The 144,179-nt window shown below is 42.7% G+C and overlaps 1 protein-coding gene across 1 annotated transcript; it reads right to left on the bottom strand.

Annotated features, from left to right (window-relative positions):
* Nucleotides 1–38,109: 38,109 nt before the first annotated feature.
* PP5.2 (protein phosphatase 5.2) lies at nucleotides 38,110–125,030 on the bottom strand. Its single transcript, XM_086485357.1, has 13 exons — nucleotides 124,897–125,030; nucleotides 123,997–124,122; nucleotides 42,044–42,213; nucleotides 41,790–41,861; nucleotides 41,558–41,699; nucleotides 41,337–41,445; nucleotides 41,078–41,195; nucleotides 40,844–40,991; nucleotides 40,383–40,631; nucleotides 40,193–40,318; nucleotides 39,028–39,128; nucleotides 38,836–38,910; nucleotides 38,110–38,745 (listed from the first exon to the last, which is right to left on the bottom strand). The coding sequence occupies exons 2-13, from the start codon at nucleotides 124,067–124,069 to the stop codon at nucleotides 38,686–38,688; spliced, it is 1,443 nt and encodes a 480-aa protein (XP_086341483.1). The 5' UTR covers nucleotides 124,070–124,122; nucleotides 124,897–125,030; the 3' UTR covers nucleotides 38,110–38,685.
* Between the last annotated feature and the right edge of the window lie 19,149 nt (nucleotides 125,031–144,179).

Here is a 144,179-nt window from a genome sequence, read left to right as displayed (position 1 = left end):
GACTACCTCCTTTTGGAACCCTATTGAGATATAAACCTCTTCTCTTGGTCCCTTGCTGAGGTAAATCTAAAAGGACTTATTGCACATTGCTCTTTGGTAAACCGTCTCCTTATGGACCCCTATTGAGATGCAAACATTTCTCCTTTTGGTCCCCTGTTGAGATAGGTCTAGAAGCACATGTCTGTATTCTAACCCTTGTTCTTGTTTATTCTCCCACATTAAATGATCAGTTTAATATGAGAAAATCATTTGGGTTGGTGAGATATTAGATTTTATGACAACACTTATGGATGCCTTTTTGGGTATATTTGTAGTGGTTTTCTTAGACAACATCCTTGTCTACAATCATTCTAAGACAAAACATTTAGATAATCTTTGTGTCAGGATTTCAATCTACTTAGGAAGCATGGTTTATATGCCAAGAAAGAGAATGTGCTTCTATGCAAATTGAGGTACAATATCTTGGTCTTATTATCTCTGCTTAGGCAAAGTGGAAGCAATTTGAGAAGGGCCTTCTCCCAAAAAACTAAGAAGAACTTCAATTTTTTTTTAAAGCATGGCAACCTATTATCGCATATTCATCTAGAGCTATGCTAAGATAGTTGTGCCTATGAAGGACTAGCTAAAGGGTCAAGGTCATCAATTTACTTGGCAAGCAGAATAGTAGAGTAGTTTTGGAAAGCTTAAGACAACTTTAGCTACTACTCCTATTTTGCACATTGTTGATTGTTTTGGAGATAAATGATATCAATAAGGCTATTGGTGCCATCCTCCTTCAAAATGGTAGCCCTTCATCGATTGTGGAAATACTTATATGGTGCAGAGTTTAAAATAATATTTAACCATGAGAGTATCAAGTGGTTTACCAATCAAAAGGGCTTAAAGGATGGCAAGGCTAGATGACAGAGATCTGCGGCAAGAAAATGAATTTTCTTTACGGTATCATAAGGGTTGGTGCAACATGGGTAGCCGATGCTTTGTGCCTCCTACTAGAGATCAATGCTCTTTCTTTTACAAAAATTATGGGTCATTTTTTGAACTCTCTTTGAGGAAAATGTGAGCACGATCCCTTATACAGTATGGTACAGAGTCATGTAAAATGAGGGATCCTTCTCACTCTCATGGGAGTGTGTCAGTTACCTCTACACCCAATTCTTCTTAATCATAGGTTGAACTACAGTGATGGAAGAAATTTTCTATCTATCTATTCCATAAAGGGAGAGTATATGTACCCAAGGACTCAGACACTAGGTGCCAAATTGTTTTTGAGTGTCACGATAGTCCAACTATTGGTCATCCTAGTATTAAGAGGTCTTCTGCATTAGTACGATGGCAATTTTACTAGTTAGGTTTACACAAAGACATACACGAGTACGTGATAAATTGCCAAACATGTCATCACAAAAGCTGAGAATCTCAAGGTAGGTCGGCTTCTACAACCATTAGAGATCCCAAATGGGAAGTGGGAAAGCATCTCTATGGATTTTATTGTCGATCTACTTATGACAGTTCAAGGTCACGACTCTACTTGGATAGTAGTAGACCGTTTGACCAAGATGTGCCGATTTATTCCCACAAAGACCATAGTTAAGGCTCTAGAATTAGCACGGCTATTAGTGGAAAAAGTGTATAAGTTGTATGGTCTTCTATCTAATACCATCAGTGATCGAGATGAAAAATTTGATGGTCATTTTGGAGAGCAGTGTTATGTATGCTCGTCACTACTCTTAATTTTACAAATAATCATCCCAGATGGATGGGAAAACTGAATGTGCCAATCATGTACTCGAATATATGCTACAAGCTTACGTTAGTAAAAAATAGACAGATTGGGAATCCCATCTACCAATTTTGTAATTTGCTTATGATAGTGCAAAACATGTTTCCATTGGGTTTAGTCTCTTTATGCTCATGCCAGGTTATCAAACTTTTGTCTTCAATGGATGTTGATTTAGCTTGTGAACCTATACATTTGGCTAAGGATATTTTGAAGGAAAATTTTGATATGTTGGAGCTGGCTAAGAGCAATATTAAACAAGCTCATGATCGCCATAAGAAGTTGGTAAATGAGAAACGATGCTAGGTCTCCTTTGTTGAGGGAGGATGGATCTTCCTCAAGGTTCTCTATCATGGTGAATGTGCTTATAAACTAGCTTTACTAGCACATTCTAGAGTTCACCTTGTTTTTCATGTCAACCTTCTACAAAAATGATTAGGGCAAGTTGAAAAATACCATTGATGCAGTCATTATAGTTGACATGATTGAGTCACCTACTCAACCTCCTGAACCAAAAGGAATTCTGGATCAACATCAGTTGCAAATACGTAGTCATGTTTGTCAAAAAGTCCTCATCAAGTGGAAAGATAGACATGAGGAGGGTGCCACTTGGGAAAACATCAATCTGCTTCAAAAGAAGTTTCCTACTTTTGTTTTCTAGGTCTTTGAGGATGAAAACTCTTCTCCAAGGGGAGAGTAATGTTAGGACAAGCCCAGGGGGGCATGGCCCTAAGGATGAGCTAGTTTAGGGGCTCCTTAAAGATGGGTGGCACGGCCTAAACCTATATAAGGAGATGGTTGGGAGGAGAAACATAGGCTCATATTCCTCTTTTCCTTTCAACACAAGTGGAATGACTTCACTTGTAGCAATAAGTTGCTCATTGATATCTTTGATTTCAACAAGAAAATGTGAATTTTATCTTCCTCATGCATGATCTTTGATGCTAGCTGTTTGCACAAAAATGATATTTTTGCCTTATTGTGACTTGCATACAATCTAGCTAGAATTTCTCAAGCCTGTTTTTCCATTTTGGCTCAACAAATGTGAGGAGTAATGGTGCGCTTGATAGCATCTCTGCTATCCTAATGAAGCTCTAGGTAAAATAGCACTAACAATAGGAGCAAAATTGCTAGAACTTGCAACATCCTCCACATAACTTAGGTGTACATCAAAACCTTTTAACAATCTTCTATACAACCTTGGAAACAAGTACATGCTATACCATGTAGGCCCCATGGATAGTTGTCTCCATCCAGTTTGTCATCAATAGACAACATATTGAAAACGTCATTGCTCACACAACCATGCTGAAAGATTGAGACTAATGCATGAACCATAGTACACTATCCACAAGACATGTTATACAAAAATTTAGAGTGGAAGAACTTCTATACAAAAGGAAAAAATTGCTTGCACAATACCTGCGGTGGTGGAAATGAAAGTCAAGATGAGCCCAAATTGACCCGGTGAACTCGCCGAAGCTCACCAAAATCAAAGAAATGAGCAAGGGGGTGCTAGCGACGCTAGCAACTCTGCCCGGGAGGATGAAAATACTATAGGAAGTTTGTCCATAATGTTTCATATAAAGCCCATTAGTTGAAGCTCTTGTTAAAGAAAAACACATGACCGATTTGCATAAAAAATCATTCATTACACTCAAAAATGCTTTGACCAATGCACTAGTCCTAAAACTACATGACTTCAATAAGCCATTATTTGCAGTTGTTAGTGATGCAAGTGATAAAGGTATCAATGCAATTCTTCTTTTGCAAGATAACCATCTACTTACATTTGAAGGCCAAAAATTTAAACTTTTTGAATCTAAATATAATACATACAATAAAGAATTTATTGAAATTGTACATGCATTATAAATTTTGAAACTTTATTTGATGGGCGAAGATTTATGACTTTATATTAATCATCTCAATTATTGAAGGTACATCTTTTGTTTCTATGCTTGATACTGATGCACATGATGAAGACTTTAAAACCACATGGTTGCATATGACAGAAAATGCCACGCATTCATTTTATAAAATACACACTTCAAGATCATTTTGTTTGTTTCATTCGTAAACTATATGTTACTAAAACTTTTCGTTCATTGATTATTGAAGAGTTGCATAAAGTGCCCTTCCTTGGTCATAGAGGTTTTGCAACTACATTTCACATTCATAAAAGTTTGCACATTGATATAAAGTAGTATATCACATCTTGCTTGGTATGTTAAAAGGTTAAGTTTGCCAGAGGTACGAAATTGGGCTTTGACATCTACTTCCCATTCTTAAAGAACCTTGGGAACACATTTCAATGGATTTTGTTACGGATTTTTCATTTGCCATTCACAAGCACGATATATATAAACTATTATTGATAATTTTTCTAAGCAAATATATTTCATTCCTTGCAAGAAAGCTCTCATGGCACATCAAGGTACACTTTTCTTTCTCAAATTTGTGTGTCCACATCTTGGTTTGCCAAAGGTAATGACTTCAGATATAGATTCAAAGTTTATAATGCTTTTTGGACCACTTTATATGAGAATCTTATGCTTTTTAGACCATTTCGTTTGAAAATCTGGGCACTACACTGGATTTTACTTCTTCATTTCATTTTGGAATCAAATGGACTAATAGAAGTAACTACCTGCACTATTATTGACTTATTTAAAGCATATGTGCATTCTCAATCAAAGAAATGGGATGAGTACTTGCATGTTTTGCAATCAAATAATAATATTTTAGAGTGATGTTTGGTTATTCACTTCCTATACTTGTGTCTCATTTTCCTAACACTATACCTGCTACTCATAATTTTTCCATTGACACACATGGGATGTATGCTAGTGTACAATCTTCCGTTATGCATTCAAAGGAACAATACACTAAGCATGCCAATAAACATAGAAAAGCACATGTTTTAAAGAACGAAGATTATACCATGTTGCATATTGAAAAGCATCAAATCAAGAGTGTGGACATTGATACTTTTGTGAAACCTCCTCTTTGTTTTTCAAAATTTTCTTTTGTCATTAGTGATGCCTCTTTGAGATTAGATCTACACAGATTGTTGATCATGAGACTACCACTACATATACATGCACAATCTATAATAGCTATCTTTTGATATGAAAAGGTCACCTTAATTGCTTTTCATGATTTCTTTGATCTTTTCATTGCCTTTCATTATCCACGGACCAATTGATGTCTCTATTGAGCAATTAAGAAAATTTTTATCCCTGGCGAGAGGGAGGTTATGATATTTTTGACCTTCTAGATTTTCTTGTTGCATGTGTATGGGATAATTGGGCTTCATGGTGGCTAGTTACTATGCTATTGTCTTATTAATTTGGTGATTAACTAATTGTGAGATTTATGTTTATGTAGATTGTAATTTTAGAAGCTGAGAAGGCGATTGCAGAGTTGGGAATCTTAGTTCAATTACTAGCATTCATCAATATTCTATATTTAGTTCAAGAATGCTAAAACTTGCTCATTTTTGTGTTAGGATGGAAACCAACCCTTATGGATTCATGCAAAATGGTATGTAGAAACTATTGGAAATGCAACCATATGGTTGCAAGAATGCACATGAAGATGGAGAAGATGAAGGAGAAGCCCAAGAGGACACAAGATAGGAAGTAGTATTCCTAAGTATAATGCACATGAAGATCGAGAAGATGAAGGAGAAGTTCAAGAGGATACAACACAGGAAGTAGTACTCCTAAGTGTGCTAATGCAAAGATAAGGCTTGCCCTAAAATGTTGGGAGTATATGTGAGTGGAAGGGAAAAAAAGCATATTTACATACATCACTAACATAATATGGTAACAAATCTCCCCTAGGAATGATGCAGTGAACATATGTTGGCACTCATGTATAGGGAAGTGTGTGATTGATCCACCAATTGTGCTCTTTCTTTTTGAAGGCAATTTGGCATGTAGATTGTTTTTCTTGGGAGGAGATTTCTCCTCCTCCTTTTTAGTTGTTTGTAGAGGCGAAGAGCACTTCCAGTCCTCCATTGTAATAAGTCTACTTGGGCAGAGGGTTTGGGTCTTTGGTTGACATTTGTTGCCTCTACGGTGGTGGAGGTGGCCCTATGGAAAGTACTGAGGCCAGAACAAGTGACGACTAATCATGTAGCTCATAACCCCCCATAGTTTGGTGCTAGATGTTCTGTTGATCAATCCTCTTCAATAGTGTGTAGTAGTTGATAAATCCATAGGTATTGTATTATATCAAACAATTTAGCATTTCCACAACCACTCTTTTTTATGTTGTAAACATTCTTCAAAGCTTGTCTGAACAAACTTCTAGCACACCAATCCTTTCCCTTGTCCTTTATCACTATTGTACCAATTGCCTTCTTTGTGGACAATCACGTCAAATTTTTCTTGACTACCACATGTCCATTATCTTCACAAGATAACCATAACTGACAAACCCATTTTCTTCACAGTGTTGAGGCATGTCTTCAAGTAGGGCTTATTGTTGGTCACATCTAGCAAGACCTAATTGTTTCATGCCTCCTTGGGAGAATTGGAATCCTGTATACGACCAATCATAGAGTTCTCCACATTAGCAAGCAACCAATACACGACCTTCTATGCTCCTTAGTTCCAATCTTTGAATGCTTTTAGGTTTCTTCTTGGGAAACACTAGTGCATCTTCATGTTCACCTTCAGCATACTCCCAATAACCTTTACCCATTAGGAAATTGGTCATTTGAGACTTTCATGGAAGTTGTTCTTGTCCAGCTTATTGCTAACAATACCATTGATTTCATCATTGTTAGACATGTTTACCAAAAAAAAAAAAACTACACAATACTTGCAAGGACCCAAAATAGCTTGTATCTATCATCACCTATGAGTGCCATATGCATACATACACCCAATACATCATTCAAGCTATTATACAATGGCTGTGAAAACTGCATCACTAAGTGAGCTTTGTGCTATACCAAAATGGGAGATTTGAAAAAACCCAAACATTTTTGTTCTTGCATGCAAGCGTACTCTACATCTAGAAAGGAGGCCAAAACACACTCGAGACTAAAATCTTAAGCTACATAATCTCCCACATAAATTGCCAAAATTGGAGATTGTTGGAACCAAAAAATTTGGGGATGGCTATAACACCAACGCACGAGGGGGATGGAGAAACCCTTACCCTCAGCCGCTTCATCCACTGCTCTCTTTTTGCTCACTACTCCTTAGGCACAACCAGGCTTTGATACCATGTAAAGAGATAGATAAGGAGAGAGCTTGAGCTCTTGCAAGCACACATGCACACACACGCGCGCCCGCACGCGCGCGCGCGCACACACACACACACACAAGGGAGCACACAATGGAGATGGAGACACACAACTCCTTCTTCTTCTTTTGAACTGCACAAAATGATGATAATCTTTACAAAACATAAGTGGGAAATACAACATAATAAGACCTGTATACAATAATCAATGTGAAACTTCTAGTGAGTGGGCTGGCAAGATAATTGGCTATCACCCTCGATTGAGGCTGAAGTATGAATCAAAGATTTTGAAAGCTTTGGAACTTCAAATGACTCAAGAGGATACAATTTTGACTTAAAGTTAGAGATTTTGGGTTACTCTAATCCGAGTAGCTTCTTTCACAGAGGCTCAATTAAAAAAAATAATTGGATTGATATTGTTGTGGCTTACCTGATGTTCCTATTTATGAACCATGCTTCTGACCAATCCATTGCTTACAAGATAAATTTTCAAGATAGATTTACTAACATCTAAGTTAGTAGAACTGGACACATTTAAAGGAAAGTAGAAAGCCAAAAAAATTGTTAAGTAGAAGGAGTCTGCTATGCCTCAAATGTTTGGCTGTCGAGCAGAAGCAATAATGGTTCGAGCAAGGAAAGTGTTACAGTTGTGGTGAGGTTGGTCACATTTTGGGCAGTGTCCAAAGGAGGAGGAATTTCAAGAATACAAATCCAAGGCTTTGAAGGTGGTGAAAGAGTGGCTAGCAAAGAAAGGAAAGAGACTAAAGCAAGACGTGTAGCGGATTTCATGAGGTCACTCTAGGGCCAAGAAGATGAGATTATTGAGCTGTGGGGCAAAATACAAGGATCAAGGGGCCTTAATTTTCTTCAACAATGAAGCCAAGGCCAATTTCATTTTACCATGTTGATGAACTCCAACTATAGTACCACCTTTGGTGATGATCCTCGTGTTTGCTACTCATGCCAATGGTAAATGTAGGTGAAAAGTCATCTAGACATACCATGTATAGAGCTTGATATCTCAATAGCTTGCTCTCAGTGAAACAAGTGTTTGGAGGTAAATATGTGGACTGTTGCATTAGATCTACTCGTTCTGCCAATGGCACTTGGAAAATCCTTTTTGCCGTGTTGACATAGGAAGAGACTGATATCACCTTGTTAGCATTGGCATTTTGCTATCCATTTGTGGGTCAAGGACTACTTCTTGAATAATCTCTCATAGAGCCATCATTGCAAATTCCACATTCTCGTATTACTTTTGGATGCCAATTGTAAATGCCATGGTCACAAGAAGGGCACCAAGTCCAACTACACAAAGAGTTAAAAAGCTAAAGATGGTACACTCATCCTCGAAGGAAGAAGACTTTGATCAAATCACACACAAGGAAGCCTCTACTAAAGAAGATGAAGAGACGGAGGCGTTTTCAAAACTGAAGAGAAAAATATAGAATAGGTGCAACTTTTGGACCTATAAAGAGAAGGGTTGAGGGAATAGAGATAGTAGCCCATAAGAAATCCCACCTTGACCAAGAACGCAATGTTGAAGCCAAGGTAACTAAAGAGCTAAGACAATAAGAAGCAAATGAGGCACAGAGAAGAGTTCATGAGAAAACTAGTCGCAAGAAAAAGAAGTGTTCAGGCTACTAGAAGAAGAAATGAAGCCAACAACAGAAGAAAGAGCTAGATTGCAAGCCGGGTTGACCTAAATCCTTTTTTAGCTTCCTATCAAGTTTGATCACAATTGGGCATCGTATGCTAAGCGAAATGCGAGAGATTGACTAGCGGTTGTAAATTAGTTTTTGACGATTTGGTGATAATTTGAGTTTGAGTATTTGATTGTAGTCCACTTGACATTGTTTTTCAAGGTTTGACAAAAAAAAAAAATCATCCCCGATCGACGATGTTCTTCCTATTCTATTGAAATATATACAATGTTCCCACTATTTTTGTGGAAACGAGTCGCATGAGCAGAAGAACAGCCTCCAATGAGAGACGACAAGATCTACGGCAAAGACTACACGGTAGCAAGGCACTTTGATGGAGAGAGTAGGAGCTACTTGTGGGTGTACAAAGGTGAAGTAGAACCAAGGCAGGGTGGCATTGCGACAGTGTGCAAGGCTCTAGTCCACGCATAGTAGTCACTAGCAGAGGATTGTTAAGGGGGGCAATATAATATGGGTGCGGCACATGCTGCACTATATGGGTTGTGTTGGGTATGCAAGCCCGGATTCAATAGTGGCTAAGCCCGTGAGAACAAGTCTCAAGGTATGCATCGATAGACCATTAGTTAGAGTAAAGTTTGCATGGCCTTTTTGGCTTAATATAGACATTGTAATAATCAACCAACATAGCGTGCAATTTTATCCAAGCTGTGTCGACTACTCTCTCTCTCTCTCTCTCTCTCTCTCTCTCTCTCTCTCTCTCTCTCTCTCTCTCTCTCTCTCTCTCATTTACCTCGTTGCTACACCTGCACGCCATGGATCCTCATCTGGAGCGCCCGCCATAGCTGGCTACCTCAACACTTGGTATCAGAGCCTGCTCGTCGACTCGAAGAAGCCCTGTGGGAACCGTGGCTTGCAGAAGAGTTGCGGCCTTCATCGACCTGCACAGTTTCGACTCTAACCACTAGAAAAGAACTTCGCCCTGGCTTGCTGGTAAGAAATCGATTTTTCAGCGCCTCCTTGTTCGGCCTTCTCAGTCTGCTGCGAGCAAAATTATCGTCATCGCCATCTCTGCACAGAGCGCGTTTTTTTAAATTCCCTTTTGTGTTCACACACTTGTTTAAAGTGGCTCTGGCAGATCGATCAAATGACCCTTTTGTTGTTTGGTCGAATCCTGGTATGTCTCACACTGATGGTTGTTTGAGGGAAGTACACACACACACACACACACATACCTATGCTATAGTCAAAGAGGGGGGCTTCTACTCATGGTTTTAGGTGAATGAACTCTGCCATGGTTTGTCTGTCTCGAGTCCATTGTTAGTGGTTTGGGCTTGAGGGGAGGGTTGTTGGGTATGCAAGCCCGGATTCAATAGTGTCTAAGCCCATGAGAACAAGTCTCAAGGCATGCAGCTATAGACCATCAGTTAGAGTAAAGTTTGCATGGCCTTTTTGGCTTAATATATACATTGTAATAATCAACCAGCATAGCGTGCAATTTTGTCCAAGCTGTGTCGACTACTCTCTCTCTCTCTCTCTCTCTCTCTCTCTCTCTCTCTCTCTCTCTCTCTCTCTCTCTCTCTCTCTCTCTATCGTTTAACTCGTTGCTACACCTGCACGCCATGGATCCTCATCGGGAGCACCCACCATACTTGGCTACCTCAACATGTTGAACTAGCCACAATGAGGATGATTTGAAAGTAGGTAGCAAATATTCAGCTAGAGTAGGATGGGGGCAGATTTGTTGAGGGGCAAATGAAAATCAAGCAACACCCTCGAGCTTGAGTGAGAGGAAGGTAGTGTGTTGAGTGGAAGGAGGGAAGTGGGTCTCCTATGGTAGCAAGAGACAAATATAGACAAGGGAAGAGAGATTTTATCTAACCTTCCTTTAGCTTTCAATATTTGAGCCTAGAGAGGAAGAGAGAAAAATGAGAGTGGATGCAAGAGACAATCTAGACAAGGGAGACTAGAGATGGGGAGAAAAATAAATACAATATTTAAAAAAGAAGGAAAGATAAAACCAATCAAAATAAGGAAAGAAAAAAGGGGGTTGTTAGGTTCAAAAGGAATGGTTACCAGTAGATAAAACCATTCTAATTCTATTGGTTATTTAGATTTACCAATCCTGTCCCATTTGTATCAATAGCTCCATCTTCACTCTACCTATACAAGTAATGCATCTATGCATCTTGTGTAAGCTTAGTGTTAGTATTTCTCAATTGTACCCATTTTTATAGTTATTTTGGATTCCAAATAAATCTTGTCTCTCTTCTTTAAAATCTAACACATGACAACTCAGGAGATGTCTTAATTCACGTATTGACAATCACCAATCAAGTTGGCCATTTTGTATGTGTTAGAACGGTCCCTTTCTTTACACTATAAGGTATTATGTGGTGTTTTCTTTGAAGAGATAACAACTGTGGACTCAAATTCCATGACCATAAGATAACACAACACTCCAAGGTCAAATTTTAGAGTGACCGTGCCATCAACTCCCCCACTATGAAAGGGAAGAGTGATGTGGAGTACCTACTAGGTCTAGAGAAAAGAATTCTGTTGTGTAAGATTTTTGAGTGCGCAACATGAAGGAGGTAAGCGCTAAAATGATGATGTTACCTTTGAGGTTCCACCTACTTTTGGGAAATGCAAAGGAAAATGGAGTTTAAATAAGATTCATCACTTTTGGACAAAGGCCATAACAACTAACATTGCATTTTAGAAGTCTTAGTGTTTGAATAAAATGTACCCAAAGCTCCAAAATTCTGGCTCTATATACTACACACATTTCTTTGGTAGTATGCTTAAAGACCCACAAGTCAGACAAGCATATACTAGGTGATGCCCATAGATCCAAGTATGATGTGTAATATCAACAAGAAGAATGTTAGCAATTTGATATGGTAAGTTAAGCATAACATCAATAACAATTTTTATGATTCAATAGTGACTTTAGTAGAGGCCTAAAAAACTTTGCACTTTGTTAGGAAACATGACGTAGCTAAATAGATATTTGCGTAGCTTACTTTTAGTGAAAGGCAATGATTGATGGTGAAAGGTATTTTTGAGGTTTTTTCATGGAGTGGATTCACAAAAAAAAAAAAGAAGTTTGCATGAAATGTTTTTTTATAGAATACATGGTAAGAAAGATCACGGTAATGGTGAGTAAATGTACATAGCATACTTAGGTAGAAAACACACACATAGACATACATATTTAAATAAATATAAAAAATAATTATAATAAAAATCCCTATATTTAGGCCCTATATACAATGAAATACTTATACACAAAAGGACCATAGTATATTTTGGCTTTTAATTTTATTTATTTATTTGGCTTAACTATCCCAGTGACTAGCTAAGTGAGGGTTTTTAAGGAGGTATAGGAAAAGTTGCCTAACTCACACACGCCTATGTACAATGAAATGGTAGGGATAGCCACAGTGTTTGGGTGATTTTGGTAGGGTGAGGTAGCTCACTATGAAAAATATAGAGAGCCGAAAGACGGCTATCATTAGCCCCCCCTAGATAATGGTACATTCATGTACCATTTATCCGATCGCACAACATATAGATCTTGTAACATCTGTCTTTGTTTATTTTCATCTTTCCTGAAGGAAATTTGTTATGTGACTAAAGAACCTTGTGTGCTATGAAGGATTCTTTTCAAAACCAATAGCATGATGTAATGAAGTGGCTGAGTAAAGCCGCTTCATTAGACAAGTTTCCATAAGCCACCCCCAAGATCAAAGATCTTGAAGTATATTTCCCAGAGAGAGAGATATGGTATGGAATCACTCATTAAATTTGGTTGAAGAAACTTGTAGATCTTATTGCTATCCATCATCGGTTCCACCACTATGAATGTGATATAAAAAATAGGTTGCTCTTCCTCTTGTGTAAAGCTGATTTATTTGCTCTACGATCTTCAAGAGCTTGTATGAGCAAATCTCTGAACTGTAGCTCATAAAATTCATTCAACCTGGGTAGGCTGATCAAGTCAAAAATTCTATGACCTTCATCCATGCTTCCAGCTGCTATTGGAAGATATTGCAAAATAGTAGGTAATAGACGAAGGTTCCTATTGCTTCCAACACACTGGAAGAGAATAGATTTTGGTACATATTTATGAAATATCCACATGTAGCAATCAACAAGTTTCCCATCTACGATGAAGACCATAAGCATCACGTTTGGTGCTCAAAGAGTAGGAGAAATTCTTGCATCACCAAATCCTGTCATCCTATCTCTTGTTGACTATCATGCATCCTTTGACGTGCATGTTTTTGTCTTGTTTTAGTGCAGCTTAGAAAAATAGTTTTAAGTGCATAGTTTGCTTTCAAGACCATAAAAATTGAGCTGAATATGGTACGGATTGACATAACATAATAAAGAAAAAATATTTTTATACCGATGACTATACCAAAGCGGAGGTTTCTCAATCTCTAGCTATCCACACGCTTCAAGCACTTTTGCTTTCATATAGCCACTCGTAGCAAACTTTTTAAAGTTTGTAATTTATTAAGAATATTAAAGCTTTGTAAAATTCAACCCTCGAGGGTCGTGAGAATCCCTTTGAGCCTCGCCATCAAGTTTTGACTTTTGACATAGCAATTCTTAGCTAATTTTTCTCTCTCTTGCTCCAATTTTGATAAAAATCAAAGCAATCATCTGTAAAAGCGGCTTGCACTCATATGTCACAATACAAACGCCAATTTATGCCTATTTTTGTTGTATCAGCTCATGTAATCATTCTCTACATCATTTTGTTATCAATCATCACCATATTTGTGCTTGTGTTGTGTTTGTCATTTGCGAGTGTTTGTCTATACTCCAGCCACTCCAGTGCTACTTGGCAGTAGACATCTAGCACACTATATTTTCGCTAGGTCCTCTCTATCTTTCTCATTGGGCTTTGGGGGTTTCTGTTGCATTTTCTATACTATCTTTGTTGGGTATCTGGGGGGGTCTTTGGGTCTTTTTCCTCTTTGCCTTGCTCATCTGAATCTTTACCAGACATCTACACTTGGCCAATGGTTCAGCATTTGCCATAGAGGGTGTAGGAGATGTTTGTATGTCTTTGCCTAGTGGTGCATTATACACACATGGGATGTGCACTACGTTCCTCAGTTAGTGAGATAGAATTTGATCTCAGTGAGACAGTTAGCAAACTTTGGTTTGTCAGATACCGCTTAGAGAGCAGTATTTCCATATGCATTGCTGTTCACTAGTGATTCCCGGAGGAGCCCACAACGGCCTGGTATGTCCTATCCATGTGTCTGAGGTTTGAGATGGCGCCGTCTTGGTTTTGTTGTTGGCATGCTTTGAGCGAGAGATGAGACGTGTCTCTTTTGTAGGTGAGCTCCACCATGCTCACGAGGCAGAGCATTTAGTTGTGCACAACGTGCCAGTAGACTCTATAGAGACAGAGGTAGAGCGGTAGTGCTCTAGTGAGACACAATAGGTGTTGTCAAAGTTTGTGCAGGAAGAGGTAGAGCAGGTTTGCTCTCTAGAGACACAGACAGAGATGGAAGACATGGAGTTCTTTGATATGCTCATATTAGAGGCTGATGAGTTGGTGCTAGGACGCACACTTTTGCCTATGGGTGCCAGGGCCGTAGGTTTCCCAGTGTCGGTGTTGACAAATCCATACGCGATGGGTAGTCCTGATGATGTAGTGATTGTAGATAGCATAGGGGAGGCAAGTACATTCAGGTTGGCATAGATTTTGTCAATGTTTGGGCATCTCATGTTCGACTTGTTAGTATCGAGGCCCGATCTAGCAGCCGAAGTGCGAGCATTTGCAGCAGAGGTGGTTAGACGTGCGATGGTGGCTGACACTAGCATGATGCATAATGGAGTTTTGCAGACCATACAGAGTAGTCTACGGGATTTACATGTAGGCTTTAGCGTGGATACGCATGCTTGCCTACCACTAGAGCTGATAAAACTGCATGTAGATCGACTAAGTGATCCAATGGGCATAGGTTGAGAGAGTCTCTCACCTAGTTTCTTGTACATACTAGTAGTTTAGCTAGTAGGCCTCACTTATTAGTGCATCGCCTTTAAGTGGGAGTTTGTTGGGGTAAAGGCATTGTGCCTTTGCCCGTGTCTAGATGTCCGGTGCTCGGTCTCCCACCCACGTGTGTACACTTTTTTTTCTTTGTATACATAATGAATAAGGAGCACCTCACTCACTACAGTTCCAGAGATTGCTCCATCCACACATACTCTCGTGCTTCTTCCCTTCCCCGCACCGCACCGCACATGCACACATCCGCACACACGCGCACTCATAGATGATGGACACTAAGACTTTTCATGAGTTGATGTCATCTCCTATAGATTGCACGCTAACTCTACCCAGGTTATTGCAGATAAGACCTCATCTTTGGGAAGAAGTGAGAAAAAATTTGGAGAAATTAGAGCTAATGGTTCCCCAACAAATCATTTCTTCAACAATACCACACAACCAAACACCAAAACAATCTAAAGCAAAATCTGTACCAGTAAATAATGTGGGAGACTACTACAAGGGAGAAGAAGGAAACACGACCTTACCTGTGGAGTACAAAGGAGTAAAGACGGTTGTGATATTAGATAGTGGGGAAATAATTGCCATTGCAACCAAGCGGATGTGGAAAAATGGGGAAAGCCTGCTCTGAGGAAAACTCAAATGAAACTGCAATTAGCGGATGGTTACATGGAGAGACCAATAGGAATGTTAGAACAAATCATTGTATCCTCGTGTGAGCACACCTTTGCCATAGTGAATATTGACAAGAGCAGCAACTTTGATATCATATTGGGTAGACCATTCATGCGTTAGCTCAAAATGGTACAAGAATGGGGCTATGACTATATCTACTTTTGAGACACAAAGAGGTCACTACAAAAATGAGTGTCAAAGATCATAGTTATAGAGGTGTAGAGCAAACCCCGAGGAAAGAATTAAAGTGGATGTACTTGCTTGGTTGCAAAGCAAAACGCATATTTGGATGTGCGAAGCTTCGGAGTGTGGAAATATGAGAAAAGAGGATTGCATTCTTGAACGATCGGTAAGGGATAAGGAGTATGTAGCAGAGCCTTTCCCAGAAGAGATGTTCAACCGTTTGGATGGTAGTAAATACTAGCCACCCTTGATGTGTGTTTGAATGAGGTGACACCAACCAAATTCTGTGATGAGGAAGGATTTGATATAATTCCCTTCCAAATTATGAACATTATCTTGAATTCGGAATCAAGTTCAGAAGAACCCAACATGGAGGGAGTTACAGATTGCAAACACATAGTGGACGAGATCTCCATAAGAGACCTAAGCAAGAACAATGAGGAAGTAGTCCAACACTCCTAGGACAGACCTTTAGAGAACTGCGTGGAGGACGAGTGCTCTAGAAGCTCTGATAAGGACATTGAACTCAGGGATCAACAAGCTATCTTTCATGATTTTCCCAACCAAAAACCACAAAGACAATGGAGATATCAGGAAATACGAACAAACAAACAAAATTGAAGAAGAGAAAAGGCCATACCTCTCTTAAAAAACAAAACGCAATATTTAATGCTGGTAGGGGCAGTTGATTGCCTTGAAGACAAAATCTTGAGAAGGTTCATGAAACTTGTCTCAATAGAAAGAGGAAATCCAACAAAAGGAGCAAACCAAAATTACACTCGAGAACACTTCTAAAAAATCAACAAAAATGTCAAAAATTGAGCGCAAACAAAGATATAAAGAATTGAAACGAACTTTGAAAGAAGTTTGGACAATAGAAAGAGGAAATCCCAAAAAAAGGAGCAAACCAAAATAACACCAGAGAAAACTTCTAAAAAATCAACAAAATTGTCACAGCTGAGCGCAAACAAAGATACAAAGAATTGAAACGAACTTTGAAAGAAGTTTGGACAACAAAGTTGGAGAGTGAGGGAGAATCCAACAGTGATAGGTTTGATGCACCTCCCCACTACAAAAGATACATTATCCAAGACAGAAAAAATTGTACTTCATAAGCCAATATGAGACCTCAAAGGATGTGGTACCTCATACGATGGGCTGGAAAAAGCCAAGTGTATAGACCTAGAGGAACCAGGAGAGGAACCCAAGCCGGCATACATTGCCACTGACCTTACAGAAGAAGAAGAGCAGCTATTGATAGTAACACTCCGACAATATAGAGATGTATTTGCATGGTCATACAAGGATATAGGAACCAGGAGAGGAACCCAAGCCGACATACATTGCCATTGACCTTACAGAAGAAGAAGAGCAGCTATTGATAGCAACACTCCGACATTATAGAGATGTATTTGCATGGTCATACAAGGATCTTAAGGAAATAGATCCAAAAATTTGTTAACAAATGATACCCCTTAAGAGTGACACCAAACCTCACAGACACCGTTCCTATACATACAATGAGACATTTACCAAAAACATAAGGAAGAGATAGACAAACTCAAGGATGCAGAGTTTATCTATGAGATTGAACACACAGAATGGGTGTATCCGATTGTGGTAGTGCCCAAGAAAAATGGAAAATTACGACTATGTGTGAATCTCAAACATGTAAATGTTGCTACCATCAGAGAAAACTATCCCCTATCGATAACAAATCATGTGATTGATAGAGTTGCAGAAAAAAAAGCTTATAGTTTCTTGGATGGATTCTTAGGCTACAACTAGTTAACCATAAAACCAGAAGATCAACATAAGATGTCCTTTGCAACAAAATGGGTCATATTTGCATATAGGGTGATGCCTTTGGTTTGACCAATGCACTTGCCACCTTTCAGAAACTAATGAGTCATGCATTCAAAGAGTATCTCAGAATTTTTTTGGAAATATGCATGGAATATTTGTGCACGCATTCTCAATTAAGAATAGAGCACATAAAACACTCAAAGAAAATCTTTGAGAAGTGCAGATCTTACCGTATTTGCTTAAATCCTGAGACTTATGTGTCTTCATGGTAAGGTAAGGTAAAATCTTGGGACACATCGTATCTTGAGAAATGCGTCTTCATGGTAGGGCAATGTAAAATCTTGGGATACATCGTATCCAAAAATGGGATTTCCACTGATCTAGATAAAATACACGTGATTGCCGCACTCCCAAGACCAAACAAAGTAAAGGAGGTACAAGCCTTTATGGGTCATTGCGGATATTATAGGCGTTTCATATACATGTATGTTGTTATAGCTAAGCCTCTTTATGCGCTTATCACTAAGTTTGAGTGGACAAAAGAATGTGAGAAAGCATCTCAAAAATTGAGAAAGGATTAATCTCTGCTCTAATTTTGCAAGCCCCTGATTGGAACAAAATCTTCCATGTCCATGTGGATGCCTTAGCCTATGCCATAGGATGCATATTAGCTCAGCCTGAAGAGAAAAATATGGACTTTTCCATATGTTACTCTAGTAGGCAACTAAATAGTGCAGAGAAAAACTATATCGCTACAAAAAGAGAAGGCCTTGGAATGATCTATGCTGTCAAAAATTTTAAATATTATCTTCTCGCAAACAACTTTGTTTTTTTCGTCGACCACCAAGCACTATTGTACCTGGTAAACAAACCTTGTAGTACGGGAAGGATTGTTTGATGGTTTATCATATTGCTTGAGTTTGATTTCATCGTGGTGGTCAAGAAAGTGCAATGCACCAAAGAGCGGATCATCTGTTGAGATTGCTCCGTAGAGAGGCACCCGTAGGTGTTGATGGTGACCTCCCAAATTCTTATGTGTGCAATGTTGAAATGGTTCCAAGGTAGAGTGAAGAAGTCATTCCTCTACTCTTCATAGGATCATTACAAGTAGAAAGACAACCGTTGATCATTAATCAGACCAGAACTCTTCAGCTTTTAGCTGGTTGGCTAAAAGGGTATGACAATATAATGAGACTATGTGTAGAGCTGAATGAGCATGAGCAATACCTGAGACAAGCCCATATACAAAACACAAGGTTTCATCATGGGAAAGTACAAACATTCCAAAGACAAATGAGACTTGGTGTCTACTGGCTAAATATGGGAGAAAGCGTCCATTATTACATAAAATCATGTGAAGCTTGTATGAGACAAACCCTAGTAGAACACACCACATTCTTTAGAGTCATTGGAGCACCCTAATGGAGTACTTACATTATCAAGTACTTGAAAACCAAGACCTTTCCAGAGGGATTAAGTAAGGCAGGAATGAGAACCATCGAGGTGAAAGAGAAACACTATGTGCTGATCTCAGATCAACTGTACCAGAGGGGAAAATACAACCAATTGAGATTATGTGCTACTGAGGGTGAATATTTCTCCATCCTAAAACAAGCACATGCAAGCCAGCTAGGTGGATGGCCTGACAAAATAGCAAAGTTGATATTTCTTGCAGGAATATGGTGGCCAGCCTCGTTCACAGATGCGGAGACATTCGTAAAATGTTGTGATGAGTGCCAACATACTAAGGCACCTATGCAGAGGGATGAGATGCCATTAGGACCAATAATGGGAGCTAGAGCTTTTGCCAAGTGGGGCATAGATTTTGTAGGCCCCATAATATCTCCTACATACCTCACACATGCTCAATACATTATGGTAGCAATGGACTACTTGACCAAATGGGTGGAAGCTAAAGTAGCACAAAAAAATTATGCATGGAAGACAGCACAGTTCTTATTTGAAAACATTTTACCAGATATGGCCTACCAATTGAGATTGTGAGTGATCAAAGGAACCCACTTTGTGAACACTGTCATCGAAAGTTTTCTAGATGAATTCATGGTGGTTCATTGTAAATCTCCCCCTATCATCCTCAAGCTAACAGACAAGCAAAGAGTACTAGTAAAATCTTGTGCATTGTGCTAACCAAAACAGTGAGTGACTCAAGAATTGATAGGGACCTAAAGCTACACTCAGTGTTATGGGCATACATGGTAGGATTTAAAACTTCCATTGGAACCACTCCATTTAATCTTGTGTTTGGAATAAATGTTATTCTCTCCATGGAATTCTTGATTCCCACACTTTGAGTCGCAAAAATTAGGTTGGATGGGACAGAACTCCCTGAAAGACTAGACATATTAGAAAAACTAGATGAAACACGATTGAAGGCTGTAGCAGGGATATATGCACAAAAATGACAAATGAAGGCTATCCATGACCAAGATATAATAAGCAAGGAGTTTAAAAAGGGTATTATGTATTGGTTTATACCCTAAAGCAACACTCCAAAAAACTCAAAAAGCGAGGGATGGGCCTTTTGTGATCCAAGATATATTACAAAGTGGTGCCATCAAACTTGCAACATTGGCAGGTGAGGAGATGCCTAACTGGATATGTGGATGGAGGTTAAAAAAGTACAATTTCACATTGACACAAGAGAAGTTAGAAACAATTCATACAACAAATGAGAGGAAAAACCAAGCCAATGCTATTCAAGTGCAAGCCAAGGAGGAAGCCAAGTTGAGGATATTGAAGCGGAAGGAACAAGCCAACCATAGGAGAACTTGGCCGGACTTCAAAGGTCCCCATCCTCCTCCAATCACATCAATTAAAACGGGACCTACATGGCTTGGTGGCATGGATGTACAAATCTTCAACTTCTTGATGGTTCCTCCAAACGAGCACTAGTGGACATTGGAGCACAAGCCAATGCCATCAAATACTCGACATTCTTCAGAATGGCAATGGAACCTCTAACACCAAACCAAATTGAGCTCAAGGTAGCCAATCATGGGACAATGCTCATCAGCTTGGGTCAAGCCAATTTATCGATCAATGTTGATGGCCAAGAACTTCACTCATCAATTTCATGTAATGGCAGATACCGATCTTAATGAAGTAGTGATTCTTGGAGTACCTTGGATGCACACACACAAAAGCAACACCAAATTGGCAAGAAGATACCTTACAACTCAAATGAAATGACACATCCTTCATCACTCCATTAGCGCAAACATATCACTTATGGGAAATTCAATCTCTTTTGAAAAACCTAAATCGACACCATCACATTCAACCAAGGCAATTAGAAAGGTTTGGGTTAAGAAGTCCATGATGCAGTCAAATCCAAATAATATATGGATTCCCAAAAGCAGTTTTACCTAAATTCAACCCCCACTAATTCGACCTACTTCTTCAAACACCAAGTTTGCTCATCCTAAAGAACATAGAGCTTCTCATGTCCAATCTGTCAATTCTCATTGGATACCAAAGCCAATCCAACCCAGCCACAAGCACCCCACAACAACCACTTGGCGATGGAGACCAAAACAACGTCAACAACAAAATAAATCACAGTCTCCATATTTCTCATCAAAGAAACTTCAATGGATCCCAAAAAAAACCACACCAACTAAAGAGGATATCATGTCATGTTTACCAGCCTCCACCATCAAAGAGTGCGCGCGTCTTCTTCAAATCCTTTTCGACCCTCATGGCTTCAGAGCAACCTCGCCAACACAAGCCACTGAACAAACAGTTCAGAACCCACATCTTGCACATCATTTTGTTAACCAATGCATCTCTTCAATTCGCATAATAGGGCCACATTACATGGCTTTGCATAGACACATAGTTCGCACCCATGCACCTCGCCACACCTTTGTCCGGTACAACTCAAAATGGGAAGGGGGGAGTAACACGGACTAGCAGCGGTGTTAGCAGCCAATAGCAATACATTAAGGTACAAGATGATCATAATTTTGTATATAATGTTTTCTTGTTAATTGTTTACCTTTTCACAAGCTTTTTAGGAGTTTTTATCTCTTAGCAGGCATATTATTGAGCCGTATTGACGCAATTCATGATAAATAAGATGCTAGACTGAGAGTATGTATATATGAGTGAGGATTATAATTTTTGGAAAAAAAAAGCCAAAAAATACTAATTTTCAATAATCTTCTTTTAATTTTATGCTAAAAAACTAAAAAAGCTGAAGAAATTAATAAGTTGAGCTAGGAAAGCTGAAAATTGAGTTTTGAAATCAATGGTCGAATCTACAAAGCAAAGGCTTCATACATGTAAAATATGTAAAGGTTTGGCACATGTTGAATTTTGGGCCAACCTATGACGGATCAAAACTGCAGAGAATAGAAGCCATTTGGCGATCGAATGTCCAAATGATGAACCATTTGAAACGTAGGTGGTATGACAGTAAATATATGAGCAATCAAGGTAAGTATACATAGGGCATTACAGGTAGGTCGGGGACATATAGTCAGAATGGGGAAAATTACGTTCATTTAAATTCTGTGTGTGTGTGTGTGTGTGTGTGTGAGAGAGAGAGAGAGAGAGAGAGAGAGAGAGAGAGAGAGAGAGAGAGAGAGAGAGAGAGAGAGAGAGAGAGAGAGAGAGAGAGAGAGAGAGCTTGGGACACATAGAGTTCTCTATCGTGTTTCTACCTACTGCGACCGCCACAATAGCTCTTACTGCACCAAATTTGTTAGGTATGATCTCTAACCCACCAAGAACACTTGTGTACCTGCTACATTACACCATAAACATCAAAACAACAGAATAGATCAAACCAATGGTGGGAAATTTGCAAAATGTTTGAGCACATTGGGGATGGCTACACATGTCAAAATGTAAAACCTTTTCATTAGTGGGCTCCTAATACATGACAGAATTAGGGCAGACAATCAGAGTTGCAACAGGGGGTGGAACATAGATCGTGATCCATGTTCCCAAAATCCCAATTAAAAAAAAAAAAGGGCAGTAGACTCCCTATAAACCCAGGAACATACTGTGCTAGCTGGATCTACAATCTATGCTCCAACATGGATCGTGATCCATGTACCCTAAGGACAGATTCAGGGGGAAACTATGTCTATGGTTAGAGGTAGAAACAAGGAACATGGCATGCAAATTGGGCACAAAATGGATCACCAAATCACTAGAAACCAAGAGATCTAGCAGTTTCAGTCTGCAAATTGTCATTTTGGATCTAACCAATGTTAAAGTGATCCTAACTCCAAAATTCTATGTCCAATGTCTTAGGATATATACCAAAAACTAACCAACCAAGTCCGGTAGCATTTGACCTCAGAACATGGATTGCGATCCATGTACCTCCAAGGGGAATTTTGACAGATTTCCACAGTTGACAATCAATAGCCCTATACAGGGAAAATACAAGACAAAGGGTGTCAAAATAGTACACAAATGTTTAATTTTGAAGCTAAAAGCAGACCTATTGAGGAATCAAAAGGTCAAAGCAAAAACATTCAAAGTTTGTGAAACCTAGCTAAGAAATGCTTTCAAAGTCACTGAATTTGACTAGTTAGATCTCCCAGCTCAAATGGAATAAAAAAGTATTGAAAATTGATAGGCAGTTGGATAGCAAGGTGATTCTCAGACACAAATCACCAGGAGCCATGGACATATCAGATGGTAACCAAGGGCATTGATCAAAAAGGGGTTCAAGGAACATATATGGTCAAAGTTGGGGAAACATGGCCATAAACTAGAAAATGAAGTAAACTCAAGAAAAACATGTCTAAACTCAGAAAAACTTCACTAGTGTGCTAGGATAGACTATAGGAATATGTGTTCCAAATGGCATCCCAGAACCTTGCCAAACATGGATCACGATCCATGGACCCTTTTCACCCAGCCAAGAAAGAACATCACCATCTGGTCCTAGACACCATACAAAGTCTAGCCTGAAGTATCAAGTCATTTGGATCTCAAAATCCCAACCAAGGAGCTCAAATTCTCTAATTCTAACAACCTTAACCTGTGATCCAAATCTCAAAGTTTTTGAACCAAAACCTCACCTTGATGTACTCTACCAAGTGGTATCATCAATTCATTAAAACGTGCTCCAACATGGATTGCAATCCATGTACCCCAGAGCAAGATTTCATTTGAGATTTCTTGCCCTAGTGATTGTAGTTGTCCCAGATGCACTGGTGAAGTTTGGTCAAATTTGGAGTAGTTTTGAAAAAGTTATGCTCATTTCTCATTTTTTGATCAAGTTGCATTTTTCCTTTTCTCGACGACCTTTTGATCATCTCCTAACTCTAAAACAGCTTAAAATTGATCACAAAATGCCTCCCAGGAAAGCCCAGAAAGAGTGGGGGGTGGCACCTTATGAGATCGCCGACATCTCATCAAATGAGAAGGCTCATATCACTGATCATGAAAAAATACCATCAAATATCTTCATCGGAAGGTTTCAAGCGACTGATGGAATGAAAGTCAAGATCACCATATTCCCCAAGGAATTATGGACAATACACCAAAAACTTGAAGTACTAGAAGGAACTAGACGCTTACAATTGGATAGCTTTTTACGGTTACCACCATGGGGAAAAGATTTCCAAAGAGCCCATGAACTAATCAATTCCATCCAATACAATGGGGAGGCTACACTAACAGACAAAGATCGGGCTACAATGCAAGTGAAGATCATCCCAAAAATCATCAATCAAGCTCTTCCTTTGTAGCAAGGGACCCACAATATTTTGCGCAAAACCAAGGCAATAGATAATGATAGAGACTTCCTCAAGCAAAGGGTCCACAAGCTGACTTACCAAGATCTAATCTACTCCGAGACAAAGTTTCCTTTGCGGTTGATATCCCAACACTTCAAAGTGCCAAGCCACCCAGATACACTGAACCGATGTTGCATATGGCAATAGTGATGGCCATGCGGCTGACAAAAAGGAGGGTGGTCAGATGTGATTTTGGAACCTACATTTTGGAAAACTTAGTGGAAGCAAATCTAAAGGGGTGGACCAGTGCTTACCAGAATAGCATATCAAGCACTTGGAATGATTAAAGATCTCCCTCCAGAAAAATCTCAGCTCGATCTGCAACACAAAGCGAAGCATACGGTCAGGTCGGTGGGAAGTTCTTCTACGACACCAACAAAGAGAACTACAAGGGGAAAGGCAACCAAAGCGAAGCCCTCCGACATCGAGGAAATAGAATCTAATATCCAGTCTAGTGGTGAAATAATAGGAAAGGATGACATTCCTTCTTAATATCGATCCTCGGAGGAAGAAGTGGATATAATAGTTCTATTAGAGCGCAAAACCAGGCTCTCATCAGAGCAGATCCCCATATCGTAAGCAAGACGGACTATGGAGGAAGCGCAAAAGGCTCGAGAGGAGAAAAAAGCAAAGAAAGCAACAGAGGTGAGGCAAACACAATCCAGGGACTCAAAAGAACTAGATGCTAGATTGGAGAAACTTAAAGAGGAACGAAGAAAGAAAGCGCAGGCCGAAGCGATATGGCAGAGGCCACTAGAAACCAAACTCGTGAAACACTAAAGAGAAAGTCAGAACAAAGAGCTGAAGAGAAAGTGAAATGCCAGAGAACAACTAATCTAGAGTCTCTGTCGGACTCTCCTCCAAGCCCTCTTGCTCAACCAGAGATCGCTACTCAAGAAAAAGCACCGAAAGTGGCTGACCAAGCTAAAATAGAGAAATTAGAAGGACAAACAAGAACTCTTGGGGCATTATCACAAGAGAAAGGTAGGAAACAGGAACTTCCAAAACCGAAATCTCCACCTTCTCAAACTAAAAATCTTCCAGAGAAAACTCAAAAGCAAGAGAAAAAGGAAGCTGCAACAATTGGTGCTGAACAACAAAAGGAGCAGCAGGCACCAAGGCATGGGCCAGGTGAAAGCTCTTAAAAAAGAGGTGATTTAGAGGCAGAGGCTTTGGAGATTATTGTAGAATTCAACATTGATGAACACTTGGAGAGGCTGGGACTTCAGTACGAGAGCCAAACACCGATAATTTAGCTAAGGATCCAAGTTTTCAAATTGCCAAAGCAAAGTATTATGAGGCTAAAAAGGAAATTAGTAGACTCTTGCTGCAAGTAGAGAAGATGCATGAGGACAAAGCCAAGTTGACAAACGATCTGGCTAAGGCGAAAAATGATGCAGAACTTTACTATGAAGCCTTGGGAAAGAAATTACAGCAAATTCAAAAATCCAGGTAAAGTATTAAGCTCTAGAGAACGAACGAGATATACAAAGCTTAGTGGCTCATATGATGTAGTGAAAAGCACTCTCTCCACCCTCTTGGAAAATTAGGATATGACTCCTTCTACATCCTCACAACCCTCTACATCAACAATAGAGGAGATTTTAAAACTAAAAGCGGAGCTAGAGCAAGAGAAGCTACATAGACAAGCGATCATGGCTAGAATGTTGACAATGACCAATCAAAAAGATCAGCAAATTGGAGAATTGCAGGAGCAACTAGAGAAGACATGTGATGAAATGGAGGCACTGAAGAAGGCCCATGTTAAAGAATTACAAGCCAAAGAGGCTCAAACAGCTGCTAGAGGTGTAGAAGTTCGGGCCCAACCAAGTGGCCATACATTACCTAAACAAATTGAAGCGTCGAAGCCCCTGAAATGATCGAATTTCCAAGCACCTCCACGATGGCAGATTTCCCAAAAATGGAGGAGGTGGAAGGATCAGTGGATGCCAAGGAAGAGTTGCGAAGTTGGATAGCGGATATGCCTGAAGGCACACACAAATAATACATGTAGTATGAGCTGAAGGTTCTTGAGTCTGCAGCACTGCTAATGATCAAACCTGATGAGCGGCTCAAGAATTTTGGCCATGAGATGCTCGCCATGCTGCTACTCAAGTAGGAAGCAATGCCATGGAAAAGAAATTATTGTGAGCTCTGGAGCTCAACGCACAAGGTAACTATGAAGGTGTGTCTATCATAGCGGAGCAAGAAACACTTATCTTGGAAAGTGAGCCTCTATGGAGACAAAAATGGTTTTTGAAGCACCCTACAGATGAAACCTTTACAGAAATACTCCACATCACATCAAGATCGACCAACGTATTGCCCAATACCACAAAGACAATCCTGGGATACATTTGCAACATGGCAAAAGCGAACGCAGTCAGTACTGAACTATCCAGAATTGGTAGAGCCAGCTCATGGACATCCTACAACATAATATTATATGAAGTATAAGCTCAAGGCCACCATTGACCTTCTTAAAGATGTTCCAAATTTTACGTGTCAAATGACTTGCAAGATCACCAAGATGATAGCTACATGCATCGAAGCTTTTGACGACGTGGAAAAGGTTGATCATCCATGGAAGGTATTTCTCGAAGGCACAAGGGGCATAAGCTAGAATCTGAAGACAAAAGTGCCAACAAATAATATCATTGGCATGTATGCGCGTGCATAATGTTCTTGCCCTCACACTACATGAAAACTTGTAAAGAGGCTTTTGTCACAAGATTTTTTGAGACGGATTCCACCATCTTCACCCTCTCACAAAAGACCTCCAGGCAAGGAATGTTGCATACCAAAGCACTATGCTCAACAATTCATTCCGAGAACTATCTACCAAAGCAGACATTGTGGCGCGGTTGGCCAAATTCAACAAAGTCCTCCAAACCATGGAGAAACGACAATCTGACTATTGAGGAGTCACCCATGGCTTGCACGAGGACGTACAACGAATAGGAAGGGGGGAATGTTTGGAGGATGCAGTCATACGGTACCCAAAGATTCGGCTACAAGTCACATTTCATTGTGTTCTATCTTTTTTCCAAAGAAACCTTGTAATTAGAGAGTAATGATTCTTGAAGTGTACTCACAAAGCCTATTATTCTCTATCTTTCGCTCAAAAAACCTACAAGCCTTGTAAGGTGGCCAATTGAAGGAGTACGAGCGAAAGTGCGACACGAGAGAGAGTGCGAGAAGAAGAGCACGACGATATGGTGAACTCGCTCTACTGTAATGTGTAGAGCATAGTGAGTTCTTATTAGGTTTTTACAAAAGAATATGTGTACATACCTGGCGGCCCGCCCACTTACCTGGGCGACCACATTGGGCTTTATACCCCAACAACCTCCCACTTAAAGTCCAATGTGGTACTTTAAGTGTGAGAGAAGCTACTATACAAGCTAATATACAAGAGATGTAGAGAAGTGATGTACTACCCTACACCTAACTGCTTTCGAAAATGCGCAAAGCTCTCTGAGGGAAGTCCTTTTGTAAGTAGATCAGCAGGATTTTCTGTGGTGTGAACTTTGACAAGGTGAAGTTGCTTATCCTCGAGCATTTCCCTGATGAAATGATACTTCACATCCACATGCTTTGTCTTTGAGTGATAAACTGGATTGTGAGCCAATTGTATAGCACTTTGACTATCACAATATAACACAAGCATCTCTTCTTTGATTCCCAAATCTGTTACTAGTCGATTAAGCCAAATTGATTCTTTGCATGCCTCTGATGCTGCAACATATTCAACCTCTATAGTAGATTGAGTAACACAATCTTGTAATCTAGAACGCCATGATACTGCTCCACCAGCCAATGTGAAGACATACCCTGACGTAGACCTTCGGTTGTCTAAGTCACCTGCATAATCTGAGTCTGTAAAACCCTTTACACTTAGCTCTTGACTCCCATAGCATATACGCATACTCTTTGTAGCTTTCAGGTATCTCAATATTCCTTTCACTGCCTCCCAATGTTTCTTGCTTGGGTTTGACATGTATCGACTTACTACTCCCACTGCAAATGCAATGTCTGGGCGAGTAGCAATCATTGCATACATCAAACTACCCACTGCAGACGCATATGGAATCTTATCCATTTCAGCCTTTTCTTCCTCAGACACAGGACAATCTTGTTTGCTAAGTTTCACATATGGTGGCAATGGAACACTCGGTGCCTTTCCCTTCTCCATATTGAAACGTCGCAAAACCTTGTCAATATACTCTGTTTGAGATAACCAAATCAACTTCTTTGATCTGTCTCTCTCAATGCGCATACCAAGTATATGACTTGCCTCACCCATGTCTTTCATGTCAAACGATTTTGCCATCTTTGACTTCAAAGCTGAAATTTCTTCCAAGTGCTTGCCAGCAATCAACATGTCATCCACATACAAAATAAGGATCAACCAACTACCATCCTTAGCCTTCTTTGTATATAGATAGTGATCGAACTCACTACGTTTGTAGCCTTGAGAAAGCATAAACTTGTGGAATTTATGGTACCATGCCCTCGGTGATTGTTTTAAGCCATAAAGACTCTTTAACAACTGGCATACCCAATCTTACTTGCCTTTCTCAACAAACCCTTCTGGCTGTTGCATGTAAATTTCCACATCTAAATCACCATGCAAGAACGCTGTCTTGACATCCATTTGGTGTAACACCAAATCTAATATGGCAACCAATGCAAGAAAGCATCTCAATGTAGTCATTTTGACCACCGGAGAGAAGACTTCATCAAAGTCAATGCCTTGTTCTTACTTAAAGCCCTTGGCAACAAGCCTTGCTTTGTACTTTGGCTAACTATCATGAGCGGTGATCTTATACCTGTAAACCCATTTACAAGGTAGAGCCTTTTTGCCCCGTGGTAATTTAACTAGCTTCCATGTCTGGTTTTTATGTAGAGCTGTCATCTCTGACTGCATGGCCAATTGCCAATTCCCGGAGTCCTTCATTTGCACTGCTTCCTTGTAGCATGAAGGCTCATTGCAATCAGTCAACATGACATAGTTCATAGATGGAACAAACCTATCAGGAGGTCGCGTGACACGTCCAGATCTACGCACAATAGGTGGCTCAGGCTCAGCCACAACCTGTGGTTCCAATCTATCCTGTCCTTGCTCCTCTTGAGCCCTGACATTTTGTCTTGCACGTGCAGGTCCATCTTCTTGGAAGACAACTCTTCTAATCTCCTCAACTTTCTCTGGTTTAGAATGATATTTGGCTTCATTAAAGTGAACATCATTGCTGCGGATAACCTTTTTGGATTCGGGATCCCAAAGTCTGTACCCCATCTCACCAGAATTACCATGGCCTAGAAAGATGCACTTTCTACTCTTTGGCTCAAGTTTGTTCCTAAATTCCTTTGCAACGTGAGTATATGCCTCACAGCCAAGGACTCTGAGATGCTTGTATGAGGGCACCTTGCCTGACCATACCATCTCTGGCACTGAATCCTTCTGCATAACCTTGCTAGGAGATCTATTTACAAGATGAACAACTGTTGATACAGCTTCAGCCCAAAACCCATTTGGTAGCTGTGCATTAGACAACATACTTCTGACCTTCTCTTGTATGGTCCTATTCATCCTCTCAGCAACACCATTTTGAGGAGGATTGTAAGGAGCAGTAAGTTCACGTTTTATACCTTTTGACTCACAAAAGTCCTGAAAGGCCTTTGAAACATACTCTCCACCATTGTCAGTGCGTAAGCATTTAAGCTTCTTGCCACTCTGACTCTCCACAAGTGTCACAAACGTTTTGAAAACACTAAACGCTTCATCCTAGTGCTTGAGAAAGTAAACCCATACTTTCCTCGAGTAATCATCTGTAAATGTCATAAAGTAAGAAGCTTCCCCTAGAGATAGGTTAGGCATAGGTCCACACAAATCACTATGAACAAGTGCTGACTGTGTATCTCTTCTACTGCTTCTATGCTTATGTGGATGCTGTGTTTGCTTACCACACAGACAATGTTCACAGAATTCAAAATCATTAAATGAAAAGCCAGGCAAATAACCAGAATGAGACAAGATTTCCATTCCCTTCTTGGACATATGTCCTAACCGGCTATGCCACAAAGAAACGTTCGGCTGCTCGGTTACATTGATTACATTTTTAGAGACATTTGATACATAAATCATGTAAAGTCCTCCAGACTTTACTCCATGTGCTACTGTCATAGAACCCTTGGATATTTTCCACATATTCTGTCCAAAAGTGGTGACGTAGCCAGAATCATCAAGTAAACCTGTGCTGATCAAGCTCTTTGTAATTGCGGGAACATGTCTCACATTTTTAAGCGTGAAAGAAGAGCCATTCTGAAACTTCAATTGAACATCTCCAACACCTAAGATCTCACATGTCTGCCCATTGCCTAGACGAACATGATCTTTAGTGGTCACATAAGAGGTAAACCACTCCTTGTTTGGAGACACATGAAGTGATGCCCCTGAGTCTATAATCCAGTCACTCAGTGCATTTCCATCAGATGCTGTAAGAAGAGCCGAGTCCATTGTATTCTTCAAGAAGTAGATGTCTCCTGACACTAGACTGTCATCCTCTGCAACAGTGTTTGTCACATTTATTTCTTGAATCTTCACTGAGGACGTGTTCTTCTCACCATGGTCTTCAGCTTTCCCTTTGCCTTTTTCTGCTTTCCATTCTCTGCAGTCTCTTTTCATGTGACCCTTCTTGCCACAACGGTAGCATTCTATGTCACTCTTGCATTTAGCACTGCGGGACTTGCTACGAGACTGATTCCTTTTTCCACCTTTGTACTTTTCTTTGGTCCTTCCCCTGACAACTAAGGCTGTTCCTTTGCCTTTGTCCATTGTCTTTCTATTGGTTTCTTCAGTAAGCAGACTTCCTTCTACACCTGCTATGTTCAAACCATCTGGAGGTGCAGAATTACTCAAAGCTGTGCGGAAAGTGTCCCAACTTTCTGGCAATGTGATCAACAGGAACATAGCTCTAATAGGTTCATCAAACTTGACACCTTGAGCTGACAACTGACTATAGATTGTGTTGAATTCATTCAGATGATTGGACATAGGTGCCCCTTCTTTCATCTTCAAGTCAACAAGCTTCTTAAGCCAGTATACATGTGAAGCTGCACTCTGCTTCTCATAAAGATCACTCAGCTTTATCCATGCTTGATAAGCCGACATCTCGTCTGCTACATTGAAGTAAACGCTTTCTGCCAAAGTCAGCATAATGGTAGAAAGTGCCAATTCATCCATTTCGCTCCATTCATCTTCGTCCATATCTTCTGGTTTTATCCCCTTGAGCTTTATAGGTTTTATCTGCTTCTTTTGTACCAACACGTGCCAAATCTGCTTCTTCCACAATGGGAAATTGGTTCCATCCAGCTTCTTGATATTGTAAAGAGCAGTGTCCTGTGATCCAGCCATAGCTACGCTTCACAGTAGTTTACTTTCCTGGGAAAAATTCGGCAGAGTTTCCCCTGTAAAATGACCTCTGAACCAATATCAACCTGCCAAATGAACCAAGAAAGCTTCAGATTCTGCAAAAATTTTGGCAGTCTCCTTTGTAAAATGGCTCTGGTGTACTAAAAACAGACCAAAAAACAGCTCAAAAAAAAACCATTGTCTCTCTAACACTGTAAGCTGTGGGTAAACCTGTCCTGCACCTGTACTGTCTCTGACTGTCCTGTCACTGTCCTGTAAGCATAGACTGCGACAATGCCTCAACGACAGTAAAGCAAAGATGCAATCCCAACTGTCTAACTCATAGTCAATACATCCTAGCTGCCTATCTAAGGGTGCTCGAGGGATCGCTCCAAGACCTGTATCACCGAAAGGATCTCAACATTCGAGAATCCCCTAGCTCAATAAAACCTCACTCGACCCTCAACAAAGGCTGCATTAAATCTGATAGTACATAGACTTCCCACAAAGTCATACATCCACAAATTTCCCACTATATGCTGTAACCGCTGCGGCGGTTGTTTGCTACGTGACTCACAGCCAGCAAACCCTCAACAGACATACATCATCTCTGACAATACATCCCATGTGGAAGTACCTGCAATGTCAGGATGAAATCTGGAATATCAAGCAGCAAACACAAGCTACCTGATGAACTAGTGGATGTCGCCTACAGTCTGTGTGTAGATATGCCCGTGTCGTATGTGACACGCCTCCAAGAACTGTGAGCCGTCCTTCGATGTGTAGACAGCCACAAATCAACACTCTGGGAGTGTCGATATCCTCAGCACCTGCAGTCGTAGGCCGAAAATCCCAAATTTGCAGAGTCGGATCTGCACCCGTCGAGACCACGTAGTCGAAAATGGCCTGCGTAGACCTTTGTCGAAGCCAAACGGTGGCCGAGATGACCTCAGAATGAAATTTGGACAACACCTAGCCCTTCAAGCTCTCCCACGAGATTTTGGGGCCGTGTCTTTACTTGTCGAATTTCACTCCAATCTGAGCTGGTGACTCTAGCCTCTTGCAGTGCTGCCGGGAGCCTCGATCTGAGCTCTGATACCAGTTGAAGGAGTACGAGCGGAAGTGCGACGCGAGAGAGAGTGCAAGAAGAAGAGCATGATGATATGGTGAACTCGCTCTACTGTAATGTGTAAAGCATAGTGAGTTCTTATTAGGTTTTTACAAAAGAATATGTGTACATACCTGGCGGCCCGCCCACTTACCTGGGCGACCACATTGGGCTTTATACCCCAACACCAATTGTCGTGGGAAAGGGTCCCAAGCCTTTGGGTCAAAACCCTTAGTTTTTAGAGTAGCATTATCATTATCTGTAAGGAGTTTTTGGACATCGACAATGAGCTGTAACTTGGCTACAACTTATAATAAATCTTTCTCTTTGTATGGTAATTAGAAATCGATATCGATTAGTGCATTGTGTTCCTTGTCTCTTGCTCTTAAATTTAAATGTAATCATTCTCCATTTTGTTGTGGTTCGCGACAACTTGTTTGTGAGCTAAAATGCATAGAAATAAGTCCTAAAATGGTTATTTTTTAATGTTTTGACCATGGAAGAGTGTTTTTACGCCATAGACCAACCTTTGTGGAATAGTTGTGCTGCACATTATGGATTGTGATTTTGGTACCTCCTCAGATGACTACACGACTTGGTAGGACTGTGCCCTTAGGTGTTGGAATACTCCTCGCGAAGTTTCATTGCATTCTGACTCTGTTTGAATGACAAAAAGGTATAACGACCTAGAGCGGTGAGATTGGACATAGGTAAATTTTCGGACTAGAGAGTGATAGATTTTCTATAGTAGTCGATTGAGTAGTTCCGTAGGTTCACTTCTAAAGACTGACAACCTCAAAGAGTCTCCATGCCCCATCCCGAATCGCTTCCTTGAGTATTGACATTATATTAGCATCAGATAGCTATGTTGTAGACGTCCGTTGTGACGACCCGCTAACAACAAGTCCACTTAGAAATCAACTACTTGCCATTGAACACTAGCCATTGACCATCGGCCACCAGCCCCAACAGGCCATTAATCGATCATTTTTTTATCACTTTTCGACCGCCGACCGGCCATAATATTTCGGCGAGTGATTTTTCTCATGCACGACGGCTTCTCCTCATAACCGGGGCCTTACAAATGTGCGTTTTTAAGAGAGAGAAAATACAAGGGGTAACTCAGGTTGCATACTAAACAGTTGAGAGGAGCTCATTGATGTGGCTAGAAGGGATTCGTTGAGAAAAAGTGAAGCCTTCTTCTCGAGCCACACAAAAGCGGGCAACTTCCCTCCCCCGAACATCGACATGTCCGTGCACTTTTGCAGCATCAAACGTGGCCGAGCATTGATCTCATGACCTTTCATTAAGGTCTTCCAAGATCTAACCATAAGACCAAGTTCGATTGGATGATAGTCTATTTATAGCTGTGAAAAATTTGAATTCATAGGCCTATAGGCGTTGGTGAGGGCTTCCCATTGTTGCAAGCATTGTGCAAATTGACACTCTAACCTCTGTAGGAAACACTTTGCATTGGTGGCTTGATGTGACATGTTCTCTGTGATTGGCATGCCTCCTATTGACCATGCATCTGGTGATTGATTATTTGCAAGCCTCAAGTAACATAAGAGGTTCATACATGTCCGATCTGGTGAGTGGTAGTGGCCTAGGTAGCCCATACGGCGTGGAAATGCATGTAGTAGCTTGTAGTCACCATCTCTCTCTCTCTCTCTCTCTCTCTCTCTCTCTCTCTCTCTCTCTCTCACACACACACACACACACACACACACACACACACACACACTGAAAATGAAATATGAGCTTAGAATAGGCCTCTTTCTCCTATATCTATCCCACTTTCCTGGCTATTGACTTATGTTCTCAATTCTATTGGCTTCATTATCCCATTCACATTACATGCAGTTCAAACAGTTTGTAATTATGACGATCGATGGCTACACACCACTATTTGACCATTCATGCCAGACTTGAATAAGCTCAAACTCTTAACATCCTCTGAATTTTCCCATATTGGACATTCTCAAAGTACTTGTTTTGTGGACTCGGCATTCTCATAAAGAATTATGATAGAGTTCTTGCATCGTTCTTTTGTGTTGCGTTGGCTTCTACCCACTTAGTAGAATAATCCATCGCCACTATATTACATTCTGCTTATGTTTTATGTCCAGGTGGAGCTACAACCCCTACAAAGTCAATTCCTCACTTGGCAAAAGCTCTTGCTTCCATCATTGGTTTCAAAGGAATTTTGTCTCTTTTAATAGGTAAATCGGTACGCTTGGCATTCATCACATTAACTGACGTAAGCCTTCGCATCCACCAATAGGGTAGGCCACCAAACACAACAACCACTATTGCTTTGGCCATTTTTTTAAGCACAGAAATGACCTTTGGCTTGACCTGTCTGTGCTTGCTCGAGGATTGGTGTATACTCACTTTTTGTTGCACATACCCTTAGATGTCCACCTCCTCTTCCACTTAAATAAGAGAAAATGAGTGTAGTTTTGTACTAATAATACTAGGAAATAATATGGACTTTGTAAGGTTTTATAAACACTTTAAGTGAATTTCTTTTTGTTTTGACAATATTGTACATGAGAAGACATGATAGAGTAGAGGCCAATCTACAAATGATATCTAAGGAACAAACCTTGGTGAAATTCCTACTATGCACTTGTGACATAAAAACTAAACCATGTTGTTGAGATAATGTGTTGCTTGACCACATATCAAAGTCCCATTTTCACCATATCTCTCCTCGAACCCTTTGATTTATGTCATTGGGGGGTCCGCTTGGGCGGGGAGGGGGTTTGTTGACGTCCCCTTTTTTTTTGCTTCATCTCCAAGTCCCCTAGATGCTAATGCGACAGACTTTGGACACCAAGGATCCCAATTTCAAGGACTCTCCAAGGGTTTCTCACATACTTATTTGATGTGTGATCAGAGCTCATATAAGCTACATCATTAATAACATGATATCCTCCCATCAAAGCATAACCTTTGATAGGTCTAACCCCTATAATACTTTTTAATTCTAATTCTAATATACTCTATATTAAACCACGTGAAAAACACTCGTTTATGGGCATAGCTCTTGTCCACACTTAATAAGCTTATTGTATCTAGCCAAGAACTACATCCCTACTAGACTTTTTGTTCTTATGAATCATAAGCACCATTTTCTGAGTGAGTGGTTCTATAGCCACCGAAACAAGATCCTTATTCCAAAATTCAATGGATATGTTTGTATATTTGTATCAACATTTAAACATCACTCCTTCAAGAAGGTTTTCTTGCTTGGTACAACAACGGAGGTGACAAAGGTGGACAAGCTTGGCTTGTTGTGGGAATGGGAGGTGGGAGAGGGAGAGAAGCTTGTTTGGTACAACAATGGAAGTGAGAGAAGGTTAGTAGAAAGAGAATGTTGGAAGAGGGTGAGTGTGATCATTGCAGCAATGGAAGACTTGAAAAGAAGGCGTTGCTAGAGAGAGAAACACTTTTCAACTATGGAACAAGGTAGTAAATGATCCTAGGTTGAAAAAAAAGGCATTTTTTGGACACATTTTTTACTTTTTGAGTCGTCACAAGATTATTTTACCAAATATGAATTTGGGGGAGAGAGGGGTTATGGACTGAATAGAATCTTAAACATTTTAAGGTATTTTTAAATCCAAGCCAAAGAAGGAGAGACAAGAGGTCAAAGTGACCCCCTCCTCCCCAAGCTCCCCGCGACGCCTGCTCACTAGATAAGAGGCAATTCAAAGGCGTGAAACTACGTCATTCCTTTTTTTGAAAGTAGTGTCTCCACTATCCTCTTCCACCTTAATCCCAAAGGGCACCTAAAGGATTCATATTTTTCCTGATCAATAGTGAAAACACATCCAAGCTAAACTTATGTCCAAAGGGTGGAAAGTAATGACCACAACGCACATCAAAGGCAACACATTGACGCTACTCAAACTCCATGAGTGCGTTACGCTTCCAATCACCAGAATTGGGAGCCCAACACACTTGACTGTGTGTTGTTGAGGTTCGTAATCCATTAATGTCACCACATTAGGAAGACAATGGAGTCTAGGAAAGCCTCTTTATTTGGAAGTTTAAGAGAGTCAAAACCTTTTGTACTCAGAAAGCAATCAAAGAACAACTTTTAAATTCAAGCAGATAAAACAGCTAGTTTATTTGAATTCAAAGTTTCCCCCCAAAATGGAGTTTAAAATCTAATAAGTAAAACCATATTATGTAGCCTATCTATGGAAAGAGCACAACACATAGATTGTAGATCTATGATCTCTGCTCAAATCGAAGATCATCTGTGGGAGTTGTGGACAACCAAAAATCGTAAAACTGTCCACCTTTTTGGAGGAAAAGTGCATCTTTTGACCACTCTTACACAACCACCATTCTTACACACATGGCGTATACCTATTCGTCATATTGTTAATCACCTCCATAAGCTCATGACAAATAAAAGTCCCTCCTACACCCCATCCTCTTCCTAATGATGGACAAAAAGCTTTGAGGTTTTTGAACCGACATGAAATGAGGGTTTCCATGTTCATAGTTTGACTACCACCATCGACAACACCAATCCTATAAGCTTTCTAGCATAGACTCATGTAGACAAATCCACCACATTCTTTGTTTGCATGCAAGCTGGACCGCAACACACTTTACAAAAACACTGCTTGTTTCTTTTACCATAATTCACATGAACTTGACCAACAATTTACAAAACTTCAAATGATCACTTGTAGCTATAGCACCGACGAAATCATCTTAGGCTTACCAAGTAAAAAATTATTCAAGTTTTAGGGGAATTTGAATCTTGTTTAGTTTAGGGTGTTGTAGAACGAAGTAAAAAGAGCATAACTTTCTTGAAATATTTTTGTGGCTTATAGATTACCAAACTCTGGATGACCTCTACAGAGAACAATTAACTCCTCAAACTGTTGGACACAATGGTTCTGTGCATATTGAAGACATCAAATTGTTGACCTTATTAAGAGGACATTTGCACACAACCATGCTGATAGACCCACTTTGTCAATAAATAAGCTTGGCAAATACAGTCGGCTGACATATCTCGCTCTTTTTGGTGAGCATATAAACCAAACATCAGAGGTCACGTAAAGCACAAAAGAAATAAATGCCTTCCAAATCATCATGTGATGAGCCCTTACAATCACATCGACGAGCTCGTTCAACCAAATAAGATGCCCTGAAACCAAGACCTATGGATCCCACGAGACAGTACAGGCCCATAAAAGCATAAAAGATTACGGCTTCATTTGTTCACAACTGAAGACCCACAGCTGCATTTATATTGATTTTTCAGGTACACCAATTATGACAGATTGAGTTTAAAACACATACAATAGTCTCACATGCTCTCAACCCACCATCCCTTGACACTATCATTTGCAAGCTGTACCTCTCCCACCAATTTAACCAAAATGGTTTTAACCTGAACCACAAATGTTGTATATTACATGTCAAAAAAAATACATGAAGGTTTTCAGATGAGCCAATCCGAGGAGCCCGCTCAAGATCGCTCATCAACCAAACCAACACATTATCCAGATTTCTAAAAAATACAAAGCGATCCCACCAGGAGGGAGACTTTTGACAATTACTCTTGACAAACCCATTGTATCAGCTGAAAACAGAGCCTTTATTTTGAGAACCTGAGAACTGATCAGAAGATACAATTGCCAAGGCAATGAAGAATGTGTCAGCTGCTAGACATCACCTCGGTCTCCAATTAGTGCCAAGAGTAAAGATTAGAACACCTTCCGCTGCCTGTATCATCCTCTCACCTGGAATGCTTCTTAGTAAAACCAGAGGGTGGTAAGTATGCCAGCCCCTTCTTAGAAAACTGATGCACTCGAAATTGGCTGCAATAGCCTGAAATGGCACATAAATATCTGTTCTGAAACATGTGATCCCATTCTTGTCGGGGAAATCGTTTCCATTGCCGCAGGCAGTTGGCACAGAGGAACAAATTGATGATGAGATTCATCTAGCCAAGCAGACTGAGTAGATTATTTGCATAAGCCATTGCTTTGACATTAGGATGAGGCTGTTACAAGGCAACAGGAAAACAAATGAAAACTACTTTACTACATCCAACAACTAAACCAAGACAAATCATCAGCAATATGGCTCATACAACTGCATCAAAGGCTTTGATATCCGGCTTGAAATCAGGGGCCTTGAATTTGATGAACGCCCCTTTATTGCCCATCTGCAGTTAAGTCATTTGTGTCAAGCTACTCAAAACTAAAGCCCATCATTTAAAACAGGCCAGCTCATCAAGCTTGTGAGTATGGCACTCAAAAGTGCAAACAAAATCAATGAGTACCTGATCACAATAATTTGGTGCTGAGAATACTGTTATCAGCTTTCCATCATGCTCTATCTGATAGCCCTCCTCCTTAACTTCATGTGATCTCACAATAAGCTCTAAAAAGCACAGCAGCAGGATACAAACATGAGCTTCCTCGATAACAAAAACCTCTATATTTGTAGACGTGTGGCACACTCTCCCTTACAGGCAGTTATCCACTGCAGAAAAGCTCTGACGTTCAGCAGAGATCAGTGATGTGTGAATGTGTGTGTTATAAGCCTTTTCATCCATCAAATTTCTCTTGAAGAGCAGCTTCTATAATGCCAAGAGAAGTATGAAGTAAACGACATAGAAATGGAACTTCTCATGCAAAGGCAAAGAAGTTTGAACCAATCTGTTATACATTATAAGTAGATAAATTCTAGAGATGCACGGTAGACTCTGCCATAGTTGATTGGACACCCGCACCACAAAAGACCAAAACAAATTCCAAAATGTCAGCTTGTTGCAACTTGGACAAAAGCTGACATCTAGATCAATTCAGGAAAGCACAGATTACCTTTTAAAGGAAAGTGCAATTTACAGGTTCATGGTAGTCATCCACAAGAAAATGTAGCTATCAAATCCTCGTGTACGCACACATAATGCGCGACGCACACGCGCAAGCATAATTAATAAAAAGGATCTGTGTTCCACGTCTCTCCCACAAATCTGGATATGCAGGGCACTGGGCAGACTCAACCATGATGAAGCATGGACCAAATAACATGAATAGATAAAAAACACAAGGAAAGTAATAAGGCATATGTACTATGTACAACAAAAGATAGAACCAATTTACTTAGCACCAACCGGTCGCACTAGAGCGAAGGCTTCAAAATGTGAAAAATGCCATGTCCACTTATACGAAATGAACATTTACCTAGATGAATCCAAAATAGTGTAGTATGTAGAATCTCCATCAAGAAAGAGCAGTTATAGTGTCATCAAGTGATAATCTGGCTGCAGTGTTGTTATGACAGCCATAGAGTTTCTTCAACTTTCTTAAAGCAACTGAGTTGTTTTTAGAAGTTGGCCTATAAGCATGACATGTCAGTTGTATCCAAAGCCAGTGAATGGCACACAGAGCAGTTGGCATATGTGTGTGCATATAATGTAACAAAAAAGGAGTGAGGTTTACCAAGATTATTTTCTTCCAGAAAACGCTTAGTAACATCTGAGCCAAAAGCCACAGCAACTCCCCTTTTGCTCGGAGACCTCCCCAAACCATTGAATGGATCGCTCCATAGCAGCTCACACATCAATCCTGAAATGTGTACAGTAAGCACCAATAGCCAGAAGAAAATTGCTACCAATTACATACACGATACCTTCATCAGGTGGCTCAACAAAACGGTCTATGCCACGAATATCAGAAAGCTTGACACCATCTGTACTAAAAAGACCTCCATGCACTACAAACACTTTCCCATTAAGCACATGTGCCAGCGGTAAACAGCAGAAGACCTCAGCAAACAGCTCCACCATTCGCTCATTAAACTTCGCCTTCACTTCTCCTTCAAATCCATAAATTTTGTTCATGCTTTTGCTTTCATGGTTACCCCTCGCCAAATAGATACCTGAAATCATTTCAAAAATTACTTGATATAGCTAGTAAGACAAGAAACAAAGGGTCTGCCCACCACAGCTTGACAGACCCTTCTGTAAGCTTTGTAGAGACTTAAAGCTGCTTGATGACATTTCAGTTCAAATAAACTAGTTCCATTGTCATACACCCAGACAGGCGCAACTTACCTGGCTGATGCTACACTACTTTTGCACATGAAAATACCTTGTGGGTAAAGGCACTTGAAGGCAAATAGGGTGAAGATGACTTCTACAGAGAATGAGCCTCGGTCAACAAAATCTCCGTTGAAAAGATAAGGGTTCTCATCTGATGGAAGCCCGTTCAGTTCAAAAATATTAAGCAGGTCATAGTACTGCTTGGTTGCAGAAAGAAATCAATTGTCAGTATAGCAACGGCACAACCAAAAGAAAGCAACTGCAAGAACCCTTTGCTACTAACCTGGCCATGAACATCACCACAAACAGTAAACTGCCCATTATCAGGAACACTTATATCTACTAGCGATGGAAGGGCCATTAATGATTTGCGGACTTGAAGAAGAATCTGAAAAGCATACCTGAAAGATCAACCACACTAATCATCAGAATAAGAACAGTGTTTTGCTGGCTCAAAAACAACAGTAAGGAAAAATTTTGATGACACAAAAACAACGGCAATAAAAAGTTTCGTGGTTTCCAACAAACACTACATGACATACCGCTTGTGAACTTTTTTCTGCTGTTTGAAATCTTCCATCATTGTCTTTATGAATGGCAAAGTGACTAAATCCCCTTCTATTCTGGCTCCATCATAAGATGGTTCCACCTCTGCAGGGAAAACCAGAGGAAAATCAACAGTAAAAAAAAATCTAGTTGTCCACAAAGCATGTTAATAGGCTAGCCAAAACCAGGATTACAGGCGGTTCAATACTTCACTTACGGATAGTCTGATAATCCACAGTTTCTGCCACTATGATCTTGTCACTAGCAATGGCTTCCTCAAATCGTATCTTTTGCACTGCTTTCTCACACTCACGAAGCTTTTTCATGGCATCTGGATCTTTTGGTACAATCTTAGCTACCTGCCACAACACAATCGATCAGGAACATTCTGATACCAAAACCCATGCATATTATATGTCTCCCAGGACAAGCCCACTCTACAGCTATACCTGCTTAAAGTCCTTCAAAGCTTCTTTAAATTTTCCCATGGCTAAAAAGGCTGCTCCCCGCCGGTAGTATCCCTACACCCAAATCACGTGAAAACACTAAACATATTAAACTTACTAAATCAACTGTCCTACATCAGTCTCATCAAATACATGCTGAGATTGCAAACCTTTCGAAATTCAAAATGGGAAACTTGGCCTAAGCAAAACAGAGGGCTTGCAAACTTTCCTGCTTTACTGGAAAAAACAAAGCTTACCTTCACATATCTTTGATCAATCTCTATTGCTTTGGTGGCATCTGCAATTGCACTGCCATATTCTTCAAGCTTAGTGTGGGCAAACGCACGGTTTGCCCAGTATACAACATTGTTGCTATTTAAACTAATAGCTTGTGTGTAGAGGTCCACTGCTCTTGAATATTTGTGAGCTGTAAAGAAAAGAGAGATCGTCAATACCTGAAAAGCAATCAAAAAGAGAATCTGATATAAACGTTGACTGATGAGTGCTTGAATTGCAAATATCAATGCAAATAATTCCTAGCAGCAGCCACAACAACAAAACAAATTAGAGTGTTGTAGGTCATCTCTTACGTTTTCCACCTAGATCTAGGGGGAGAGGGCTTGCTTGCCAGCCTTTTGAGGTTTCTGTCATATGTGTTGACCTTGGCCAATGCCACATTTGTGTCAAGCCTGGCCCATTTAAGATGGGTGTCTTTGTTTATGGTAGTGAACTTATTGCATAATACTTCTCCTCTGAAGCTCAAAACTCTCCACCACCCTCGCACCATACACAATGCCTCAAATTTCCGTCACCACATCTAGGCATCCAAGTCTGCGTCAGAGGAGAGACATTGCCACCTGTTCTAAACCATTGGTCACCCAAACAGGAGAAGAATCCCAAACCAAAACCATGGGGGCCAGAAACATGTCCTTTCCTGCCTTAAGGATTTTTCATTGCATACACGAGAGAACACATGCTAATGTCCAAGGATTCCCAATCCTTACCAGTACTTGACAACCCAAGAAATAGGTATCAAGATGAATCTCAAAGTAGTACAAAGATCGTTCTGCAGAAGCATCTCCTGGATATTACTACTTGAGAGGCCTGAAGATCGTGAGATTCACCTTATTCTAGGATAAAATGGCACCTTAAAGACACTAAAAATCTCAGCAGGATGAAAATTTCAGCAAAGTGAACAAACTCTTGGGCAAAGGCTATATTAAAATTTAAACTCACTTCTTCACCATACTGTTTGTCACATGCGCAACGTGGACATGCTTCTGCCATAGTCTAGCATGAGTCTTAGCTTAGGACTCAGCCTGGCAGGCCGGTCACAATTGCATACCCTCTCTTGCACAGTCAGCTAGCATGAGCATTTTCCAAACCATAGAACCCTTTTTGCCAAAGTACACATTTTTCACTTATTTATTAATAAGTGACTTTTGTTGGAAAAGTAGGTAGGGCAAATTGCTAAGAAACTATAAAAGAAACCCATTGGGCACTCAGTACACGCAGAGGAGGCAACAAAAGGTGGTGCACCAAGTGTTGAACCCGGCATATTCTGTCTCAGCAGTACCCCAACAATGCAAGCGTTTTTGGAGCAAATTTCAGCCAACAGCGTTTTTGCAACAATACCATTTCTTTAGCCTCGTCGCATCCCCGATTCCATTCCCGGCAACAGATCCTCGCTGGAAAGCCATCCATCGCGACAGGTTTCAGTTTTCAGCCTTAGCGTTTTCCAGCCTTGACGCCGTGGTCAACACCATCGTTGCGGTCGACATCGTCATCGCAGGTCTCGGACTTGACGATGACCCATCGTCATCATCGTCATAGTCCCATCGTCCTCGTCATCATCGCCACGACACAGTACCACATTTTCAGCCCTTACATCAATGCCAGTTCTCAGCCTTACACATCAGCCAGCGTTTTCAGTTTTCAGCCCTTAGAACATCAGTCGTCGGCACAGTACCCGATCGCAGCAAATTCCCAACAATCTCAGTTTTCAGCCCTAGCATTTTCACATTTCAGCCCTAGCCTTGCATCGTCGTCGTCGTCGTCACGACGACATCGTCGTGTCCGTGACGATCGCCGTCGTCAGCATCGTCGTCGACATAGACCAGCAATACCCGTCTTCGACATAGACCAACAGTACCTATCATCGAAATCATCATCTTCGACATAGACCAACAGTACCCGTCGTCGACATCATGATCGCCGACATAAACCATCAGCACCTCGTCGTCGTCGTCAACATCATCGTTGTCATCGACATCATCGTCATCAACATAGAACCTCAGTATCCCTTTAGTACCTCACTACCTAGTACCCAGCATCAGTATCCATTAGCATCAGCATCTCAGCACTTAGTCATTGTAGTAGCGTTTGTGCAAGAATAAAGAAAGTACTTGCTTTGGCAACAGAGCAAGGGAGCCCTTGAGGTTGGGACCCGACATCCCTGTGTCATCTCTTTTCTCTCTCGTCTCTCTCTTCCTTTCAGATCGGTTTAGTTCTTTCAAGTGATGTCACGTGCGCACTTCACTTGCGCCACGTGGACACACTTCTGCCCTGGTTTAGCACCAGTCATAGCCTAGCTTAGGACTGAGCCTAGCACTTTGTGAGCCTCTAGCAGGACGTGCATGCCGAGGACGGTCATAGTTGCATACCCTCTCTTGCACAAGAACAGTCATTTCATCATGCAGGCATTTTACCGCGTGAACCACCTCTTCGAAGTCATTTTATTAAAGGAGACTTTTGTAATTCTTTTTGAAAATTTGTTGGGAAGCTTGCCCTGCCCAACATATAATTCCTATAAATGAAACCCATTGAGCACTCAGTAGAAGCAGAAGAAGCAGGGACACAAGGAGGCACGCACCCAGCAGTCAAGCCGTGTCACAAAGTGATGACGTGGCGGACAGCAGAAACCCTAATTTCTGCCAGAAACCCTAAAATTCCTGCAAACCCTAATTTATGCCAGAAACCCTAATTTCTGGAAATCGCGGAGGCGGATTATTAAAAAAATAAAAATAAAAAAATTTGGAATATGATGAGCGACGCAAATTTCGCTTTTTCTCTACTTAAATGAGAAAGAGAGAGAGAATGCTTTTGCTTTCATGTTTTGACTCTCTGTGAGAGAGAGAGAGAGCAATTGCTTTTGATTTGAAGCTTTTGGGGCTCTCCTTTTGGGCATCCCTTGTAACCTTTAAATTAGTGGTGAGGGCCTCACTTCTGAGAGCATCTGGACGCAGAGTCTGAGAGTGAAACCCTACCGCTCTCTTGTACTTTGATGATTGATTAATATAAAAAGAAATACCGAAAGGGGCGCCAGTCTTTGGGGCCAATATCTCTAGGCACGGAACTCCGCCGGGCCAGTGCAAATCTATTGTGATCTGTGAATTGTTTTGAAGTGGTTATTTGGTGCTGTCACGGTTGATTCTTGACTTGGAGTGTCCAAGTCTGTTACAGTGGTATCAGAGCACGGCCGATTTCTCTTCTACGGGAAATCCGATCTCCGAATTTTTTTCCCTGTAACAGACTTGGACACTCCAAGTCAAGAATCAACCGTGACAGCACCAAATAACCACTTCAAAACAATTCACAGATCACAATAGATTTGCACTAGCCTGGCGAAGTTCCGTGCCTAGAGATATTGGCCCCAAAGACTGGCGCCCCTTTCGGTATTTCTTTTTATATTAATCAATCATCAAAGTACAAGAGAGCGGTAGGGTTTCACTCTCAGACTCTGCGTCCAGATGCTCTCAGAAGTGAGGCCCTCACCACTAATTTAAAGGTTACAAGGGATGCCCAAAAGCTTCAAATCAAAAGCAATTGCTCTCTCTCTCTCACAGAGAGTCAAAACATGAAAGCAAAAGCATTCTCTCTCTCTTTCTCATTTAAGTAGAGAAAAAGCGAAATTTGCGTCGCTCATCATTTTCCAAATTTTTTTTATTTTTTTATTTTTTATATAATAATCCGCCCCCGCGATTTCCAGAAATTAGGGTTTTTGGCAGAAATTAGGGTTTGCAGGAATTTTAGGGTTTCTGGCAGAAATTAGGGTTCTGCTGTCCGTCACATCATCACTTTGTGACAGGCCGCACCTCAACAAGATCCCTAGTGTTTTCTTAAGAAGAAGAAGACACAAATCAGCCTGGCGTTTTCAGTTTTCAGCAAACAACCCAACGTTTCCAGTTTTCAGCCTTAGCCTCGCAAGAACCCGCTCCCACCAGATTGCAGATCCTCACTAGCTTCGCCATCTAGTACTAGATCAGCCTAGCGTTTTCAGATTTCAGCCAGATCAGCCAGCATTTTTGCATTTCAGTCCTAGCCCGGCGAAGTGGTTGCAGATCCAGGCCGTGGTATCGCCGCAGTAGCAGATCCCTCGCAGAACACCTAGCGTTTTGAGTTTTTAGCCTTGACATCGTCGCATCGACACCGTCGACATTGTCATCCCAAATCCCTATCTTGACGACGATACCTTCGTCATCGTCATCGCAGTCTCGGACATGACGACGACACCATCTTCGGCTGTCACGTGACACATCCAACCCTATGTGTCCGTGGACAAGCTACAACATGATCAGGGTTCAATTAGTCCAATCAGTCTAGATTAGAAGTGATCTGGCACTTTTGTGAGTCTATTCGTAGACCGTGCATGCCCAGTCACTTAGTGTAGATGCATATCCTCTGGTTGCACACAGCATGATCATAAGCATTCCCATTAGAATCCTTCAGGGGAATTTTCCAGTGCATTTAGCCTATTTTACCTATTTTTGACATTTTTCACTTATTATTTTTAAGTGACTTTTGTTGGAAAGTAGGTAGGGCAAATTGAGTAAGTTTATATATAAGCAAACCTAGACTAGCACTAAATGGCAGAAGAGGCAACAGGAGCAAAGCTCAGTAGGCAACTTCTTAAGCAAGAACTTGGTGGTCTCCCATCCAAGCAAGAAGGACTCATCCCTAGCGTTTTCTCCCAGCCCTAGCGTTTTTGCAACAAGTAGTCACCGCAAGCAGATCTTCATCGCAACAGCCCCATGCCTAGCGTTTTGATCCCAGCACAGTGTCCATTCACTTTGTTTGTGATCATAGCATTCTCTCATTAAGAACGGAAGGCTCTACCTTCCATAAGAACAAAAGGAACCTTGAGCACAGTTCGAAGCACTCATCTTGAGCAAAGCGCAAACATTCATTCCGTTGCACCTAACATTGGTATCAGAGCTTTGGCAGTGTTCTATATCACTCAAGGAAAGAAGCACAAGAATCACAAGAATTTTTTTTGCTTGTTGCGATCGCACGAACCCAAGTTCGCATGGGCATGTCAATTCCTACCCGTGTTTTTGAAGAGTGATAGGAATCCCAAGAAAGAAGGGCTTGTCCAGCCTTCCCTGTGCCTCTTTTCACTCATTGAGAGCGGACCGTGCACTTAGCGGTCGGCCAATCGACGTGAGGTGGGAAAAAGCAACCTTAGTGTGAGCGCAAGGCCGCCAAGGGGTGCGCCCACGGGAAAGAACAGAACTCGGGTGAAGAGAAGATCCTTCTCTAACACAGTTTGCAAGCGAAAGAAAACCTCAAGAACCCAAGAACCCAAGTTCCTCGTGAACTTAAGAACCAAAGATCATAGTGCATGGTCCTCACTCGAAGCGGAATGGATACTTCGCATACAAGTGATGAGCATGGGAGTGGCGAAGAAGAGCTTTCCCCACCAGGAGGCTTTCCCGACCCTCCCCCTTCCCATCTGCGCCACGAGTTGTACCAAATTCTATGGAGGAGATGGTCAAGTCGATGATGGAGATGATGGCACAACAACAAGAAACGAATCAAGTTGCGTTGGCACAACTAGCAAGAAAAGCATAACAACAGGAAGCCAAGGACCGCGAGCGTGAAGAAAGAAACGAAAGAATTGCCATCCAACAAGAAGCAAATCGCATTGCTTTAGAACATGAGCGCGATGGATGAAACAAAAGAAAAGCAGAAAGAAAGGCCGAGCGTGAAGCTCAAAGAGTGGCTTTGGAGGCCGAGCATGAGGCTCAAAAAGAACTAGGCACTCAAGAATTGGTTCGACAAGTACTTGCCTCGAAGTCCGAACCAACCAAAGATCATGGGAGTTCCTGGAGTGGCACAAGCCACGATGCGGATTCCAACAATCCAATCACAGAGAAGTTGACTTTTAAGAAGTATGATGGTAAGATGGATGCTACGGTTATTCATTCTTGGTTGCATCAATTTAATGCTTATTTTGCGACAACTAAGAAGGCAGGAATAGCAAAGTTTTGACGGCAGCCATGTACCTTGCCGTTGATGCCATCAATTGGTACCACGCATGGCAAGAGACACAGTTAGCCGCGCACATAGAGGAAGCCGACGAATTCACGCACCTTTCCTTCAATTGGACTGATTTCCAGAACAAGCTCAAGGCGCGGTTTATGCCACCTCAGTACCTCGCACGATTGAAGGACGATTGGCACGCTCTCAAGCAAAATGGTATGCCGGTTATGTCTTTTTCTAATCGTGTTTTGCAGCTAGGTACCCAATTACGCAAGTCGGATAATGAACGCAAAGAGGCATTCCTTTTTGGGTTATACGACTATATCAAGTTTGATGTAGAAGTCTTCGACCCAATCGATCTCAACAAGGCGGTAGCGATTCTCTCGCACAGGAGATGAAGCACAACAAGGGAAAGCCTAAGGAGAACAAGACTTCCACAAGTACCTCGCAGACTTCTCAGAACCCTCAGAACGGTAAGAACAGTAAGAATGTTAAGAATTGTAACCAATCTTCCAACAGTCTCTCAGAAAAGAATACTTCCAATGAATCTAAGGGTAAGGCTAACACAATTGCTAAACCTAAGCTTACTCCAGATGAAAAGGTAGCACAAGGAATTGTAGGAGGATACATCACGTCGGAAGAGCAAAGCACTTATTCTAAGGAAGGTCGTTGTTTTCATTGTCACATTAAGGGGCACATAAAAAGGACATGTCCTAAGCTTGAATCCAATGAATCTAAATAATCCACAGACCCCACTTCCTTTGTCAATGCAATTACTGATAACACGAGTGTGTCCCAAGTTTCTCTTGACCCTCCCATTGATGATTCTCTCATTAAATGTTATGGTCAGGTGTCAGGGCAACGTTTTGCCATATTGTTTGACCCAGGTAGTATGCATGATGTGATCAATCACTCTCTTGTTAAGAGAGCCCGCCTAGAAGTTAGTCAGGAATCTCCTCTCGAGGTCTCTGGCTTTGTTCCCGGTACGGACTCTCTCATCACGCAGGAGTGTCTTGGTGTGTTGTTTACAATTCAACAAGCTGCCTTCACTAGAAGTCTCTCCTCTCTCAGGATGTGATATGATTTTGGGCATTCGATGGTTTCGTGATCTTAACCCTCTCAATGATTGGGAGGAACACTTTCACTCTCTATACCAAAAGTGATTCTCCCATTGTCATTCGCGTAGAGTACATTGTTCATTCTCCCTCTCTCATTGCTAATATGCAGGAAAAGATTGAAAGGATTCAGGAGAAGGAGACTCTCTCAGTCTCTTCTTCTCCAAAGCATGACACACAAGATTTGCATGATGATTTGAATGACAATGATAAGCATGATGATTTGGATGATAATGATGAGCATGATGATTTGCATGATCAAGATGTGATTTCTCACAAGCATGATGATTTGCATGAAGAAGATGTGGTTGTTCACAAGAAGGATGAGTTAGTGAATGCTTTTTCTAGCGAAGCTAATCTCATTGCAGAATCGATCAATCACGAAGGATCAATCTTGACTCTCGAGTCGAGGTCCAAAGAATCCCCTCAAGAAGAAGCGATCTTGGCTCTTGAGCCTAGGTCCAAAGAACCCTCACAGGAAGTATTATGCAGAGTTACCCAGAACGCGGAACGGGAACGGCAACGGGCCTCCCTGCGGAATGGGGGAACGGGAATGGGCCCGGAACGAGAACGGCATAAAACGGGAGGCTAAAAAAACACCCAAATATTATTTTTTTTAGCGTTATGTGTTTAAATACAAGTAGTACTAGAGTCCTTTGACTCTAATAACCACAAAAAACACGATTCGAAGACCACTCAACCTTATTATGACTTGATTGGGATGTGCGACGCCTAGAGTACATAGCACATATACAACATTGAGCAAACACAAAGCCCATACACAATGCTCTCAAATAATTGCAAGAGTAGTAGTCAGAGATAACACTTTGGAATTAATTATGGCTAACATAGTAACAAGCCTCAAGGGCCGCCAAGGTGCTACAAAAAAACCAAAAGGGGGCAAACCAGACTCCAGTGACCACAATACCAAAAGACTGAAGGTGACAAATACCATAAAGATGCGAGTAACTACAAATGGCAAAGAGGGCAAGGCTCAAGCAGCCATACAAAAAGGTAAGGATAAATGGCAAAGACTCAAGACTCAAGAGCCACTAGGCTGAGAGGCCTCCCAATCTGTAGTAGCCGGCTGTAAATCATGCACATCCTCCCATTCCTCATCATCGAGCTCTAGGTCCGGCTCGATCTCAGCCACGGATGAAGTACCTGGTGTTGGTGGATGTGCATCTCCACCTTGTCTGTTTATTTGTACTCTTGCAAAGCATTTTCAAATTTGCGCAGACGAAGACAAGATCATTAGCCTTCTCCACTCCAAGCCGATTCCTCTTCTTGGAAGCAATGTGGCTAAAGGTACTCCACAATTGCTCCAAGCATGAGGTACTAACTGATTGGCTGAGAATACGGATCGTCAATCTCTGAAGCTCAAGGCCATCATAGCCATAGTCCTCCCACCATAGCACTGAACCTATCTTCCTGCGATCAATCTGAGCATATGGACTGTCAAATGACCCTCGCATCTCTCTGTACTCTCAACTGACCTCTGACAATGCGTCGCCCATCTCTGTCTAGAACCATCTTGTTTAAGATCTCTGTAAATTGATTCATGACTTCCCTATCTAACTCATGCCCTGCAGCTTGGAACTCTGGATCCACCATGTACGCTGCCCCGTGTAAAGGAGAGGCATATGAATTCCACCTCGAGCTGCAAAGCGCATGGATCTCCTCATATCGCTCTGCGTTCGGCTCAAGTTGTGCAAGCTGCTCAATCATGCGGTTCATTGCCTCATAAATCTTGCCAATGCAAGGATCCATGCCATCCAAAACTCGAAGCAAATGAACCACCCGTTTTACCTGTGCGTCTAGACTCTTGAGCTCCTTCCAGAACTCAAGATCCTCTGCCTTATCCTTGTACAAAATCCCTGTAACTGTCTTTGCAGAGGGGGAGGTGGTGAACTCATCACTGATGAAGACCTGTCGGACCGCATTTTGACATTCAGACAGCCTGCGCACAAGAAGAGAGTTGAATGCGAAGCGGGTGTCTGAATACTTTAGAAGCACTTTGCCGCCCGACCTCTTGAGGTACTCACTCCGAACCAAGTTGTGATTGTTGATGAAAGTAACAATCTTCACTGCATCAGCAATGACTGGAGCGATTCAGTCTAGCTTGCCGATGTCTTTTAGAAGGTTGTTCAAGTAGTGTGCCATGCAAAAGCACACTGTCACATGCGGATAGTGGCCCTCTATAATAGTTGTTGCTGCCCTGTTTGATGCCTCCTCATCTGTGACAAAGGCCACCACGTGTTGCTCACCAATGGTTTCTATGGCCGCTGTCCACTCTGCAGAGAGGACATCGGCGGACTTGCCACTCTCGGTGGCATCATGAGAGTGCACAAAGTACATCTCTCCACTCGAGTATGCGACGAGACCATGGATAGATCTCTTCCTTGTATCGCTCCACCCGTCGGCAATGAGGAAAACGCCATGTTTTGCCCAAAGATGCTGAATCTTGAGGGTTGCTTGCTCCACGATAGCCTTCTCTCGATCGAGCAAAGTGGTTCGGAGAGCCTCTGAAGATGGCAGCACATAGCTGGTGCCATACTCTCCTATCCGTTGCACCATGACTTTCCAATACTCCGATCTATTTCGATCAAACATAGAAGAGGTTAGTATCAAAAAGGTGGAAACGACGATAACGGAAGAAATGAGAGAGAAGATTCATAAATCGTAAAACAATGAACATACCTCACTGCAACAAATGGGATATAGTCGTGATAGAAGAATCGGGCCACGACCGCATCCACCTCTTCCTTCTTCTTTGGGTCCCAAGAGGTGGCAAGGGTCTTTTGGCAACGAATTGGACCTTGTGAAGATGCACCAACACCTACACCGGGTAGAGAGGAAGAAGGGAAAATGAGGGTCGTTGGATCAATACCTTTGCGTGCGGGCTTGGCTTTATGGTTGAATTGCCGATCCTTTTCCTCGAGCTCCTTCCTCTTCTCGATGGTTACGTTGGCACAAAATCTCACCTCAAGTCCCGGCACTCGAAGAAAGTGTGCCCTCACTTTGTCATGCCCCCCTTTCCGCGTGTAAGAGCATAGCTTGCATACCCATGCACGACAACCTCCCGCCGCCGACAAGGTGCCCTCCGAGGTCACTTCATCCCACCACGACCATTCCTTCGCCTTTTGAGTGTTGCCTGCATGAACGGAGGGGGTTGTACGAGAAGAAGAGGCCATGGATGATGGATTATCCGTGAAAGAGAGAGAGCTTGATCTTGAACTTTGAGAGAGAGAGAGGGCTTGAGAGAGAGAGGCTTGCCACTTGATTCCGTGAGAGCTTGAGCCTTGAGCCTTGAGCCTTGAGGGTTAGAACTTAGAAGTTAGCCCAAGAGAGAGAGAGAGGTTGAGCCTTGAGGCATGCCGCGGCGCCGCACTATGGCTTGAGAGTTGAGAGCAAGCAAGGGAGAATGGGTCTTGATGAATGTGTGAAGAATGGGGGAGCAGGGGGGAATTATATAAGTTTTTGCTTGCTGAAAATGGCCGTTGGCTGGCCCTAACTGCCATTTTTTTCAAAATCAAAATCTGCCGTTTATGGCTGTTGGGGACGTTCCGGACGTTCCGACCCCGTTCCGAGTTTTCCGTTCCAGTCACAGATTTCAGCCAGAACGTCTGTCCGTTCCGAAAAAAATCAGCCGGCCGGAACGCCGTTCCGACGTTCCAAGGCCCCAAACTTCCGTTCCCTGGTAACTCTGGTATTATGTGTTCGCATGATTGATACGCACGCATTGATCGAGTGTTTCATTCGTGATCGTTTCTTGTATTTTCGTCAACGTCTTTATGTGATCCCTTTTCCTAGGCATGACATATTGTACGTAGAGCACGTTTCACTCGTGAATGAGCACGAATATATGCGGATTGTTCATGAAAAGCTGAAAAGTATGCATTCAAGGAAGTCACGTTCCATGTCTCTTCCTTGGCACGACATAGTTGTAGAAAGAGCACATGAAAGTATGAGCACCAAGCATCGGCATTTCCGTTGTGAATTGCCACAATTGATTGCTCTAGATCAAAAGAGAGATTCGATCTCATTGTTTGCGTGTGTGTGGTGAACGGTTTAGCACTCCGTGTATTGGTTCATCTACATTGCATGCACGGTCTTTAAAGAAGACAAGATTTTTTCCACTCACTTTACATGGAATAGGTATGTTCATGGTTTTGTGTTGGAATCGGTTTCAGGAATTTTCAGCCATGGAGATTCTTGAAGAAGAAAGAAGCAGGTCTCTAAACGATGTTGAAGCATCGAAGGAGCCACGGGAAACTTTGTGTCGCTTTCAGTGTGGCCCAAAGAAGCAAGCGTTGCAGACCTTTATGAAGTTCAAGTACCGCATGACCCACACATCAGAGTGGGCCAGCGAAGAGTCCCTTCCAGGATTCCGGATGCTATGGGCCATCTCCCTCGACGCCATACAATTCGGTACCAGTACCTCACTTTGAAAAGGAAGGAATGTCACGTGACACATCCAACCCTATGTGTCCGTGGACAAGCTATAGCATGATCAAGGTTCAATCACTCCGGTCAGTCTAGATTAGAAGTGATCTGGCACTTTTGCGAGTATATTCGTAGACCGTGCATGCCCAGTCACTTAGTGTAGATGCATATCCTCTGGTTGCACACAGCATGATCATAAGCATTCCCATCAGAATCCTTCAGGGGAATTTTCCAATGCATTTAGCCTATTTTACCTATTTTGACATTTTTCACTTATTATTTTTAAGTGACTTTCGTTGGAAAGTAGGTAGGGCAAATTGAGTAAGTTTGTATTTAAGCAAACCTAGACTAGCACTAAATGGCAGAAGAGGCAATAGGAGCCAAGCTCAGCAGGCAACTTTTCAAGCAAGAACTTGGTGGTCTCCCCTCCAAGCAAGCAAGGACTCATCCCTAGCGTTTTCCATTTGCATCATCGCCAAGCAAGTCCCAGCCCTAGCGTTTTTGCAACAGGTAGTCACCGCAAGCAGACCTTCACCGCAACAGCCCCATGCCTAGCATTTTGATCCCAGCATACCTAGCGTTTTCAGCAGTAGAAACCTCAGCAGGCAGCGTTTTTTAGCTATGAAGTACCTGCAGTTTCAGCCCTAAAAGAGTAGCAGAATCAGCCCCGAAGAACATCAGTTTTCAGCCTTCAGTAGATGCAGATTTTCAGCCCTAAAGACAAGCAAAAACAACGTTTTCGGCAACAGCAGATTTCAGCCCATAGCGTTTTTGGACAGCAGATACTCACTTGTACATTTCAGCCCATAGCGTTTTTGCACAGCAATAGAAAGGTTGCAGATTTCAGCCCTAGTGTCGTCCCCGTCGTCGTCCTCAACAAAGCCTAGACGTGCATCAGTCTCATGCATACACTTTGTACCAATTTGTGCAATCATAAGTAGACCACTCTCGCCGGCGAGAGTGGGGCCTTCGGAGGAGGGTTTTACAATGTCTCTGGTGTCGTATCTCTCTTCTCTCTCTATCTCTCAGGCTCATTCACTTGCACGCAGTGTCCATTCACTTTGTTTGTGATCATAGCATTCTCTCATAAAGAACGGAAGGCTCTACCTTCCATAAGAACAAGAGGAACCTTGAGCACAGTTCGGAGCACTCATCTTGAGCAAAGCGCAAACATTCATTCCGCTACACCTAACAGTCACCATCGTCACAATCAATATCGTTGTCATCGTCGACATAGACCAACAGTACCCGTCGTCGACATCATCGTCTTCGACATAGACCCCGTCGTTGACATCACCGTCTTTGACACAAAACCGTCGTCAACTTCACCGTCTTCGACACAGTACCGTCGTCGACAAAGACCCTTAGTACCTCGTCGTGGACTTCATCGTCTTCAACATAGACCTCGTCGTCGACCTCCCTGTCTTCGACATAGAATCCGCAGTACCCGTCGTCGGCATCATCGTCTTCGACATGGTCAACATTTAGCATCGGCATCTCAACATTTAGTCATTGTAGCAGCATTGTGCAAGAATAAAGAAAGTACTTGCTCTGGCAACAGAGCAAGGGGGCCCTTGGGACCCGACATCCCTGTGTCGTCTCTTTTCTCTCTCTCGTCTCTCTCTTTCTTTCAGTTCACTTCAGTTCTTTCAAGTGAACTAAAGTGTCCCTTGTGTTTGTGTGCGGAGTACTAGATCCGAGCAAAATCCTTACTCTTCCGCCGCACTTGACATTTGTATCGGAGCTCTGTGTGCGTTGCACCTGGCATTTGTATCGGAGCTCTTACAAACCGATCACGTGACTCGCCCTTGGACACACTTTGAGTGGGGCACCAGGTTGTCACAAAAATATGGAAGCGTAAACTGATGTTTAATTGCACTTCAAATACTCAAGAGAATTAGAGGGAGAGAGAAAACTTGACACTCCATTGGGGACCAGAAGATGGGCTGGTCCCCCCCCATAAAGAGAATATCTTTATTACTAAGGGAGAATCTTTACAAGCACAGGAACGGGGCATACGTCCGTCCTCTATTCTTTCTTCTGTTCTGTTCTGACTACTGACTGAGAAAGTGTTTCCACTTTCTTTCCCCTCTTCTGCGAGACTGGTTGGAAGCTCTCGAAAAGAGAGTCTATCTTCCAAAACAGCTCATCGGAAGCTCTCACAGAGGAGAGTCCATCTTCCGTTATGTGTTGCCTTCATGCTCATTCATTCATGCATCGAACACAAAAGAGAAACAAGCAAAATGCACACGCACATGCTTGCTGTAATTTTCTGCACATAACCTGAAATTCTTACCTGTGCACACCCCTACGCCGAAACAGAGGTCTTATTCACGATGGAATCACGCCAAACTTGATGTAGACTTAGGATAAGGAGAGAGAAGAGAATTTCTATGGCTGATCTGCTGAAAACAGCCCTAATCGAGGTGATTAGGGGCTGAAAACAGAGAATTACAGCAGCCGCACTCTGCTAAGAGAGCGTCTACGGCAGCTTCTCGCGATGAAACTTCACCAGAAGGTGTCTATGACTGTGAGATCCCTTGTTCTTGACAATGGGAGCACAAGGCTACCACATATGTCGCAAGGGGCTGCTCTCAAGCTTCAATGGAGGTCTCCACCGCGTAGAGCACGCTCACATTAGGGGGGGTAGGTGCACTGCCAGCCCTGAAAATGGGGGAGGGGGGGCTCCTAAATAGCCATCAGGGAGAGGGGGCGCTAGGAAGAGAGAGAGGGTGAGAGAGAGTTAGTTAAAAACTTAAAAACCATTCAACTTTTGACTTTAAAAACTTCTAGCTCATTAATTAAAAATGTGCAACTAACTAACAAATGCTACCAATGATTCTTTTATGAGAACACCAAAGGTCTGCCGACGCAATGCCGCCTTGGCACTGCATCGCCTTTACCTGTTCACACTTGTCCGGCCGCCTGCCCGAGCACGGACCGTTAAATTTAATTTAACGAAACTTACCCTAAGGCTTTATTAACTTTATTAGCCTTAGGGTCACTGTTCTAAGGACCCCATCTCATTCATGTGCTTGTACTGACGCGCGTATTTTTCCTGAGCCTAAATCTGAGGCTACTGCTTACCCCTTTCTGAAGACCCGATTTCCCAATCACTAGGGCTTCAGGGTAATTTCTGCTAAGGTCCCTCTGAGGTGTTGTGGCCCGCATTTAGGCTCACCTGAGGCCTTAGAACTGCTAGGTCTATTCTGGTGTACACACAACTAATTAGATGATTTTGTTCTCGTAAATAAATTAATTATTTACAAAGTCTGACTTAGTTACATCAGGTACACACACCTCGGCTGGTAGCATCGAGAAACGCGGGAAGGATGCTGATGTGGCAGTTCCAGGTTTCACGTCCTAATTCTCGTTGACAGGCTGACGTGAAATGCGTACGGAAATTCCGTGATTTGCAGGCAGCTATACGGAAAATGCTTTTTACGCAAGCTGAAATTCTACGCAAGGCAGATTGAGAAGCTTTTGGGATTAGTTGCTTTATTTTACAAGCTTTTAAAATTGGAAGCTTTTGGGGCTCTGCTTTTGGGCATCCCTTGTAATCTATAAATTAGTGGGCAGGGCCTCACAACTCAAAGCCTTAGGGTCTGACAGTGAGAACCCTCCCACTCTCTTGTACTTTGAACACACATTAATACAAAAAGAAATACCGAAAGGGGCGCCAGTCTTTGGGGCCAATATCTCTAGGCAAGAAACTTTGTCGGGCCGTGTCGAATCAATTGTGAATTGTGAACTGTTTTGAAGTGAATCTTTGCTGTGTCGCGGTAGAATCTTGACTTGGAGTGTCCAAGTTTGTTACAGTGGTATCAGAGCGCGGCCGATTTCTCTTGTACCGGGAAATCCGATCCTTTTCTCGTGGCACTTATGGATTCCAACAACGAACAGCCAGATTGCATGGGTACTGACCCAAGCACATTGATGAAAGTACAAAACTTTGCCGAGCTTGGGGCAAAAGTGAAAGATCAAGAAGCCCTGATTTTCTTTGATGGAGGAGCCAAGGCCAACTTCATTTCACCTGAATTGGCGGCGTGGCTCGAGATTACACCCGATCGGATGGGACCACAAGCAAAGGCACTTCTAGCGGCACACGGCAGGGACGTGGCCATTACACCTATCATTGGCAAACTTCGGTTGCATTGTCAGGGGTATTTGGGGCACGAGGACTTCTACATAATGCCCTTGGAAGGTTGTGATGTTCTCCTGGGAGTCCCTTGGTACCATAAGAACAACGCCGTTGTCGATTATCGGGCGAAGAAAGCGACATTGACAACTGAAAAGGGCCGAACCATTGTACTTGATGTGAAACTTAAGGGCGAGTCTGTCCCTATTGTATCGGCTTTGGCCGTTTCCAAATTAATGAAATCCAATCTGTTTGTTTACTTGATCTCTTTTGAAAGAGTTAAATGATGATCATAGGACAAATATATCTGAACTTGATAAAGAACGCCAAGATTTTCTCCACACTCATGCCGATTGCTTTTCTGAGGGCCTACCAAGCGAGTTGCCACCAGATCATACCATTGATCTGATACCTGGAAGCACACCACCAAACCGGCCACCTTACACTATGAGTCGAGCCCATAATGAAGAGATTATGAACCAAGTGAAAGACCTCTTGGAAAAGGGTCTTATCCAGCCAAGTCCTTCACCTTACTGCTCTTCGGTGTTGTTGGTTTTGAAGAAAGACGGATCTTGGAGAATGTGCATTGATTATAGAGCTCTCAACAAAATCACCATCAAGAACAGATTTTCGATTCCTAGGATCGATGATATTATAGACCGGACTATAGGGATCCTCTTGTTTTAGTAGGATCGATTTGAAGAGTAGATATCATCATATCCGAATAGCGCCAGGAGATGTCTACAAGACAGCTTTTCGGACGACCTTCGATTTATACGAATTTTTGGTGATGCCGTTTGGCCTTACCAATGCTCCAACGACCTTTAACCGAATGATGGACACGATTTTCAAAGAGTACAGATCTTTTGTAGGCACTTTCTTTGATGACATTATTGTCTTCTCCAAAGATGAGGCAGCACATCTGCTACAGGTCTTTCAGGCATTGCGAGATCACAAGTTGGTGATTAATGCAAAGAAGAGTGATTTTTTCCTACCAAAGATACACTTTTTGGGAATTATTGTCTCAGCAGCAAGAGTGCAAATGGACCCGACCAAGATTGAGACTATTCGTAATTGGCCCGATTTGAAGAATGTACATGAAGTTAGAAGATTCTTGGGCTTATGTTCTTACTACCGGCGGTTCATTAGAAAGTTTGCAAAGGTTGCTTCTCCTTTGCATATTTTGACACAGAAAGGAGTCCCTTTCTGGTAGGGACCCACAGAGGTGACTGCCTTTCAAACATTGAAAGAGAAATTGACTACAGCACCAGTTTTGACTTTGCCGGATTTGCAGAAGTACTTCGAAGTATATTGTGATGCTTGTGGTCTAGTCTGGGTGCGGTCTTAATGCAAGAAGGCCATGTCATTGCCTATGAGAGCCGATTGGTTTCAAGGCCGGAATTGACAACACAGATATATGAGAGAGCTTTTGGCGGTTATCCATGCTCTTACTCAGTGGCGACATTACCTACTCGGAGCCGATTTTACGGTCTTCACAAATCATCAGAGTTTACACTACTACTTGTCATAGAAGCAACTATCAGAAAAGCAGATGTGGTGGGCGAACATCTCGTCCCAGTTTCACTTCCAAATTGTCCATGTGCAGGGACAGAAGAACTTGGTGGCGGATACTTTGTCCCGGAAGCCGTTGGTTTTAGCTATTTCCGCGACACACCATAGAAGCTTCGAGGATACGGTCGATCAGTATGCCACATATACAAATTTTGCAGATATATTCAGTCGAATACAGAATGGGGAGGTAGTAGCGGGATATTCCATTCGGGATGGCTACTTGATGAAGAAAACAATGTTGTGCATTACACAACCGTTGAGGGAAAAGGTTCTAACCCAATGCCATTGTCCATTATTTACGGGTCACCACGGCATTGATACCACCTTGAAAGGTGTGGAGGAATACTTCTTTTGGCTGAGACTCAAGAAGGATGCTTGGTATGCCAGAAGGTCAAGTTTGACAAGTTGGTCCCCCCCCACCCCCCCCCCCCCCCCCCCCCCAGAAGGAGATTTCATTAATTCCTAAAACTGTTACAAGCACGTGAACCTAAAATAGAATTCATTGTTCATGTCCTGAATATTTTTTTGATGCATAAAGATGCATGGTTTCATAAGCCTATTGGCTGAAATTCATCATACATGTAGCCAAGAACAGCTATATCTCCTCCGTATTGAGGTTTTAAGCGTGGGAGAGGCTTCTACTAATATCTACTTGCGTAGGAGATGCCCACACGAGTTCTCCTTGGCTGAAATCTACTTTTGGAACGCGTCAGAGTGCTGAAATTTTCGTGGGCGGGCTTCACAGCCTCTGCACGACCTTCACAGACACCAAAGCAAGAGGATCATAGAGAGAGAGAGAGAGAGAGAGAGAGAGAGAGAGAGAGAGAGAGAGAGAGAATTGGTTGAACTAAGAGCCGAGAGAGGAGACTCTGTGTGAATGGAAACTGCTGCAAAGTGGTAGCGCTACCTTCCTTTTATCTTAGCGCTAGGAATTTCCTTGCCAAATGGCCCAAGAGAGAGAGAGAGAGAGAGATGGCTCGCAAACTCCCCCATGCTACCTTCTTTCTAAACCTTACGCCAGTTGCTGATTTTCAAGCCTTATTTTAATGTTTTATCATTTGACCCTATTCATACTAACCCGGCCACTCAATTTATAAAGGTTTTAAACCTTAAGGCTTAAAAATGAGAGTTTAAACCCGGGTTTCTGGCCAATTTGGAGCGTTAATAACTCGGTCAATTTCAACTCTTCCGAAATGTCAGACCGGCCACTTCTTGGGCGGCTACCACAAAAACTATTAAATTATAGCTTTTTTGAGCGAACTCAGGACCCCATCTTGTTCATGTGCTTGTTCTGAACTATTATGCACTGCGTCCGGCTGTTGTTGTACTTATCATACTATACGAATACAGATAAATTTCCACATGGCACATTGCACTGGAAAATTTACCCGTTCATAATTGGTACCAATAAATTCATAAATTCATTCAGTGTGCACAAAAATCATTTTCATTTATTTGTAACCATAGCTAAAAATATTACATCCCCCTAGCTTCTAAACGGTTGTCCTCAACTGTAAGGCTTAATGATGCTGATACAGGATGTCTACAAAAACTTGCAATTCTGATTACGTCATCCATTGAGCATTTAAAGGATAGTAATTCTTAAACTTTACTAAGTACTTACAATGAGTTCTTCAAAACTTTATTGGCGCTCCTAATAGTGAATGATCTGTTCTAGAAAAAGTATTTCTTGAGTACATCTACCTCAGGGGGATCTTTTGTACCTGGTTCTGTAACAGGTTCTTCATAAGGTTCGTCAACGAAAGGTCGTAGAAGGCTATGTGATTCATCCATATCTTGCACATACTTGTCTGTCTCAAATATCTTGTCCTTAGTCTGCAAAATGGGTGGGACTTTCTTCCCTCCTTCCACTATCTCAAATGGCACCTTGCCTATTGATGTATGCACACTGTTATTGTAAGCATATCCAACCAACGTTAAATGGTGTTCCCAAGTTGCCTAGTGCTCTAACACACAGCATTTGAGTAAATCAAGCCAGTAGGATAAATCCTACTTCTGACTCTCCATATGTTGCGAATGAATGAAGATGAGAACTTTAGCGTCGTATCAATGTTCTCAAATAATGACTTCCTGAAAAGACTCGTGATACGTGGATCCCTTTCACTGACAATTGACCGAGGCATCCCATCACACTTAAAGATATTACTCATGACTATCTTAACCATATGTTCTAGCTTTATCTTCTTTTTGACAGGAATGAAATGAGTCTGATTACTAAGCGTACAAATGATAGTCCAAATTCCAGCATTACTTGTTTGCGTTCTTGGAAGATCAAAGATAAAGTTTGTCACAAATTGATGACGTGACATGCCCGAAAATTACGTTGGAATGTTGGCATGGCAGAACCGTACGAAAAATCCGCATTTCACGCTAACTGGTTGGCGTTGCAATTGTACGGACTTTCCGCGAAATGCGCTAACAAGTGATGATGTGGCACAGCATACGGAATTTCCGTAAAATGCGTTGCAACTTTTGGAAAAGATGCTTTTGAGTTAAAGCTTTTCATGTATTGCTTTTGAGAGCCCTAATGGTGTCACGTGACACATCCAACCCTATGTGTCTGTGGACAAGCTGCAGCATGTTCAAAGTTCAGTCAATCCATGCAATCTAGATTAGAAGTGATCTGGCACTTTTGTGAGTCTATTCGTAGACCGTGCATGCCCAGTCACTTGGTATCGATGCATATCCTATGGTTGCACACAGCATGATCATAAGTATTCCCTTCAGAATCCATCACATTCAGTCGGGGGAATTTTCCAATGCATTTAGCCTATTTTCCCTATTTTTGGTATTTTCACTTATTATTTTTAAGTGACTTTCCAACAAAAGTAGGTAGGGCAATTTTGCTAAGTTAATATATAAGCAAACCCAAGTTAGCACTTTCTGGCAGAAGAGGCAGCAAGTGCTCCCTGCTCAACAGGCATCTTCTCAACAAGAACCCCTCAAGACCACAAGCACCTGGCGTTTGCACCTTGCCTCATCGCCAACCCCTTCAAGCTAGCGTTTTTGTAGCCTCATCATCACCTCAAGCCCTTGGCGTTTTTGATCATCATCAGCACCAGATCCCTGGCGTTTTCAGCCTTCCATGATCGCCAGCTCTCCCAGATAGCTAGCGTTTTTCACTAACCCTAGAAGAACAGCCAGCGTTTTTGGTTTCAGCCCTTTGGCAGTAGGAAGTCAACGTTTTCAGCAGTGAAGGACAGCAGACAATTCAGCCCTTAGTTGGTTGCAGATACACCCCATTTTCAGCCATAGAAAACGCAGCCAAAACAATCATTTTCAGCCACCGAAACAGTCCCGAAATTCAGCAGTTAGAAGACCACAGATTTTAGCCCTAAAGTAGTCGTTGTCACCGGCATAGTCCCAAATTGCATTAATCCATTGCATCGTCATTGTACCACTATGTGCAATCAATAGTAGACCACTCTCACCGACGAGAGTGGGGCCTTCGGAGGAGGGCTTTACACGTCTCTGGTGTCGTATCTCTCTTCTCTCTCTATCTCTCAGTCTCATTCACTTGCACGCAATGTGTCCATTCACTTTGTTTGTGATCATAGCATTCTCTCATTAAGAACGGAAGGCTCTACCTTCCCTAAGAACAAAAGGAACCTTGAGCACAGTTCAGAGCACTCAACTTGAGCAAAGTGCAAATTCATTCCGTTGCACCTAACATTGGTATCAGAGCTTTGGCAATGTTCTGTATCACTCAAGGAAAGAACCACAAGAATCACAAGAATTTTTTTTTGCTTGTTGCGATCGCACGAACCCAAGTTCGCTTGGGCATGTCGATTCCTAATCGTGTTTTTTGAAGAGTGACAGGAATCCCAAGAAAGAAGGGCTTGTCCAGCCTCCCCTTGTGTCTCTTTTCACTCATTGAGAGCGGACCGTACACTTAGCGGCCGGCCAATCGACGTGAGGTGGGAAAAAGCAACCTTGGTATGAGCGCAAGGCCGCCAAGGGGTGCGCCCGCGGAAAGGAGTAGAACTCGAGTGAAGAGAAGATCCTTCTCGACACGGTTTGCAAGCGAAAGAAAACCTCAAGAGCCTCAAGACCCGCAAGAACCCAAGTTCCTCGTGAATTTAAGAACCCAAGACCACAAGAACCCACGACTTCAGAATGGTCATCACTCGAAGCGGAATGGATACTTCACTTGGAGGTGATGAGCATGAGACAGGCGAAGAAGAATTTTCCCCACCAGGAGGTTTTTCTGACCCTCCCCCTTCCCCATCTACGACACCGATTGCACTAACTCCAATGGAGGAGTTGGAGCTGTTGTTTATGGAACAGAATTTACAACGCGAACCAAGAGATGCCGCAAGAATGGCAGCCATAGCGCGTGAGCGCAAGCAAGTACGCTTGGAAGCCAAAGAACGACAAGCCAAATTGGATCGTGAATTCAAAGAAAGAAAAGCAGAAGTGGAACGCAGAGACGCAGAAGACAAAGCAGAAAGACAAGCAGAGCACAAAGCAAGACAAGCAGAATTTGATCGCGAGATCAAAGCAAGAAGGGAAGAGCTCTTGCGACTCTTTTCCCAAGCTCAGGCACAGATGCAAGAGATTCGGGAAAAGGAGACTCTCCCAGTCTCTTCTTCTCCAAAGCATGACACACAGGATTTGCATGATTGTGTGAAGCATGATGATGATTTGCTTGACAATGACTTGCATCATGATTTGAATGACAATGATTTGGATGATGATGATGAGCATGATGATTCGCATGATCAAGATGTGATTTCGCACAAGCATGATGAGTTGCATGAAGATGTGATTGTTCACCAGGATGATGTGTTAGTGGATGCTTTTTCAAGCGAAGCTAACCTCGTTGTAGATTCGATCAATCACGAAGAATCGATCTTGACTTTCGAGTCGAGGTCCACAGAACCCCCACAGGAAGATTCGATCAATCACGAAGAACCGATCTTCGCTCTCGAGCCTAGGTCCAAAGAACCCTCACAGGAAGTATTATCTGTTCGCATGATTGATACGCACGCATTGATCGAGTGTTTCATTCGTGACCGTTTCCTGTATTTTAGTCAGCGTCTTTATGAGATCCCTTTTCCTAAGCATGACATATTGTACGTTGAGCACGTTTCACTCATCAATGAGCACGAATATATGCGGATTGTTCACGAAAAGGTGAAAAGTATGCATTCAAGGAAGTCACGTTCCATGTCTCTTCCTTGGCACGACATAGTTGTAGAAAGAGCACATGAAAGTATGAGCACCAAGCATCGGCATTTCCGTTGTGAATTGCCACAGTTGATTGCTCTAGATCAAAAGAGAAAGATTCGATCTCATTGTTTGCCTGTGTGTGGTGAACGGTTTAGCACTCCATCTATTGGTTCATCTACATTGCATGCACGGTCTTTAAGGAAGACAAGATTTTTTCCACTCACTTAAGATGAAATGGGTATGTTCATGTTTTTGTGTTGGAAATGATTTTAGGAATTTTCAGCCATGGAGATTCTTGAAGAAGAAAGAAGCAGGTCTCTAGACGATGTTGAAGCATCGAAGGAGCCACGGGAAACTTTGTGTCGCTTTCAACGCGGCCCAAAGAAGCAAGCGTTGCAGACCTTTATGAAGTTCAAGTACCACACGACCCACACATCAGAGTGGGCCGGCGAAGAGTCCCTTCCAGGATTCCGGATGCTATTGGCGATCTCCAACGACGGCATATAGTTCGGTACCAGTACCTCACTTTGAAAAGGAGGGGATGTCACGTGACACATCCAACCCTATGTGTCCGTGGACAAGCTACAACATGATCAAGGTTCAGTCAGTCCAGTCAGTCTAGATTAGAAGTGATCTGGCACTTTTGTGAGTCTATTCGTAGACCGTGCATGCCCAGTCACTTGGTATAGATGCATATCCTCTGGTTGCACACAGCATGATCATAAGTATTCCCTTCAGAATCCATCATATTCAGTCAGGGGAATTTTCCAGTGCATTTAGCCTATTTTCCCTATTTTTGGTATTTTCACTTATTATTTTTAAGTGACTTTCCAACAAAAGTAGGTAGGGCAATTTTGCTAAGTTAATATATAAGCAAACCCAAGTTAGCACTTTCTCGCACAAGAGGCAGCAGGAGCTCCCCGCTCAACAGGCATCTTCTCAGCAAGAACCCCTCAAGACCATAAGCACCTAGCGTTTGCACCTTGCCTCATCGCCAACCCCTTCAAGCTAGCGTTTTTGTAGCCTCATCATCACCTCAAGCCCTTGGCGTTTTTTATCATCATCAGCACCAGATCCCTGGCGTTTTCAGCCTTCCATGATCGCCAGCTCTCCCAGATAGCCAGCGATTTTCACTAACGCTAGAAGAGCAGCCAACGTTTTTGGTTTCAGCCCTTTGGCAATAGGAAGTCAACGTTTTCAGCAGTGAAGGACAACAGACAATTCAGCCCTAGTTGGTTGTAGATACACCCCATTTTCAGCCATCGAAAACGCAGCCAAAACAGTCATTTTCAGCCACCGAAACAGTCCCGAAATTCAGCAGTTAGAAGACCACAGATTTCAGCCCTAAAGTCGTCGTCGTCATCACCGTCGTCGTCACCGGCATAGTCCCAGATTGCATCAGTCCATTGCATCGTCATTGTACCACTTTGTGCAATCAATAGTAGACCACTCTCGCCGACGAGAGTGGGGCCTTCGGAGGAGGGTTTTACAACGTCTCTGGTGTCATATCTCTCTTCTCTCTCTATCTCTCAGTCTCATTCACTTGCACACACAATGTCCATTCGCTTTGTTTGTGATCATAGCATTCTCTCATTAAGAACGGAAGGCTCTACCTTCCCTAAGAACAAAAGGAACCTTGAGCACAGTTCGGAGCACTCATCTTGAGCAAAGCGCAAACAATCATTCCGCTGCACCTAAGAAATGACCTTCAAAAATGTATTTTGAGGGCCTCTTGTACTTAGACTTGCTGACGAGCAACTGAGCATAGAGGACCCTCGGACTTTGTAACTTTGCTCAAGCTTTAATATAAAAATAAATATCGAAAGGAGTGCCAAACTTTGGGGCCAATACCTCTGGGCACGGAACTACGCCGGGCCATGTCGACTCTCTTTAATTGTGATAAAAGTTTGCGAAGTGTTTTTACCAATTCTCTCGCGTGTCGTGCCAGATTTCCGACTTGGGGTGCCCAAGTCTGTTACACTGGTATCAGAGCTTCAGGCGTGTGCTTTTTTGAAAGCGCATCGATCCTACCAAAGAGGAGAAAGAGCTAGACGACGCTAAGGGATTTCACTGTAATTTTTATTAAAGAATCTCGTGTCCGGACCTCGTCCTTATTAGCCACTGCCACCCTTACTTCATCACACATCCGACATCGGACGCTCTCTCGTCTTCATCGCTCCGTCTTACAGGGCATAAGCCATAAGGAATTCAAGATGTCACAAATTGATGACGTGGCAGTTTTGCACGGACACGCTGACGTGGCAAGCTATATGGACGCCCCTCATTTTACGCTGACATTGCTGACGTGGCAACCTCTACGGATTTCCATCAATTACGTTGGATGCTTTTACTGGCAGATTCGGGGACAGTTGTTTTTGGGACTCGCTTGCTTTTGGGACTCAATTGCTTTTGAGTTTCATGCTTTTGGGGCTCTACTTTTAGCATCCCTTGTAATTTTTATAAGTGACCCAAGGAGGGTTCACTTTTCAGAGCATCTGGACGCAAAGTCTGAGAGCGAGCACCCGCACGAGTTGTACTTTGCTCAAAGATTAATATAAAAAGAAATACCCAAAGGGGCGTCAGTCTTTGGGGCCAATACCTCTGGGCACGGATGTTAGGTGCAGCGGAATGAATGTTTGCGTTTTGCTCAAGATGAGTGCTCCGAACTGTGCTCAAGGTTCCTTTTGTTCTTATGGAAGGTAGAGCCTTCCGTTCTTAATGAGAGAGTGCTATGATCACAAACAAAGTGAATGGACACTGTGCGTGCAAGTGTATGAGACTGAGAGATAGAGAGAGAAGAGAGATACGACACCAAAGATGTTGTAAAACCCTCCTCCGAAGGCCCAACTCTCGTCGGCGAGAGTGGTCTACTATTGATTGCACAAAGTGGTACAATGCTGATGCATGGAAACTGATGCAACTTGGGACTATGCCGATGACGACGACAGGGATGGCGACGACGACTCAAGGGCTGAAATCTGCGATCTTCTAACTGCTGTCCATAAAAACGCTATGGCTGAAAATCTGGGACTGTTTCGGGCTGCTGAAAACGCTGGTTTTGGCTACGTTTTTGAAGGCTGAAAATGACGATACTCTGCAAGTCTCTAGGGCTGAATCTGCTGCTGTATTAAATGCTGAAAACGCTGAACCATCTGCTGCAAAAAGCGCTGAAAATGGAAAACGCTGGCAGCTTTGGGTAGTAGCGTTAGTAAAACCGCTAGGCTTCTGGGAAATGCTGGCGATGGTAGCAAGGCTGAAAACGCCAGGGCTAGGGAGACTGTGGGCGATACCAAAAACGCTAGGCTTAGGGCTAGAAAACGCCAAGGCTTGATGGTGCGGAGGGGTTCTTGCTGAGAAGGTGCCTGTTGAGCGGGGAGCTCCTGGTGCCTCTTCTGCCAGAAAGTGCTAACTTGGGTTTGCTTATATATTAACTTAGCAAAATTGCCCTACCTACTTTTGTTGGAAAGTCACTTAAAAATAATAAGTGAAAAATGTCAAAAATAGGGAAAATAGGCTAAATGCATTGGAAAATCCCCTAACTGATTCTAATGGATTCTGATGGGAATACTGATGATCATGTTGTGTGCAACCAAAGGATATGCATCTACACTAAGTGACTGGGCATGCACGGTCTACAAATAGACTCACAAAAGTGCCAGATCACTTCTAAATCTAGACTGACTGGACTAACTGAACCCTGATCATGATGTAGCTTGTCCACGGACACATAGGGTTGAATGTGTCACGTGACAACGGAACTCCGCCAGGCCGTGTGGACTCTCCAGTGATTATGAAGTTTTTGTTCGTGTGTTGCTATTGATTTCTAGCTTGGAGTGTCCAAGGCGGTTACAATGTCTCAAAGCACAGAACGATACTTCTTCCACGGAGGATCCGATCCTTTTTGCAACAGACGCAAGCTTTTGTGAAGGAATCTTTGTGTCTTGACCCCGAGACTTATTAGCCACTCCCACCCTTCATATATCGACGCATCGGGCGCGCTCCGGTCTTCATCGCTCTCTTACAGGGCATAAAGCCATAAAGAATCCCAGATTACACATGGGTTCTCGTGGAAAATCTCACAGGATTACACCTCTCAGTGGGCAAGCAAAAGAAAAGAATGAAGATTTGGACAGATTCTTGGTGGAAAATTTTGCCAGAACAGAGTACAAAAACGTCAACTGCAAGTTGACACATCTGTAAAAAGATTGATCAATTACTCCATAGCCCCAAGATTTGCGAAACACTACCCGATTGATAAGATTTACTTGAGATGGCATGTGGCCATTGCTTCTCCTCTCAGGTCGGGAGGAAAGCCGAAAGGACACGAGTGCAAAAAAGCGGAACAGGTACTCACAGAAAGAGCTAGACAAGAACTCTTGAAAAGAAGATGAACCAAAGGACCACCAGAAGATAAACTTGAGAGTTACAGAGCATGTCACAAATTTATGACGTGGCAATGCAACCCGGACACACACACACACACGGCAAAGCGATGACGTGGCTGACTACTTAAAAATCCCTTATTTTGCGCTGACAACTGACGTGGCAATATTGTACGGATTTTTGAGCTTTGCATTGACATGCTGACGTGGTAGATTATTTTCGGATTTCCGTGTTTCAAGCTAGCTGCTGACGTGCGCAATACAAATTACGAAATTTCGTAATTAGCGCTGGCTGCTTTTTGCCAGTTTTTGAGGATCAGTTGCTTTTGGAACTTTTGCTTTTGAGTTTGACTGATTTTGGGGCTCTGCTTTTGGCATCCCTTGAAAGAATAAAAGAGCCGTAAGGGCCTCACTCTTGAGGGCATCTGGACACAGAGTCTGAGAGTGGAGGACCCTGCGGGAGTTGTACTTTGATCAAAGATTAATATAAGAAGAAATACCAAAAGGGGCACCAGTCTTTGGGCCCATTACCTCTTGGCACGAAACTACGTCGGGCCATGTCGACTCTCTTTTGAACTGTGATTTGAAGTGGTGAAGTATTTTTGAAGTGAATCTCTGTTGTGTCGCTGTAGAATCTAGACAGAGATGACGCCTCTCAGTGGGAAGGCAAAGAAAAGTTGAAAATATGATGCGGAAACTGAAGAAAAGAATGAAGATTTGGGCAAGAAAAAATTTCCAAGAATAAGTTTGCCAGAAGTTCAAACGTCAACTACAAATTGGCATATGTGTGAACAGATTGATTAAGTACTCTAGGACCCGAGATTGGCGAGACACCTGAAGAATTACCCGATTGATAAGATTTACTCGAGATGGCATGTAGCCATTGCTTCTCCTCCCAAGTAGGGAGGAAAACCGAAAGGACAGACGAGTGCAGAAAAGCAGAACCTGTACTCGCTTAAAGACATGGACAAGAACTCTTGAAAAGAAGATGAACCAAAGGACCACCAGAAGATAAATTTGAGAGTTACAGACAGTAGCCGAGTGCGGAAGAAAAGGAAAGATGAAAGCAGAATTGGTACCACATTGCATGGGGCCCGACCCAAATCAAAAGAACGAAAGTACAAAACTTTGCCGCTCTTGGGGTAAAGTGAAAGATAAAGAAGCCCACATTTTCTTTAATGGAGGAGCCAAGGCCAACTTCTTTTCACTTGAATTGGCGGCTCGACTTGAAATTACGCCGGACAGGCTGAGGCCACAAGCAAAGGCAGTTCTAGCGGCACCCGAACGGGATGTTTCCATTATACGGATCATTGGCAAACTTCGTTTGCAATGTCAGGGGTGTTTCGCGCACGAGGACTTCTACGTAATGCCCTTGAAAGGTTGTGACGTCCTCCTAGGAATCCCTTGGTACCACAAGAACAACGTCGTGGTTGACTATCGAGGTAAGAAAGCGACTTTTGACAAATGCAAGGCAAGAGAGATTGTACTTGATGAAATTCCCTTTCTTTACTCGATTTCTCGAGAGAATTGACCGATGATTGAAGGTCGAATATGTTTGACCTCAAAAAAGAACGACAAGATTTTCTGCAATAGCGGCTGATTGTTTCTCTGAAGGCGTACAAAGCGAGTTACCTCCTTTACGTTGTGAAGATCACATGATTGATTCGTGGTAGTACACCACCGACCGGCCAACTTACAACGTTAGCCGAGGCCAACATAAAGAAAGAATGAACCAGAACAAATTTCCACATTACGAGGATCGATGATATACTCGATAGACTTCAGAATTCTACTTACCGAATTGATATGAAGAAGTGAGTATCATCATATCTGTATTGCTCTTAGAGACGTCTACAAGACAGATTTCAGGATGACTTTTTGAATTTTCAAAGAATACCGATCATTTGTGGGTTTTCCAGACACTGAGGAACTTGCATGAGATACATTTCTTGGGACATATCATCTAAGTTGAAAGAGTACAGATGGATCCGGCAAAAGAGACACTATCCGCAATTGGCCTGACTTGAAGAATGTTCAACAAGTTAGAAGCTTTTTGGGCTTGTGTTCTTACTACAGGCGGTTCATTCGGAAAATTGCAGAGGTAGCTTCATCTTTGCACTTATTGACTCAAAAAGGAGTCCTTTTCTTGAGGGGACCCACACAGGTGACTGCTTTTCGGACATTGAAAGAGAAATTGACTACTGGACCAGTATTGACTTTGCCGGATTTGCAAAAGTCATTCGAAGTTTATTGTGATGCTTGTGGTCGTAGTCTGGGTGCGGTCTTAATGCAAGACGGCCATGTGATTTCCTATGAAAGCCGATTGTTTTCAAGGCCAGAATTGACAGCACAGATTTATGAGAAAGAGCTTTTGGCAGTGATCCATGCTCTTATTCATTGGCAATATTACCTACTCGGAGCCGGTTTTACGGTCTTAACTGATCATCAGATTTTACGCTGCTTCTTGTCACAAAAGCAGCTTTCGGAAAAAAGATGCGGTGAGCTAACATCTTGTCACAATTTCACTTCCAGATTGTCCATGTTCATGAACAAAAGAACTTGGTGGCAAATGCTTTGTCCCGGAAGCCGTTAGTCTTGGCAATTTCCGCAATTAATCATAGAACCTTGGACATGGTCGATCAGTATGCCACAGATCCGGATTTTTCCGATGTATTCACTTGAATACAAAATGGGGAGGAAGTAGCGGGATATTCCATATGGGATGGATACTTGATGATGAAAACGATGTTGTGCATCACACAGCCGTTGAGGGAAAAGGTTTTGACTGAGTGCCATTGTCCACTTTTTACGGATCACCGCGACATCGACACCACCTTCAAAGGTGTGGAGCGTTACTTCTTTGGCCGAGACTCGAGAAAGATGTGGACGAATTTGTTCGCAGTTGTTTAGTATGCCAGAAGGTCAAGTTTGACATGCATCAAGTACGAGGATTACTACAACCTTTACCCATTCCCACACGCCCCTGGGAAAGTATTGCAATGGATTTCATCTTTGATCTCCCGAAGACAAAGAGTGGGCATGATGGCCTTTGGACGGTCATCAACAGATTCAGTAAAGAAGACAGTTAAGCACGATCCTTTGGCAAAATTGTTCGAATATATGGCATGTCTAAGTCCATTGTTTAGGACAAAGATCCCCGATCTACTAGTTGTTTTGGACAGCAATCTGGAAGAACATTGGTACGGTTGCAGTTCTCATCTTCCTTCCACCCGCAGACAAATGGGCAATTTGGAAATAGCCAATTCAATGGTTTTGAATTTGTTGCAATCTTCTTCTTTGGATCAGAAGACTAAATGGGAAAAGCATTTTTTCTTGGTGGAGTTTGCCTACAACAACACATGACGCCATTTTAAGTGTTCGAGGGTGCTAAGAAGCTTCTTCAATTTCTAAGCACCTAAGACAAGATTATTTTGAAGAAGATTTTTGAAACAAAGTCTAGAAGGCACGGAAGGCCATCTAGCCGTTTAAAGGAGGAGAGGCATCCTCTTTTGACAATGACCAGATCTACCAGAAAACCAAGGAATTCAAGTAAGGGAGTCAAGCCAGGACACCCATCAAGCCCTTGAGTTGAACAACAATTTGACGTCGCCTTCTCAAGAGCATGGTTCTCTGAATATTCCAGGGAGCATCTTACTTAAAGAACGATGAATATGCAAGAGATGTCATCATGCCTTGGTATCACTTGCAAATGACTGAAAAAGATACACTGAATGATTATTGCCAAAGATTTTGGGATACTTGTTGAAGATTCTTTAGAGAGACCACGTTGAGCGGATTATCTATGAATTGCTAAAAAGATTCAAGACTATGCTTTAAACGAGAAGTTTGACTCCATGGGACATGACTAAGGAACGATTTGGAATGCATGCCGGCTCATTGACTTATGCAACGGACAGAATGATATCAAAAAGGCAAGAGTCTTCCAGTGAAGCGAATGAATCAAGGGAATCAGATGATAGCTCATCGTAGGATTCTGGCAAGTTCCGACGAACTAAGGAAACCAGATGCAAGTTCATCAAAGGATTCCAGAGAAAGAGGAATCAGATGATAGTGTCTTAGGGTTTCGATGATTGACTCTGACGTGCCAATGGACACGGAAGCGAAAGACGCTACCTGCACGTCCCATGGCACAAGGAAAGAAAGGAAAAGGGGAATCAACTGGCAGATCAGAACATTCCCCAGACCCAAGATAAGATTTTTGAAGCCAACTAGTACACGAGGGACTTCGACACTGCTTTTGCCAAGGTCCGGAAAGCTTTAGAGAAATCTCGAGAAAGACATAAGAAAGCAGCAGATCGACATCGTTGCAATTTGAAATTAAAGGAGGACAATTGGGTGCTCTAGCGTTTTGAGAAGGCACGCCTAAGAAAACGATAAGGAAAGGAGCAGCTTTTTCCAAAGCTTGGCATGAGGTATTATGGTCCTTTTCAGATAAATCATAAATGATGTCTCCTTTAGACTAAAGCTATCCGATACTTGGAAGATTCACAATGTTTTTCATGTGAGTCTATTGAAGCCTTTTAAAGGCAATGTGTCCGATGATGGGGAGTCAGATGAGCAACCCGAATTTACTTCTGTTCTAATACTATAAATACAACAAAAGACAAGGGGCAGCACCATGGCCATGTGTGGGCGTACCAGTCATGCTCGTGACTTTGCATGGGGCTATTCGAAGGAATGTGCCTTTTCGAGCTTCAAGTTCATACACTTTCATCTGAGTACCCTTTTATAAGATCGTGCCCCTTCGTATGAAAAGCCCTTCCATCCCGAGGCTACCCCTTGAGCACCCCCTTCGCTGCCTTTGCCCACCCCTTTCTGTAAGGTGCAGCGGAATGAATGTTGAACTTTGCTCAAGATGAGTGCTCCGAACTGTGCTCAAGGTTCCTTTTACTTGCGAAAGGGAGAGCCTTCCGTGCCTTTAGTGAGAGAGTGCAATGGACACAAACAAAGTGAATAGACACTGTGAATGAAGGTACAAGAGACTGAGAGATAGAGAGAGAAGAATACGACACCAGAATGTTGTCAAGCCCTCCTCCGAAGGCCCCACTCTCTATGGCGAGAGCGGTCTTCTATTGATTGCACAAATCTGTTGTAGAAATCTGCTAACGCTAGGACCGATCTGCTGTTGTGGGGAAATCTGCTAATGCTAGGGCTGATCTGCTGTCTGCTGTCGCCGTGAATCTGCAAGTGCAAAAACGTTGGCTACTCTGATGCGAAAACGTTGGGCCTTCTGCAATGCTGAAAACGCTAGAGTTGTCGCGGGGGTCAGTCTTGCTGAGAAGTTGCCTGTTGAGCAAGGTGCTCCTGCTGCCTCTTCTGCCAGAAAGTGCTAGCGCTAGGTTTCTATTTATACAACTTAGTAAAATTGCCCTACCTACTTTCCAACAAAAGTCACTTAAAATTAATAAGTGAAAAATGTCAAAAATAGAGAAAATAGGTCTATGCACTGTAAAAATAATCCTGATGGATTCTGATGGTAATGTTGTGTGCAACCAAAGGATATGCATCTACTCTAAGTGTCTGGACATGCACGGTCTACGAAAAGACTCACAAAAGTACCAGATCACTTCCTATTCTAGACTGACTTGACTGAACTGAACCCTGGTCATGTTGCAGCTTGTCCACGAACGCATAGGGTTAGATGTGTCACGTGACATCCCCTCCTTTTCAAAGTGAGGTACTGGTACCGATGCAAACGAGGACGTTTGAGATTTCAAGAGGGGGGTATGTCACCAGTGTGTGACTACTATCTATCCTTTTTGTTGATTTCTTTCTTATTATCTATTTACTTTCACTTTTTGGAAACACCCCTCGGGAAATCTAACTGCCCTGCATTGCATAGCTAGTGTGGAACTGTCCAGAGGGAGTCCGGGCCTGAGGGCAAGAGAGCACTAAGGTTGGACAAGGACTATGGTTAGCCAAGTGGGGTCATTGACTAGCCAAAGTGGAATCCTTTGCTACAGAGGCTACATTTCAGTTTTGGATGTGGCCGCAGTGTACAAAGAGGGTCGGATGACCTAGAAAGATACAATGGCAGCATCTCCTAAAATTTAGGGAACTGCTATTTTGGGACCTGAAAATGTCTTCGCGTCATTACGTGCAGTTTGACATGGGGATCATTTTGTTACTCTGTGGCCAAGTCAACAGAGGGTGCAGGTGAGATATTTTTAGACCCGAGGGTCTAAAGCGGGAAAATGCACAAATGAGTGACACTTGGCACTTTGAGGCCAGTTTACTACTTATAGAGAAGGCAAAAACGTGATTTATAGTTGGGAGGCTCATTTTGCAAGTCTCTGTCACAGGTTAAGAGCTATGGAGTGCTTGCTTTCCCTCTTATGCACAGTGCGGTGCCAGGAGTGATGCCCTGCACGCTACGCACTGCCCTCTCTCTCCCCTTTGGCAGTATGTTATGCCCCTCTAGTGGGCTCTTCATTTGACCAATGTACAGTTGTGTGGGTTCATGCGCAATTGCCGAGGCAAGAGCCTCTTGCACAGGTACTGGATTAGCTAGCAGCTAATCCCCCCGCAGGTACAGGTGAATTCGGAGAGGTTTCACGCCAGAAATCTCGTCCGATTCAAAGGGCAAGTAGCCCTACAGGTGCGGGAGCTCGAGGACTTGCTAGGGATGCGACCGGCACGCGAAACGGAGCCCGAAACAGTGAATTACAGCCTGCTGTGTATTTTTGCAGGTTTAGGGTTTTGGCCCTAAACGGACCCTAATACCCCCAGGAGGTTCGGGGACGCAAGGGGACCGCTGTACAGGCGATCTGGCGCATTTTCAGGGCTGAAAACAGAGAATTCAGCGTGCTGCAGATTCTCGCCAGGTTTTGCAAAGTGCCCGTATGCGTCGGGAAAGTCAGTCAATGCGTGGGAATACTGACCGTGAAGGGTTCTAGTACAGTTATGCTGCCGAAATCGGGCTGGAACAGTGGAAATTCAGCCGAGTTTGTGCGGGGCAGCTTGTAGGAACCACAGCGTTTATTCCCTCTTTTGAATAATAAAGAAATACCGAAAGGGGCGCCTAAGTTAGGGGCCAATCTGGTGTCCGTCTACTCATACAGGTGCAATCTAGCAGCTTGTATCCCTCTCCCCTTTGTTGTGTCTTGAAAGTACAGGTAAAATAGACGACTAATAATGGGTGAAAGCTAAATCAAGGTTTAAAGTAAAGTCTACCGCCCTTTTTGGATTGAACAGGCCGGTTACATGGTTCCATCGACGGGATTAAATCACTTTTTCCCATAGAAGTGAGCCTTGGGCAGTTTTGGGCTTGAAGACACAGGGGATCATAGACCAGACACAGGGAATTGCAATTATGGCTGACAGACCAGATGATGTGACTGAAGAGGTTTCCTCTTCACAGGGTCAACAGACACATGAAGTGGGTGAGTCCTCAAGACCACCACAGACTGATGATGATATATTCAGGACCCAGTTGGCTACTGCTGTGGCTATGTTCACACAAGTAATGCAGAATCCGAGGTTTTTAGCCTTTCTGCAACCTCCGGTTCCGTCTCAGCAAGTTGGGTCACTGGATCATATTCAAAAGCCTGTTAAGGCTCGAACACAGGTGATTCATACCGCAGAGTCAATGGAAACACCTGTACACTTGACGGAGAACATGCAGTCTCCACAACGTATACCTAAGGTGCAAGAACAGGTGGCTGAGATGCCAGTTTTTCAAGCTGTACCAGTTCAGCCCGCCACCTTTCAACCGCCTATAGCTGGTTCTAATGGGCAGGGAAGCAACTTACAGGCTATGCAACAGGTCTTCCCACCACCTTCAGTACACCCTGGCTATTTTGGAGGTGGATCGGTATTTCAGAGCATGGCTGGTCATGCACCTGGAAATCAGTTTTATACGCCAGGAACAGTGTTTGCGGGTGCTCAAACGATGATGCCTAACCCCATGTACAGTGTCATGGGTATGCAACCAGGGTTTCAAAGCACTCAGGGACAATTTGGGATGCCACAAGCAAATTTTGGTATGGCTGGAATTACAAATCAGCAGCCAAATATGGCATTTCCAGGTCAAGTTAATAGCGGCCAAGGAACACAGATGAACCCTAATAGTGTTCCCATGTTTCAGTCACTTCCATATGACAATTTAACGCCGCTGGAGAGGCCAACTCCATACAAAGAAGGTGGCAAAGGTGTGTCATTCACGACCTTTACAGGGTTTGATGACAGGAAGAAGGCTCTTTCATTCCTCCAGCAGTTTGACAAGGCCTATGCAGGGGGAAACTTTACAGAGGCTTCAAAGGTCCGCAAGGCAGCCACTTTCTTGACAGGGAATGCGGGACAATGGTGGACAACTTTATTGCTTCAAGGGCAAGCTCCGTCCACATGGATTTACTTCAAGCAGATTTTTGCAGCAGCATGGTTATCTGATGATTTTGAAGCAGATGTCATGACAGAATGGCACCAGCTAAATGCTGCCACTTGCAGAAATCTGGATGATTACAATCGGAAGTTTTGGAAAGCTCTACTTCCAGTAACTTCCTATAGGTTTGTGCCATTGACAGAACAGATTGAAAAATACTGTTGTGGCCTACCCAAAGGATTGAGAAAATACTGCACGAAGACAAAAGTCACTACTTTGACGCAGCTCATCGAGGTAGCAAACACTGGCAATGGTTTGCTCAAGGGAGAAGATTGTGAATTTAACACTGGCGTCAAGGCAGGATCAGGCAAGAAAAATTCAGCCAAGAAGCACGTTCCCAATGAGGCTCCTAAAGGGACTCAGGAGTCAGCCAACGCAGGGAAAGACAAAGCTACGGCTGAATCAGAAAAAGGACCAGCAAAGAAATGGAAAAGACGTTTTCCTTGCAAGTCAGAAGAGCAAAAGAAGGTCCTAAGGACAGAGAACAAATGCTTTATATGTGAGCAGCCCGGCCACATTGCTTACAATTGTCCTACAAAGAAAAGGCCAGCTGATTCTGAAGACAAGGAAGACAAGAAAGGAAAGAAGCCCATGGCTGGTCTAGTGCCAGATATGGTGGGCGACAAGCCAAATTCAGATGCAAGTGAGCTTTGCAGAGCATGGGGAAAGGTTAGGGATCAGACAGTGCTTATCTTCTTTGATCCAGGTGCCAAAGCCAACTTCATTTCCCCAGAATTGGCTTCAAAGTTGGGAATCAGACCTGAAGAGATGGGGTATACAGCAGAGGCAGGTTTGGCATGTCCTGGCCATACAGAGGCTGTGACACCCATCATTGGAAAGTTGCGTCTACATATCCAGTCCTATGTAGATGCTGAAGAATTTTACATCATGCCACTGGACGGATGTGATGTGTTGTTAGGTATTCCTTGGTTATTTCGTGTACAGGGAATCATGGATGCCTACAACAAAAAGATCACTGTACAGAGCAGGGGAAAGACTCACATTCTGGATGTAAAGCTTAAAGGGGAGTCTATTCCTACTGTATCAGCTTCTGCTATTACTTCTGTAATGAAAAAGCATCTTTCTGCGTACTTGGTTTTTGCACGTGAAGTGTCAGATTGTGATGAATCAAATTTATCTGTGCTAGATAAAGAAAGGTCAATGTTTTTACAACAGTATAGTGACTGTTTTTCCGATTCATTACCGTCTCAATTACCGCCAGAGAGACCCGAGGACCATGCGATAGCTTTGGTGCCAGGCAGTAGCCCACCAAATAAGCCTCCGTACAGGGTTAGTGCGGCTCAGCAGAAAGAGATAATGGGCCAAGTACAGGAGTTGTTAGAAAAGGGGCTGATTCAGCCGAGTTCATCTCCATTTTGTTCTCCAGTGTTATTGGTGCAGAAAAAGGATGGCTCATGGCGTATGTGCATCGACTACCGTGCACTGAACAAGAATACCATCAAGAATAGGTTCCCTATACCTAGAATTGATGATATTATGGACAAATTAGAAGGAGCAGCTATGTTTAGCAGGATAGATCTAAAGAGTGGGTACCATCAGATCCGCATTAGATCAGAGGATGTGCACAAGACTGCTTTTAGAACAGCATTTGGCCTTTACGAATTTTTAGTGATGCCCTTTGGTCTCACAAATGCTCCTGCTACGTTCAATAGGATGATGGACAGAATTTTCCGTCCACACCAGCAGTTTGTTGGTACATTCTTTGATGACATGATAGTCTATTCAAAGAATGAAGAGGAGCATAGGCATCACTTGGCCATTGTGTTCAAAGAGTTACGCAGTCATAGGTTGCTCATCAATGCAAAGAAAAGTGAGTTTTTTCTGGAAGAGATTCATTTTCTGGGACACATTGTCTCAAAGGACGGTGTCAGAATGGATCCTGCAAAAGTCGAAGCGATCAAGTCATGGCCAAATTTGAAGACGGTGCATGATGTCCGAAGCTTTTTGGGACTATGCTCCTATTACAGAAGGTTTATCCGAAATTTCGTTGAGATTGCTTCACCTTTACATGCTCTTCAAAAGAAGGCAGTCACCTTTAGATGGACACAAAAAGAGATTTCAGCTTTTAATCTCTTAAAGGAAAAGATGACTTCAGATCCAGTCATTGTGTTGCCAGATCTTAGGAAGTCATTTGTGGTCCAGTGCGACGCCTGCGGTAGTAGCATTGGTGCTGTGCTAATGCAAGATGGCAGGGTAGTAGCCTATGAGAGCAGAATTTTGCAAGGGCCAGAGATGACCATGCAGGTCTATGAGAAAGAGTTACTGGCTGTGATTCATGCGCTCTTAAGTTGGAAACACTACCTGCTAGGTGCAGACTTTGTTGTCCAAACGGACCATCAGACCTTGCGATACTTCTTGACACAGACAAAGTTATCTGAGAAGCATATGCGATGGGCAAATATCTTGTCCATGTTCCATTTTCAGATTGTGCATGTGGAAGGCAAGAAGAACGTTGTGGCTGATGCCTTGTCAAGGAAGCCACAAATTTCAGCTGTGTCGACTCCTTATCATCATGAACTTGATGATATGAGAGAACAGTATGCAAATGATGAAGATTTTGCAAGGGTCTTCGAGCAACTAATAGATGGACAACGTCATGAACACTATCTTCTTAAAGACGGGTTCATGATGATGCATGGCAGATTGTGTGTCACAAAGCCATTGCGACGCAAAGTTATGGAAGAGAGTCATGTCCCACCGTATGCAGGGCATCGTGGTATCGATGCTACAGTTAAAGCGGTTGAGACATTCTTCTATTGGCCTACATTGAGAAGAGATGTGGATGCCTTTGTGCGAGAATGCCTAATATGCCAAAAGGTCAAGTTTGACAGGCAAAAGGCACCAGGGTTATTGCAACCACTACCTATTCCAGATAAACCATGGGAAAGTATTGCTATGGATTTTATCTTTGATCTTCCGAGAACGCAGACAGGAAATGATGGTATTTGGACCATTATTTGCAGATTTAGCAAACAGGCTCATTTTATTCCTGTCAGGAAGAAGATAAAGCCAGATCAGATGGCACGCTTGTTTATGAGCAATATTTTCAAGTATCATGGCATGCCACAGTCGATTGTCAGCGACCGTGATCCACGCATGACAAGTTTGTTCTGGAGAGGCTTGTTTGAGAATATGGGCACCACGCTCAAATTCTCTTCGTCATTTCATCCTCAAACAGATGGGCAGTCAGAAGAGGCAAATTCTACTGTCCTAGATCTGCTGAAGTGCTATGTGTCAGAGCATAAAGGAAAGTGGGAGCAGTATTTGCCATTGGTGGAGTATGCATACAATAATACAGTGCATTCATCAACTGGCAAGGCACCTTTTGAGATAGTTGAAGGTGGCAAGAAAGTTCCTCCCATACTGCATACAAAGGACAAGATATTTGAAGCAGATAAGTATGTTCAGGACATGGATGAAATGTACCAGAAGGTCAAAGTGGCCTTAGAAAGGACTCAGGCAAAGCAAAAGAAAGCAGCTGATCGTCACCGTCGTGAAGTAGTATATTCACTTGGTGATTGGGTGCTTTTACGCTTTGAAAAGGCAAGGTTAAAGAAGATGAAGGGCAAGGAAAGACTGTTTCCAAAGCTCAGCATGCGTTACTATGGGCCTTTTCAAGTATGCGACATAATCAGTGATGTTGCATATAGGCTGAAATTGCCTGACAGTTGGAAGATTCACAATGCGTTTCATGTGAGTCTTCTCAGACCCTATGTGGGTGATGTGCCAGAAGATATGCCAGCTGAAGATCAGCCGGAAGTCGAGGAACTTGACGAGATCTTGGTCCCTGAACAGATTTTGGCACACAAAGAAAGGAAAGTGAAAGGCAAGGTTACTAGGCGTTACTTGGTAAAGTTCAGAAACTATCCACCAATGGATGCTAAGTGGATGGAAGAAGGTGAACTTGCAGACTCACCAACTGTGTTATCACTTTACCTGGAAGCCTTCGATTTGCAACCTACCTTGACCCCTTGAGTTTCAAAGCTACATGGATTGTCAGTGTGACAATGGCTTCTGAAACAAATGATGTACATGGTATTTAAAGTGAGCTCAAATCAAATACCTGTTACATGAATGTTAGAGCTGTACAGATTGTCAGTTTGGCAATTGCTCTTATGGAATGTCCAAAAGTTTGATTAGTGCTATAGAAGTGAGTATTTCTTGTCAGTTTGTCAAGGATACAGTGATTGCTTCTATTGAAGAGTACATGTGTAACTCCATTCTTAAACTGTCGGTTTGGGTATGCTCGAAAGTGTTACGGGATCCAACGTGTACTATAAGACAGTGGCAAAATGTGCAGCTACCATTTTGTCATTGGAAAGTTAGTGACTCAAAGCAATGGCAGAGTGCGAAGCTACCACTATGTCATTGGGACAAGGTTCACACGCAGGCAATACATGAGTCGACGAGGTGTTGAATACACCAGGGTTGACAATGAGCATGTATGTGTCGTACATGTGTCGACAGGTGTTGAATACATCAGTTGACTAGGAGCTTGTACGACATAGATGCAAACGAGGACGTTTGAGATTTCAAGAGGGGGGTATGTCACCAGTGTGTGACTACTATCTATCCTTTTTGTTGATTTCTTTCTTATTATCTATTTACTTTCACTTTTTGGAAACACCCCTCGGGAAATCTAACTGCCCTGCATTGCATAGCTAGTGTGGAACTGTCCAGAGGGAGTCCGGGCCTGAGGGCAAGAGAGCACTAAGGTTGGACAAGGACTATGGTTAGCCAAGTGGGGTCATTGACTAGCCAAAGTGGAATCCTTTGCTACAGAGGCTACATTTCAGTTTTGGATGTGGCCGCAGTGTACAAAGAGGGTCGGATGACCTAGAAAGATACAATGGCAGCATCTCCTAAAATTTAGGGAACTGCTATTTTGGGACCTGAAAATGTCTTCGCGTCATTACGTGCAGTTTGACATGGGGATCATTTTGTTACTCTGTGGCCAAGTCAACAGAGGCTGCAGGTGAGATATTTTTAGACCCGAGGGTCTAAAGCGGGAAAATGCACAAATGAGTGACACTTGGCACTTTGAGGCCAGTTTACTACTTATAGAGAAGGCAAAAACGTGATTTATAGTTGGGAGGCTCATTTTGCAAGTCTCTGTCACAGGTTAAGAGCTATGGAGTGCTTGCTTTCCCTCTTATGCACAGTGCGGTGCCAGGAGTGATGCCCTGCACGCTACGCACTGCCCTCTCTCTCCCCTTTGGCAGTATGTTATGCCCCTCTAGTGGGCTCTTCATTTGACCAATGTACAGTTGTGTGGGTTCATGCGCGATTGCCGAGGCAAGAGCCTCTTGCACAGGTACTGGATTAGCTAGCAGCTAATCCCCCCGCAGGTACAGGTGAATTCGGAGAGGTTTCACGCCAGAAATCTCGTCCGATTCAAAGGGCAAGTAGCCCTACAGGTGCGGGAGCTCGAGGACTTGCTAGGGATGCGACCGGCACGCGAAACGGAGCCCGAAACAGTGAATTACAGCCTGCTGTGTATTTTTGCAGGTTTAGGGTTTTGGCCCTAAACGGACCCTAATACCCCCAGGAGGTTCGAGGACGCAAGGGGACCGCTGTACAGGCGATCTGGCGCATTTTCAGGGCTGAAAACAGAGAATTAAGCGTGCTGCAGATTCTCGCCAGGTTTTGCAAAGTGCCCGTATGCGTCGGGAAAGTCAGTCAATGCGTGGGAATACTGACCGTGAAGGGTTCTAGTACAGTTATGCTGCCGAAATCGGGCTGGAACAGTGGAAATTCAGCCGAGTTTGTGCGGGGCAGCTTGTAGGAACCACAGCGTTTATTCCCTCTTTTGAATAATAAAGAAATACCGAAAGGGGCGCCTAAGTTAGGGGCCAATCTGGTGTCCGTCTACTCATACAGGTGCAATCTAGCAGCCTGTATCCCTCTCCCCTTTGTTGTGTCTTGAAAGTACAGGTAAAATAGACGACTAATAATGGGTGAAAGCTAAATCAAGGTTTAAAGTAAAGTCTACCGCCCTTTTTGGATTGAACAGGCCGGTTACAACCGAGCTGTATGGCGTCGACGGAGATCGCCAATCCTAGAAAGGACTCTTCGCCCGCCCACTCTACTGTGTGGGTCATGCGACACTTGAACTTCATAAAGGTCTGCAACGCTTACTTCTTTGGGCCGCGCCGAAAGAGACACAAAGTCTTCTGTGGCTCCTTCAATGCATCAACTTCGTCTAGAGTCATGCTTTTTCCTTCATCCAAAATCTCCATGGCTGAAAATTCCTAAAACTGTCACAAAGTGATGATGTGGCTACCGACAGCAAAAACCCTAATTTCTGTCAAAAACCCTAATCTATAGAAACCATAATTTCTGGAAACCCTAACCCTAACTGCTGGCTGAAACCCTAAAACTAGCGGCTGAAAATGCCACGTGGCAGCAGTACGGATTTTCCGGAATTTTCAGCGTGATTTACGGAAAGCAAGGGTCTTTTTGGGCTGCGGAAATTTACGCCAGGTAGCTTATGTGGGCATTGCTTTTTCTCTACGTAAATCCCCAGAGAGAGAGAGAGAGAGAGAGAGAGAGAGAGAGAGAAGATCCCATTGCTTTATTTTACTTTTACGAGAGAGAGAGAGAGAGAGAGAGAGAGAGAGAGAGAGAGAGAGAGAGAGAGAATTTCTGCTTTTGAACTGGAATCTTTAAATAGGTGGTTTAGGGCTCAGTCTGCAGAGCATCTGCACGCAGAGTCTGAGAGTGAAACCCTAACCGCTCTCTTGTACTTTAACATTGATTTAATATATAAAGAAATACCGAAAGGGGCGGCAATCTTTGGGGCCAATATCTATAGGCACGGAACTCCGCCGGGCCAGTGCAAATCTATTGTGATCTGTGAATTGTTTTGAAGTGGTTATTTCGTGCTGTGGTGATTGATTCTTGACTTGGAGTGTCCAAGTCTGTTACAGAAACCACTTCCAACACAAAAACATGAACATACCTATTCCACGTAAGGTGACTGGAAAAAATCTCGTCTTCCTAAAAGACTGTGCATGCAATGTAGATGAACAAATAGACGGATTGCGAAACCGTTCACCACACACACGCAAACAATGAGATCAAATCTTGTCTTGCTGATCTAAATCAATCTTGTGGCAATTCACAACGGAAATGCCCATGCTTGGTGCTCATACTGTCTTTTGTTCTTTCTACAATTGTGTTGTGCCAAGGAAGAGACATGGAATGTGACTTCCTTGAATGCAAACATTTCATCTTTTCATGAGAATCCGCATACATCTATGCTCATTCATGAGTGAAACGTGCTCAACGTACAATATGTCATACCTAGGAAAAGAGATCACATAAAGACGCTGACTAAAATACAAGAAACTATCACGAATGAAACACTCGAACAATGCGTGTTGATGAAATCATTCGAACACATAGTACTTCCTGTAAGGGTTCTTTGGACCTAGACTCGAGAGCCAAGATCGGTTCTTCGTATGAGGTTAGCTTCATTAGAAAAAGCATCGACTAACCCATCCTCCTTGTGAACAATCACATTGTGTTCATACAAATCATCATGCTCGTGAGAAATCACATCATCTTCCTGCAAATCATCATGCTTGTGAGAGTTATCCATATCATCATGCTTATCATTATCATTCAAATCATCATGCATATCATTGTCATTCAAATTATCATGCAAATCCTGTGTGTCATGCTTTGGAGAAGAAGAGACTGAGAGAGTCTCCTTTTCCCGAATCTCTTGCATCTGTGCCTGCACTTGAGAAAGAGTCGCAACATCTCTTTCATGTGTCGGTCGTTCATTGCTTGACTTGCTTTGTTCTCGCTATCAAATGTTGCTTGTCTTTCTTTGTTCTCGCGATCAAACTCTGCTTCTCTTTCTTTGTTCTCGCGCTCGTGCTCACGCTCTATGGCTGCCATTCTTTCTTCATATTCACGATCTATGGCTGCCCTCCTTTCTTCGTAGGCCTTTCTTTCTACTTCTCTTTCTGCTTTTCTTTCTTCACATTCTAACTTTCTTTCCATAAACAACTGCTTCAACTCCTCCATAGGATGTGGTGCAATCCTTGGCATAGATGGGGAAGGGGGAGGGTCAAAAAAACCTCCTGGTGGGGGAAATTCTTCTTCGCCTCTCTCATGCTCATCACCTCCAAGCGAAGTATCCATTCCGCTTCGAGTGATGACCATCCATTGAAGTCGTGGGTTCTTGTGGTCTTGGGTTCTTAAGTTCACGAGGAACTTGGGTTCTTGTGGATCTTGGGTTCTTGGGTTCTTGGGGGTCTTGAGGTTCTTGAGGGTCTTGGGGTTCTTGCGGTTCTTGAGGTTCTTGAGGTTCTTCTTTCGCTTGCAATCAGTGTTAGAGAAGAATCTTCTCTTCACCCGAGTTCTGCTCTTTTCCGCAGGCACACCCCTTGGCGGCCTTGCGCTCACACCAAGGTTACTTTTTCCCACCTCACGTCGATTGGCCGGCCACTAAGTGCACGTTCCGCTCTTAATAAGTGAAAACAAGCACAAGGGGAGGCTGGACAAGCCCTTCTTTCTTGGGATTCCTGTCACTCTTCAAAAACACGATTAGGAATCGACACGCCCAAGAGAACTTGGGTTACGTGCGACCGCAACAAGCAAAAACAATTCTTCTGGTTCTTTCCTTGAGTGATACAGAACACTGCCAAAGCTCTGATACCAATGTAAGGTGCAAGGGAATGAATGTTGAACTTTGTTCAAGATGAGTGCTCCGAATTGTCACGTGACACATCCCAACCCTATGTGTCAAGACAACCTACACCACAACAGGGTTCAGTCAATCCAGTCAAGTTTAGATTAGCAATGATCTAGCACTTTTGTGAGTCTATTCGTAGACCGTGCATGCCCAGCCACTTAGCATAGATGCATATCCTCCGGTTGCACACAGCATGATCATCGGAATTTCCATCAGAATCCATTAGCATCAGTTAGGGGAATTTTCCAGTGCATTTAGCCTATTTTCCTATTTATTGGGATTTTCACTTATTATTTTTAAAGTGACTTTCCAACAAAAGTAAGTACGGCAATTTTGCTAAGTTAATATATAAGCAAACTCAAGTTAGCACTTTCTGGCAGAAGAGGCAGCAGGAGCTTCCCGCTCAACAGGCAACTTCTCAGCAGTACCCCCTCAGCATCAGATCCATCCCCATCCTCCACCGTCCCCTTGGCGTTTTCCAAGGGATCACCCACCGCCGTGAAGTCGCCCCCTTTTGGCTATATTGCCCCAGCAGATCAGCCCCCACAAGCCAGCGTTTTTGGTATTGAAACCACCACCAGCCTAGCGTTTTCACTTCAACCTTCCAGCCATAAAAACGCAGCCTTATCTGCTGCCCTGCCAGCGTTTTTCAGCATAAAGTGGACATCTAGGACCAGCGTTTTTCAGCCTTCAAGAAACAGCAGAATCCCAGCTTGTCCAACGTTTTTCAGCATGGATAAAAACGCAGAATTCAGCATATAGAACCGTAGCAGATCAGCCCCCATTCAGTTGCGGATGCTCCCCCAAGTTTAGCCTCGAAAAACGCAGCCAAAACAGTCATTTTCAGCCACCGAAACTGTCACCAGTGTGTGACTACTATCTATCCTTTTTGTTGATTTCTTTCTTATTATCTATTTACTTTCATTTTTTGGAAACACCCCTCGGGAAATCTAACTGCCCTGCATTGCATAGCTAGTGTGGAACTGTCCAGAGGGAGTCCGGGCCTGAGGGCAAGAGAGCACTAAGGTTGGACAAGGACTATGGTTAGCCAAGTGGGGTCATTGACTAGCCAAAGTGGAATCCTTTGCTACAGAGGCTACATTTCAGTTCTGGATGTGGCCGCAGTGTACAAAGAGGGTCGGATGACCTAGAAAGATACAATGGCAGCATCTCCTAAAATTTAGGGAACTGCTATTTTGGGACCTGAAAATGTCTTCGCGTCATTACGTGCAGTTTGACATGGGGATCATGTTGTTACTCTGTGGCCAAGTCAACAGAGGCTGCAGGTGAGATATTTTTAGACCCGAGGGTCTAAAGCGGGAAAATGCACAAATGAGTGACACTTGGCACTTTGAGGCCAGTTTACTACTTATAGAGAAGGCAAAAACGTGATTTATAGTTGGGAGGCTCATTTTGCAAGTCTCTGTCACAGGTTAAGAGCTATGGAGTGCTTGCTTTCCCTCTTATGCACAGTGCGGTGCCAGGAGTGATGCCATGCACGCTACGCACTGCCCTCTCTCTCCCCTTTGGCAGTATGTTATGCCCCTCTAGTGGGCTCTTCATTTGACCAATGTACAGTTGTGTGGGTTCATGCGCGATTGCCGAGGCAAGAGCCTCTTGCACAGGTACTGGATTAGCTAGCAGCTAATCCCCCCGCAGGTACAGGTGAATTCGGAGAGGTTTCACGCCAGAAATCTCGTCCGATTCAAAGGGCAAGTAGCCCTACAGGTGCGGGAGCTCGAGGACTTGCTAGGGATGCGACCGGCACGCGAAACGGAGCCCGAAACAGTGAATTACAGCCTGCTGTGTATTTTTGCAGGTTTAGGGTTTTGGCCCTAAACGGACCCTAATACCCCCAGGAGGTTCGGGGACGCAAGGGGACCGCTGTACAGGCGATCTGGCGCATTTTCAGGGCTGAAAACAGAGAATTCAGCGTGCTGCAGATTCTCGCCAGGTTTTGCAAAGTGCCCGTATGCTTCGGGAAAGTCGGTCAATGCGTGGGAATACTGACCGTGAAGGGTTCTAGTACAGTTATGCTGCCGAAATCGGGCTGGAACAGTGGAAATTCAGCCGAGTTTGTGCGGGGCAGCTTGTAGGAACCACAGCGTTTATTCCCTCTTTTGAACAATAAAGAAATACCGAAAGGGGCGCCTAAGTTAGGGGCCAATCTGGTGTCTGTCTACTCATACAGGTGCAATCTAGCAGCCTGTATCCCTCTCCCCTTTGTTGTGTCTTGAAAGTACAGGTAAAATAGACGACTAATAATGGGTGAAAGCTAAATCAAGGTTTAAAGTAAAGTCTACCGCCCTTTTTGGATTGAACAGGCCGGTTTCATGGTTCCATCGACGGGATTAAATCACTTTTTCCCATAGAAGTGAGCCTTGGTCAGTTTTGGGCTTGAAGACACAGGGGATCATAGACCAGACACAGGGAATTGCAATTATGGCTGACAGACCAGATGATGTGACTGAAGAGGTTTCCTCTTCACAGGGTCAACAGACACATGAAGTGGGTGAGTCCTCAAGACCACCACAGACTGATGATGATATATTCAGGACCCAGTTGGTTACTGCTGTGGCTATGTTCACACAAGTAATGCAGAATCCGAGGTTTTTAGCCTTTCTGCAACCTCCTGTTCTGTCTCAGCAAGTTGGGTCACTGGATCATATTCAAAAGCCTGTTAAGGCTCGAGCACAGGTGATTCATACCGCACAATCAATGGAAACACCTGTACACTTGACGGAGAACATGCAGTCTCCACAACGTATGCCTAAGGTGCAAGAACAGGTGGCTGAGATGCCAGTTTTTCAAGCTGTACCAATTCAGCCCGCCACCTTTCAGCAGCCTATAGCTGGTTCTAATGGGCAGGGAAGCAACTTACACGCTATGCAACAAGTCTTCCCACCACCTTCAGTACACCCTAGCTATTTTGGAGGTGGATCGGTATTTCAGAGCATGGCTGGTCATGCACCTGGAAATCAGTTTTATACGCCAGGAACAGTGTTTGCGGGTGCTCAAACGATGATGCCTAACCCCATGTACAGTGTCATGGGTATGCAACCAGGGTTTCAGAGCACACAGGGACAATTTGGGATGCCACAAGCAAATTTTGGTATGGCTGGAATTACAAATCAGCAGCCAAATATGGCGTTTCCAAGTCAAGTTAATAGCGGCCAAGGAACACAGATGAACCCTAATAGTGTTCCCATGTTTCAGTCACTTCCATATGACAATTTAACGCCGCTGGAGAGGCCAAACTCCGTACAAAGAAGGTGGCAAAGGTGTGTCATTCACGACCTTTACAGGGTTTGATGACAGGAAGAAGGCTCTTTCATTCCTCCAGCAGTTTGACAAGGCCTATGCAGGGGGGAAACTTTACAGAGGCTTCAAAGGTCCGCAAGGCAGCCACTTTCTTGACAGGGAATGCGGGACAATGGTGGACAACTTTATTGCTTCAAGGGCAAGCTCCGTCCACATGGATTTACTTCAAGCAGATTTTTGCAGCAGCATGGTTATCTGATGACTTTGAAGCAGATGTCATGACAGAATGGCACCAGCTAAATGCTGCCACTTGCAGAAATCTGGATGATTACAATCGGAAGTTTTGGAAAGCTCTACTTCCAGTAACTTCCTATAGGTTTGTGCCATTGACAGAACAGATTGAAAAATACTGTTGTGGCCTACCCAAAGGATTGAGAAAATACTGCACGAAGACAAAAGCCACTACTTTGACGCAGCTCATCGAGGTAGCAAACACTGGCAATGGTTTGCTCAAGGGAGAAGATTGTGAATTTAACACTGGCGTCAAGGCAGGATCAGGCAAGAAAAATTCAGCCAAGAAGCACGTTCCCAATGAGGCTCCTAAAGGGACTCAGGAGTCAGCCAACGCAGGGAAAGACAAAGCTACGGCTGAATCAGAAAAAGGACCAGCAAAGAAATGGAAAAGACGTTTTCCTCGCAAGTCAGAAGAGCAAAAGAAGGTCCTAAGGACAGAGAACAAATGCTTTATATGTGAGCAGCCTGGCCACATTGCTTACAATTGTCCTACAAAGAAAAGGCCAGCTGATTCTGAAGACAAGGAAGACAAGAAAGGAAAGAAGCCCATGGCTGGTCTAGTGCCAGATATGGTGGGCGACAAGCCGAATTCAGATGCAAGTGAGCTTTGCAGAGCATGGGGAAAGGTTAGGGATCAGACAGTGCTTATCTTCTTTGATCCAGGTGCCAAAGCCAACTTCATTTCCCCAGAATTGGCTTCAAAGTTGGGAATCAGACCTGAAGAGATGGGGTATACAGCAGAGGCAGGTTTGGCATGTCCTGGCCATACAGAGGCTGTGACACCCATCATTGGAAAGTTGCGTCTACATATCCAGTCCTATGTAGATGCTGAAGAATTTTACATCATGCCACTGGACGGATGTGATGTGTTGTTAGGTATTCCTTGGTTATTTCGTGTACAGGGAATCATGGATGCCTACAACAAAAAGATCACTGTACAGAGCAGGGGAAAGACTCACATTCTGGATGTAAAGCTTAAAGGGGAGTCTATTCCTACTGTATCAGCTTCTGCTATTACTTCTGTAATGAAAAAGCATCTTTCTGCGTACTTGGTTTTTGCACGTGAAGTGTCAGATTGTGATGAATCAAATTTATCTGTGCTAGATAAAGAAAGGTCAATGTTTTTACAACAGTATAGTGACTGTTTTTCCGATTCATTACCGTCTCAATTACCGCCAGAGAGACCCGAGGACCATGCGATAGATTTGGTGCCAGGCTGTAGCCCACCAAATAAGCCTCCGTACAGGGTTAGTGCGGCTCAGCAGAAAGAGATAATGGGCCAAGTACAGGAGTTGTTAGAAAAGGGGCTGATTCAGCCCAGTTCATCTCCATTCTGTTCTCCAGTGTTGTTGGTGCAGAAAAAGGATGGCTCATGGCGTATGTGCATCGACTATCGTGCACTGAACAAGAATACCATCAAGAATAGGTTTCCTATACCTAGAATTGATGATATTATGGACAAATTAGAAGGAGCAGCTATGTTTAGCAGGATAGATCTAAAGAGTGGGTATCATCAGATCCGCATTAGATCAGAGGATGTGCACAAGACTGCTTTTAGAACGACGTTTGGCCTTTACGAATTTTTAGTGATGCCCTTTGGTCTCACAAATGCTCCTGCTACGTTTAATAGGATGATGGACAGAATTTTCCGTCCACACCAGCAGTTTGTTGGTACATTCTTTGATGACATGATAGTCTATTCAAAGAATGAAGAGGAGCATAGGCATCACTTGGCCATTGTGTTCAAAGAGCTACGCAGTCATAGGTTGCTCATCAATGCAAAGAAAAGTGAGTTTTTTCTTGAAGAGATTTACTTTCTGGGACACATTGTCTCAAAGGATGGTGTCAGAATGGATCCTGCAAAAGTTGAAGCGATCAAGTCATGGCCAAATTTGAAGACGGTGCATGATGTCCGAAGCTTCTTGGGACTATGCTCCTATTACAGAAGGTTTATCCGAAATTTTGCTGCGATTGCTTCACCTTTACATGCTCTTCAAAAGAAGGCAGTCACCTTTAGATGGACACAAAAAGAGATTTCAGCTTTTAATCTCTTAAAGGAAAAGATGACTTCAGATCCAGTCATTGTGTTGCCAGATCTTAGGAAGTCATTTGTGGTCCAGTGCGACGCCTGCGGTAGTAGCATTGGTGCTGTGCTAATGCAAGATGGCAGGGTAGTAGCCTATGAGAGCAGAATTTTGCAAGGGCCAGAGATGACCATGCAGGTCTATGAGAAAGAGTTACTGGCTGTGATTCATGCGCTCTTAAGTTGGAAACACTACCTGCTAGGTGCAGACTTTGTTGTCCAAACGGATCATCAGACCTTGCGATACTTCTTGACACAGACAAAGTTATCTGAGAAGCATATGCGATGGGCAAATATCTTGTCCATGTTCCATTTTCAGATTGTGCATGTGGAAGGCAAGAAGAACGTTGTGGCTGATGCCTTGTCAAGGAAGCCACAAATTTCAGCTGTGTCGATTCCTTATCATCATGAACTTGATGATATGAGAGAACAGTATGCAAATGATGAAGATTTTGCAAGGGTCTTCGAGCAGCTAATGGATGGACAACGTCATGAACACTATCTTCTCAAAGATGGGTTCATGATGATGCATGGCAGATTGTGTGTCACAAAGCCATTGCGACGCAAAGTTATGGAAGAGAGTCATGTCCCACCGTATGCAGGGCATCGTGGTATCGATGCTACAGTTAAAGCGGTTGAGACATTCTTCTACTGGCCTACATTGAGAAGAGATGTGGATGCCTTTGTGCGAGAATGCCTAATATGCCAAAAGGTCAAGTTTGACAGGCAAAAGGCACCAGGGTTATTGCAACCACTACCTATTCCAGATAAACCATGGGAAAGTATTGCTATGGATTTTATCTTTGATCTTCCGAGAACGCAGACAGGAAACGATGGTATTTGGACCATTATTTGCAGATTCAGCAAACAGGCTCATTTTATTCCTGTCAGGAAGAAGATAAAGCCAGATCAGATGGCACGCTTGTTTATGAGCAATATTTTCAAGTATCATGGCATGCCACAGTCGATTATTAGCGACCGTGATCCACGCATGACTAGTTTGTTCTGGAGAGGCTTGTTTGAGAATATGGGTACTACGCTCAAATTCTCTTCGTCATTTCATCCTAAAACAGATGGGCAGTCAGAAGAGGCAAATTCTACTGTCCTAGATCTGCTGAAGTGCTATGTGTCAGAGCATAAAGGAAAGTGGGAGCAGTATTTGCCATTGGTGGAGTATGCATACAATAATACAGTGCATTCATCAACTGGCAAGGCACCCTTTGAGATAGTTGAAGGTGGCAAGAAAGTTCCTCCATACTGCATACAAAGGACAAGATATTTGAAGCAGATAAGTATGTTCAAGACATGGATGAAATGTACAAGAAGGTCAAAGTGGCCTTAGAAAGGACTCAGGCAAAACAAAAGAAAGCAGCTGATCGTCACCGTCGTGAAGTGGTATATTCACTTGGTGATTGGGTGCTTTTACGCTTTGAAAAGGCAAGGTTAAAGAAGATGAAGGGCAAGGAAAGACTGTTTCCAAAGCTCAGCATGCGTTACTATGGGCCTTTTCAAGTGTGCGACATAATCAGTGATGTTGCATATAGGCTGAAATTGCCTGACAGTTGGAAGATTCACAATGCGTTTCATGTGAGTCTTCTCAGACCCTATGTGGGTGATGTGCCAGAAGATATGCCAGCTGAAGATCAGCCGGAAGTCGAGGAACTTGACGAGATCTTGGTCCCTGAACAGATTTTGGCACACAAAGAAAGGAAAGTGAAAGGCAAGGTTGCTAGGCGTTACTTGGTAAAGTTCAGAAACTATCCACCAATGGATGCTAAGTGGATGGAAGAAGGTGAACTTGCAGAGTCACCAACTGTGTTATCACTTTACCTGGAAGCCTTCGATTTGCAACCTACCTTGACCCCTTGAGTTTCAAAGCTACATGGATTGTCAGTGTGACAATGGCTTCTGAAACAAATGATGTACATGGTATTTAAAGTGAGCTCAAATCAAATACCTGTTACATGAATGTTAGAGCTGTACAGATTGTCAGTTTGGCAATTGCTCTTATGGAATGTCCAAAAGTTTGATTAGTGCTATAGAAGTGAGTATTTCTTGTCAGTTTGTCAAGGATACAGTGATTGCTTCTATTGAAGAGTACATGTGTAACTGCATTCTTAAACTGTCGGTTTGGGTATGCTCGAAAGTGTTACGGGATCCAACGTGTACTATAAGACAGTGGCAAAATGTGCAGCTACCATTTTGTCATTGGAAAGTTAGTGACTCAAAGCAATGGCAGAGTGTGAAGCTACCACTATGTCATTGGGACAGGGTTCACACGCAGGCAATACATGAGTCGACGAGGTGTTGAATACACCAGGGTTGACAATGAGCATGTATGTGTCGTACATGTGTCGACAGGTGTTGAATACATCAATGTTGACTAGGAGCTTGTACGACATAGATGCAAACGAGGACGTTTGAGATTTCAAGAGGGGGGTATGTCACCAGTGTGTGACTACTATCTATCCTTTTTGTTGATTTCTTTCTTATTATCTATTTACTTTCACTTTTTGGAAACACTCCTCGGGAAATCTAACTGCCCTGCATTGCATAGCTAGTGTGGAACTGTCCAGAGGGAGTCCGGGCCTGAGGGCAAGAGAGCACTAAGGTTGGACAAGGACTATGGTTAGCCAAGTGGGGTCATTGACTAGCCAAAGTGGAATCCTTTGCTACAGAGGCTACATTTCAGTTTTGGATGTGGCCGCAGTGTACAAAGAGGGTCGGATGACCTAGAAAGATACAATGGCAGCATCTCCTAAAATTTAGGGAACTGCTATTTTGGGACCTGAAAATGTCTTCGCGTCATTACGTGCAGTTTGACATGGGGATCATTTTGTTACTCTGTGGCCAAGTCAACAGAGGCTGCAGGTGAGATATTTTTAGACCCGAGGGTCTAAAGCGGGAAAATGCACAAATGAGTGACACTTGGCACTTTGAGGCCAGTTTACTACTTATAGAGAAGGCAAAAACGTGATTTATAGTTGGGAGGCTCATTTTGCAAGTCTCTGTCACAGGTTAAGAGCTATGGAGTGCTTGCTTTCCCTCTTATGCACAGTGCGGTGCCAGGAGTGATGCCCTGCACGCTACGCACTGCCCTCTCTCTCCCCTTTGGCAGTATGTTATGCCCCTCTAGTGGGCTCTTCATTTGACCAATGTACAGTTGTGTGGGTTCATGCGCGATTGCCGAGGCAAGAGCCTCTTGCACAGGTACTGGATTAGCTAGCGGCTAATCCCCCCGCAGGTACAGGTGAATTCGGAGAGGTTTCACGCCAAAAATCTCGTCCGATTCAAAGGGCAAGTAGCCCTACAGGTGCGGGAGCTCGAGGACTTGCTAGGGATGCGACCGGCACGCGAAACGGAGCCCGAAACAGTGAATTACAGCCTGCTTTGTATTTTTGCAGGTTTAGGGTTTTGGCCCTAAACGGACCCTAATACCCCCAGGAGGTTCGGGGACGCAAGGGGACCGCTGTACAGGCGATCTGGCGCATTTTCAGGGCTGAAAACAGAGAATTCAGCGTGCTGCAGATTCTCGCCAGGTTTTGCAAAGTGCCCGTATGCTTCGGGAAAGTCGGTCAATGCGTGGGAATACTGACCGTGAAGGGTTCTAGTACAGTTATGCTGCCGAAATCGGGCTGGAACAGTGGAAATTCAGCCGAGTTTGTGCGGGGCAGCTTGTAGGAACCACAGCGTTTATTCCCTCTTTTGAACAATAAAGAAATACCGAAAGGGGCGCCTAAGTTAGGGGCCAATCTGGTGTCTGTCTACTCATACAGGTGCAATCTAGCAGCCTGTATCCCTCTCCCCTTTGTTGTGTCTTGAAAGTACAGGTAAAATAGACGACTAATAATGGGTGAAAGCTAAATCAAGGTTTAAAGTAAAGTCTACCGCCCTTTTTGGATTGAACAGGCCGGTTTCAGAAACAGTCCCCGAATTCAGCGATTAGAAGCCTACAGATTTCAGCCATCGAGTCGTCGTCGTCATCACCGGCATAGTCCCATTGCATCAGTCCATTGCATACGCATTGTACACCTATGTGTGCAATCAAAGAATAGACCACTCTCGCCGACAAGAGTGGGGCCTTCGGAGGAGGGTTTTACAACCTCTCGGGTGTCGTATCTGTTCTCTCTCCTACTCTCAGTCTCATTCACTTGCACGCACAATCCACTCACTTTGTTCGTGATCATAGCACTCTACAAGACGGAAAGCTCTCTCTTTCCCTAAAGAACTAAAAGGAACCTTGAGCAATAAAGATCACTAATCTTGAGAAAAAACAACATTCATTCTGCACCACCTAACACTGGTATCAGAGCTTTGGAAGTGTTCTGCATTACTCAAGGAAAGAACCACAAGAACCACAAGAATTGTTTTTGCTTGTTGCGATCGCACGAACCCAAGTTTACTTGGGCGTGGCGATTCCTAATCGTGTTTTGTTGAAGAGTGACAGGAATCCCAAGAAAGAAGGGCTTGTCCAGCCTCCCCTTGTCTCTTTTCACTCATTGAGAGCGGACCGTGCACTTAGCGACCGGCCAATCGACGTGAGGTGGGAAAAAGCAACCTTGGTGTGAGCGCAAGGCCGCCAAGGGGTGCGCCCGCAGAAAAGAGTAAAACTCGGGTGAAGAGAAGATCCTTCTCCAACGCGATTTGCAAGCGAAAGAAAACCTCAAGAACCTCAAGAACCCAAGTTCCTCGTGGACTTAAGAACACAAGAACCCACGATTGCAGAATGGACATCACTCGAAGCGGAATGGATACTTCGCTTGGAGGTGATGAGCATGAGAGAGGCGAAGAAGAATTTTCCCCACCAGGAGGTTTTTCCGACCCTCCCCCTTTTCCATCTACGACAAAGATTGCACTAACTCCTATGGAGGAGTTGGACCAAGAAAGAGAAGCAGAAAGAAAAGCCTACGAAGAAGATATGGCAGCCATTGAGCGTAAGTACCAAAACAGAATGGCAGCCATAGCGCGTGAGACCAAAGCACTACAAGAACAGAGCGACCGACAAAACAAAGAGTTCTTGCGACTTTTTTCTCAAGTACAGGCGTACTTTGCACAGAATCACGGAAAGGAGAGTGTCTCAGTCTCTTCTTCTCCAAAGCAGGATACACAGGATTTGCATGATTGTTTGAAGCATGATGATGATTTGAATGCTATTGCTAAGCATGATGATTTGAATGACAATGATAAGCATGATGATTTGGATGCCATGATTTGCACAATGATTTGGATGACAATGACAAGCGTGATGATTTGCATGATCAAGATGTGATTTCTCACAAGCATGATGAGTTGCATGAAGATGATGTGATTGTTCACAAGGATGATGTGTTAGTGGATGCTTTTCCTAGCGAAACTAACCTCGTTGTAGATTCGATCAATCACGAAGATCCGATCTTGGCTTTCGAGTCGAGGTCTAAAGAACCCCCACAAGACGATTTGATCATTGAGGAAGAATCGATCTTGGCTTTTTCGAGTCGAGGTCCACAGATCCCCCACAAGAAGATTCGATAGACCCCGAAGAACCGATCTTGGCTCTCGAGCCTTGGTCCAAAGAACCATCACAAGAAGTATTATGTGTTCGCATGATTGATACGCACGCATTGTTCCGAGTGTTTCATTCGTGACGGTTTCCTGTATTTTAGTCAACATCGTTATGTGATCCCTTTTCCTAGGCATGACATATTGTATGTTGAGCACGTTTCTATCATGGATGAGCACGAATGTATGCGGATTGTTCATGAAAAGTTGAAAAGTTTGTATGTCAGGAAGTCACATTCCATGTCTCTTCCTTGGCATGACACAGTTTCCGAACGAGCACATGATAGTATGAGCACCAAGCATGGGCATTTCCATTGTGATTTGCCACAGTTGATTGATTTCGATCAAACAGAAAAGATTCGATCGCTTTGTTTGCATGTGTTTGATGAACGGGTTGTCACTCCGTCTCTATGTTCATCTACATTGCATACACAGTCTTTAGAGAAGACAAGGTTTTTTTTCTTCACTTTACATGGAATGGGTATTTTCATGGTTTTGTGTTGGAGATGCTTTCAAGAATTTTCAGCCATGGAGATTCTTGAAGACGAAAGAAGCAGGACTCTAGACGAAGTTGAAGCAAGAAAGGAGATTCTGAAGACTTTGAGTCGCTTTCGGCGTGGCCCAAAGAAGCAAGCATGCACACCTTTATGAAGTTCAAGTCCCGCACGACCCACACATCAGAGTGGGCCGGCGAAGAGTCCCTTCCAGGATTCCGGATAATTTTGGCGATCTCCCTCGACGCCATACAGTTCGGTACCAATACCTCACTTTGAAAAGGAGGGGATGTCACGTGACACATCCCAACCCTATGTGTCCGTGGACAAGCTACACCACAACATGGTTCAATCAATCCAGCCAAGTTTAGATTAGCAATGATCTAGCACTTTTGTGAGTCTATTCGTAGACCGTGCATGCCCAGTCACTTTTCATAGATGCATATCCTCCGGTTACACACAGCATGATCATCGGAATTCCCATCAGAATCCATTAGCATCAGTTAGGGGAATTTTCCAGTGCATTTAGCCTATTTTCCTATTTATTGGGATTTCCACTTATTATTTTTAAGTGACTTTCCAACAAAAGTAGATAGGGCAATTTTGCTAAGTTAATATATAAGCAAACTCAAGTTAGCACTTTCTGGCAGAAGAGGCAGCAGGAGCTTCCCGCTCGCTCAACAGGCAACTTCTCAGCAATACCCCCTCAGCATCAGATCCATCGCCATCCTCCACCGTCCCCTTGGCGTTTTCCACACCATCACCCACCGCCGTGAAGTCTCCCCCTTCTGGCGATATTGCCCCAGCAGATCAGCCCCCACAAGCCAACGTTTTTGGTATTGAAACCACCAGCAGCCTAGTGTTTTCACTTCAGCCTTCCAGCCATAAAAACGCAGCCTTATCTGCTGCCCTGCCAGCGTTTTTCAGCATAAAGTGGACATCTAGGACCAGCGTTTTTCAGCCTTCAAGAAACAGCAGAATCCCAGCTTGTCCAACGTTTTTCAGCATGGATAAAAACGCAGAATTCAGCATATAGAACCGTAGCAAATCAGCCCCCATTCAGTTGCAGATGCTCCCCCAAGTTTAGCCTCGAAAAACGCAGCCAAAACAGTCATTTTCAGCCACCGAAACAGTCCCCGAATTCAGAGATTAGAAGCCTACAGATTTCAGTCATCGAGTCGTCGTCGTCATCACCGTCATCGTCATTGGCATAGTCCCATTGCATCAGTCCATTGCATACGCATTGTACACCTTTGTGCAATCAAAGAATAGACCACTCTCGCCGACGAGAGTGGGGCCTTCGGAGGAGGGTTTTACAACCTCTCGGGTGTCGTATCTCTTCTCTCTCCTTCTCTCAGTCTCATTCACTTGCACGCACAATCCACTCACTTTGTTCGTAATCATAGCACTCTACAAGACGGAAAGCTCTCTCTTTCCCTAAAGAACTAAAAGGAACCTTGAGCAATAAAGATCACTAATCTTGAGAAAAAACAACATTCATTCCGCTGCACCTAACAAGAATTGTGCTCAAGGTTCCTTTTACTTACGGAAGGGAGAGCCTTCCGTTCCTTTAGTGAGAGAGTGCAATGGACACAAACAAAGTAAATAGACATTGTGAATGAAGGTACATGAGACTGAGAGATAGAGAAAGAAGAATACGGCACCAGAATGTTGTCAAGCCCTCCTCCGAAGGCCCCACTCTCTATGGCGAGAGCGGTCTACTATTGATTGCACAAATCTCTACAATGCTTGGACTTGTCGACGATGTCGACGACGATAAGGACACCGATGAGACGGGCTGAAATCTGAAAATGCTAAGGGCTGAAATCTGCATATTTTTATTTGGTGAATTTTGACTCTATGTCTGTGACGACGATGCGGCGACGACGGGCTGAAAACGCAGATGCTGAAATCTGCGTTTTCCAGGCTGAAATTGCAAACTTCGCCGAATCTGACCGTGCGGCGAGGATCTGCTAGAGGAAGGTGAGATCTGCAAGGTTTGGGGGTTCTACTACGGAGTCTGACTGCTGAAAACTGAAAACGCTGGTGCTACTGCTGCTTCTGTCGCGAAGATCTGCAAAAACGCTAGGTCTTTGGCTGATCCAAAAACGCTAGGCTGATTTGGGGTTCTACGGTGGAAATCTGCTAACGCTAGGGCTGATCTGCTGTTGTGGGGGAATCTGCTAACGCTAGGGCTGATCTGCTATCTACTGTCGCCGTGAATCTGCAAGTGCAAAAACGCTGGCTGATCTGATGCAAAAACACTAGGCCTTCTGCAATGCTGAAAACGCTAGAGTTTTCGCGAGGGTCGGTCTTGCTGAGAAGTTGCCTGTTGAGCAAGGTGCTCCTGCTCCCTCTCCTGCCAGAAAGTACTAGCGCTAGGTTTCTATTTATACAACTTAGCAAAATTGCCCTACCTACTTTCCAACAAAAGTCACTTAAAAATAATAAGTGAAAAATGTCAAAAATAGGAAAAATAGGTAGGTCTATGCACTATAAAAATGCTCCTAATGGATTCTGATGGTAATGTTGTGTGCAGCCAGAGGATATGCATCTACTCTAAGTGTCTGGACATGCACGGTCTGCGAACAGACTCACAAAAGAGCCAGATCACTTCCTATTCCAGACTGACGTGACTGAACTGAACCCTGATCATGTTGTAGCTTGTCTACGGACACATAGGGTTGGATGTGTCACATGACACTTTCCCTATTGTTTCTGCTGGGCTGAAACGTCGTGCTGCTGCTCACGTTTTGCTGCGTTAAAAAGTTTCGCTGGGTTTTTTTTAACGCACCAGTAAGCAAGCGTGCCTTTTTTTTAATGAACCCTTTGACCAGCCAATGCACCTAACTTAACCCCTAATGTGTAAGCCCTCTTAAACGTGCCCCTTCAATAAGTTGAACTTACGTAAAACAGCCATGCCAACCAACGATTGTCCTCAGTTTGCACACGGTGCCCCCCCTGCCCCACACTCCAGCGCTGGCAGTTCTGGCCCCTTGCAACTCCAATTCCACACCGGGTTCAGGCACTTGCTATGGCCGACGAGCATGAGTGGGCAAATTTCCCTTACATCTTGTACATAGACGAGATTCCCAAAGCAGTCTTGCCAACGTACCCTCCCGAGACCCAAAATCAAAATTCCCGATTCCCCGACTACAAAGCCGAAACCCGTTCCAAACGCAGTTTCCACTCCCAAAGTATCAATTCTTAAGCTTATTCGGAGGAACAGTTACTTTCGCTCAGCAGTCAGCATGGCTGCATCACAAGATGACGACGACAATATTATATCCGAAAACCCGATAGTAGTTCTCAAAAAGCAGATGGAAGCAATTTCAACAAGCCTCGCATAAATTCACACTCACTTGGATCAGATGCAAATGCAAACCTCTTCTCGGAGTCACCCAACAGCTTCTCGGACAATACATGCATCTTCTTCCGACGCTTCAGTGGTCGACCACGCAGAACCACTCAAACAAAAGCCTTCGGAACTCAAAATTTTCTCACCCAAAGCATGGTTTCTCAGAGACAACTAGACACAACGTACCTTCGTGCGAGCAGCAAAAGTCTCAGCATGGATATTCTTGGAAATGCTAGAGTTCTAAGCAACCAACTTCTTATTCGAATCATCAGCAACAAAAACAGCAACATGAAGCTTCCAAAGGATCATCAGCCATATCAAGATGGGCTTACTTAGTGACACATATATCCGACCCTAGTCGAGTACTCGGTCGTGAATGCCGCCACGCTGGACAAGTTCCCCCTCGCGAGCCATGCCCTACATTTAAGTCTTTCTTATCTGATGGTGGTAAAGTTGAAGATTTATTGATCCTTTCCTTGTGCAAGAGGATCCTTCAGTGATCTAAGAGGCAACAACTCCCTCGACCTCCCCCTTCTCAATTGGAAGCCTTAATACCCGCTGAGAAAGCTGAAGATTCAGAAGATTCAAGTTCTTATGTGACAACCAACAAGCACACCACCCCTTCTTTGGCCGTGATCCAGGCAGGAAAATTCGCCTGGTCACCGCCCTTGCAGAATACAGTCTTTGTCTCTGAACAGATACCAAATGCACTGGTGAATGATAATATTTCAAACTTGAAGATACCAGTCCTTGCCTTCAATAGTGCAAAGGATAAATCAAATGCAGACTCTTGCAGCACGACTTCAGTCGTTGCAATTGAATCTTTGGACACAACTTGTTCTATTGATAAACCTTTACAAATGGATATACCTTCAAACACTACTCTGTTTCAGTCTACAACATCCCTTCAAGAGGATTTTACTGTTCCAGACAAACCAATGGAATACCTTACAGATTTCCAACCAGTGGTCATCACTCAACAGAAAACTCAAGTCAGTTTACCAATAATTTCACTCGAAGCAGAAACAGATTCAATCTTTTATTGGACAAAGCTCGAAGTTACAAATGACTTTGACAAAGGCACTTATCAAGTTGCAAATATGATCAGTTTTCAATTTGGCAAAATAGTCATGGTCAATAACAATGCCATGACGTGGGACTTAACAAAAAGACCTTTGGATGCAAAAGCACTACAACAATACATTTCCTTCTTCCTGGAGTTTCTACAACTACCCTGGGTTTTAGTTAACAAGTGAGGGAATGTCACGATTGTGACTATATTGCAATATTACATCTACTCCTAGTTGCAGATACGTGAAGTGCCATACCAAGGAGAACCCCTGCTCTTGGATGGTCACACCCCTTCACCCAAGAGACATGCTTCTTCGCCAAAAGCCACACTCCTTCGACGACTAATCACACCCCTTCGCTCTACGGTTGCGACTCTTCGCCCAATGGTTGCAACTCTTCACCGAAAGGATGTGTCTTTACGTCTAACGTCGCGTCTCTTCACCATGAGACGGGTCTTTTTATTTGTGTCTCTTCGTCTCTTATATAAGGAGCCTATTGTGCTCAGTTTTCAATCAATCAGGCAATCATCAATCGATCAAACACAAAGTCTTTTGAGTCTTGTTTCTGAGTTCAGTTCAAGTTTCTTAAGTCTTAATCATGAGTTTAAGTACTTAATTAAGGATTAGTACCTAGAATCATTACAAGACTCACATGAAAAGCATTGTGAATTCTCCAAATGTCGGGCAGCTTCAATCTAAAGGAGACATCATTTATCTTTTCGGAAATCTGGAAAGGTCCGTAGTAACGCATACTAAGCTTCAGAAAAAGCCTCTCCTTTCCTTTTTTCTTTCTCACGTGTACCTTCTCAAAACGTAAGAGCACCCAATCGTTCTCCTTCAATTTCAAATCGCAACGATGGCGACTTGCTGCCTATTCTATCTTTCTTGAGATTTCTACAAAGCAACGCGGACCTTGGCAAAAGCAGTGTCCAAGTCACACGTGTACTCATCGGCTTCAAAAATCTTATCTTTCATGCTTAGGAAGGGTGGAACCTTCGTAGCACCTTCAATAATCTCAAATGGCACCTTCCCCGTCAAACAGTGTATCATGTTATTGTAGGCAAATTCGACCAAAGGTAAATACTTTTCCCATTGAGTCTTTTGATCCAAGATGTAAGACTTCAATAAATCTAGTACCACTAAATTGGCAATCTCTGATTGCCTGTCAGTCTGCGGGTGGAACGATGACGAGAATTGCAACCGCGTGCCACTGTTCTCCAAATAGCCTTCCAAAACAAACTCGTGAATCTGGGGTCCCTGTCGGAGACAATCGTCTCGAGCATGCCATGTAATCTGAAGATCTTGGACACATGGCACAAACAGCCTCGCTAGGTGATCCGGCTTGACTGTTTTCTTCACGGGAATGAAATGAGCTTGCTTGCTAAATCTGTCAATAACAGTCCAGATACCATCATGACCACTCTGTGTTCTCGGGAGATCAAAAATGAAATCCATTGCAATACTTTCCCAAGGGCGGGTGGGTATGGGTAAAGGCTGTACAATCCCTGTGCTTTATGCCTGTCAAACTTGACCTTCTGGCATACCAAGCAACTGCGTACAAAATCGTCCACGTCCTTGAGTCTCGGCCAAAAAAAGTATCTCTCCATAACTTTCAAGGTGATAGCTATCTCTCCACAACTTTCAAGGTGGTAGCTATGCCGCGGTGACTCGTAAAAGATGGACAATGGCATTCGGTCATAACCTTTTTCCCTCAACAATTGTGTAACGCACAACATATTTTTCCTCATCAAGTAGCCATCCCAATTGGAATATTTTGCTACTATCTCTCCATTTCGTATCCGAGAAAAAATATCTGCAAAATATGTATCTGTGGCACATGGAAGGAGGTTTGGGTCATAAATTTTGTAAATTTCGCGTCCTTCGCAAAATTTAACATCATCTTTGTTGCATCGTCGATCAATCGTCGACGCTCCATCTCTTCAAGCTCCGCCTGAGTAGGCCGAGGCGGGCCGTACTCCTCGCGTGAATCTTCTTCGTGATCTCTTCCCGCATCTCCAAATGCAGAGGAAGTCGACTGATCTCTGTCTGAATTTTTAAGTGTCCCGTAAAAAGAATCAGAATTCCCGGTAAAAGAGAAATCGGCCGCTCTCCGATACCACTGTAACAGACTTGGACCCTCCAAGTCAAGATTCTACCGCCACACAACAGGAATTCACTTCAAAACAATTCGTAATTCCAATTGATTCGACAAGGCCCGACGGAGTTCCGTGCCTAGAGATATTGGCCCCAAAGACTAGCGTCCCTTCCGGTATTTCTTTTTGTATAATTCTGTTGCACAAAGTACACGGAGTGCCTGGGTCTCACTCTCAGACTCTGCGTCCAGATGCTCTGAGCAGTAGAAGCCCAATAACACTTATAAAGAGTTACAAGGGATGACGAAAGCAGAGCCCCAAAAGCTGTCCACTAAAAGCATTCTCAAAATAAATCAACTTTGACTCTCAAGCCTTGCTTAATAATTAAAGCAAGTTCCAAAAGCTGCCCCAAAATAATGCGTAGGATTTTTACTGCTTTTCCCACACAAAACTAAGAATTCCGTACAGCTTTTTGACACGTCAACATTCCGTAAAATACGCCGGAAAACGCGGGCTTCCGTATAGTCATGCCACGTCAACCCTAGCGCAGAATTTCCGAGACAAGTCCGCTGCAAGCCGTGGGCGGGTGTGTTGTGTGTGTATTGGGCAGCCATGTCACCAATTTGTGACATTGGGACCTTTAAATATAAACCCAGAGCCCTCGGATTTGTAACTTTGCTCAAGCATTAATATAAAAATAAATACAGATGTAAGTGAGAGAGAGTGTTTTATATGTTAGAGAGAGAGGAAAGAGATGGGGAGAAGAAATTTTAACCGAGAGGAGCGTCACCCACTGTTGGGTTCAAGCCCTTGTTCAATTGTTGCGGTCAGCCCGTGGGACACTCCCTTTATAGCATGCAGAGGACACTTTAGAAATTAGTTTAGAGCCAGTTTGCATGGCCAGTTTTGCTCTATATATGTAAGCTTCACAAAAATTAATAATAATCAACATAGCATAGCGAGTTTTTTGATCGGTGTCGACTATCTCTCTCTCTCTACTCTCGTTCAATCTCCCTTCTGCACCTTTTCTCTCTCGCTATGGCTCTTCTTCCCCACCGCCTGCATCCTCCATATCTTCCCTCCTAACACTTGGTATCAGAGCCACAGGTGTGGTGCTCTTGGCGCTCGCAAGGCAGTAAGTCCCCTCTCAAGACGTTGTCCATAGCGCAAGTGGTAGTTCCTGCAGGCGCCTCAAGCGAGCATATCAAAACGGAGGGAAATCGGCAGGTGAATGGGCATCTACGCACAGCATCTCAAAACGCTGCACTGCACTGCACCGGAGTTTAGACAACATGGCTGCGCCTGTTTGAGCAACTAGCCCGTAAGGTTATCTACGACATCTCAAAACGCCTTACAAACTCTGATGGTCTGTAAGACACTAAAATCCGCTCTGAGTAGGTAATGCCGCCACTGAGTAAGAGCATGGATAACCGCCAAAAGCTCTTTCTCATAAATCTGTGTTGTCATCTCCGGCCTTGAGAACAATCGGCTCTCGTAAGCAATGGCATGGCCTTCTTGCATTAAGACCACACCCAGACTACGACCACAAGCATCACAATATACTTCAAATGACTTCTGCAAGTCCGGCAAAGTCAAAACTGGTCCCGTAGTCAATTTCTCTTTCAATGTCTGAAAGGCAGTCACCTCTGTGGGTCCCCACGAGAAAGGGACTCCTTTCTGTGTCATGATATACAAAAGGGAAGCAACCTCTACAAACTATCTAATGAACCGCCTGCAGTACGAACACAATCCCAAGAAGCTTCTAACTTCATGGACATTCTTCAAATCGGGCCAATCATGGATAGTCTCTATCTTGGCCGGATCCATTTGCACTCCTGCTGCTGAGACAATGTGTCCCAAATAGTGTATCTCTGGTAAGAAAAATTCGCTTTTCTTTGCATTAATCACTAACTTGTGATCTCGTAATGCCTGAAAGACCTGAAGCAGACGATCTCAGTGTTCGGCCTCATTCTTGGAGAAAACAATGATATCGTCAAAGAAAGTGTCAACAAATAGCCTGTACTCTTGAGAAATCCTCTCCATCATCCGGTTAAATGTCGCAAGAGCATTGGTTAAGCCAAAAGGCATCACCAAAAACTCAAATAACCCAAAAGTCGTCCGAAAAGCTATCTTGTAGACGTCTCCCGACACGATTCTAATCTGATGATATCCACTCTTCAAATCAATCCTACTAAAGCACGAGGATCCTTGTAATCTGTCGATATATCATCGATCCTAGGAATCGAAAATCTGTACTTGATGGTGATTTTGTTGAGAGCTCTATAATCGATGCACATTCTCCAAGATCCGTCTTTCTTCAAAACCAACGACACTGGAGAGCAATACGGTGAAGTACTAGGCTGGACAAGACTCTTTTCCAAGAGGTCTTTCACTTGGTTCATAATCTCTTCATTCTATGCTCGGCTCATACGATAAGGTGGCCGGTTCAATGGTGTGCTTCCAAGTATCATATCAATGGGATGATCTTCAGGCCCTATAAAAAGCAATCGGCATGAGTGTGGAGAAAAATCTTGGCGTTCTTTTGTTCAAGTCAAAACATATTCAACCTTTATCCATCGTTTAGTTCTCTTCTAAAAGAATGAGTACAGAAGCTGAAGTTCATCAAGTACAATCTCTGAGCCCTTCATTTGTCAAAGTCGCTTTCTCGGCCCATAGTCAACCACGGCGTAGCTCTTGAGGTACCAAGGGATTTCGAGTAGAACATCACTCGCGTGCCCTAAACACCCCTGTCATTGCAAACGACGTTGCCAATGCTCGGCGTAATGGCAACATCCCGTCCAGGTGTGTCAGGTGCAGAGGAATGAATGTTTGAACTTTGCTCAAGATGAGTGCTCCGAACTGTGCTCAAGGATTCCTTTTACTTACAGAAGGGAGAGCCTTCCGTTCCTTTAGTGAGAGAGTGCAATGGACACAAACAAAGTGAATGGACACTGTGAATGAAGGTGCATGAGACTGAGAGATAGAGAAGAGAATACGACACCAGAGACGTGTAAAACCCTCCTCCGAAGGCCCCACTCTCTATGGTGAGAACGGTCTACTTATGATTGCACAAATCTCTACAATGCTTGGACTTGCCGACGATGTCAACGACAATGAGGACGACAACAAGACGGGCTGAAATCTGCAAATCTTTATCTGCTGAATTATGACTCTATGTCGATGACGATGTCAATGACAACGATGTGACGACGACGCGCTGAAAACGCAGATGCTGAAATCTGTGCTTTCCGGGCTGAAACTGCAAACTGCGCGGGATCTGACCGTGCGGCGAGGAGCTGCTGCGGGAAGGTGAGATCTGCGAGGTTCGGCACTTGATCTGCAATGTCTAAGGGCTGAAAACGGAAAACGCTGAGGTTTCTTCACGATCCGTCGCGGTGAATTTGCAAAACGCTTGGGCTGATCTGCAAATAAAAAACGCTAGGGCTGAAAATGGCTCTGCTGTCGCCGGATGGCCTGCAACTGCAAAACGCTAGGTCTCTTGTTGAGTCTTCTGTCGCCAGGGATTTGCAAGAGCAAAAACGTTGGCTGATCTGGTCCAAAAACGCTAGGTGGTTGCTGTGGAGCAAAAACGCTAGGGCTTGGGTTTTGCTGAGAAGTTGCCTGTTGAGCGAGTGCTCCTACTGCCTCTTCTGCCAATTAGTGCTAACCTAGGTTTGCTTATATACAAACTTACTCAATTTGCCCTACCTACTTTCAACAAAAGTCACTTAAAAATAATAAGTGAAAATTGTCAAAAAAAGGGAAAATCGGCTAAATGCACTAGAAAATTCCCCTGAAGGATTCTGATGGATTCTGATGGGAATGCTTATGATCATGCTATGTGCAACCAGAGGATATGCATCTAATCTAAGTGTCTGGACATGCACGGTCTGCGAACAGACTCACAAAAGTGCCACATCACTTCCTATTCTAGACTAACTAGACTGAACTGAACCCTGATCATGATGTAGCTTGTTCACGGACACATAGGGTTAGATGTGTCACGTGACATCCCCTCCTTTTCAAAGTGAGGTACTAGTACGAACTGTATGGCGTCGAGGGAGATCGCCACCAACATCCGGAATCCTGGAATGGACTCTTCGCCGGCCAGCTCTGATGTGTGGGTCGTACGGTACTTGAACTTCATAAAGGTCTGCAACGCTTGCTTCTTTGGGCCGCGCCAAAAGCAACACAAAGTCTTCTGTAGCTCCTTCAATGCTTCAATTTTGTCTATGGACGTAGATCCATCTTCTTCAAGAATCTCCATGGCTGAAAATTCCTGAAACCGATTCCAACACAAAACCATGAACATACCTATTCCATGTAAAGTGAGTGGAAAAAATCTTGTCTTTCTCAAAGACTGTGCATGCAATGTAGATGAACAAAGAGACGGAGTGCCAAACCGTTCACCACACACACGCAAACAATGAGATCGAATCTTTCTCTTTTGATCTAGAGCAATCAACTTTGGCAATTCACAACGGAAATGCCCATGCTTGGTGCTCATACTTTCATGTGCTCTTTCTACAACTGTGTCGTGCCAAGGAAGAGACATGGAACGTGACTTCCTTGAATGCATACTTTTCAGCTTTTCATGAACAATCCGCATACATTCGTGCTCATTCATGAGTGAAACGTGCTCAACCTACAATATATCATGCCTAGGAAAAGGCATCGCATAAAAACCCTGACTAAAATACAGAAAACGATCACGAATGAAACACTCGATCAATGCGTGCTGACTAATCATTCGAACACCTAATACTTCCTGTGGGGGTTCTTTGGACCTAGGCTCGAGAGCCAAGATCGTTTCTTCCTGAGGCGGTTCTTTGGACCTAGGCTCGAGAGCCAAGATCGGTTCTTCGTGACTAATCGAATCTGCAATGAGGTAGCGTCACTAGAAAAAGCATCAACTAACACATCATGCTTGTGAAAAATCACATCTTGATCATGCAAATCATCATGCTTGTCATTGTCACATTCAAATCATCATGCTTATCAGTATCATCCAAAACATCATGATCATTCAAATCATCATGCTTATCATCATGCACATCTTGTGTGTCATGCTTGGGAGAAGAAGAGACTGAGAGAGTCTCCGTCTCCTGAATCTCTTGCATGTGTGCCTGCACTTGAGAAAAGAGTCGCAAGAACTCTTGCATGTGTGGGTCGCTCTGTTCTTGTCTTGCTTTGGCTGCCTTTCTTTCTGCGTCTCTTTCTGCTTCTCTTTCTGCTTTTCTTTCTGCGAATCACTTCTGCCATTCTTTCTGCATTTCTTGCTTTGCGTTCTAACTTCCTTTCCATAAACATCTGCTCCAACTTCTCCAGAGGAGTTAGTGCAATCCTTGGTGTAGATGGGGAAGGGGGAGGGTCGGAAAAACCTCCTGGTGGGGAAAATTCTTCTTCGCCTCTCTCATGCTCATCACCTCTAAGCGAAGTATCCATTCCGCTTTGAGTGATGACCATCCACTGAAGTCGTGGGTTCTTGTGGTCTTGGGTTCTTAAGTTCACGAGGAACTTAGGTTCTTGGGGTTCTTGAGGGTCTTGAGTTCTTGAGGTTCTTGCGGGTCTTGAGGTTCTTGCGGGTCTTCTTTCGCTTGCAATATGTGTTAGAGAAGGATCTTCTCTTCACCCGAGTTCAGCTCTTTTCCGCGGGCGCACCCCTTGGCGGCCTTGCGCTCACACAAAGGTTGCTTTCTCCCACCTCATGTCGATTGGCCGGCCGCTAAGTGCACGGTCCGCTCTCAATGAGTGAAAAGAGGCACAAGGGGAGGCTGGACAAGCCCTTCTTTCCTGGGATTCCTGTCACTCTTCAAAAACACCAGTAGGAATCGACACGCCCAAGCGAACTTGGGTTTGTGCGACCGCAACAAGCAAAAAAAATTATGTGGTTCTTGTGGTTCTTTCCTTGAGTGATACAGAACACTGTCAAAGCTCTGATACCAATGTCAGGTGCAGCGGAATGAATGTTTGAACTTTGCTCAAGATGAGTGCTCTGAACTGTGCTCAAGGATTCCTTTTACTTACGGAAGGGAGAGCCTTCCGTTCCTTTAGTGAGAGAGCGCAATGGACACAAACAAAGTGAATGAACACTGTGAATGGAAGTGCATGAGACTGAGAGATAGAGAAGAGAATACGACACTAGAGACGTTGTAAAACCCTCCTCCGAAGGCCCCACTCTCTATGGCGAGAGCAGTCTACTTATGATTGCACAAATCTCTACAATGCTTGATTGCCGACGATGAGGACGACGACGAGACGGGCTGAAATCTGGAAACTCTAAGGGCTCAAATCTGCAAATCTTTATCTGCTGAATTATGACTCTATGTCGATGACGATGTCAATGACGACGATGCGACGACGACACGCTGAAAACGCAGATGCTGAAATCTGTGCTTTCCGGGCTGAAACTGCAAACTGCGCGGGACCTGACCGTGCGGCGAGGAACTGCTGCGGGAAGGTGAGATCTGGGAGGTTAGGACTTGATCTGCGGTGTCTAAGGGGTGAAAACTGAAAACGCTGAGGTTTCTTCACGATCCGTCGCATGAATCTGCAAAACGCTGGGGCTGATCTGCAAATAAAAAACGCTAGGGCTGAAAATGGCTCTGCTGTCGCTCGATGGCCTGCAACTACAAAACGCTAGGTCTCTTGTTGAGTCTTCTGTCACCAGGGATCTGCAAGAGCAAAAACGTTGGCTGATCTGGTCCAAAAACGCTAGGTGGTTGCTGTGGAGCAAAAACGCTAGGGCTTGGGTTTTGCTGAGAAGTTGCCTGTTGAGCGAGTGCTCCTGCTGCCTCTTCTGCCAATTAGTGCTAGCCTAGGTTTGCTTATATACAAACTTACTCAATTTGCCCTACCTACTTTCCAACAAAAGTCACCTAAAAATAATAAGTGAAAAATGTCAAAAATAGGGAAAAGGCTAAATGCACTGGAAAATTCCCCTGAAGGATTCTGATGAATTCTGATGGAAATGCTTATGATCATGCTGTGTGCAACCAGAGGATATGCATCTAATCTAAGTGTCTGGACATGCACGGTCTGCGAACAGACTCACAAAAGTGCCAGATCACTTCCTATTCTAGAATGACTAAACTGAACTGAAGTCTGAACCCTGATCATGTTGTAGCTTGTCCACGGACACATAGGGTTAGATGTGTCACGTGACAGGGTGCCACTTGAACTACCTCCGCCTGTGGCCTCAGCCTATCGGACGTAGTTCCAAATCGAGCCGCCAATTCCAAGTGAAAAGAAGTTGGCCTTGGCTCCTTCAAAAGAGAGCTTCCTGATTCTTCACTTTGCCCCAAGAACGACAAAGTTTGCACTTTCATTCATTTGATTCGATTCACGTCCCACGCCATGTGATACCAGTTCTGCTTTTTTATCTGCCTTTTCTGCCACATCTTTCTTCGTCTTGTTCATTCGATGCCTTGTTAGGGCACTTCGCGGAGATATGTCCATGTTCCCCGCATCCAAAGCACTTCCCCTCTCTGATGAAGCGAGCTCTCTTCTCAGGAGTAAGCTTGGGTCGTGCATCCTTCTTTTCTGGGTTGCTCTCTCTTTCTACTTTCATTCGTTAAAGTCTGTTCGGCTCGTTGTGTCATGACCTCATCGGTGGGGTAGGTCAGACTGCCAAAGTGAATGGCAAAGCCCCGTTTCGTATGACTCATTAACTCCTGAATAGAAGCTGACTTCTGTTGCAAGCAATGATCTCGGATCTCTGTAGGTAGACCCAAGGTAAACCGCTCAATTTGTTCTCTGAACGAGATCTTCTTGAATGAAGAGGCGGGTAGAAAAGAGCTCTAGAATCTCTCGCAATAAGTATCCACTGTATCTCTCTTGGTCATCCGAAGATGGTTCCAAGCAGCTCGTATATCGCGTTCATACTCTCGAGTCAACCAAGAAGAAATAAAAAGCTTCTTAAATTTCAGCCATTTAACTAGACGCAATCTTGTTTAAAAGAAGCGTGGACCACCAGTTCGAGCATTCCCCGTAAAATAAGAGGCAGCTCTCCAAATCTTGGAGTGCTTTGAGTAGCGCCCTCTCGCGAAAGCGATGTCAAACTGCTATATAAAAGACAAAGCCTTCGAAGCATCTTTATGTCCTGAAAAAGTGTCAAATTTGAACGACTGTCCACCTTCCTTAAACTCTCGGACTTTCCTGCTTTTATCTTCCAGAAAGTCATACTAGTTGGCTTTATGTCACAAAACGGGAGCGTACACGAGCACTTAGAAAATCTGAAAATTATAATCCTTTGAAAACATGAGAGAAAGGAGAAGATCGACACAGTATTGGGGACCAGAAGATGGGTTGGTCCCCCCCCCCCCCCCGTAAAGAGTATTCTTTTATTCAGGGAGAATTCTTATATAAGCACCAGAACCCGAGGAAACCCCTCCGTTCTGTAATCTTAGACCCGAAGGTCGTGCTTGCCTATAAAGGGCTTGGGCACAAGGCCATTCCTTCCCGTAAGGGACTTAGGCGCAAAGCCGTGCTTTCCAGTAAGGGACTTAGGCGCGAAGCCGTGCTTTCCCGTAAGGGACTTAGGCGCGAAGCCGTACTTTCCCGTAAGGGACTTAGGCGTGAAGCCGTACTTCCCGTTAAGGGCCTTCCCGTAAGACGGGAGATTCCTGCAAAACAAACCACACAAACACGCGACAACAATTCGTATGGCGAATCCACAATAGATACCTGTCGCTCTTGCGCGGGAAAAAGCGACTTCCGTGCTTCGTAGTCTCGCGATCTCTTGCGGCAAAGTCTTCTCTTGCTGACGTTGGTACCCCATTTGGGTGAGGGCATGTTGTGCTTTTATAGCTCCCTGGCCACGGCACGAATAGCTACTCGCGTAGAGATCGCAGTTTTTTTTTTCTTTCTTTTTTTTCTTTTTTTTTGCGCTGTTCTACCCGAAATAGAGAGAGAGAATTCGCTGGCTGGTTTTGTTGCTTTATCTTCTAAGTGGTTGCCCACTTACTAAGTGGGCGGCCGGCATATTTTATAATTGGTTTGAACCTACCCAAAAACTCAATAAAACCTTATAAGTTAAAACCAATGCATTTCACAACACTTCCCAGGCGTCCCTGGATGCAACCACATGCACGAATGCAATGCAAACATAGATTCCTTGCGGGAAAGCGTCTGCCTTCCCGCGATTGTTCTTGCTTTTCGTAAAAAGTTTCATTGAACCCATCTTTATTCTTGTGCTTGTGTTCTTACGCGTATTTTCTTACTCAGTTCCTCCTTAGCCTACGGAATGCCCCCTTTCTGATGCACCCGTCACCCATCATGTGACGCATCAGGGGCACCCGTAACCCAGCCTTTTCCACCGAACTTACGAAAACTCCTTCGCAATGTTTACCGTCACCCATCAAATGACACATCAGAGTTGTCCGTTCTTGATGGCATTTCCTGTAGCTACAATCTTTTAACAGTTCTTAGTTTACACATTAAAATATCCTAATTTCATAAAAAGAAATTAATCATTAAAAATAAGAAATAGTCCAATTAGCAACATCCCTCTGGCTTCTAAACAGTTGACCTCAACTGTAGTGCTTGGACATATACCTCCAATATCTCGGGATAAGCTGCTAATTCCTCCAGAGTCATCCATGAGCATCTAAGTTCGAATAATTCTTACACTTAACCAAATACTTCCGTGTTATCTTTCCGGACTTAAGGGGCCGCTCCTGATGACTTACAATCTGCTCCGGTTGGAGTATTTCTTCTGTTTCCTCAACCTCAGGAGGTTCCTCAGCACTTGGCTGACTCGGAGGCGGTCCCACATACGGCTGGAGTAAACTGACATGGAAAGCATTGTGGATCCTCCAATTAGGCGGTAGCTCTAATCGGAATGTAACATCATTCACTTGCTCAGTGATCTTAAACGGCCCATAATAACGGGTAGAAAGTTTTACCACATTCCTCTTATGAGACACTTGTTTCTTAAGTCTTGCCTTCTCAAACTTGAGTAAGACTAATTGCCCGACCGTTAAGTCGAGATTCCTCTTGTGCTTGTCTGCAGCTTTCTTATGCTTTTCTTGAGAGCGGAGAATAGCTCTCCTCACTTGCCCGTAGGCTGTGTCCAAAGCCCGCACAAATTCGTCAGCTGCGAAAATCTTATCCTTAGTTAAAAGGATAGGTGGAAGCAAAGGCTTACCATAAAGTATCTCAAAAGGTGCTTTCCCCATCGATGAGTGTATGGTATTGTTATACGCATACTCGACAAGAGGCAAATATTTCTCCCAGTCAGATTGCCGGTCTGACGCATAAGCTTTTAACATATCCAATACTGCGGAATTGGCTATCTCACTTTGCCCGTCCGTTTGAGGATGGTAGGCAGATGAAAAATTCAGCTTTGTACAAAGATTATCCATCAAGGCACGCCAAAAATTTCCTGTCATGCGAGGATCTCAATCGCTCACAATAGACTTAGGCATTCCATGATGCTTAAAGATCTGTGCTAGAAAGACCCTAGCCATATGATCTGCTTTGATTGTTTTCTTGACTGGTATAAAGTGTGCTTGCTTGCTTGCTAAACCTGTCCACAATGGTCCAGATCGCGTCATTTCCAGTCTGAGTTCTAGGGAGGTCCATGATGAAGTCCATGGCAATACTTTCCCAAGGTTCATTAGGCACAGGCAAAGGTTGTAGCAACCCAGGCGTCTTATGCCAATCATACTTCACTTTTTGGCAAACCAAGCATTCCCTGACATACGTATCAATGTCTGCTTTAAGACTAGGCCAAAAGAAATATCTTTCCATTGCTAAGGCGTAGGGAGAATACCCCGATGACCCGCATAAGGCGAAGCGTGTGCTTCATCCATGATCTTCTTTCTTAATGGTTCCGCCACACATATGGCCTGATGGTGGTAGAGATAACCGTCCCGAATGGAATAGGGAAACTCATTCTCTCCACGATGTAGCTTTCCCCAAATGGTGGAGAAGTCTGGATCATTCGGATACAAATCCAGTAGTGCTTCTAATTCTTGGTGATACACCGAAGTGATAGCGTTCACCCTTGGCCGCCTAGACAATGCGTCTGCCACCACATTCTTGCTCCCAGCCGTGTGAAGGATCTGGAAGTGAAACATAGACAAAAAGTTTGCCCATCTCATCTGCTTCTCAGATAGTTTCCTTTGCGTAAGAAAATACCGCAAACTCTGGTGATCAGTCTTGATCACAAAATCCGCTCCTAGCAGATAGTGCTTCCAGTTGGATAAGGCGTGAATCACAGCCGTGAGTTCCTTTTCGTAGATTGATGCATGCAACTCTGCATCCTTAAGCCGTCTGCTTTCATAAGCCAGCGCATGGCCTTCTTGGTTTAACACTGCTCCGATGCAATCGCATGAAGCATCGCAGTGAACCTCAAATGGTTTCCTTAAGTCACGCACTATCAAAATAGGTCCATGGCTTAGCAAGTACTTGAGCCGATCAAAAGCTCCTTGTTGTTTCGATCCCCATCTAAAAGGAATCTTCTTCTTTGTCAAGTCATGAAGTGGTCCTGCTACATGAGCAAATCCTTGAATAAACCTTCGATAATATGAACATAATCCCAGAAAGCTACGTACATCATGTACCGTAGTTGGAATAGGCCAATCTTCTACCACTCGGATCTTGGCAGGATCCATACTCACTTGATTGTGAGAGACTATATGGCTGAGATAGTGTATCTCTGAGAGAAAGAACTCGCTCTTCTTTGCATTCACATGCAACTCATGCTTTCGCAATTCTTGAAACACTAAGTCTAAGTGCTTCCGATGTTCCTCTTCTGACTTAGAGAAGATGAGTATGTCGTCAAAGAATACTCCCGTAAAAGCTCGATACGGGCTGAAAATGCGGTCCATCATGCGATTGAATGTCGCAGGAGCATTGGTCAAGCCGAAAGGCATTACCAAAAATTCATATAGTCCAAAGGTTGTGCGGAAAGCAGTCTTATGGACATCCTCAGGGGCGATCCATATCTGATGATACCCACTCTTTAAGTCTATGCGACTAAAGACACTTGCACCCTGCAACATATCAAGTATATCATCAATCCGAGGGATCGGAAAGCGATTCTTGATTGTGATCTTGTTTAAAGACCGATAGTCTATGCACATTCGAAACGTGCCATCTTTCTTCTGCACCAGTAGAACTGGAGAGCAGTAGGGTGGAGCATTGGGCCGTACTAACCCTTTCTCTAGAAGCTCGTTGACTTGCTTCAGAATTTCCTCTTGCTGAGCAACACTCACCCGTTAAGGGGGTTGATTGGGAGGCGAGCTACCCGGTATGAGATCTATGCGGTGATCTTCCGGGCGTACCGGAGGGAGTTCATCAGGAAGTGTTTCCTTGAACATCTGGAATTGAGTTCGAGCTTGGTGGTGCGGGTTCCTTCCTTGCTTTCTCTTGCCTTGTAGAGGCTTGTTCTTGTCGTTGCTGCTTTAGCGGGCAGTCCGGTTTCATATGTCCTTTCTCGCCACAGTAGAAGCATCTTCCTCTCTGAAAGTTTGAAGTTGAGTAGGAGAAAGATACTTAGTTCGCTTGCCAGTGCCCTCTGGCTTCTTAGAAGGATCATCGTCCCTCGATGGAGGACGTTTTCTTCCTTGGCCCCCTTGGTCATCGTAGACCACTCTTTGTCTTGCACGGTAGTGCTATGCTCCATCTTTCTGGGCGTCCCAGTTGAGTGCAAATCCTCAACAATGATTGCTGACTCCATCATCCTCTAAAGAGTATCATGCGGATACACCTTCATACTCTTTCGAAGTTGCGGTTGGAGACCCGCTTCGAACTTTCTTTTCTTTTCCTCGTCGGCAATCTTCATGAAGGGAGTGACCTTCAGAAGAACTGACCAATACTTGTCCACATAGGTCGTTACTTTTTCATGTTCTTTCTAGGCAAGCCAGTCCCATTCCTTCCGTATGTCCCGCTCGAAGTCAGGTGGAAGAAATTGTTCATAAAATTCAGATTTGAAGCTCTCCCAAGTTCAGGCCTGAGAACCTTCCAGAATCTTGGCTAACCACCAATTACTTGCCGTTTCCTTGAGGTGCATCCCCACATGGCGTAATTTGGATTTTTCTGTGAAGTGCCCATTGGTAAAGGCGACTTCAAACTGTCTGATGAAGGACAGTGCTTTGGAGATGTCTCTCCGTCTATTGTAGGTTTCGAACTTGATGTCCTTGTTGCCTGATTTGAAGACTCTCACGCGATGTTGAGACTTGCGACCTTGCTTCTTGAATCGAGGTTTATCTTTAGGTTGATGTAGGGTAGTGGCAGTAGTAGCTGCTTCCTTCTTTTGACGAGATGATCGAGAAGTAGAAGTATAATCAGGAGAGTAAGATGGAGATGAGATAGAGATGTCCTTGCTCTCGTCTAGCAAAGAGAGAGCTTTTTCCTGGCCTTTCCTTGAAGTAGGCCGTTCATTCCGATCCGAAGATCCTTTGTGCACCTCGGCACGTTCTTCTTCTCTTGCCTCCTGTGGTCTCACGCCAACAGTGTTGTCTGGATGCTTGGCTGCATCAGTTCCATTCGTTTTCTTCATTCCGCCCAAAAGCTTTTGGACGTTTGGCAACAGTAAGATTTGTTGCAACTCCGCAAGCTGAAGTGCAAGCTTGCACTTGTTGAAGCTCCTCTTCAACGCTTCTCCCTTGGTTCTTCCCGTTCTTCCCGTTCTTCCCGGAATCGTCCTTCTTTGCAGAGAAAGAGAGGAGTCCGAGCTCTGATACCACTGTCACAAAACGGGAGCGTACACGAGCACTTAGAAAATCTGAAAATTATAATCCTTTGAAAACATGAGAGAAGGGAGAAGATCGACACAGTATTGGGGACCAGAAGATGGGTTGGTCCCCCCACCGTAAAGAGTATTCTTTTATTCAGGGAGAATTCTTATACAAGCACGAGAACCCGAGGAAACCCCTCCGTTCTGTAATCTTAGACCCGAAGGTCGTGCTTGTCCGTAAAGGGCTTGGGCACAAGGCCGTTCCTTCCCGTAAGGGACTTAGGCGCGAAGCCGTGCTTTCCCGTAAGGGACTTGGGCGTGAAGCCGTACTTTCCCACGGCTTTCCCGTAAGGGACTTGGGCGTGAAGCCGTACTTTCCCGTAAGGGACTTAGGCGTGAAGCCGTACTTTCCCGTAAGGGACTTAAGCGTGAAGCCGTACTTCCCGTTAAGGGCCTTCCCGTAAGACGGGAGATTCCTGCAAAACAAACCACACAAACACGCGACAACAATTCGTATGGCGAATCCACAATAGATACCTGTCGCTCTTGCGCGGGAAAAAGCGACTTCCGTGCTTCGTAGTCTCGCGATCTCTTGCGGCAGAGTCTTCTCTTGCTGACATTGGTACCCCCTTTGGGTGAGGGCATGTGGTGCTTTTATAGCTCCCTGGCCACGGCACGAATAGCTGCTCGCGTAGAGATCGCGGCTTTTTTTTTTTTTTTTTTTTGCGTTGTTCTACTCGAAATAGGGAGAGAGAATTCGCTGGCTGGTTTTGTTGCTTTATCTTCTAAGTGATTGCCCACTTATTAAGTGGGCGGCCGGCATATTTTAAAATTGGTATGAACCTGCCCAAAAACTCAATAAAACCTTATAAGTTAAAACCAATGTATTTCACAACACTTCCCATGCGTCCTTGGATGCAACCACATACACGAATGCAATGCAAACATAGATTCCTTGCGGGAAAGCGTCTGCCTTCCCGCGATTGTTCCTGCTTTTCGTAAAAAGCTTCATTGAACCCATCTTTATTCTTGTGCTTGGTTCTTACGCGTATTTTCTTACTCAGTTCGGATTTCCTCCTTAGCCTACGGAATGCCCCCTTTCTGATGCACCAGTCACCCATCATGTGACGCATCAGGGGCACCCGTAACCCAGCCCTTTCCACCGAACTTACGGAAACTCCTTCGCGATGTTTACCGTCACCCATCAAATGACACATCAAAGTTGTCCGTTCCTGATGGCATTTCCTGTAGCTACAATCTTTTAACAGTTCTTAGTGTACACATTAAAATATCCTAATTTCATAAAAAGAAATTAATCATTAAAAATAAGAAATAGTCCAATTAGCAACACTTTATAAAAATTCTTCTTGTTCGCATAAAAGTTGTCGTCATCATAGTCTGAACTGTATGTAGACGAGTCCTCTGTAGAACTATCACTCACTGGGCGAGATTTAGACTTCTTTGCCTTTTTCTTGCCCTTTCCGAAGCGTTGTTTCCTTTTATGTCTTCTTCGCTCGAATCTGAAGAGCTAGAAGAACTGTCAGAAGAAGAAGAAGAAGAACTGGGTACTTCTTCAAATCGAACACGCTTCTTCTGTTTCTTTGCTTTGTCAAATGTCGACTGACAACCCAAATAACCCAGGAAGTCAATGCCTTTCTTCTGCTTTTTTGCCGTGCTTTTTAGCTTTGTTCTGCGCGTCAAAAAGCTGAGCAATCCGTGCATCAACCACCTCTTCTAATTCCTTCTCTGAGTATGTCTTGTGAGCAGAAGGTTTCTTGAGAGCGGGTTTCGGGGGTGGTGTTGTGGCTTTCTGCCACTGCTCGTGCACTTCCTGTTAGGTGTAGCGGAATGAATGTTTGAGATTTGCTCAAGATGAGTGCTCCGAACTGTGCTCAAGGTTCCTTTTGTTCTTATGGAAGGTAGAGCCTTCCGTTCTTAATGAGAGAATGCTATGATCACAAACAAAGTGAATGGACTTTGTGTGTGCAAGTGAATGAGACTGAGAGATAGAGAGAGAAGAGAGATACGACACCAGAGATGTTGTAAAACCCTCCTCCGAAGGCCCCACTTGTCGGCGAGAGTGGTCTACTTATGGATTCCACAATCTGGTACAAATGGTATGCATGAGACTGATGCAAGTCTAGGACTATGCCGATGACGACGACAATGATGACGATGACGACTTTAGGGCTGAAATCTGTGATCTTCTAACTACTGAATTTCGGGGATGTTTCGGTGGCTGAAAATGGGGGTTCTTCTGCAATGCTTCAAGGGCTGAATCTGCTACTGTGTCTAATGCTGAAAACGCTGTTGTTCTGATGCTGATTGGCTGAAAATACAAAACGTTGGGCTGCCTCTGATGCGGATTGGCTGAAAACCAAAAACGCTACTTGCCTTTGCTAGCATTAGTGAAATCTGCTGGCTATCTCGGGGAGCTCGCGATCATGGGAGAAAACGCCAAGGATCTGGAGTTGTTGGCGATGACTGCAAGGGAAAAACGCCAAGCAATAGTGGGGTTTTGATGGTGATGGAAACTGGAAACGCTAGGCTTGGGGAGGGAGGTCGCCAAGGCTTGCGGCTGTTGAGGGTACTACGGTATCTGCTGAGAAGTTGCTTGTTGAGCGGGAAGCTCCTGTTGCCTCTTCTGCCATTTAGTGCTAACTTGGGTTTGCTTATATATTAACTTAGCAAAATTGCCCTACCTACTTTTGTTGGAAAGTCACTTAACAATTATGGGTGAAAAATGTCAAAAATAGGGAAAATAGGCTAAAATCACTGGAAAAATCCCCTAACCGATTCTAATGGATTCTGATGGGAATACTGATGACCATGCTGTGTGCAACCAGAGGATTTGCATCTACACTAAGTGACTCGGCATGCACGGTCTATGAATAGACTCACAAAGTGCCAGATCACTTCTAATCTAGACTGACTGGACTGACTGAACCCTGATGATGTTGTAGCTTGTCCACGGACACATAGGGTTAGATGTGTCACGTGACACTTCCTGAAAAGAAGTCTCGCTCATATATTATGCCAATTTCGGGTCCTTCGCAAACTGAGCATCATCTCTGTTGCATCGCCGATCAATTGACGACGCTTCATCTCTCGTTGCTCCGCCTGAGTAGGTCGAGGCGGACCATACTCTCTGCCGGGATCTTCGTTGTGATCCATGCCCGCATCTCCGGATGCAGAGGGAGTCGACTGATCCTTGCGTGAAGCCATAGGTGCCGCAGAAAAAAAAAATGGGGATCGGATTTCCCGTAGAAAAGAAATTGATCGTGCTCTGATACCACTGTAACAGACTTGGACACCCCAAGTCAAGAATCAATCACGACAGCACCAAATAACCACTTCAAAACAGTTCACAATTCACGATAGATTTGCACTGGCCCGGCGGAGTTCCTTGCCTAGAGATATTGGCCCCAAAGACTGGCGCCCCTTTCAGTATTTCTTTTTGTATTAATCAATGTTCAAAGTACAAGAGTGGATCGGGTCTCACTCTCAAACGCTGCGTCTAGATGCTCTGCAGAGTGGGAGCCCTCACCACGTATTTAAATTACAAGGGATGCCAAAAGCAGAGCCCCAAAAGCTTCATATCAAAAGCAAACTCTTTTTCTCTCACAAGCTCTCTCTAGGGCTTTAATAAAATAAAGCAAAAGTATTCTCTCTCTCTCTATCTCAATTTGCGTAGATACAAAGCAAACTGCCGCAGCCCGCCAATTGCGACGCAATTTACGAAAATCCTGCCACGTCATCCTCACGGAATTCTAGCTGCTGCCCATTTTAGGTTAGGGTTAGGGTTAGGATTTTTGATGTTTTTAGGGTTTTTGGCAGATTTTAGGGTTTGCATGTTTTAGGCTTAGGGTTTGCAGATTTAGGGTTTTCAACAACAGTCAGGGTTAGGGTTTCTCGCATGCTCTCGGGCCGACACATCATCACTTTGTGACAGGGGGATTGTTGGGTTCAAGCCCTCGTTCGATTGTTGGTGTCAGCCCATTGATACTCCCTTTATAGCATGCAGAGGACACTCTAGTTTAGAGCCAATTTGCATGGCCAGTTTTGCTCTAATATGTAAGCTTCACAAAAATTAATAAGAATCAACATAGCATAGCGAGTTTTTTGATTGGTGTCGACTCTCTCTCTCTCTCTCTCTCTCTCTCTCTCTCTCTCTCTCTCTCTCTCTCGTTCAATCTCGCTTTTGCACCTTCTCTCTCTCTCGCTATGGCTCTTCTTCCCCATCGCCTGCATCCTCCATAGCTTCCTTTTTAACACACACTGGGGCCAATACCTCTCGGCATGGAACTACGCCACGCCGTGTCGACTCTAGTTGAACTGTAATAAAGTTTTGGGAAGTGTTTTAAGTGTTTCTCTCGTATTTCATGCAAGATTTCCAACTTAGGTTGTCCAAGTCTGTATCAGTAGTAGACAAGTTATTTGATAAACTCACACATGCACGCATTTTAGATCTCTCTAGTCCGAGTATCATCGAGTAAGATTAGACTTGTTAATATATCTAAAACTGCTTGTCGAACAAAATTTGGACATTATGAATTTTTGGTTATGCCTTTTGGTTTAACCAATGCTCCAACTACTTTCATGACACTAATAAATAGTATTTTGAAACTGTATCTAGGTAAGTTTTTCATTGTTTGTCTCAATGACATTTTAGTCTATAGTGTATCCGAGGATGAGCACTCACATCTCAAACTATAGAATATAAAGCATCTTGTAGAAATGTATATACCCTTAGCGTTTGGAATTAGTTCCATAGTGCCCTCACTGTAAATAGGAATCATTAATTTGTCGCTAATAAAGGAAAAACCTCGATGTCACCGCGTATTGGATAAGAGATTGGTGTCATGTTGTGAGAGGCACCACTATCAAGAATCCAATCCCGAGTCTCTCTACGTACAAGAAATGTCTCAAGAATCCAATCCCGAGAGTCTCTCTAGCTACAAGAAATGTCCCAACATCGGATGTCAAAGAGAAGTCTTCCACGAACCATCTATAACTAGACAAAGGCTTGGAACTTGGATGCAGCCAGAGAAGACAAGCTTAGGACCCTTCCTCAATAATGACCTTTCACATCACAATTGTTGGAATGCCACTTAACTTTCAAAGCTTCCAGTACACCATTTGTCTTCTTCTTGTTCTTGTTATTGTTGCTTTTCTTCTCTTCCTTCCGCCTCCCTTATAAAGAAGAGGCCTCTACAAGACACTAATGTGATCTTTCTTTTCTCAGTACTTGCTGTTAAATAAGCTTTAAATAATTCTAAATAAATTATTGAATTTGCAAGTGAGAGGGTTTTGAGACATCCAAATACATATAATTCTAGTGCATCATTCAGAGTAATGACATGATCACTATGAACAAAAATATTTGTAGGGCCACCAAGAACGGGTACTTTTGATGGGTCACATCAGATGGGTGGCATAGAGCATCAAGAAGAAGTACTTGACTATCCGTATCAGACATCTCTCATGCATCATGGGATGGGTGACATAGAGCATCATGAAGGGGACTCTACCATAAGTTTGGTGAGAAAGGACTAGGTGATGGGTATTCCTGATGCGTCACATGGTGGGTGATAGGAGTGGGTGATAGGAGCATCGGAAAGTCGGGAGATATTCTGAACCGAGTTAGAATTGTGCACAAGAAATGAGGCAAGCACTTGAATGAACATGGGTTCAAATGAAACTTCAAGAAAATACAGCTGCTTTCTGAGAAAGAGAGTTGCTTTTCTGCTTTCCCGTAAAGGAGTCTATGTTCGAATTGCATATGTGCATGAGACTGCATCCAGGGACGCATCGGTTGAGATTGTGTCAGCATTGTTTTCAGCTTATAAGGTTCTACAGAGTTTTTTGGCAGGTTCAAACCATTTTTTAATGTGTCCAGCTGGCAGCCCAGGATTTTAAAAAAGCAGCCAAAACTAGGCGCCCCCACTCTCTCTCCCTTTTTAGCAGAAGAAACATTCCTTCCAAATATACATTGAGAACCTATTATCAACCTTCCCTAGAAGTAGAGGCATAGGCTCAAAGTTTTCAAAAATTTAGCCATGAACCACACAAGTAATCTTTATAAACCAGAAAATTAACCTTGAAAAGCAGCATTTGCAGCAGCTTTCAACTCTTCAGCTTTCTGTGCATCTGATGCAGCAATGCCATTCATTGTCGCCCAAAGTTACTCGGGCACCGCCCCACTTCTCCAATATCTTACACAATCTGCACAAGCAAAAAATCATTTAAAACTGCTGGTGTTTGTTCGAGTAAGCTTTTCTGTGACTCAAATTATCAATGGGCAAAAAACAACCTCCCAACTTTGACTGGTTTTAAGCAAATCTGTTCATCTAGCTGTGAGTAGCAAACTTTTAAAAACAGTCACAGAGGAGCAAACATGAGATCTAAGTGGCTAAGAAAACCCAGTGGAGAAACTAAGTTTTATGTGAGGACCCCTGAGGGCACGTGCATACAATAATTTGAAGGGTCACACGAATCCTTGAAGTAATCCGCAAGTCTTCAAGGTAAAAAGAAGTGTCAAATTGGTAATTTTGACCGAGATACCCTCAGCCCTTCATTACAGACAAACTCAACATTCACCAGCTGAGTGTAACCATCAGCGGGGGAATAATGGTTGAATTGTCCACCATCGACGAAATAAGCAGCCGTAGTATCCATGTTCAGAAAAATCAAAAGGGAAAGGTACAAATAAAAATGGTAGATGAAGACCTGTAGCAGAGTAACTGACACTGGAGGGCAGTGAACGAAAACGTTTTCATTTCATGTTTCAAGACCCATTGGAGGGAAATGCAAAGTCTACTCCAGAAATGAGAAGCCTGGAGTAACTAGCCTGGGATCTCCATAGCGATGAACAAAACTATGGTTATTGGTACTGAAGCAACACGATGAGCAGCAATGAAGCAAACCACGAGGACCAGCGATTGCGCAAGTTTCCCAAAGCAAAAACAAGAAGAAAGAGTACCAGCCATGGGAGCTCACCTCCTGCGAGAAACTCCTGGCCCAATGAAGAACCTTCTTTCGCGAGTCTAGAAGAAAGACTTGTTCCTTCGAAAGGAAAAGCCTCTATGCTATACTATTTGCAGTATTTTCTAAATCCTAAACTAGCCTTAAACCTAAAGAGTTTTTAGATTTTTCCGCCACTTTGTGTATATATTTGAAATCCTGATTTTTCCAACAATGTTGGAACCCAAAAAAAAACAAGTGATAAAATCACCAGGCCTGCCTCCAATCAGATATGGCAAAGGAAAAGGAACCACCTTTTCTATAAAAGGAAAAATGTTAATTACGGAGGAACCAAATCCGCTTTGATGAAAGTTAAGGTCAATTTTGATGTCAAACTTTAGTCTACAATGGGCTCGAAGGATTGGTCAAATGAGCTTGAATACGAAATACCAACAAAATATTGTTTTTGCGAGGACTTCCTAAGCCACTTCAACCCTCTTCCTTCTCTTTATGTGCACTGCAACTCTTTATAGCACCACCCCTTGCTCTCTACCTCGTATCTTCTACACACATTCACCACTTTTGCTCTACAATACAATCTTGCCCTCATTGATACCTCGCAACTTGTGATCCACGTATGTGCCCTTTCTAACAGAAAAGATTTTTTCTTGTGTAGCTTTGTTCCTCTACATAAATCTAGCATATGCATAGATGAGTAACTCACCCCTAGTGAAGCATGTACTATTTGAAGAGCAAAGGGAAGCTCTCTTGAGAAAGACACTCATGAAATTGTCAATTGATCATCTTTGCCCGGGAGAAGCCAAATTAGGGGAGGGAGGCGCTATCAAGAGTGGGAGTGGGTTTGGTGAAGAAAAGAGAAAAGAAAGCAATTGAGAGATCCAAGTTTGGCACTGCAAGATAGATGTTTGCTCCTTTCAAGAAAAGGATCTCTTCTTAAACTATTTATGTAGAGATACTCTGTAATTTTTTGCTAGTCTTTTCAATGCATTCCTTGCAAAAAAATAAAAACAAGGTCGTCTAAAGTAGACGAGGGCACTGCCCATAGTGGAGAGAGAGAGAGAGAGAGAGAGAGAGAGCACACCCACGGCAGTTGAGAACACCTTTTGCTCTGGGATGCTGAGGGAAAATAGTGCAGAAACCACAACTCTCAGTCTTGACGCCCACAAGCCCCAACCGAAATAGCACCGAGCGAAAACAGTGCAGAAACCGCAACTCTCAGTCTTGACGTCCACAAGCCCCAACCGAAATAGCAGGTCGTCCACCTTTATAAAAAAACCCTCCATGGGAAGTCGTCATTGGCCAAAGCTCCTATGGCCATGGGGACAAATTTCCTCCCCTTAGACACTGCCTTAATGGCAGTGCCAATTAAAAACACTAAAAAAATCAAAACAAAAAAATATTTTAATGTTTTCTTACAAGAAAACATTAAAATATTTTAATGTTTTCTTACAAGAAAAGATAAATTTAATCAGCATGAAAAATACTAAAACAATGTAATAAAATATATTTTTTGAACTCCTCAAATAAAAAGACCCTTTATCAATATGTCATATCATGGGATCAAACTCATGTATATATATTGTTTATTCATTTGTTCTTTAAAGCCTTTGTCAAGCATACCAAACAGTGAATGTACCTTTGGACCTTGGGAGAATAGGTTTAAAAGGCTATGATCTCTTTCTATTCATTCACAAGGCTTTTAAGCCCCCATAGGGACACTTGTCTAACGACCTTCACCCTTTGGGTACTAAGGCCTTTAGCAGGCCAACAAGTAAAAAATTCATGCATGCTCCTTTATATCACTAAACTAGATGGAGGGGATATTTGACTCCATCCCATGGAGTGCATTGAAGGAATGAGATAGGCTAAACTGAATCTGAGATGCGGACATTAGCACTCCTAGAGCACGCGAATCCACAAGTAAAGCAATTCCATGATGCCATTTTGATGTAGAGGTTGTTATAGTAGTATTCAAGCATTATTGGATAATGCCTTCTTGGATATGCTTATCAATTCCTAGAGAAGTCATTAAAAGAGAAAGATAATCAGATTATGCATCATATTAAAAGTTTTGACAACAAAACTTGAATGTCCATCAGATTCTAGCATCATTTCAACGAGCATTTCGATTACGTTCTAAAATATCTAACACTAAACATTTTTACATTGTATTACTCTCCTTGTAGCCATACATAACGAAAAATATACGTCAGTGAATAATTTTGTGTATTCATATGTCTACTCTAAGAAATATTAAGTAGGTGTATGCACATCGTCTATGTTGCAAGTGAGCACAAGTTAGTCATAACACACACATGATCGTTAGATGAGTACCAGGGAGAAGATGAGGTTATTCTAATAATCATAGAAAGATGGGATGTTCTTTTTGTTGGTGCAGGACATTCCTAGTGTTAGAAGTTGGGTTTGGGATTTCAATGTTTAAAGGTGTGTATGAAGGGACTTATCACACATTACCACATGATGGACCTTGTATATAGCTTGGAACTTACTTTCATAGCATCAAGCATAATAATATTTACACAGATGAGTCCATTCCTCTATCAAAACTTCATTTTAACTTATGTTTAATATTTTCAAAATACCAATAGAACAACAAGTGCGGTATATTTTGATGACTTAGTGTACTTGAACTTTCCTTTATCTCCCAAAAGATTTCTTATGTTTGACATTTGGCCTTACCTAGTATGTTCCTAAGTGTCGTTTATGCAAAATTGACTTTGCAATTACTTGCTTACAAAAATTTTTAGCCTTATGATCTTTTGCCACATATTTGAGAGTTCACAAAATTTTGAGATATGACAACAAGTAGGTGCTACCCATTTTGGAGAAAAAAGAGAGGAGAATATATTTCTCCCTTCCTTTAGTGAATACCGCATGCCTTCAAGGCGCAAGCATAGGTGAGTGAGGACAGTTTCGGTATAGAGGCAAAGTTGAGTGCTTGCACTCCCAAGAGAAAGAAGTATGCAACAAGGGTTTGTTTTGACTTGAATGGAAGGACATTAGATTTACCTATGGCGGTGATTATTAGATGGCATCTCATTCACAATTGCAAAACCTTAGATAGAAATCCAACTTCTCACCAAGACTACACCATGTTACATCAATGAAGAAAAGCATGAGGGAATCTTTGAAATGCATCTTTGAAGTTAATTTATTTTATTTAAACATAGCCAGTAGGTCCAATCAATACATTTTAGAGAGCATGTCTCTAAGCCAACTTTCTCTATGTAGATACATGTGTATGGCTTTGTATTTTTATTCTACATTCCAAAGATCGGTATTGCAAACTATCTCAGTAGTCTCTAAATCTAGGACTATATCATTCTAGTCTTGTGTGTCATTAAGAAAACCATAATTTAACATTTTGTCCTAATAACTAAACCAATATCATAGCATCTTGGATTACCATGGACTTTTTTCAAGTTTAATTATATCCATAGAAATTTACGCAAGAATGTCCTAATTGGATATCTACGACCTCAATATGTATCCCAATCTTATTAAATCAAAAGATTGCTAAATGCATAGAAAGATTTTGATTGAAGTGCACCATGTTGCTCAAATGTGGATCAAAATTTACTTTAAAAAGTGTGTTTGATTTTTAAAACTATTCGTCTTCATATTTTTATGTGTGTTTGTGTGTGTGTGTCCCCAAACTTGAACTACTATGGGAGAAAGCCTCTCATATCTTAAGATAGAGCAGAAATTTCTCTATTGCAATCTCAAAGAAACAACAAAAGAAAATGTGTACAATTTCTACTTATCCTCTCATACGATAAATTGTAAAATGTATTTGGATTTTATGTTAAATTACCTAAATATTTAATGACACGATTATTTTCATCTATTGAATAGGTGAAAAATATGTACAAAGAAGATGGAACAATTTCATTGTATTGAAGAAACATTATGGAATATGAGTACGAGGAGCCTAGTCATAGCTTGTTATGGGGCATCATGAAAAATTTGTCCCAAATAAACATAATCGTGCTCAATTTTTGAATTATCTCAAAATTCTTGTGAAATCACAAAATTGATGTGAAGACAAAAAAATAGACTAGATAAAATTTTGTACATCCTTTGTGAATGTATAACTTATTAGAGTTACCAATTAGGATATATATATAAGGTTTTATAGAGATAAATACTTTACATAAATAAAACTTTTGAATTTTGAACATGATTAGACCACTAATTAAAACCTTAACTAACCAAGATTTAACACATACATTTAATAATAATTGAATCATAGCAAAGGAATGAACACAGAACATGCATACCAGATGCATGGGTTAGATATTGACAAAATGTTGTAGTAGGCACTTTCCATCGTAGTCTTTTGAGTCTTCTTTTTCCTTCCCAAATGACGAGTTGATTGAAGAGAGTAGAAACATGTGTAAAATCACTCATCATTCATACTAAAGGTTGAGGAAGGCTAGGGAGATGGGGGAGATGATAGAGAAGGTCACAAGCTCCACACACAGCATACACACACCCTTTGCAAGTTGTTGCAACAAGAGAAGGAGGCATCATGAGAAGAAGGGTGTGGCTTACTTGTTTCTCAACCATCTCTATGTTACTTTCAGCCCCATGGTTTACACTAGATGTTCATACAAAAACGACTCAATTTGAATAAAAAAACAAATTTCTTAAAGAAAAAAGGCTTTTTGGGTGAAGCTAGTTTAGTTTGCAGAATCTAGCATTGTGGGACATAATTTTATGATCCCATGATCATTAATTTTTTCCTGTCATGGTTCTTTAAACACGTGATTTACAATTCTTCAATTGTTTGGGATACATTTTTTGTTAGCTGATGGCTTTTTGGTTGTACCAAGAGAATTTTTATATAAATTCAAAAGTCCAAAAAAATTTCCAACAAAAAATCTATTTTTAATCTTTTTTATAAAATAATTTTTTCTCTTAAAAATTGTCAGTATAGTAAGAGAAAATACGATAGAGTGGAAGGACCAACGTTAAGATTGCGGCAAAAAGGTGCACCACAGGACCGTATGGTTCCAAAAGGTTGACGCTACCTCCACGAGTGCTTGAGAAATTGTGTAAGGGTTTGTATGCATTTTTACACGACCAAAACGACTACACCAGAGAGAGAGAGAGAGAGAGAGAGAGAGAGAGAGAGAGAGAGAGCACTTGTTGGAGGACAATGAGACATGCAAGGAAATGCAGTAATGGCTAAGGAAGTGCCAAAAGATGAATGTCACTTTATAAGTGTATGGAAAAGTTTCCTAAGATCTCATAGGAACTTTAGGAGACTCAAAACAACAAACTACAGCTTAATAAGGGTGGGAACAAAAGGCAAAGCGAACAAAAGGACATGTGAATGGGCAAGGGGCTTAGAACATTCATTTTCCTATTCAAAAATCTCAAAAAAACCTCCATGTCAAAATATATATAATTTTTCATGCAATCACCACGGAATTAATTTACGAAAGGAGAGTTTTCCCTTGAGAGGATTCTTTAGAGGAGAACCATAGGTAATGCAGGGCTGATTTCATTTCATCATTTACACATTAGAACATCAAATCATGCACATAAGTTGAATAAAACAACACATTAAGATTGACAACTTATTGAGAATTAGATTTGCTTAGCCCCTCCAAAACTGCTTTGTATTATAATTCACTCAATGGAAGGTCTAATTATGATACAAGCTTGTGCTCTTGTGGAGCTTCCTTGTAATGGAAATGGCCTATGAACTTTGAGAATAGCGAAATTAAGAGAATTAAAGTGAGCATTTTTGTGAGATCACTTAGAGAACATAGAGGGTGAACTTAATTGATGGTAGCAACATACACATAGTACTTAATTAACTTGGTATGAACAATACTTTTGCAAGAGAGAGAGAGTATTAGAGAACATGACAATAGTTGAGGACCGAATTTACTTGGAGCCGGTCCCCCCTCCAAAAGACGTATGTATTATAGATTCTCCTATCAAGAGAGACTTGGTACAATACAATCTTTGTGTTCCTTGTGACCTTGGTGATGCATGAATATGGAAAGCTTCATGCATCACGAGCATAAAATAAACTTTGCAAAAATCATTAACTATCCCAAGCCTCAGTCCCAAGGCCTCAAACACCTTCGAAGGTGGAGAGAGCTAGCGGGGAATGAGGGTAGGGAAGAGGAAGAAGAATCATCCATAGGAGAAAGAAATAGTTCCTCATTTACATCACTCTTCTTGCTTAGCGTAGCATAATAGCATAGTAATGAAGATGAAGAAGATGACAAGCTTAAGCATTGAAGCATGGCTCTTGGGTTGGATTTGCATTTTATAGCCAAGATTGTTGGTGTAGGCTCTCAACAAGCTTGGAGAAGGAGATGGAGCACTTGCACTTTTGCCCTCCACACAATGAGAGAGAGAGAGAGTGGGAGAGTATACCCCCCCCCCCCCCCCCCCCCCCCCCCCCCCCCCCCCCCCCACGCTTGGTCCACCTCTCTCTCTCTCCCCCATATTATTTAATTATATCATTTGGACATGTGTCCTCTTTTTCCTCTTTAAGAGAAAGAACTTAATTATTTATTTTTATGCATCTAAATTCTCATTGGACCTCTTTAAAGCCTATCAAATAGGATTCAAGCACATCATGAGGGCCACATGTGGAGGATTTTGACATGTGTCTTTTATGCTTCTTAAGTCATTTGGTTTGAATTGAACACTTCAAGCACTTAGTCAATTAAGCATGGAAATCGTTTATGCCTCTTGAGAGTCTATCTTTGAATTGAACACTTCAAGAACCTTAGTCATTTAAGCATGAGAATCACCTCAAGCTTGGGCAAGGTTCCCACAAATACTTTAACCACTTTAGTTAGCAAGCCGACAAAGCACCTCATGCTTGGGTAGGATTCCCACCTCAAGGTCAGCCCTAGCTTGCCTAAGGTCAAAGGACTTTTAACACTAACCTTTGGAAACCTTTAATGAAGCTAACCCTAAGGTCTTTTAAGCTCCATTAGATGCACGTTGCTCTTTGATTGACTACCTCCTTTTGGACCCCTGTTGAGATGTAATTAGTCCCTTCCTGAGGTAATTCTAGAAGCACTTATTGCACATTGCTCTTTGGTAGACCGTCTCCTTTTGGGCCCCTATTGAGATGCAATCATTTCTCCTTTTGGTCCTCTGTTGAGATAGGTCTAGAAGCACATATCTATATCCTAAATCTTTTTTTCCTTTTATCTTTTCATATTAAATGATCAGTTTAATATGAGAAAATCATTTGGTAAAGTTAGATATTATATTTTATGACATTACCTCTCTCTTGAAATCATATTCGTCCTCGACTATGAGGTAGAGAAGATAAAGCTTAGTCTTTAGTCCATGTTTCTTAGTGGGTAGAGGATCCCTTCTTATCCTATGACATCATTCCAAAATGGATGACTAATCCATTTGGTGCTCGAGAGACTTAGCTACCGCAAGCATGTCTGCTCTTTAGTCCATATCATACTTCCAAAGTCGAGTGACAAGTTCTACTTGGTGTTTGGGAGACGTCGTCACCACAAACATGATCCTAAGCATGCATACTTCTTAAATTTTGTGCACAATAAAAGAAAGAGAACGAGTCTCATAAGAAAAAAACATTGTTCATTTAAAACGCATTTTCATTTGCTTACTCTAGTGTTGCATTGTAAGCATTGACAAGGTTCATATTATTCTTAAGCTAGGTTCCTTGCATCCATCTAGCATCTTTAAAAGGATAATTCTTAAACTTAACAAGATATCATTGGATAACGTTATTATATCTTAGTACCTTCTCTTCGTGTTGAAGAATTGATTCGGACTGCAACATCTCTTCTTGATCTTCGATCTCTGGTGTATCCTCCATTATTGGTTCTTTTTGTGGCTCTCCTTGTAAGGCTTGAGTAGGCTCACATGGTTAGCATTGTGAATGAGCCAATGGTTGGGCAACTTTAACTAATAAGCCATCTCATTGATTGGCTTAAGAATTTCAAAAGAAAGGACCATAGTATCTTTTTGCTACTTTAGCATAATACTCTTGATGGCTCGTAGGATTCTTGCACGTAGTATGCCTTAGACGAGCCTTGAGAAACTTTAGCAAGACCCAATTCTTTTTCTTAAAGGTTAAGGCTCTTCTGTGCTTATTAGCAGCAATCCTTTTTGCCTTTGCTGTGAGATGGATATAACCCTTTTAATATTTGAAAAAGATTCTTGTGAGTCTCGGCTATATTCATCAATAGCGAAGATCTTCCCATGTACTTTAAGTAGTAAGGGACTTTTGGATATTCCCCCTTTAACCTTGAAAGGTGATTTTCCCATAGAAGTATGTACAATGTCATTGTACGCATACTTTATAAGAGGTAGGTACTTCTCTCATTGAGAACATTCATATACTTGCTTGACATAGACTTTTAGTAGATTCAAGAATCATTAGATTAGTTATTTCACTTTGGTCATCCGTTTATGGATGATAGGCCAAAAGAGAAATTTAATCTACGTCCTGGATTCTCAAAGAGACCCTTCTAGAATTTACTGGTCGTTCTAGGATCTTTGTTAACACTATGGATGTTGGCAAGCCATGATACTTGAAAATTTGAGAACTGAAGAGGGTTGTTGTTTGTTGATGTGCCTTAATAGTCTTTTTGACGGGCATAGAGTGTGTTTTCTTGTTAAGCATGTCGATTGAAACAATCCAAGTTGCTTCCCTCGATCAAATTTCAATTTTTGGTATACCACGCATTTTGAAACATACTCTTGTATGTTTACTTTTCATGGTAGACCAACAGAAATACATTTCTACTCCTCGAAGAGTAGATTATGGAATCCCTCTTTGCCCCGCATAAGGAGAAGCATGGATTCATATATGACTTTCTTATTGTATGGGTGAGTAACACATAACCTATTGCCATTTGGAAGATAACCATCCTTCAAGGTGAATGGTTTTTTTTTCTTCCCTAATGCAAGGCTATAATTACCTACTTAAAGTCTCGGTTAGTAGCATACTCATCTATCATAAAAGATAGATCATTGTGAGTTGCTATAGACACCACATTTACCCTTGGCCGTCGTGAAAGTGCATCGACCACTTGATTGTGCTTGCCAGCAATGTGAGCAATATGAAATTTAAATTGCGAAAGAAAATTTGCCCACCTCATTTGTTTGTCGGAGAGCTTGGTTTGCGTCATGAATTTCTTGAGGATTTGTGATCCATTCGTAGATGAATGGAGCCCCTAAGAGATAGTGCTTCCCTGTGTCTAAGGCATGTAGAACAGCTAAAAGCTCTTTTTTGTATATACCCAAGACCCGTTCATCGGCATTGAGCCTTCGTCTCTCATACGCTATGGCATGCCCTTCTTGAAGCAAAACTGCTCCAAGGCAACCACCACAAGCATCACATTGACCTCAAATGGCTTTGAGAAATTAGGAAGCATAAGGTCTGGTTGGGAGGTAAGCTTCTCTTTGAGCTTGTCAAAAGCGTTTTGTTCTTTAGCAATCCATGAGTACTTACATTCTTCCTTGTTAATTCATGCAATGGTCCTGCTATTTGAGAGAATTTTGCTATGAAGCGTCTATAGTATGCACACATACCAATAAAGCTTCTTAGATGATGTAGATTCCTTGGATTAGGCCATGCTTTTATGACCTTCAACTTTGATGGATACATACATATACCATCTTGAGAGATAACGTGACCTAACTATTGAATCTCTTGTAGGAAAAATTCACTTTTCTTTTGATTAATGAAAAGCTTATTCTCTCTCACAACTTGAAGATTACCTGGAGGTGTCACTTGTACTCTTCAAGAGAATTTGAGTGGCCTGAAGATTTTTGTCATCGTGAGTTTGAATGCGGCTGGAGCATTTGCCAAGCCAAAACTTGTAACTTATCAAATAGATCTTCTACCCGCGGCACAGAAAATCTTTTCTTTTTTATAGTGATCCTATTTAGTGCTCTATAGTCGACACACATATGATATGTGCAATCTTTCTTTTGCACTAAAAGTACTGGTGAATAGAATGGAGAGGAGCTAAACCTCACCGTCCCTTTTTCCACCAATTCATGCACTTGCCTCATGATCTCCTCTTGTTGAGTTTGTGAAACTCAATAAGGAGGTTTATTAGGCGGTGATCTTCCTAGTAGAAGCTCTATTGCATGGTCATCATCCCCTCGTTTTGGAGGTAGCTCACTAGGGATCTCATCAATGAAAACATCTTAGAATCCATTTAGAAATTAGACAACTCTAATTCATCTTGATTCCCTTTATTGCTACTTGTGAAAACATTAGAATCATTTATAGATTCTTTACTAACAAATACGCAAAAATAGAGCTTTTCATTGACTTATCAAAAGCAAGAGTATTTACCAAGGATATGGTGTTCTCTAAATCATTAGTATCTATGTACATGCTCTTTTCCCTGTAGGTGAAATAGATTCTCCTTTCAGGGAACTTCATGTTGGCAGCAATGCGGTTGAACCATGGTGCCCTTAGGATAACATCCTCATGTTGGAGAGGAGAGATTAAAAAAAGTCTTCTTTGTCGACGTAGCTTTGGACATGAAGCCTCAACTTCCCAATCAAGGGAGTAACGGAGGCTTGCTATCCTTTGAAAGCTCCATCGGTAGTTACAATATCTCCCATCTCAAAAGCTTGAATGGCCAACTCCGTTGATATAAAGTTGTGAGTAGAGCCAGGGTCAAACAAGAATAAAGGCATCATGCTCCCTTACTTTTCCCCAAGCATAGGAGAGGTATGAGCCTTTGCAAAAAATGAGTATCCTCTTTTGGAGCTTCAACCATGGAAGCTCTAGGAGTGTCATTGTGTACATTTCTTTTGGGGCAAGAACGATAACCATGTCCTTGCTCCCCACACTTAAAGCATTTATGGTCTTTACAAAAGGCCTCTAATTCTTCGGGAGAGAGCTTATTTTTACCTTTGTAAGCTCCTTTCTCCTTGGCCTTGTTGTTGTTGTTGGTGTTGCCTTGGGAAGAGTTTTGAGCATTGCTCTTCCCTTTAGCTTCATTTCGATCCTTGTTTTCCATGGGCTTGAAATTTCTTCTCACCCCTTGTTGGAAATTGATTCTTGAAGCAACCATAGTGTGGTGGATGGCTTCGGTGATAGTGCTAAGCCGTTGTGAGTTGACATACTCGGCCATTTCTTCAAGTAATACCACACAAAATTGTTGCTTTTTTTCGGAGAAGTCTATCCTTTGAAAGACTGTAGCTTTGAGATGTAAATCCCAAAACTTATCTACATATTTGTGGATAGACTCGTTGAAGAACAGCTTCAAGCTCCGCCATTCAGTAAGCACTTTGTCCTTTGCATCGCTTGCAAGGAATTGCTTCATGATGGAAACTCGTAGAGTTTTCCATGTCTTTGGGGCCTTACCATTGCCACGAAGGATAGCCCACCATTAACGAGAAGATTTTTGGAAGTGCATAGCTACATGGCATAGGTTGGAGGACTCCGTGAAGCCCTCGTCTCCAAAGGTTGCATCAAATTGTTGGATGAAGGCCAACACTTTGTCGCTGGCACCAAAGATACCATCATAGGTGAGAAAAGAGATACTCTTTCCTCCCTCTTTGAATTTCTTGAGCTTTTGGGACCTTTGCCATGTAGGGTAAGTTTTGTGACGTTCTCTCCTCTTGTATTCTCTAGGAAAATAACTATTGCTTTCTTCGGAAGAAGAGGAAGGTGAAGAAGAAGGAGAAGAGGGTGATCTTTTTCTTGCCTTTTTCTTCCTTTGTTTCCTCTCATCTCTTTCGAAATGACAAGGAGAAGGACTATGGGTTGACCGTTTCCTCTTGGGAGGAGTTGGTGACAGTCTAGACAGCCGTCTTCGTAAATCCACATCTTCAGAGGAACTTAGGGATTTGCTTCTTTCTCGTTCTTTGGATTCCTCCTCTCTTATGGGAGAGAGTTTTCTTTCGAGAGTCTCATCAAGAGACCTCATAAGGTCTCACTCTCCTCTTGGAGAGGAAGGGAAATCCCATAAGCATGAAGTTGTTGAATAACTTCGGCTTGCAAAGTAGGGTTGCCCATAGCTTGATGCAACCTAGTAACAAGATAATTGATAAACATGGGGGAATCATCATTAGCACCTTCATGTGCAAAATCAAAGTTATCAATGTTCATTCTACTCTCTTGGTTATCGTCAGCCATGCTAATTATACTTATGTGTTTACTCACTGTGTTCTTTGGCAATTCAAAACTTTAGTTGCTACTCCTCTTAGCCTTTGAAAATAAACACTTAAGTCTCTACACCCAGGGCTCGATTTGGTTAATTATAGAGAGTAGTGGGGTGGGTCTAACATAGCAAAATTGCCAAGGGATAGCTCCTTTTGGACTTCTTATGGCTCAATAATGGTAAAGCCGTATGCAAGTCTAAAAAGACCCCATTATTAAGACCACAGCTCCCAAGGTGTGCACCATATCCCACATAGTGGGCTCAACAAAACCGATAATAGATCCCAGTCCCACTTACCCCAATATAATAAAAAAAATCAACCATTAATAGGCTACTTAAGGACCTCTCTTCTTAAGCAAGAAAAAAGAAACCAACCCTCTGATACCAATGTAATGGGAATAGCCTATGAACTTTGAGAATAGCGGAATTAAGAGAATTAAAGTGAGCATTTTTGTGAGATCACTTTGAACATAGAGGGTGAACTTAATTGATGGTGGCAACATAAACATAGAACTTAATTAAATTGGTATGAACAATACTTTTGCAAGAGAGAGAGTATTAGATAACATGACAATAGTTGAGGACCGGATTTACTTGGAGCTGGTCCCCCCTCCAAAAGGCGTATGTATTATAGATTCTCCCATCAAGAGAGACTTGGTACAATACAATCTTCGTGTTCCTTGTGACCTTGGTGATGCATGAAGATGGAAAGCTTCATGCGTCACGAGCATAACATATACTTTGCAAAAAGCATTAACTATCCCAAGCCTCAGTCCCAAGAAACACCTTCGAAGGTGGAGAGAGCTAGCGGGGAATGAGGGTAGGGAAGAGGAAGAAGAATCACCTATAGGAGAAAGAAATAGTTCCTCACTTATCATCACTCTTCTTGCTTAGCATAGCATAATAGCATAGTAATGAAGATGAAGAAGGTGGCAAGCTTAAGCATTGAAGCATGGCTCTTGGTTGGATTTGCATTTTATAGCCAAGATTGTTGGTGTAGGCTCTCAACTTCTCAACAAGCTTGAAGAAGGAGATGTAGCTCTTGCACTTTTGCACTCCACACAATGAGAGAGAGAGATTGTGTGTGTGTGTGTGGGAGAGTATACCCCCCCTCTCAAGCTTGGTCCACGTCTCTCTCTCTCTCTCTCTCTCTCTCTCTCTCTCTCTCTCTCCCTCGTATTATTTAATTATATCATTTGTACATGTTTCCTCTTTTTTCTCTTTGAAATAAATAACTTAATTATTTATTTTATGTATCTAAATTCTCATTGGACCCCTTTAAAGCCTATCAAATAGGATTCAAGCACATCATGAGGGCCACATGTGGAGGATTTTGACATGTGTCTTTTATGCTTCTTAAGTCATTTGGTTCTAATTGAACACTTCAAGCACTTAGTCAATTAAGCATGGAAACCGTTTATGCCTCTTGAGAGTTTATTTTTGAATTGAACACTTCAAGAACCTTAGTCATTTAAGCAAGAGAATCACCTCAAGCTTGGGCAAGGTTCCCACAAATACTTTAAGCACTTTAGTTCACAAGCCGACAAAGCACCTTATGCTTGGGTAGGATTCCCACCTCAAGGTCAACCCTAGCTTGCCTAAGGTCAAATGACTTTTTAACACTAACCTTTGGAGGTCTTTAATGAAGCTAACCCTAAGGTCTTTTAAGCTCCATTAGATGCACGTTGCTCTTTGATTGACTACCTCCTTTTGGACCCCTATTGAGATGTAAACATCTCTCCTCTTAGTCCCTTGCTGAGGTAAACCTAGAAGCACTTATTGCACATTGCTCTTTGGTAGACCGTCTCCTTTTGGACCCCTATTGAGATGCACTCATTTCTCCTTTTGGTCCCCTGTTGAGATAGGTCTAGAAGCACATATCTATATCCTAACTCTTGTTCCCCTTTTATCTTTCCATATTAAATGATCAATTTAATATGAGAAAATCATTTGGTAAAGCTAGATATTATATTTTATGAAATTCCTTGAACCAACGAAGATGAGCTTCATGATTCCATGGTGTAGCCCTACTTCTCAAGCCTTAAACACCCCGTCAGGGAGAAAAAAGCACAGGGATAGAGGTAGATGATGAGAGGGAAGATAAATATTTTTCAAGGAAAGAAGTAGTAATTTCTTATATGCTTGCTTCATGAGCAAGCTCTTAGCATAGCAAGAATAATAGAGAAGAAGAAGATGAACTCGCTTGGATTTGCATCCATAGCCAAGTGCTTGAGCATGGAGACAATCCCTTGAGCTCCATGAGAGAGAGAGAGAGAGAGAGAGAGAGAGAGAGAGAGAGAGAGAGAGAGAGAGAGAATGCAAGAAAACCACATGAGCCCCCTCTTTTCCCCTCTTCCACACTTGCCAAAAACTCATAAACAAAATGCTAGTTACTTGGGTCCATCACACGTGAAAGCTTAAAGTGCAACTTGATGCATGATCCAATACTTGTCCCCCCTTGCTATCCTTGAAAAACTCGTGCCCCTCCTCCTTTTGACTGGTCTTTGGCAAGTGTACAGACACGCCCACACCCACACTTGTTCAACTTCCCATAAAGCAAGTGTGAGCTACTTTGGACATGTGGCCTAACCAAACTTGGAAGAAAAGGACTAGAGTCAAGTTTCTAAAAATGGTGGAGATGAGCCAACCTTAGACTTTTACTTTCCCCTTGCATTAATGAAAAACCATAGACTTACATTTATTTTAACTAGCTCATGTGCAAGACCTTTTCACGATCCTTTAGGACTTGCTAAACTAGGATTGACTTTGATAAAAATTAGACATACCCTTGGGCTTTGGAGCTTCACCTCTTGTGCAAAACCTTAGCACGGTTCTTTGGAGGTATTGCGAAGTTGGTCTCGAAACCTGCTAAATTTAGACTTTCTCTGGTAAGTTTTAATTTTACCCTAATACTTTTCAGACTTCATACTAAATTTGATTACTTGAAATGTACACAATTGGTTTCTATTTTTAGACTCCCATAATTGCTCTAGTTGACCTTCTTTGTCTTGTACCTTTAATCAAGGTTGTTCATGATCGATCTATCATCTCTTGATCTTTACCTTTGACCTGAGACACTTAAATAGCAATTATCCTTGCTCTTTTATAGACTTCTTTTCCTTTTCTCTCAAGCCTTTGATCGAACTAATTTTATAAGCACTTTAATCAATTTTACTTGTTCTTTTTTATTTTCCCCACACTTAAGTTTCCAATTAAATACTTTTAAAAAGTTAGAAATTAATTTTCAGGACATTAGCTCTTTCTTGAAATCATAGTTTTCCTCGACTATGGAATAGGGAAAATAAATTCATGAGTAGTTTACTTCGGGTAGAGGATCCCTGCTTACTGCGTCCACATCCTGCCAGAATGGTGACTAATTCCACTTGGTGCTTGGGAGATTTAACTATCACAAGCATGTCGTTACTAGCCCTTACATCTTCCAAAGTAGATTGACAAAGCCTACATGGTGCTTGAGAGACTAAGTTACTGCAAGCATGTAATCTTTCTAACCAGTAATCACCTTCCATAATAGTTTAACAAAGTCTACTTGGTGCTTGAGAGATACATGTTTGTCATAAGGATGATTCATTGTATGCATACATTTAAAAGAAAACTTATAAACATTAAAAATAAATCTTAAGAGTCAAAACAAAACAAAATTCTTTACAAAATATGTTTGTTCATACCTAGTTCTTATTTTTTATACAAGTCATTGTAAGCATTTACAAGGTTGAATTATCCTTTAGTTGGATGCCCTCCATCCACCTTGCATCTTCAAAAGGATAATTTTTAAACTTAATAAGATATCGTCGGATAGTCTTACCACTTCTTAAAACCTTGTCTTCATGTTGTACGATGCTCTTGGACTGTAGGCGTCAGGACAGGGGCTACTTTTAAACTGAGCTCGGGGGTTGTCTATATAAGGGACACACGGATGGGAGATGAGAGAAGTTGCAGACTCCTTGGTCTCACATTAGTATCAAAGCTATTCTAGGGAAAGCAAGGGTGTGGACTTGTTTTTAGAAAAGTTTGCAAGTGAAGGATCTCTCTCTCTCTCTCTCTCTCTCTCTCTCTCTCTCTCTCTCTCTCTCTTCCATAGCACCAGTGATCATCGTGTCACTCTTCATGTTCTCATGGAGGAAAGTCAGTTGAAAGTCAAGCGAATGTTTTTTTTTTTTTTGTGGACTTTAAAAAAGCCTTTGATACTATTCCATGTAACAATTTGTGGAGAAGGATGGAAGAACTCCAAGTGCCAATTGAGTTTATGCTTGGGGTTTCCCGAATCTATGAGAAGGTGATGTGTCAATTGCGCATGGGAAGAGGAATTTCAAAAAAATTCGTAAGCACTATTGGGGTTAAACAAGGTTGTGCGTTGTCAGCAACTTTTTTTGTACATGCGTTGACCAATTGGAACAAATGGGACTTTATGTAAGAAGAAGGTACTGAAGAGGTCACTATTTGCAATGCGGTAATCATGCTTTGTTGTATGCGGATGATATAGTGCTTCTAGCACACACTTTAGAATATGCACAAAAGCTTATGGTTGTCCTTGGGAACTTTTGCTTGCATAGTGGGCTGATTGTGAATGAATCCAAAACAAAGGTTATGCTGTGAAAACCAACCATAGGGAGAAGCCATGCATTGTGCACAACAATGAGACACTTGAAGTTGTTGAGAGCTTTAAGTACCTTGGCCTTGAGGTTCCGTCCCATCACAAGTGGCATGAATGTGCTATGCGTCATTTGGAAACAGGAAAGAGAGCATATTCTACATTTGAGAATATGTGTAATGCAAGAAACATCAAGTGTTGGTTCTCAAGAAGTACCTTTTTGATGCATTGGTGACACTGGTTCTTCTTTATGGAGTTCAAGTGTGGGGCGGGAGCATCTCAAGTCTACTTGGAAAGAGTTTGAAAATGTCCAAAAGAGTTTTCTTACAAGTCTACTTGGAAAGAGTTTGAAAATGTCCAAAAGAGTTTTCTTACAAGTCTACTTGGAAAGAGTTTGAAAATGTCCAAAAGAGTTTTCTTACAAACTTTGTCCAAGTTAAGACACAAACACCATATATGCTCCTACTTCTTGAGTCGGGATCTCTTCCAATTGAGGTTATGGGCATGGAAAGGGTTGTGGAGTACATGATAAAGATGCGTCAAAACCCCTCACATCGACTTCCTACAATTGCATGGGAAGCAAGCAAAAAAGTTCAAGAGACGCATTAAAGCAAGATCTTGAGCACGGGATGGATGCAAGACATAAAGAAGTGGTTTGGGAGATGGGATGCATTACACTTGCTACATGATGCTTCAATTGACTCCCAAGTGAATGAAGCTTTTCTACAACGCCAATGTATTACGGCTTGGGAGATTTCCAATGGGTCACGCTTCATACATTACACGACCCATATTGCCCCCAACTACAAAACTATGTTCTTCATTGAAAGAGGAAACCGTACTCACACTTACATGCTTGAGCCTATCCCGTTGTCAACAATACGCACTATCGCAGCACTGTGCACATTATGCTCAGTGCAAGTTCGAGAGTCTCAATACCCCCGAACTCTGCTTCTCCCACATTTTCATCCATGACTTAGACCTACACAGTTTCCTCTCCCAGCCACAGTGTGGGCTCTCCATTGCGACTCTCATCACCACAAGTTTGGAGCATCGAGAGTCACTCATCAGCCATACACATACTACATCACATGTAACTTTGGTCCCATAGGTCATATTTGACCTCTAAGGATGATAATAAAATCTCTAAATCTCTAAATCTCTCTCTCTCTCTCTCTCTCTCTCTCTCTCTCTCTCTCTCTCTCTCTCTCTCTCTCTCTCTCTCTCTCTCTCTCTCTCCCTCCAGGATGCACGCGAGTACGGTCACCTAGGAGGAGGAGGAAAGGTCAAACGACTTGTGGCAAACTCTTTGATCTCTCTCTCATTGCCTGTGCAAGGCCAGTGAGGAGGTTTTGTCTCTACGACGCCTGCAAAGCGTGCCTTGACTCTCTATCTCCCTTCGACCTCGACAGTAGCCTGCATACAACACCATCGACAAGCTTGGAGTTCATACTTGGGGCGGCTGTTTGAAGCTGACGCTTAGTTTTAACCCTAAAATTCAAGTTAGGATATGTTCTCATATGGGAACACCCCCCTTTACTAGCCTTTGGATAGGGTGGAGAAGAAAGGGCTTCAAGAAGAACTTGCGAGGGTGGAAATCAACATCGAAGTAGTGCTATAATATCTCTGCAATTTCAAAAAATAAAAGATAATTTATATATTCGTTCCTCTTTCTCTCGACAAAGTTTTCTATTAGCGAACAAAATCAACAAAGTATTGTGCCAAGCATAAGCCCACCATACCTAGCAAGATCTTCTTGCTCTATTCTTGTTGACGTTGTCATGCTGTGGCACGTACATAGTGGGAACAAATGCTAGGATATTTATTTTGTGACTTTTTAGATGCATAAGTATATTTTCCATAATGTACACATGTATATATAAGTATAATAATAAGCTTTCTATCTTATCCTAGTATTTATCTCAATGGTAACATATTTTTACTTTACCGATAAAGAGTATTGTGGAAAAAAGCGTCAATATTTGTGTTTCTTTAACTCGGGGAAAGAAACATCTTTCTTTCTACTATCCCATTATCATATCACACTCTAGATAGGTCCTATAGCTAGTGTGATTTCCAATAAATATATTTTTATGTATTCTATATATATTTCTTATATTCCTTTTTAATAGCTACTTGGAGGTATCAAATCCTAGTGGGATACTAGCTTGCATAAATTTTCAAAGATGCACCTATTATAATGCATTATTGAAAGGATGCTTACAAAACTTTGTCAAAGAGCAATGTCATGCTTTCATATTGCATGAGGCGTCCATTGGAATCAAATGGAAGTCTAGGCTAAGGGGACCACAAGTAAACTTTTGCTGCAAGAAAGATACCATATTTTGATGATTTTTTGAACACATAGTTCCCATCCGAATTGGAAAAAGTATATAAAATGGGGGTTGTAGCTCACGAGCTAAATTATTTGTTCCTATTTTTATATTTTTTATTTAGAGCCATGGTTGAGGAGATATGCTCAAAATGGTGGACCCCAGTCTGCCCACATCATG

Source organism: Adiantum capillus-veneris, chromosome 16, assembly GCF_014529385.1.
Source record: "Adiantum capillus-veneris isolate H3 chromosome 16, ASM1452938v2, whole genome shotgun sequence".
Taxonomy (NCBI): domain Eukaryota; kingdom Viridiplantae; phylum Streptophyta; class Polypodiopsida; order Polypodiales; family Pteridaceae; genus Adiantum; species Adiantum capillus-veneris.
Note: the sequence above shows the minus strand (reverse complement) of the source record. Positions and strands in the feature narration are given on the sequence as shown.

Coding starts and splice junctions, on each gene's coding strand:
- PP5.2 (XM_086485357.1), bottom strand. CDS start 124,069: ATGAATGGCATTGCTGCATCAGATGCACAGAAAGCTGAAGAGTTGAAA. Junction 41,700..41,789: donor CTTTGAAGGACTTTAAGCAG/GTATAGCTGTAG, acceptor GTGTTGTGGCAG/GTAGCTAAGATTGTACCAAA. Junction 40,319..40,382: donor TGTTGAGCCACCTGATGAAG/GTATCGTGTATG, acceptor TACACATTTCAG/GATTGATGTGTGAGCTGCTA.